Below are 144,179 nucleotides of genomic sequence, written 5' to 3'. Positions count from 1 at the left end.
GAAATAAATTATAGTATTCAGTGTGCCATTTTGAAAATCTTGTCTAATTTTAATGCTTTATAGATGATTAGCAGCACAGACTTCTGTGGCATTTATAATCCATAAATATACATTTGCTCAGCAGTGTGCTAAGTATTGGAAGATGTCCATTATATCAGTTTATTTAAAAATCAAATGATTTGCATTTATTTGGTCTCCGATTCAAAAAACTGAAAAAACTTAAAACACTCATGCTCCATCAATATCACCTTTCAGATCTTTTCTACTCCCAAGATTAAATAGCTCTATGATTTTTCTCCCTAGTAGAATACAAAACAAGCTGCCAGTGCAGGTAGCATTGCACACTTCAGTGCATCTGTGGCAGGGGGAAAAAAAAAATCAATGGAATGAATAAGCACTGGGTACCATTATTAAACCATGCGCAAGTAACTGTCTATTATAAAGTAATACTGGGAAAATATTTAGGGAAGTGGATTTATCATCTTAAAATAGGAAAACTAATGGGATATGTAGTGCTAACATTATTTTGAAATAGAAAAATGAATTTCTTCCTTGCTTTCTATTTCGCTGATAGAACACATGAGAGATTACAATACTGATTATCAGCGGCTAAGGAGCGTATGGAGAAAATATGCAACTGGCTGATTCAGTTGGTCTAGTGAAAGAAGTGGTCAATCAATTGGGGGAAAAGTTGCTAATTCGGTGAAGAAGCTCAATCTGTGCAGCTGTTTCATTGGTTTTGACTTCTCCTGACAGTTCAATACTGAAGCCCTGTGGAAATACCAACTGGGCTTTTTTTTTAGGATGTTGAAATAATGAGTTGATTCAGCTAAACCAACAAGAGAAAAGATCAATTCGTTAAAAGAAAAGATTTCAAAATCACTCATCTTGTTTAAATAGAAAACAGTTAATCGTTTGATGTTTCTAACCAGGGTAAGAAATGATCTTTTATTAAATGTATTCAATGCCTGACTAATCATTTACTCACCAAACTGAATATTTCTTGTTAAATAAGCCTCAAAACACAGACTCTGATGAACTCTGTGGTTCTTGAGTATCCAACCTATTTCCAAGAGTTCAGATGAAGAGATTATTACCAGTTGTTTTAGTCAGCTTTTACATTGCCTCAGTTCCCCCAACACACACCTTCCTGTGTCCTGCTCTGTGAGCAGGAGGCCTGGACTCATTTTCCACAATGGCTCCTGTGGAAAAGAGGTGGCGATGCTGTAGGCCTCAACCAAGTGTTCTGTAGGCCACTTCCTGTTGCTTGTGGGTGTTCCTGTGAATGAATGTGAAGGTCAGAGAAATTTTAAGTTATCACCTTCCCTGGTTCCATCTCACTTTAAAGGCCCAATGTAAAGATCTTGAATAATTAATTAAGGTTTTCTGATCGCTCCTTGGGAAAAATTAGCCTTTCTTTCTTTCTTTCTTTTAATAAAGTGAGTATGATAAGAACACTTACTCTATCCTACCCAGTCGTAGATCAAGGACTTTACAGATATGACCTTGTTTAATTCTCATGACAATTTCCTGAAGGATTCTAATTATCATTCCCACTTTACAGATGAGAAGACAGCTGTTTAGGTAAGCTCCTCAAGGTTACACACTGAGTAAATGGCAGAATCAAGGATTAAACCTGGGTCTACCTGATACTCAAGTCTGTGCTCTTAACCCCCACATGGTACTTTCTTCTTACACATGTGCCAAATAGCAATCCAGTTTTCATATCATATGTAGTTGCCCTTAGGCAAGAACCCAATAACCCTCAAGGCTGCCAAGTACGTGCTTTTAGAGGACAATGGCCCAAATAAACCTTTTCCCAGTTCAGTTATTCCTACAGCACAAGTTGTTAAAAGTGCAGAATTTTAGGCACAGTAGCCCTAGTCTGTCACATTGGATACTATGGAGCCAGGCCAAAGGCAGTCATATATGGCCTGGACATGTTCTTTCTCAAAGAAGCTGCTGTTCCAGTTGGCTGGCACCAGACCCGCCTAATGAACCACAGCTTGAATGCATGCTCCCTCTCTGGGGAGAGCAGCAATGCAGAGCGAACAAAGACAGGTACTTCTCTCCCACATCTCTCTTAAGGATGCTTACTCTGAGTGTAAGATGGGGTTAGATAAACTGGGGCTCAGTTCAACCAGACCTCTGAGGGACACCCCTAGCCCCAGGATCTAGGTCTGCTTCCAGTTAATGACCTTCCTCCGTGGGAAATTCTCCAGACATATTTCTTTCCTGTGGCCTTACGGAATCAGTCTTGCTGGACTAATCTAATTATCATCATGTTGGAGAGAACTGCTGAGAGGCACATGGTATTGGGAGGAAGGGGTAAATATCTAAGCCATCACTTCCTCCCATCATCCCCTTCACTTTGAACACTGCTTACAACTATGGACCACCAAGCACATATGCTTTCTTTGGCTACTTGACTGTACCCTTCTTAGTGACTTCTTCCTCCCATCAAAACCTATTAATCTATTGTTCCATTCCCCAGTAATCTGATTAAAAACGTTATTCTGTTGTGAAAATTATTAAAGTCTTTTATTTTTATGATTTTTTTTTCTTTCTGTGGCTCCCAAGTGTATAGCAATAGCCACATGTGAAAAGGTGTGGTGTCTTCATATCCTAAAAGAGATCCCCATGGAACCCTGAAGGAAGGTTTCCAGTACTGCTCATGGGAACAAAAATTGAGGTCTTGCCTCCAGCCAGAACATACTTGGGAAGCCACACTCACTGAGTCAGTGAAAATATTCACTAAAGTGTGTCTACAAATTGTTTATAATACATTTAAGTGGAACCAATAAACTAGTTTTTTTTTTCTTCTTTGCAGGCTATTCATATCCCTATGTGTTTATTTTTTCTCCACGTATAAACACTGTATAGTTGTTTTAAACTTTTTAATGTATTATAAGCAAAACTGTCCAGAAAGACCTGCTTGAGACCAGAAGCATAATTTAACTTTAGGTTATGTCCATGTGTCCACATAGGCACAGAGAAAAGAGTTGAAGTAATTATCAAGACGAAATAACCCCGTTTCTGCCACGAAAGAGGTTAGAATTTTCATAAGGTAAGAAATTTTCTAAATTGGCTGTGAATCCTGTTTTGCCGCTCTCTACTTTGTCTGAAAAAAAAAATCATTTTTCAAGTTGAATTGTGTTGGGAGGTGGGGACATTGGGAAATGGGAGGAATGAGGAAAACAACCGCATTTCATTCACAGGACCAGGAGCACATCCAGTTCAAGGCCCATATAGGCTTCATTTCTATGTTTTAAACCATTCCAAATCTTCACCTTGGTCTGGTAATTAGATAAACTGAGACAAATGAGCCAATTGGCCCCCTGGTGCTTTCATCACAATGGTTCTGGAACAAATACCTCCTCTCCCAATAACATCCCTGTGCCAGATCAGAAGGACATTCATTTCCACAGTCTTTCTGGGCCCTGCCAGCCCAGGTGATTGAAGTCTCCCGTTGGCAGCATGAATGTGCTCTCTCTCTATCACCAACCATTTCAAGGCAGAAACGTTGCATTAGGTTTGGCACAGCTTGGGTGAGAGCTGCCTCCTTCAGGATGATCACGCCTTCCAAGAGCCTCGTTGTTGACATAATCATTCTTTCAAACGGCTCCTGGGAGGTTTGCTTCCCTAGCTGCTGTGCATTTTCTCTGATGGGCTTTTAAAAGTAAACAGAAAGTTCCTGAAGTTAGGTATATTTGGAGTTGGAAGTATTGTTGGGATGAATCAGGTATCATGGAGGCAGAAAGCAGAATGGTCACTGCCAAGGGCCGTGGGACATGGGGGCTATGAAGTTGTTGATTAGTAGGTATCGAATTTCAGTTTGGGAAGAAAAAATATTCTAGAAATGGATGGTCATAAGCCTAGGAGTGAATGATCCCAAAATGCACACTTAAAAATGGCTAAAATGATCATTTTTATATTATATGTATTTTATCACAATAAAAAAAAAAATAAGACCCCTTCTGGGTTGGTCAACACTTTCTGAAACACTTTCTATTGTCATGGAAATGTTTGAGTTTTTTGTTTAATGGTAACTTTCCTGTCTCATAGCTGTCAATGGACAGGCCAGAAATATAGTTGTGGGACCTAGGTTATGCAGAGTCAAACTGAAAATAAGAGTGGTTCTCACTATTGACAGTGAGAACCACTTCATTCCTTAAGTAGGAAGAGAGTTAAATTTGTGAATTCATCATGATTCCAGACACTGGAAATCTGGAGCACCTAGCTATTTTGAAATATGGGAACTTCTCTAGGGTCTGACGGGAGTTTCTGATGAACCTTCAGGTCCTCCCCACCCCCAACAGCCTCTGGGGATATGCCTTGCTTGGGTGTTTTCTCTGACTATCTACTTACTGGTTGAATGTTCAATACCTTGACCCCTTCCCTATTTTATGTATATCGCATTAATCTACTGATGTTACTCTGGACATATTTACATTCAGTGACTTGGTTAAAAGACATTGTTCTACATTTAAATAAAGTAAAAAGTATATATAAAAAATAAACAAGCTTCAAAAAAATTTATAAGACCTTATCTATTTAATGGGAATGTGGTTATTTTACTGGTTTGTTTCCTATTATCTGCACTTCAAAACCATTCATCAGGACATTTTAACAAAGGGAAGGAACTGACAATAAAGAAAAATAAGGGTCTTTATACAGATCTTTATAAATACCTTAAAATGTTCTTTAAAGCAAATTTCTTACTTTAAAATAAAATGCAATTAACATCTCTTGCATTCCCTAAGGAATTTGGCTTAAGTGCAGTACATTGCTCCAAATGGAAAACAAAAGGAAAATCGAGTTGAGATGCTAAACACCCAGCAGAATAGCGATCAATGTTAATGCTCACACACACCTTCTGCTCTGCCATTATTTCCACAGTTAAGCAGTTACCCACGCAGCAGCTGACACCGTACCTGTGCTCCTGCATCAAAACCTTGCTTAATGAGACTACTTGTGTGTACTAACTGCTGTTTTGAATCATTTCTGCCGACAAGATGAAGTCATTATGTATGGGCGTAGCATCTCCTTCAAATTATTAATTTGAAAAGCTAAAAACAACCCCCAGCCAATCTAAGACAGGAATATCGAGAATGACACAACAGCCTTAGGACTTTTTGCTGGAACCTTCTGAAAATAATGCTTAAGCCCATTTCTGAAAGATTCAGGATCCTCAGGAGAAGTGAAACTTATAACTGACTTCTCTCTCTGGACTATGGACATGAAAAAGACACTGTGACCACAAACCATAGATATTTTGACATTTTATTTATTAACAAATGTTCAAGCCTTTAACTTCTAAATGATCCCCTCAATCACAAAGCCCCAATTTAAGGTTTTTGTATCTTTGCCCCTTCCCCATTTTACATTCAGGTCATTAACTTACCTGAGGTTACTCTGGACATATTTACATTGTCATGTGCTCTCTATATATTTATAAAACATGTATTTATCTACATATATATGTGTACATATATATCATCCTTTATACTCTCTCCATTTATACTCTTCATTCCCAGAATAAAACTAAGAGATAAAGAGACCACACAAAGAGGACTTAAGAACTGAGCCAGCAGCATATTAACTAGAACTTTAATGAAAGAGATCCCTTTAATAACTTAGTCCATCTTCTCACAGAGGTCAAGCCTGACAGTCTTGATGAGAAAAAGGGTCATTTTGTTCATGAATGGTTTAGTACCTTAGCTGGGTCTGAAAGCCCTATGTGATCTAAGAAAATAGATGGATTGTCTTTTAAGAAAAAAAGTGAGATGACTATTTAGATGGTGTCATTGACTGACCTCTAGGAGAGATCCAGAATTGATTACCAAACATCACTTGATAGGTACATTAAGCATCGCCTGGAAAGAAAAAAGCAAATGAAGCATGGTAATCATGGGAGTGGGGTGGAGTAGGAAAGAGAATATATAGCTGACCTCACTGTGGGTCTGTGTTGTCCTTTCAATTTTCATTAAATGGTTGAGGAAGACAAGGACTATCAAGAGCTCTTTAAAAACATATATTATACTTCATACCTATTAGGAACAGTTGCAGTTATAGTAGGCTGATTCTACACAATGAGAACTGTACTTTAAAAAATCACTTTTTTTCTAATTCTTTTATGTCTCATTGTTATCTTTAGTTGTATCAATGTCCTTGATGGTTTTGTCCCTTGGCTATTTATTTTAACATCAAATTCTCAATTCTGTATTTAGGTTCCTAAAATCTACTTAGATCATGGCCACTTTCTTTTGTAGTAAACCCCCTTTTTTTTAAATCTAGAATTTCGTAAAAGAGCATTCCAAGGGCCTGTCAGGTGTACTTGGCTGTTTGCTCATCTATTTCAAATGGAAAATTGATCTAAAAGCAGTAAGGTACTTTTTTCACCCTTTAAAAATGTTTTCTAGGAAAAATTTAAAGATGAGCTAAAGTAAATGTGTGTGTGTGTGTGTGTGTGTTCACATCAGTGTATGCAAGTAGAAGGACATTGTGGGCAGGAAGTAATTTTTTTCAAGTTCCAGATAAATGTTCATTATGGATTGGTACCTGAATCTGCTACCCTCAAATTATTGATAAAGATGGCGCAATAGAAAATCTACCTAAAGGGACTGGGGGTGTGGTGCAGTGGTAGAATACTTGCCTGTCATATGTGAAACAGTTCAATCCCCAGCACCAACAAACGAAAGAAAGTGTACATAAAACTTTCTACAAGTCATTGCATCAGAGTCAGACTTCACTTTGGTCACCCGAAGTCTTACAAGAGGAACTAGGAAAGGTTATTTTTTCTAAGAAAGGAAAAAACATTCTTTAAATAAACAAGTGCTTTAGTTAAATGTTAGTAACTTGCAAGAGACGCACATGAGTCATGAGAAACTTAAATATCCAACATTCCATGAAATGGTTGTAGCTCGCACATATTTTGAGCCAGCATTTTAGGCCTCTGCCTCTGTCTGTTAACACTGTTAACTGTTGTTTCTATATTGCTGGTCTGAATTTTAACTTTGTTAGGCCCTCTCTGTTCTGGGCAGTTGTAGTTTTGGTTTGACACCCTCCTCCCTACTGCTTTTTGTCCCCAAGTCCACCAGGAATAATTGAGATCTTTAACGATTGGGTGCTACTGTTTGGGAATGGAAAATATTAGATTGGATGATTCCTCCCCATTCTGAATGTGATCATGCAAAATCCAAAAGGATAGAAGGGCAGCACTATCACTGCATATCATCAGGTAATGCACACAAGAAGTGCAGTATAAAACTTCCAAAGTCCAGAAACCTACCGTAAAACACTCTAACATCCATACTTCATCCCACATAATAGTAAAAATTCTGCATAACCACAGCCCCTACTGATACTTATTTCTAATTCATTTTAGTTTTCTTACCCCAAAAGTAAGAATTTGGAAATATGACAAATTAGAAAATGAACTAGGCTGGGATTAGAGCTGACTTTGCCACACACCTCTTTAGCCATGCTGATTAGCTTTAGATCTCTTACATACGATACAGAAGCCATTGCCTCAGTCCCCCATGTTGCAGGGGACATATCTCACATTCTCTGGGCATTCTCTTTATGAAGCTTCTTTCTCCACTTGGGATCCAGAAATTCCTGAGTGTTTACAGGAAGCAACTAGAAGAGATTAAAGAGACCCTTCAAATCTCAATTAGGATTTTCTTCCAAAGAGAATCTGATTGCTTAGTGCAACAGGGGCTCACACCCTCCAAACAACTTGGGCATAGGGCGAGGTGGTGCACAAACATGACTTCAAGGATCAATTACTCAAGGCAGGGCTGGGGAGGGCTCAGAGAATGGGGCTGTGGGCGGGGCACATACACCAGAGAGGTCAGTAGCACATCTCTGGGTGAAATCAAGTCACTGTTTCCTGTTTCCCAGAGAGTCTGTGTACTCCCCGTCTTTAGGCTCTGCATTTTTCTTAAAATAAATATTCCAGTCACACACCCTCCTTCTGTTAATGTATTCTTGGCTAATGGCATTGATTTGGCTATAGTCAATCTCTCTCTAGGGCTCTAGGTAGCCCTTCTGTCTCTTTAAAGTAATTTTGCATATATTTGATTTTATGCATTAGTTTGGATATTAATTAATCAAAGAAGTTCTGGGAAGTATAAATGCCTATATTTATTAAGTTGCAAAACCTCTGTAACATTTATTTCCGTAAAACTCAGTAGCTCTAATCACGATTTATATGAATGTTTTAACTCACTTAACAAATTGCATTAGTGAATTTGAGACTAATTTATCTCCAATTAATCTTTGAATTTCATAAATAAAACATGTCATCTTAGGAACAAACCAAAGTACCATTAGTGCTATACTAACCTTGAAGTCATGATTTTTTAGCATCTCAGTATATACTAACAGGGTGGATTTCTCTTTGGGGCTTATGTTCCCCATTTAGAAAGAAATTGCTCACCTGGATGTGTCCTAAAAATTTAGATACCTGAACCTGACCTCAGAACCACTGAATGAGAATTCCCGGTTTGGAATCTGAGAATCTACATTAATTATAATTTCCCTAGGGACTTTATGTGCACAGAAAACATAAGAATTATTAGGAGACAATATGCTCCCCTTTCATTAAGCATTCTATGAATTGGGGCTTCTAAATTAATAGCATCTCTGGTTAAGAAGATCTGCATTTCTACTGGCCTGCAACATTTGTGCACAGTTTTCTTCCCAAAAGAATACATAGTATAATCTTCTCTGTGCTTCAAAGCTTTAGAAATATTAGATGCCACTTGGAATGAAATAATTTATTGCATCATAAATTCAAATCAGAAAGTGTACTGATTTGAGGATAAAAGACAAAGATTTCAAGTCCAGCTCTGGGGTTTACAAACTTTTGCAAATAATTTAAATTCTGTTTCAGAGCATGTTTTATCCTCAGGAAAATATAACTTAACATTCTCATTTTGCAGGATACTTGTAAGACTGAAATGAGAGGTGAGTAGAATAATGCCATGGATCCAAGCACTCAGGAAGTTGATTGGATCCAAATTTCCATTTTGCCACATCCCAGCTGGGGGACCTAGAGTGAATTCCTAACTTATCTAAGCCTTAGTGTCCTTGTTTGTAAAAAAAAAAAAAACAATCCCAACCACAGAGCAGGGAGTTGATGCAGAGGAATTGAGTGAGTTAATATGTGACATGCTCAGAGTAGAGGCTGCACCTAGCAAGCTCTAAGTATTGGTTAAGATTAAAAGCCAGATTTTGTACATGACAATGTATTGTAAAGGGCTGACCAAATGTAAGGAATTAAGAAATGTTATTAATAATCCTGTTCATAAGTATTCAGAAAGCCACATAGCTCTTCAAATGTCTCCAAAGTCACAATAGAGTTTGAGAATCCATTTTCCAAGTCATCAATTATCCTTTCTACTGTCATAATTAATTCCTTTTGTTGTACTTAATAATGGCCAACATCATCATCTTGGGGTTATTGTTTTATTCTATTAAGCTATTTCATTACACTCAAACAGGCTGAGGGAATGTATGTAATTGACTTGTGAAAATTATTCAATTTGCCAAAGAAATTCATCCAACATGTAAGAGAATTGGGTCAAAGGAAAGCCACGCTAACTGAATTATGAGACTCTTTGCTTTCTTACTCTCTAAGGGTTCTTAAAAAAAAAAACAAAACCAATAGACAAGAAAATGTAATTGCATTTTATTTGGAATCTTGAGGAAGCCTCATTTGTAAAGAGCCCCTCTTTTTTTCTAAAGCACAACCATTGATATCTGGGCCCTTGTGTCACATGAAGACCAAGACAGGCAGATGTGAGCAGATGTCCTTCTAGGGAAAGCAGCCCCAGTGGGCAGTTCTACTCATACTGGCTGAGTACAGATCTGAAAATGACAGCCTTACACCAGAAAGGGCTGAGTAACCCCTGACTGGTGTGGCTATGTCCTCCACCCCATCTCCTCCCCGATTAGCAGCAACAATGGAGGCTCATGAGAAAGTGTTTTTAGTATAGAGAAAAAAAATTGGTGAATACAGCTCTTGACATATGGTGGTTCAACCTTAGGTTTTTCTTCATCTTTGGGAGGCAGAAGTGTGTCCTTTATTACCTGTCTTGACAAATAGCCAAAGCCACCTTGGGATAGGACTTTTGTTGAGCAAGATGGCTCTGAGCAAGTTCCATCTGATCAATAGCTCCAACATAAGCTTTTTGCTCAGCACACACAGAGTTCCAAATTGCTTTTTCCCAGGTTACAAGTCATGGGCAGGAGCATTGGGACCAATGCAGAAAGAAATCTCAGAGAGCAAGAAGCCAGAGGAATCTTGGAATTGACAGTGCGCCATGGTGACTCTTCAGTTTTTATCCAGATGTTCTGGTTCTACGAGGCACTTAAGTATTATCCCAATCAGACATGGTTCTAACAGATCCCTCCATCGGAAGTGTTTATGGCTTTTCTTTGTTTTTAGTGTCATGTTTATGTCTTTTATGCCATCACAGGATAAGCAAAGCCGTGAATTATGCTTTCCTGGGAACTGATTTCTTGTTTTGTGTTATTTATAGCTTCCCCTCCCCACTTTTCTGGGGACATTGAAATATGACTTTGCTTAGTAAATGCTCTTGGTGTCCTTCTCCGATCCCTTTGCTGTTATGCCCTCCCCAACCTCCAGCTGCTAAACAAATTTGACTGCTAAAGGCTGACAGCTGCACCCTTCCCTGCTCTAGAGGATTGGCCAGGACCAGCTGTGTGGCCTATCTGGGAGACGTCTTAAGGTTCTGCTCTGTGTCTTTCTGGGAGAGCCTCTAGCAAAAGTCTGATTGTCCCATGAGTATAAAATTCAGCCCTCTTTCCTCAAAATGAAACCACCATTTACCTGCTAGGGCTCTTATGAGGTCAAACTCAGGAGAGATTCCAGCTGAATCTCCATTATTTTCTAGTTTCTGTTCTGCCCTGTGCTGTATTCCTCGCTCTCTTACTGGTTCATCTGAGAGCAAGTTGCATCTCAGGTTCTACTTCTTAAAAACCCAACTTAGAAAATATCTTAAGTCCATTTTCTATAACAAAATACCTGAAGCAGGGTAGTTTATAAGGAAAATAAATTTATTTCTCATTGTTTTGAAGGCTGGAAATTATTGGTTGAGGAGTTGCATCTGGTAAGGGGTCTCCACAGAATCCCAAAGTGGCGCAGAGCCTCATGTGGTAAGACAAAGTTAGCCAGAGAATGCTCACTTTTATTAAAAAGAAAAGAAAGAAAAAACCATTCCCTTGATAATAGATTAACTCATTAATCCACAAATGTAGTAGTCTATTCAGGAGAGCACAGCCATCTTGGCCTAATCATAATTACAAATACCATCAACATATGACTTTGGAGATTAATATATTAATTCCAAGGGACACAACCAATATAGCAGCACATTGTAACTTGTTTTGAGGGGTCTATGTAGCAAAATGAGAGGAAGGAGCTCATTGTGATTTTTGAGAGGTGGGTTTAGGGGCACACTTCTGTTATTATTGGTGTGAATTCAAGAAAAGATGGTTCATTCAAAGCACCCTACCCTTTCCTAGAATGGGATCCAATCCTTCAAATAAAATGCAATGAGCTAATCATTAGAGAACTAGATGTTACCATCAGTCTGGGTACAAGTAGTCTCTCAATTCCCCTTCCTATTGTTTGACTGATGACAATTCAAAATGGGTAGTAGGCAATGATGACATGGAAGTAAGGAAGATGTTTCCATTTCTTTTGAAGGAAAAAAAGTGATACAATGCCCAGTTTTCCTTTTCATCAGAATCCTAATCATCCAAATAAAAGTCTCTGGGGCCAGGACTGGTGGGACCTAGCTTTGGTTTTTGCTCTGCTATATGCCAACTATGTGACCTTGGTCCCTGAACCATCCAAGTCTTGGTTTCCTCATCTGGAAAATGGGTGAATGGAGGAGATTGGTCTTTGGGAATGTGAACATAGCACCGGTGACTACAGTGGGCAAATTCCATCCCACCTCATTAATCTCAGTAGATGGCAAAATTCACCCGTCGTAAATGTTAACCAACTGTGAAAAATCACATGAAATCAGCTACATAAATTGTATAACTTTTGTCACAGTTCCATTTGTTCTGCAGCAGTGTAAAAATTGCCAATTTCCCATGTTAGAGGAAAAAACCACTACCACTACATTCAAGTAACCTGAGCCTCTCCATCACATATTCCATTCGTCACACGACATCCATGACTAAGGGCCACAGAGTGGTGGGGATAGAGGGTTCTTATGTTTCTTAGAATCCTTAACAAGTTATTGCTGTCTTTTCACTATAACAATATAGCTTTCAGGAAACATAATCCAATGTGTCTCCCCTTGGCCGAGTTCACCTCTTTTGTTAGGCCAAGTAGTTTTCATTCTGGGTGAGAAAGAGGTGTGAGAATAGATTGATGGTTCCTGTGTCTTCCTGCATGTGCTTGTGGTTGAGTGGAAGTTCCAGGCAGAGTGGTCTCACTGAAGTCATGCCATGAATCATCATCCCCATTGCCTACAAATATCCAGTTCCTTGGTGCAGAGCAGAAAGGTCAACAATTCATGGTTTAAAACCTTTGCCAGAACTGTCTTTGTTTTTTCTTCTTCATTGTGAGCCCTGTAGAATGGTTTGCACTACTTGGTGAGAATCATTGAGGTTTTGAGAAGGATTTTAGCAGCTGTGTAATATTAGCAAGATATTCCAAAATAAACAAAAGCTAGGCACTGAAGTCAGTGAGCAGAGGAAGAATTTGGATCTGAATTTGAATCAAAGTTCTTTACTAATCAAGCTTTCGAGATTATGTCTATCTTAGGGCAACCACAGTGTGGCATGAGTGAACTTTTAGACACACAAACCCATCCATCCAGTTTTCCATTTTTTTGGTACTAGGGATTGAACTCAGGGGCACTCAACCACTGAGCCACATTCCCAGCCCTATTTTGTATTTTATTTAAAGACAGGGACTCACTGAGTTGCTTAGTGCCTTGCTATTGCTGAGGCTGGCTTTAAACTTGTGATCCTCCTGTCTCAGCCTCCTGAGCCGATACTTACAGGCATCCATTCAGTTCTCTAACAGTTCATTTCATGATTCCTTAAGCAGAAATTAGTCATTATTGATTCATTGAATCAGCAAACACTTACTGATCACCTCTACGTCATACTGTGTTAGGAACAGGCGACAAAGTTGAATAAGACATTTTCTCTTTTCTCTGAGAGTTCAAAGTTCCTGGAGGAAACATGTAAACAAATAAGTACAATTCATGTCATAGGACCACAATAGAGATATGCACAGAGGTCTAAGCATTAATTCTACCTGGAAAAATCAGGGAAGGCTTCACAAAAGAAGTGAGAAGTCCTCAAAGTACATATAGGAGTTGCCCAGGGGCTGGCTCAAGCAGTAACAAGCTCGCCTGGCACGTGCAGGGCACTGGGTTCGATCCTCAGCACCACAAAAAATAAAAGATGAAAAAAAAAAAAAAGGAGTTTCCCAGATAAAGAGCAAACAAAAGAGTGGCCTGAAAGTGAATAAATATTGGTGGGAGAAGGGTGAATGCTGTGGTTTTTTTATGGTGGTAGAGGGTGTGAAGAATGGCTTTATATATCTCAAGCAAGGATTTGAACTTGACTCTATAAGCCAATTACAGTCATAAACATTTGGGTGGTGGGATTGTTTTCTTCTTCTTTTAAAGAAGACAAGATCAAACTGAATTTTAGCAATTTCACACAGGCAGCAGCTTGGACATAAGTTGTACTAGGCAAAGTTTGAAAACAAGAATGCAGTAAGAGACTATTTTAGTAGTCTGAGACAAGAGCACAGGAATTAGGACTTAGTTGGTGGGATAGCCACCTGCATGCCCTGAGCACATCTCCTCATTTTCACTCCTGAGGCTCCTTTCCTGCTTCACTCTGATCCCCACCCTATATAGAAACGGATCTAAGCTGCAAGGAAACTTGAGAGATCCATCAAGAAAATAAATACAGGTCAAATATAAGCCATCAGCTTACAGATATAAATCAAAATAATGAAAGTAGATGAGACCAGAAGGCTATCAAGAAGAAAAGGCAGTTTTAAAGCCCTGGGGAATCCAACATTTAAAGATGGGCAAAAACGCCTTCAGCAAAAGTCCCTTGAGTGCCTCTGGAATATTAACAAGGGCATCACCTTGAATCTGGGAAGAGATGAGAACTTTCTAGATTGGATGGGCATTTAAGTCTTGGTCCAAAAGTTCAAGATAGAGATGCTGCAGCAGAGACAGCCACATATTTCTCAATATCTATTCTCTTCCTTTCACAGTAATTTGATTTTATCCTGGGTGCATGGTCTCCCAGAAAAAAAGCTACATTTTTCAGACTATCTTGCAGCTAATATGACCATATGACCAATTTCTGTCCAAAGATACATGAGTGGAGGCGATTCAGAGAACTTCCATGTTGTTACCTTAAAAAAAGGGACAAGCCCCTTCTCCCTTCCCTTTCTCCTTCATGCCTGCTAAAACAGTGAACTGGTAGCAAGGCATTTTGGACTGTATTATCTGAGATTAATCCCCTGAGGATGACGGAGCTAAAACAGACTCCAGGACTCTTGCACAGCTCATTGAGAATTGCCACCATACCAGCTGGTGCTTAGACTTAAGACACTAACATGGAGATGAACCTATATCCTAAAGCAACACAATGCCAAGGGTATGTAAAATCTTTAGCATTAGTTGTCCTATAGCTTTTGTATACATGAGAGTTAAATATTATGAATACCATCTCTGAAGAACCAAGCCTCATATTTACTAGTGGAATTTGAGGAAACTTCTTATGGTCTGAAATTCTGAGTTAATTGGGAGAAAAAAAAAAAGGAGTGGGAAAGAAAACCAAGTTCTTGGGGAAATTTATGTCTTTGCATTGAAGACAGGACAGACCTTTCTATATGGCCTCAATTTTTACCTGGTTTGTCATTTGATGAGGAAAGGTCAGAGTTGTTACCAAGGATTTTCCTATGTAACTTATAAATTCATGAAGCAAATGGGAGAGGACATACAATGATCCCCATCCCTAGACTAAGCTGGTCAAGATAGCAGATTAGTGATTCTCAATACAGTGGCATGTTCTGTTCTATGGACATACAGAAATATTTATATCTTAGATCCAAGATCTTTGGAAAGTTAAAAAGATCAGTGGACAAATGGGAACATGAATGATTATAGAACTTTTTTAAAAAATTTGATTATTCTGATTTAACAAATATTTACTGGGCATCTACTGTGTGCCAGATTCAATGCTGTGAGCTGTGGGGGATTCTAGATGAATGGTAAATGGACTATCCTTCCTTCCCCCAGGAAAGGTACTATATGCTGAAAGAGACAGATGGCATACAACTACAGTACAGGATAGAATATGATAAATGCCATAATAAAATTATAAAGACCTGTGGGAGCTGAGAGGGAGAGATGAATACTAGCTCCTCCATAAAGTGTTTCCTAATTTCCCAGAATGGAATTTGAAATGGAACTTGTAAGGTGGACAGAATGTTAATAAAGTGGGGAAAGAACTGCTTTAGCTTCTCCAATGTGACAAATCTGGAGGTCAAAGAAAAATATATGAGATCCAAAGAACACAAAGTTTCCTGGCTATTAAGCCGTTTGAGTCCTGATACATCATCAAGAGGCAAGGATGAAGAGGAATCTCAGTGTCCTGAAAATAATAATGAAAAATGAATGTAGCCATATGAATTATTTTATTATTTATTTTTGGTACCAGGGATTAAACCCATGGACACTTAAGTACGGAGCTACATCCCTAGCCTATTTTTTATTTTTGAGAAAGGGTCTCACCGAGTTGCTTAGGGCCTTATTAAGTTGCCGAGGCTGGCTCTGAACTTGTGATCCTCCTGCCTCAGCCTCCCAAGCCACTGGAATTACAGGTATGCGCTACTGCACTCAACTACAGTTGCGTTTATTAAAGCGTACATTGTACATCAAGAGTTAGATAATGCAAACATATGAAGAACCCCTCGACCCTCAGTTTTTCTTCTTCAAAGGAAGAATATCCAATGTGGTAAGGAGGAGGGAGTTGACTGTCAGCCACCCCTTGTGGATGTAGAGAGGGATGCAGGGATCCCAGGTGGAACCTACCTCCTCTGGCACTCAGGCTTAGTGGAATAAATTCCCACTTCTATTCCTATATGGCAAGTACTTGGAACAGGGTCATGACAGGCCAAGCCAGGTCTACTCTCTGATCTGCACAGCTGTGCCTGCATGGAGAGTCAGGATGTCTGGTACCTGGGTTGACTTCAGGGAAGAGGAGGAGGCCTGCCACTTTCTCTAATCCAGCTGTACCATTAAGAAGGTAACAATGGGTATAGACTCCCATCTGGCTTACAGCATATGCTCTCTACTGGTGAGTGACTTGCAGTGTTTTACCTACTGTATGTTTTCAATATATTTACACAAATGGCTGTGTCTTTCCCCACCCAACAGATGCTCCTGGGACACAGAGGTAGTACAGAATGGTGGAAAGAGCGTGGGGCTTGGAGTCCGACCAGCTCTCAGCTAGACTCTGCTCGAGAAGCTCACTTAGCCTTCCCAAGCCACAGTTTCCTCACCTGTAACATAGAAAAAAAGACAGTGTTTCCTACCGATGTTTATCCTGTAGAAAAATGGTGAGGGTTAGAACCAACTATGGATGTAAGAGTAAATTGTGAAATGCCCTAAATTTGTGAGGGCTAACTATTAACTAGTATCATTTTCCTTATTCATTATCACAACACTATCTTAGTAATCAAAAGGGTATATCTGTTAGTTTATTAAACACAAACCCCATGTTGGATGCTTTGAATACATTTATGAGCCTCTTGAGGTTTACAAAGCATGGTCCAATGATTCCCAAACTTCAAAGCACATTGAAATCATTCAAGGTTCCTTAAAAAATATTGATGTCTGGCATCTACCCTCAGATATCAGATTTAATTGGCATGATTGGGCCACCGGGCATTGGGACTTTTATAAGGTCCCCGGGTAATAAAGTGCAGCAAAGTGGAAATGATTGCAGTCTATTTTCAGTTGAAAAAAAAAAAGAAAAAATTTGGTGAAATCAGATTCAAGGACCCAGTTCTCACTCCTCAACAAACCATTCCTCGACTTCTATAGCCCATGGGAAATATGGTGCCCAGGAAGGCTGTCAGAAGTCTGGAGGAGGTGGGTGTCTATTGGTGGCAGTGGGCAGGGTCATCTGAACAGCTGTGGGACCCAACAATTAGGAGATCACTTGACAGAAGAACAAATATGATTTAAAGAAAATAAATGTTCTTTTAGAAGCATTCTGTCCTTCCAGGTAACCTCGATCACTGTTTAATTCTCCTTGGGGTGTGGCATTTATGGATACAATATTTAAAAAACCCCAGCATTCAACCAATTAGTACTTATTAGGTACATTTCCTAATGGAGAGTATCAGCCCGAAGCTAACTCCTTGTTTCTCAGACTTCCAAGCATAGTTTTTCAAGTTCCCCCAGTGAAAGCAGTCAGGAAGTTTTCCAGTTAAGAAACTTTTTGTAAAAAGATCAGTATGTTTTATTCTTAAGCCAATTGTTTCCAAATAATAGCTCCCTATAAAATCTTATAGCTCGTTAGTTCTGCAAGTTGAAAATCACTTCCTTTAACAGTTTTCTGAAGAATTTTGTAACAGTAAACTCTGTAAATGTGACAGGTTCTCTTTCAAACACTGCAAACTGGCACTGATTTAATATAGCTTCACCAATTGCCCACATTTTATAGGTCACCCTAAGGGGAAATAGATTACTACAACATAGTGCTTTACACATCTAGATTCCTAATGGGGGTAGCCTGGGTTCATACAGGTAGGAATTATTTTTCTAATATTACAGACAGGAAAACTGGGGCTCAAACTAATGACATGTCCTATAGTAGTGATGAAATTCAAATCCATATTTGTCTGACTCAAACATTTATATGTGTTGCATTTGTCTGGTGTATCATGTTACTGCCTTGCATATAACTAACTCCAAAAGACATTTTTCCCCCCTCACTAAATTAGAAAGTTGCCCACCTTTCTTTCTCTAAGCCAAATTTTGTCTACAAATGATTTAGTCCTTGACATGTGACAATATTCACCAGTTCATTTCCCAATCTGAGTGATTTCACATCATTGAAAATTCTGAAGTCTTTTCTCGGAAGTGTACTGATGCCTCAGGAGAGAATCAGAATTCCCTTCGGTGAGGATGATTGATGGACAATCACTTAGGACTATTCCATTAGGGTCCTAGAATAGATCTGTTATCAGTGGGACTACTGTTCCTCCCCTTCCCACGTAGCCCTCAACCCACTGTCGGATGACATTGTCCCCAACTGCAATTACTAGATGGCCTATGTACACAGGCCAGTCTCAAAGGTAACTTTAACTGTGTTAAACTGATTGCCATTTTCTATAATCCCAAAGAAAATGAGATTTTGGAAGTTTTCCTAGTGTGAAGACAAAAACCTAAGAAGAAAACAAGCACCAAAATAAAAACTGGAGTGTCCCTTGATGTCCATGCTGTCCTAACCCACATTTTTTACCCTCTACCACCTGCTACCCTCTAATCTTGGAAGTCATCTTTGGAAGAGTAAGTTGGTTGATTCTGGATGATTTTCTTTTCTAGTAGGGAAGAATCCGTACCACTCCTCTCCACTTGGAGATCCAAGACAAGGTCCACTTTGAAGCTTCCTTAGTAGAAAGCAGTGAAGATGATAGACAGTGGTTAGGGGAGAAAAAGAAAAGCTGCCAAGTGACAATTTTAAATGGAGGCAGAACTTGCCCTAGAGCAAAGGAAAGTCACTCAGAGCCATATTTACAAACTGTAGGATTCTTCCCTTTGATATATCCCAGCGGAGATAAATGTCAAGCACCTTCTATTCCACCTGAAGGGCATTATCAAGCTTACCAGCACATACTCAACAGTATGAGGGCCACCTTTCCATGGATGAAAATATCTGTCTCATAAACTGAAGTAAACTCAAAGGCACATGAGGTACCAAGAAAAAGTGCTCCACAAACATGGGTGCCCTCCCTTAATGGCCAGCCTATTGCTCTGCAGTGCTTCCCTGGCCAATCATGGCCCAGGCCACACTTCAGAGCCATCTGAGATCATCCCATAAGCCTTATTACTGCACCCAGGCTCCAATGTTGACCAAATCAAATAACCTATGTTTGATTACCGCTCAATTCCCACACTTGCTCTGAATGACATATATATGTATATAATTCACCATTAAAAACAAGCACTTATCAATCTTGAAGAAAGAATAAGCTGAATTCTACAGAGAAACTTTCCAAAAGTTTTTCTGGCACAGGCAGTGCCTCTGAGACTCCATTGGTCTTCCAAGTAAAATACCTTCATTTGTGTTATTTTAATGTGTTTTTTTAAATATCAGTCTTTCTACCTTTATTTGTGCCTTCGGGGAAATTGAAAACTTCCCATGCTTAGAATATTGTTATTATATTTTATTTGGGAGGAGAACATGTTGTAGTATCTTAAACTCATTATCTTTGTTTAATCAAGCAATTTTTCTGTTTTTGGTTTGGGTACAATTATCTCCCCAACTTCAGGGTTGGGCCAATTCCTTTCTAATGTTTTCTTGTTTCACATTTTTCTGAAAGATGTCTAACTGTAAAATATTAGTGCTGCCTTTGTCCTTAAATTGAATAACATTTGCTTTCTAATGCCAAAACTGATCTACTTTGTAAAACAAAACTCATTTTCCATAATATCACCTCTTCTTTAGGGTAAGAAGGAGCAAATGTACAAATTAACAAGTTTTCCATGTTTCTTTAAGGTCTCCCTTGTTAAGATGAGCTTTTGCTCACTTGCACTAACCAAACAAAATCTAGTCATGGGGACACCCTCCCCCCAAGCATGAAAAGCCATAACAATCTGGGCCAACTAAAGCCAGAGATACAAGAGTTGATTAAGATTAATTTCCTCATTTAAAAATTATTTTGGTGGGGTGGGAAAGGGCACTTCAGTCCTGTCACCTAGGCACAACCAGGCCCCACGCATGAGTGCTCTGCTTGCAGTGGCAAGCCCTGTCGTGCCCTTGTGTGTTGACATCAGCTCAGGGGAGCTGGTGCGAGGAAGGGTGTTGCGTGTACAGACCGCCTTGCTACCATTTTCCATCTTCTGGTTACACTGTCCTCTAGAACAAAGATGAAAGTCATCATTAAGTTTAAGACCCAAGCTCACCCCTGGGCTTCACTCCTTCTTTGAGATGACCTGCTGATCCTCTGACCAACAGAGCAGCAAAGAACATTTGCAGTTGAAAAGAAACACATAAACAACTGCACTCTCCAGAGTAAAGGTCAATGGACTTCCTGAGACAGAAGATTCTCCCTTGCCAGGGTGTCCGGTTGCTTTTGCATGCCTGCCGCTGTTACAAAACCGCTGTTAGAAACTCCATGTTTCTTTTCCAGCCCTTGCCATTACATTCAGCCCCTCTGTGCAGAGCATGAACAAGACATCCCAGGATCTTCACCCAGGGGTTCCCTATCAACTCCCAGCCCCCAGCACAGCAGGGAGCTGCCTGAACTCAGATCCATTCCCTGGCTTCCCTTTTGCAAAGCCCAAGAGAAAGATGCAGGGGAGGACAACAGCTGCAGCCCTGGCCTGTTCTTGACAAATGGGCCTGTCACTCCTCCTATTGATTAGCAATATTATGACATTTCCCTTCAAAAACGCAGATGTGGCATGGCTAGTGACAAGGCTCTGGCTCTGGGTGGAAAATAAGGTTGGCCATTGTTTGCACCCTGTCCCCTGCATCTGTTCAGATTCAGAGAGATTAAGAAACTGAGGTTCTAATAACATTCAAAAGATTTCATTTTAAGAATTGAAGGTCTGACACTCTTAAAAAAATATGCATTAAGAAGCTGTCACCATGAAGACGGAAGACAGCACATGGCAAATACATCTGGAGCACTACAGAAAGCAAGGGATGTCGTGCTTAGACAGTGGACCCTCCCTCTGCCTTGTCAGAACCACTCGAGGTCTTCTGACCACACAAATTGAGGCGCCAAGGGCTCTGTCATTTCTGTCCCATTGCATGAATCACATAAAGGGGATCAGTGAATCGGTGGTTGTGGCCTTCTCCCTTCCCGAGGTGTCTTTAAACTCCTCATCTTGGTCCTATGGCGCTGATGGTGTATTGGGGAAGGAAATGCACCTAATTTCATTTTCTTTCTTTGTACAAAACACTCAGATGATAACAGGCACCTACTTTGTGAAGCTTCTATGAGGCATTTTTCCCCCCAATCTATTCTCGACATCTAGTCCCATGTCAAGAAGAAACAGTGTTCTGAATAACAGTCTATTTAAGTAAAAAAAAAAAAAAAAAAAAGGAAAAAGTGCATCTTTCGGTCTAACATATGGTCCATTTTGAGGTAAATTACAGGTAATTCACAAACATTTCCAGCAGGGAGATTGTCATCGAGGGACCTTTGTCTATCCATTATGTTCTAGTCTCATTTTTGTGGTTAGAGAAACCTCTGAAACCTTTGAAGCAGAAAAGGCAACACACATTCTGTGCACCATTTTGTCCTGCTAAGGAAAGTGATTATCCTGCTCACACACGGGACTGATCCAGCAACTTGATTTAGGCAAAGCTGATGGAGAGCAGGCTGCAAGGGGCGTGTGTAGCACGGGTTTTTTACAATGCGGAGGATCTAGGGGATGCCAAGCGCAACAGTTAAATAGGAAAATGAAATTTCAGCAAACTAGAAACAGTCCCGCTGACACTAGGAGGAAAGAGAAAAAGGGGAAGTCACTCGGGATGGGAGAAGAAACAAAAGGAAGAAAAATACTGCCTGTTAGCCCTGGGGGTCGGGGATGTAAATTAATAGGAGCTAAATGGGATGTGACCAATTTGTAAGGCATGTGTTTCTCTCTGTGAGATGGGAGATCTCCGTCCCAAGCAATCAGAACTCGCCCAAGGCTACACCACAACTAGTCTCTATAACTGGGTTGACCACCTCTCTTAATAGACAGAAGCCCTCCAAGTTCTATTACATCCAAGCCCAACAGCCTTGTAAATTTACGCCTCTGACACTAATGTTCTCTCCTTGGGACAGAAACATACACGTTGGATCTTGACTTGTTGAGAAACAAAAAGGGGAGGGGGAGCCGGGGTGAAAGGAAGGACGAAGCAAGCACTTAACATGTTTGGCGGCTGGGATCCTTGGCACAGCCTTTGTGTCTGGATGGACAGGAATTATGCAACTTCCAACGTCTCTGTTCACATCAAAGGGCTTCTGGAAGAGCTGCTTTGGAGCTCAGAGGCGGGCAGCCCTGTCCTCCCTGCGTGTGTCCTAAATCACGCTTTTATCCTCCTCCCCATTGAAACTGATGCTAAGTGTCCCCGACACACATCCTCCAAATAATATGAACTTGATCTGAGGACTTTAGCCTTCTTGACTCAGGAAAAAAAAAAAAAAAGCGCCATGATTTGCCTGACAGCCATCTACCTTGGTATAGGTGATCCTGTGATCCTAGGAAGCAGCAGTGATGGTCATGAAGAACAGTTGCCATGGCAACCCAGAGTTCAAAGCCAGGGCCAGGAGTGGTGTCAGAATAGGGAAGAGTGATAACACAGTGAAGGGTGGTGCCTTCTCTTCACAGGTAGAGACAGGTACTGGCGTGGGGGTGGCAGCACAAGCAACTCACTGTTTCAGTTATGTGTGAACTAGGTATTTATTTGGCTTAATGAGAAGTGTGCCTGGTCATGAATTTAAAGATTGTATCTGAGCCTCTACTTCACATAAATAGTTGAGTGACTTTCACCTTGTTGCACCCCAGTTTCTTGATCTTTACAAGGAAAGGGTTGAACTCATAAAATTCAACATGCTTTCAATTGCCAAAATGTTATGATTCAGTTCCTCTAGGCAACCAGGGCACTTTCTGGATGAAAACCACATTCTATTCATGAAGGCCTTTCAAGATGAAGAAATGGGTCCTGCTTGGTGGTGTACACATGTAATCCCAGCTATTCAGAAGGCTGAAGCAAGTGGATTGCAAGTTCCAGGCCAGTCTCATTAACTTAGTGCGACTATTTAAAAAAAAGAAAAAGAAAGAAAGAAAGAAAGAAATGGGTAGATTTCACTGACATTGAGATTCAGATACTTATGGAACAAATGTTTCTTGAGCATCTAATTGGCTCTGGGTACTTAAGATGCTCAGAGGATGGAAAACACTAGCAAAGGCCCTATTCTCCAAAAAAAAAAAAAAAAAAAAAATCACCTCCTGGATGGACAACATGATATCAGTAAATGCACAATGGATCTCTTCATGACAATGGAAGGCAGCATGAAAATGGGAAGTCCTGCTAATCTTGGGGGACTTGGGTAGCATCAAGGAGCTTTCCAGAATAAGCAGTATTTGGATGAGATCTGAAGGATACATAGGAGTTAACTAGACAAGAGGAGGAAGAAGGCGGCTTGCAGACAAAGCTGCAAGGGAAGCTTGAAAGCAAGAGAGGGGAGGTTCAGAGGAGGCTGGGTCCTGCTTGGGCATGAAGGCCTTGTTTTACCTAAAAGCAACGAGTCATCACTATAGGCTTATAAACAGCCTGGCTACTCAGATTTGCATTTTTAAAAGATCACTCTGGCTACATCATGAGAGTGACAAGCCATGGGGGGAGGGAGTGGTTGGGGGTGGATTTCAGAGATGAGAATTTCCTCAAGACAATGATAAATAATTCAGGAATCAAATTTCTTTTTGACTCCAGGTTACCTATTTTGATAGTTGGAGGCAATTCAAAACATAATTTCACAATCTTTTCTCCTTTGCCTTGCCTGGGTGGACACATCCTATAATGACTTTCCTGAACCCTGATTGGTTGAAACTGCCAAGGGAATTTGTGGGACCAGTGGTGAATTGTTATTGATCTATTACTCTTCCAGTGCACCTTCACTGGCCTGCAGACCTTTCCTGTTCCAAGTGGGGTTGGGGGTGGAGGGGAGATATTTGTAAAATGTTTACTTTAAATACTAAAATATTTCCTAATATTTATACTTTGACATGGAACCAATCTCAGCTTTGAAAAATGCGAAAATCATGCCTGAAAAGGGGTATATTCATACCAGTGTTTATTGAGGGCTTGCAGGTATCAGGTGGCCCATGGCAGGAGACACTCTGAGGAGACCAACTCCTCAGATTTTCTGGGGAGAACAACTCAAGGGGCAGCTAAGGAGATCAGTTTGGGATTCCTGGGAGATACAGACAAGAACTTTTAAAATTATCCATTGTCTTGTCACTTTTTTCCAATAAGATGTTTCACCATTTCTTTTCCTAATATGTATGCTCCGTACTAAATGCTTTCTATTTCTTATCTTGTTTAATCCTGAGAAACCACCCCATGAGTATCACTATTAATATCCTGATTTACCTAAACATGACGCAGAAGAGATTCAGAACCTGTTATTTACTTGTCCATGGCAGCCAGCTTTCAGGCGACCACATGTACCCTCTCTTTTGCTGTCCATCTGACCCCAAGGGAGAGAAGCAAGAGGATCCCAAGTTCCAGGCCAGCATCTGCTAACCGTTGCTCTCCCTAAAGCTCAGGCACCCTTCCCTTCTCATTCCTGCCTCCTCCTTTCCCACTCCTAGAGGGAGGCTGATTTACGAACAAGGAAAAGCTCTCTAACCCTCTTATAAACTTTATGGGCCATGTGGACATGTACAGATCAGATATAAACATGATGTCCAGGGCCAGAGTTCCGTAAATAGTGATATCACTGAGGAAAATCTCCACGAGAATCTGGTTCCCGGGAGAGAACAGAGGAGGTTCCTGCAAACAGTGTGTGAAGAATGAGAAAAGCTGCTTTGAAGTGAGGCCCGGGGCCTGTGGCGTTTTTCAGCAGCCTTCCCCCCACAGCTCTTGGAATTCTTGCTGCAATAAAAAGACACCAAAAGAAAACAGCTGGTCAGATTTGTTAAAGTAGAAGCAATGTGTGGCCCTGTGGAGAGCAACATGATGGTGGGAAAGCAGGTGTGGGGAGAAAGACGACAGAGGGGCGGCCTCCAGAATTAGTGTATTAAGTCCCCCACGGTTTCACCATGCACATGCTGAGCAAGGCAAGAGGCTTCTTCCAATTTGTCTCCTTGGGTCCATACCAGCCCTGTTGGATAACTTGGGAAACGGTAATATACCCATTTTTGGATGAGACTAGTGCGATGACTTTGGCCAATGAGGACTAGCTCAGGCAGTGACATCTGGTGACTAGGATGGGTACCTAAAGACAAGAGCCAAGTTCTGAGCCCAGTTCCACCTCTGCCTAAGATGTCTTCATCTGTGTCCCCACTCAAGAAGGTTCTGCAAGAGAGTTGGTTGCTGAGGGCCATACATCTGAAGAGACATGGGGGAACATTGTCACTCATGGACTCTAGCACCATTACTATGGCCCAGAGATGCTTAAAAAAAAATAGGGTTGGGGATGTGGTTCAGTGCCCCAAGTTCAATTCCCTGTGCCCCCACAAAAGAATATCGCAAGCTGGGCATGGTGGTACATGCCTAAAATCAGACTCTGGAGGCTGAAGCAGGAAGATTGAAAGTTCAAGGCCAGCCTCAGCAAGTTAGTGAGGCCCTAAGCAACTTAATGAGACCCTGTTTTAAAATAACAGCAAATAAGCAAGGGGCAGGGTCTGGGAATATAGTTCATTGGTAAAGTACCCCTGGGTTCAATTCCCAGTGCCAAAAAGAATATGGCAAAAGGGACTGCATACCAGTCCTGAAGTATAAAAGACTGGCCTCTGTCTTGGGCATGGGTTGAGTGCCACCCAAGAAATGCTTTCCATATACAGATTACCATATTATTGATGGGACTAAATGGGCATTCCACTAGGAGCTGGGGATACACACGGCAAAAGGTAGACACCCAATAATGACAGACAACTAGAGTTGAGCAGGATGAGAAGAGAGCACAGGTAACAAGAAATAGCAAAGCATACAGGAAGGACAAGAAGGACCGAGATATGACTAAAGCAGAGAACAACATGAGATGAAGTTCATTTGGACTGGTGGAGAGACCACCAGGCGGGACTAAAGGAAATAGCAAAAGAGATCATCCAGCTGAAGTCAGTTGCTGCAAGAGATGATCGAAGGTTGATTGACAGAGTTAACACATAGCTGTGCTGTCCAAGATATAGTCACCAGCCACATGTAGCCAAATTAATCTCAGTTAACTATCAAGTGAAAAATTTGGTTGCTCAGCTGCAAAAGCCACATTTAAAGTACTCAATAGCCACATGTGGCTCATAGCTACCATAAGGGACAGAGCAGATACAGAAATTTTCCATCATCTGTATAGAAGTTCTATATAGGAGTCACTAGATAATATGAGCATGTACGGAAAGTTTAGACAAAACATGTAACTGATCTGCAAGCATCAAATAGATGATATCTTACACAACTGCTGCCTGTTCATCCATGTTTGATAAAACCTCTGAAATGTCATTGTGATGCGATTTTTCACGACTTCCTTGTGCTCTTGGGTATGTTCATGTCTTGAAGGTAAATAACTGCACAATAATTATATAAACATGCTGAATATGATAAATTTAATATATAAAAAACTATAAAAGAAACCATTTGTGATTTTTTAAATTTTTTCTCCACTGAAATGGTAGCATCCCTGAGTTGCTGAGGCTGGCCTCAAACTTGCCATCCTCCTGCCTCACCCTTCTAAGGAGTGGTGGGATCGTAGGCAAGTGATACAATGCCCAGCTCACTTGCTTTTAAAAAGAACTTTTAATTTTTATTTGAGATTGAACCCAGTGTCTAACTCATGCTAAGCATGCAGTCTACCACTGAGCTCTGCCTCTAGCCCCTGATATACATCATTTGTTTAGTTTTCTAAACAACTCTACATAGTACACAGCATTACTATCCCCACTTTATAACCAAGGCAATCGAGACTCAGAGAATTTAAAAGCCTGCTCAGAATTATGCAGCTAGTGCGTCCCAGAGCCTTGCCTAAAATTCTGTCTTCTCCTATGCCCTCATTGCAGCCTCTTCCTCAGATTGGTATCAGTGTGGTGGTTGAGGCTGCCAATAAATAAAAAGGTCACAAGGCTCACCCTTTACAGAGTCCCTGAAAGGAATTCTGCTCCTAGCAGAAAGTCCCCTCCAAACTTCCTAGGGACAGAAGGAAGCAGAATACCAGAGTACAGACCTTTGCAGAGGACTGGTGGCCCTGCTAAGGGGGGGGGGGGGGGGGAGCAAGCGCTTCCCTTCCACCTGGCTCCTCTGTACAGACTACACTGGTGCCTGATAGACCTAAGCAGGGACAGGCCTAGAACTGGTCCTCACTGTGTTACCAGGCTTGGTTTCAAAGGGATTCCCATTTGTCACAGTGGGTGGGGAGTGGGAGATTGTGATTTTGATATGGAGGAAAAGTAACGTCTTTGTTTTCCCTAATATTTGTTACAAATCCTTGCGCTCATGGAAAAAAAAAATACTGGTAGTACAGGGAAAGAAAACAAATAGGTCAGTAAGGAGGAAAGGGTGGGGTAAGCAGAAAAAAAAATGGGAAATGATAAAAAGGAGACATAGCTCAAGCACTGTGGCCCTTGCCTGTAATCCCAGTAACTCTGGAGGATGAGGTAGAAGGATAGCAAGTTTGAGACCAGCCTCCACAATTTAGTGAGAACTTAGGAGAACCAGTCTCAAGATAAAAAATAAAAAGTCCTGGGGATATAACTCAGTGGTAAATCTCCCCTGAGATTTAATCTCCAGTACAAAAAAAAAAAAAAGGAGACCTGGGCATTTACTGATGTCATTAATGCCAGGAATTAATAGGGATTTCAATAACCAAATTGAACAGAGGATGGAAGTCTATTTGTCCAGTCCTAAGGGATAAACTAATTACTTAAGGGGAAAAAAAAGGAAAGGAAATAAACAATTCGCCATGCATTAACCAACTTAACTCTGACAACTCTATAAGGCAGATACCAACATCCGCTCCACAGTGCAGAGAGTAAAGTCTCAAACTAGAATGAGAAAAAACTTTCCAAAGTCACAGAGACAGGACAAGGCAAGGCAAGTTCTAAATTCAGGTCTGGGTGATTTCAGAGCTTTCACGCCTAACTAGACCACCACTCTAGCCTCCAAAACAATATTCACAGTCTTAAGGGTTGACAGAAAGGATTGATTTTTGGAATTTTCTATCTAATGTGGATGAGCCAATTAAATGCCATGAAGTTGCCCCAGTTGCCTTGAGAATGCAAAAACAGTTACTGTGAACTATTAGGATCCATGCTGCATGCATAATTAAACTATATTGAATCATATGTGATTAATAACAGCTCTGTGAGGTAGATATTTTTCCCTTATTTAAAAGTATTAATGAGTTCTAGTTAGCTTGAAGTAAGAATCAGACTTAGGATTCACACCTAGACATATCCGACGTCAATGCTTTCTCTTTTCACTGAGGTAGACCACCTGACTCATTACCCTTTAAATGAAATGGCTGCTTATAATTAGCACAGGGGATAAAAGAAAAGGATATGGGGTAGCTTGACCCTTTTTGTTGTCCTGTGATTTGGATTGTGAACTTAATATTTACCTTAAAATTATTTGTTACAAATCTGTTGGTTTGTTCCAGTATCCGCTTCTCACCCCGGGTCCCTAAATAACAGTTTACTAGCAATACACTGTCCAATTCTACCTCACATGTTCTATCTAATAACTTCCCTGAATGGATAATGCCAACCTGAGCTCCTAGGGGTAATTTGGGGATACCTAATTCCCACGTTGGAAAACTGGCCAACTCCATTTCCTTCCCAGGGTCATCACAGCAGACCACAGGCCTGGAGACCGCCCCTCTCAGATTCCCCACGCAACTTACTTCGTATCTCTGCTGCTCCATCCAGCTGCTGGCTGGTTGCAGTTTGCCTTGGGCAATCTGCTGCAATTTCCCACATCCCAATCTTATCCTCCATTACGAAAAAAGATGGGAAATATAATGGGCTGAAAGAATACTGATAGCAGATGCAGACATCAAATTACACAGGTAGTAATCACACAGATTAGGAAACATAATGAATACAATATTCAAGCTGAACACAGACAATGAATTTTTCAGTATGATACAAGCTTGTTAATAAAATGAAATAACAATTTTCTCCTTATTAAAGCAATCTCCATTTTCTGAAGGGACACATGTCACCTAGACCTCTGGGTTGAAATGATCTGAAACTCAATATGCACAGGACCAAATGGACTAGTAGACATATTGACTCTTACATTTCAGACTGAGTTACCTTGAGTGTTTATTATAGAGGGATCCAGAAGTTTCACCTAACGTTTTGATGGCTTTTCAGAAACTAATGTATTATTCACAGCATGTGGTACTCAGAATGGTACTGATGTGGGAATCTAAAAATCTAAGTGTTAGCTCCAACTTCCACCATTAGATTTTGTGCCTTTGGATATATGCAAGTGACATACTAAGATGAAGTAATCTTCTCTGAGGGTAAGCAGCAAAGGGGTGCACTGTAGATAATGTCAAACAATAAAATTTATTAAAGCCAATGTGAATACCATGTGCTATTAATGCTAAGCAAAGACAGTGGCAAGATGCTGCTCCTCAGATAAAAATCAATTGCTTAAAACTTACACTAACTTAATATGTGTTTGTGCATGTATGTTTGTGTGCATATATATACAGATATTATTTAAAGCATATGTGTGTGTATATATATCTATTCTACATGGAAGTTAATTTTAAATTCCCAGTTTTACAGGAGGGCTGTAACCCACATGAACTCAACATACATTCCTTCTCTAGAAGAAATTTACAGTTGTTTAGAACCATCCCATCTCACTTTGAGCTCTGTGTCCGCAGCCCCCTTGTGCTACACTCCTAAATGATAGATTTGAAACAAACAGTGATGGTAAGGGATTATAAAGATGAAACACAGAACTTGAGTTCATTCAAATCTGTCATTCTTTTTGACTACTTGGAGTTTTTCCTTAGAATTTACGAGAATGAAACTATGAATTAAGAGGTGTAAAATTTTTGTTTGGCAAGTGCAGATTTTAGTTCAATCATGAAATAATTGAATTTGAATATTTTTAGACTGAAATTTATTCTTTTGTTTAAATGTTCAAGGGTTTGCTTTCGAACTAAAGAAAAACCAACTAAACATGATTATTACATGGTTGTTACTGATTTATATAGAGAAGAGTAGTTTTAAAAGTAACCCCTGTGGGTGCCAAATATGCGAGGTACACACTAGGCACGTGAGCCTGCTTAGGAGACACATCTCTTGGATCAGAAGCAGTATTTCTCAAGGAGGGGATCCGTAGGTGTCTAGGTCTCTAGGCCCTCTAAATTATTCCATGATATTAGGTTCCAATAGATGTGGGAAGTGCTTTCTTCCCTATCCCCTTTGGTATTAAAAATATGCATTGACTGTTATATGCAAAGATCTAAGGAATTCTCCCAGTAAAATGTGTTTAACCTATTTGGTTGCAATGACAACTGTACCTTCATGCTTTTATTTTTGGAGTAGAAACTGGTACAGGATGGTGGGGAGCAGTGGATGGGTATTCAGGACAGGAGACATCTATCACCACCCCACCTTGAGAACAATCGGGCTAACCCAAACACTGCTGCAGATCTCCAAGGTGGCTCTTTAAAATCCAAATGCTCCTGCTGCACCCCAACCCAACTGCATCAGAATCTCTGGAGACAGATCCAGCATCCACAGTTTTTTTTAAATCCCAGGTAAATCTGATGTAGTGTTACAGTTGAGAATGCATGAATTTGGCCTCATTGTGGTACTTTTCAGATCTTAAGTCTCTAGAACTTTCTCTCTCTGAGATATTCCATACCTATACACAACTGGCATTAGAAGGCAAGGATGAAAGGGTGACATGACCTTCCAGCTTAGCCACAGCAGCAATATCAGACAAGGGCTCCACCTAAGATCTCCACCTCCCAGCCCACCTCTGTGACCTGAACTGGCAAGACTGTCTGGAACCTGTCAAAAGAGAGGCGGCCATTAATAATAATAAAAAACAAATGGCTCCTTTAGCTAGCCCCCCCCCCCCCAAAGAAGTTGAAAAATGAGATATTTGTGAATAAGGATGGTGCCCAGATGCCTTGATTTGTAAGAAAAGCCAGGAAAGAAGAAGAACTACAGCTGGTTCCTCCATTTCTAGGCTGATTTGCCAATTAACCTCCTGGAATTTTGAGCAGCAGCTCGTTGAGCCTGCTTCTCTCAATAGCCCACACAGGCCCTGCCTCTGGGACACAGTGTGCAAGGGTTTTCATTAAAAAGTTAACATTTATCACCGAGTTCAGCGCTCCCTCAATATCTCATTGAAAAGAGAGAAAAACAGCTCAGCTTCAATGAGGCAAATGTCGCAGTAAGATAAATGCTAACATTTCCTTGAAAGCCACTGTAATTATTCAAAGAACACCCCCTACCATGCCACCCACCACCTCGGGTCCCCTCTCTTTACCCCCCCCCCCCCAAGGATCTGCTTCTTCTAGCCTTATTCGGCAAAATTCCCAGAGCCATTTTCCATTTCACAACCTCGTGGGCAGCACCTCCGGCATCCGAGGGGGATCTGTGAGCTTTATCAGCAGGCAGAATCAAGTTCTCCAGAACGCGTTCTGATTAGTACTGACTCACAAACTGTTCCCAAGCTGAGCTGCTGATCCTTGACAACCTGATTTGGAATGAAAGGCCCGAATTTGGAGGCCACAGAGTTGCCTCAGAAGGCTCTGTGATCCTGTATCCCCTATTTCATGACAAGGGTCACGTTTCCAGAAAAGGCTTGGAAACAGGCAGCATGAGTTCAATGAGATTGCTTGTCCCTGAGCATTCCTGCCGAGCCCAGAGGTAAGCATAGCCCTTGCCTCCCTGCTTGTTGGATATGCCCCTTGCCCAACAGCAGATACTTTCTGACCCCTGAACCCAGTTTTAGGTCAGAAGGCACATCCAATGGCAAAAACTCCCTATTTGGAAGGATCACTGTTGTCATTTACACTTACCTTCAGCAGATCGTGTAAATTTGACCAGTTAGTCTTGGTTGTCAACATTCTGGGAGTGGAATAACATTTGGGGTCCCAGCCATTTACCCGCCATCTTGGAATGTTCTAGCATCATAAGTATTTTTCAAAGTATTTTCTGCAGAATATTGAAAGCACATAAAAGAATCTTTGATAAAGTTGAGAAATCCTGGTTTAAGCAAAATTAAGCAGAAGCAGTACTGTAGGACATCTTAGAGCAACTACCAAGCATGGTGAAGACTCAAATCAGGGGCTAGCATGAGGGGTTGAGACAATCATCATTCCCAAATTTATTTGATGAAATTCTTTTTTATTGCTGAATGCATATTAGAAAATAATGCCCCAGGACCAGAGAGTCGAAATGCAGCATCTTTTTGTTTTCTCATCAGTGAATCGAGTTTATGGGAATGAAATAATACCTTGAGGGATTGCCGAAGACTAAACAAGATAAATGCACCTGAATCACTTAGGTTATGGGTAACATTAATGCCAAATGTTGTTCTAAGTTCAAATTCTGCTTCATTATTAGCTGTGTCTTACTGAACATCTCATATAGGCATTAGAGTTTCAGCTTGTCAGGAAGATGGAAATGCTTTAGTGTCTAGCTCAAAGTTTTTGATTACACAACATATTGCATGTAAAACAACAAACTTTTGGCATAGACATAATACTCAAAAACTGCTAGCTAAGGGCAGTCTTGCTATGTTTGGTGAAGGACTGCTTGGTCCATCATTTCAATGAATTTGAAACTCCAGAAACTGAAGTTCATTGACCCTGGGGAAAGGGGAGCACAATTTACATTTTAAACCTGACCAGGAGCAGGGCCCTATTTTCATCTAGCAACTCGGAAATTAATTTCAGAACTCTAATCTCACAAAGGGATCTGTGAATATGTTATATTTAGGGTGGCAAAATTAAATCAAAGAACACAGTAAAATAATCTGAAAAGACAGACCTTATATATTTGAGTTACGAAAGGATGAATATGGAGGAGATCAAAGTGATCTAATTCAGATTTAAATTACAAAAGATCTCTGCAGATTTGCCATATGCTATCACTCTCTTTTTTTTTTTTTTTTCCTTTAAGGTTCTGGGCAGTTTTGGTAACCAAAGAAAAGAGAAAGGAGTTTTGAAAGCTGCAGCAGATTTAGGTGGGAAAAGCACCCACAAAAAGCCCATGCATTGATTTCCATTGTGATGGTTCTCACCCAATAATGAAGAAGTCAGGAGATTCTTGATGACTAGAAAAATTTAAAGGGGCAGATGGATTATTGCTTTTATTACTATATTTTTGGGTCCCATACCTTCTACTTAAACCATCCCAAATCTAAATATAGCACTGCTAAAACTGATTGAAAAGGCCAATTTTAGGTTAAGCCATTTGAAAATTTTAGTATTCAGCTATTTTAAACATAACAAAGTATAATTACATAATGCTAGACTCTCTACCAAATAAAAAAAATCTAAGCAATGATGTGGTCACATTTTCCTAAGCTCTTAAGAAATTATTTTAAAGAATCAAGAGAAAAGAAAACTATGTCCTTTTACAATAAGGCAAAGTCAAGCAGTAAGATAGGACCCAAGTCCTGTTTCATATTTATTTTGAACAACTTGCCGTCTGGTAACATTTTTCTGTTCTATTTTTAATGGCTATAAAGTTTCTATCACATTCAGTAATTATCTTCAATCTCAAAAGGAGAAAGGAAATTCCATAATAAGAACTACATGAAACACTGAGTGTACAGGTGCCAGAAAATATTGTTTTGTTTAGTGGAGATGAGATTGTAAAAATATGGCTCTTTATAAATGCATGTTCTCAAGTTTATTTATAGACACTATGACACTCTTAAACTCCTTATTTAATCACTAACAGAAACGTTATTTCGAAAGGGAATTAGGGTGGTGAAAATATCTTTTAAAGTGGTATATTCTCTTGAGCAGTCTCATTTTTTCTTCTTATTATCAGCTACAACTACTCCAAGAAAAAGAGTCGGGAGGTAACCTAAGCCACGACAAACAAAAACGATTCAAATTTCTCAGGGACAACATGTGCTACATCTTGAAGAAAATGGGAAGGGATGAAGAAATATCAAAGATGGTTTATTGTCTGATGACCACCCCTAGTTATTTAGTAAAAGCTAAGAGAAAAATACTGCAGCAGTTAAAAAAAAAAAGTTTACATCAAATCTTTTAAGAAAGGGTGAGAAAGAGTGAGGGAGGGAGGAGAGAGAGAGATTGAGATTTCACTAACTTGATGCTTGGAATTATGAACACTTTTGATAACAAATAGTTAATTCATGGCTGCATTTTAAATAAGACATCAAGCAGTTATACTAGGTTGTTATGATTCCTATTATGATTACTAACCTTACTAATCATGAATTTCATCCAAAACAGTGAAGATAAAAGCACCACCACACTTACCATTCACAATGGAGTCATTAAAAATTGCTTTTTTCCACTTATGGCTTACATCCGTCAATGAGACAAAAAAGTAAATAAAGTCCTTTTACAAAGGAGAAAAAAAAATCTAGAATATAAGATGCTATATTTGATTCCTATCATAGTATCTACAAACGTATTTATTTATTAGATCCTCCTTCCCATAGAGATCTCATTTAATGAATGAAGTAAAATTAACCATATATATTTTCTGCTCAAATCTCTCAGCTTATGAGAAGTGGGCTGATCAGAAAGGACACTGAAATAAATATTAACAGTGGAAATATCACATATTCACTTGATAAATTTTGGGGATACCTGATCACTTCCAATGAAGGGTGTCAGAAGGTGACAAAGAAGGATACTTTGTACACATTCTTCATAGACTGACTTTGGACTTCTTAGCCTAATGGATGAGAAAGTTGGACAGGCATTTCTTTATTCCTGATATAGGCAACAACTCACTATAAGATAGCCCATGGAGTCCACCCCCATTTCTCCTGAAAGCCTGGCAGCTATGGAACTAGCCCTGGCTAGGGAGGACTTCTGATTGGAACAAGACCCACTGTAGAAACCCAGGCTGGCGAAACAAGAGAAGCTGATGGCCCTGTGACCTTATAATGCAGTGGGTTTTGTTCTGCTGACCTGAGACACGGGTAAATAAAGATAAACTCCGCCAAGAAACAAACCACTTCCCTTGCAGGGTGACACTGGGGAACCCAGGCAAAGTGAGCCAGCTTCCTGCTGGCACGAGTGGCCACCGTGATGGTGACGGAGTGACAGCCAAGAGCCATTGGAGTGAGTTCTGGAAACGTCAAAGCTGATAACAACCATCTGACCACAGAGCTTGCTGGGGAAAGGACTACACAAAACCTCTTTGTTACCCGATTCAGATGACTGGTTTTCTTGGCTTTGTTTCTCATTAAACATTTAGAAAGGGATTATACCAAGTTTTGCCTATTTAGTTGTTTTTGTTTTCTGGTTTAATGTACAACACATTGCCTAATAAAAATCACACCACATTAAACGGGCTGTGTTGAGTGGTACTGCGGTTAATGTGACTTTACTGGTGTTATTTTAAGTGTCTGTTGTCTGAATTCCCTTGGAATTTAGACTGTTAACTCCCACAAATACGAACAGACCTCCCAAGCCTGCAGTCACACACTCTGTATTTATTAGGAGGCAACTTCGCTTCTGGACACACCAGGCTGAAGTTTTTACCTGGACACAAGCTCCTAAGCCCACTTGTTTGAAAATTACATTTTAAAATATATGGTTTAGCAAGACAAACTAAAATTTGTGTGTAATCAGAGAGAATGTTTAGAGAACACTATTCGGGGATGGGAATAATGCTTTAATGCTACTTCCAAGACGATAAATGATGCAGTCCCCGTTTCTCCAGGGTGGCGGGTGTGCTGGTTTTAGTGTTGCTAATAAAACAAAGCAGAGCCCTGGTCCTCAGAAGGGAGTGATACAGAAACATCAAATATTTAATCATTTGGCCTGGAAACTTGTACAGGGACTGAAATCAGTTCCTTTCACTAACATAACAAATATTAAAATAACCACTTCAAAGGCTTTCAGGGGAAAGGATAAGGCCAAAATAAAAAAGCAAAAATCTCTTGGTGAAGTTTGTGGATGTATATCTGAAGAGAAAACTTCCACTTTGCCAAGAAGAGTTCATATTAATTTTGAAAGATCTGAGTTTATTTTACACTTAGGCTTAGACGGTTAGCACGTACCCTCTAATTTATAGGGTATTTGGCATTCTTTTTGATGTGGCAACATTAAAATTTCGTTCTCCATGGCATTTCATTTGCAGCGAGGAAAAATTCACCCCCAAATGTGATAGATTTTTAGTTGGTAACAATTGCTTCACAGTAGTTCTGAAAAACAGTCTAATATTGTTGAAAACAGAGCTTTAATTTTTGTAAGTTATTTCTTCCGATTTGTATTGCTTAACGAAACATACTGTTGAAAAATCCTGCATCTTGATAACATCATAGATTAAAAACCATACGCCCATCCAGGATTCCTGAATTTTCCTTTCCTCCAAACTTATCAAAAACTAAGAGATGGGAAATCACTGGTGAAGTAGTGCCACCACCTGGACAAACTCAGAAAAGCAGCTCAGCCTAACAAACGGTGAGCTCTTAACCACATATTTATCTTAGGTAAACAAAATAATTTGTTTATGTCTTATTCTAAGAGTGCTCAATGAAAAACTTATCGCCTTCCCTGCAGATCTGTCTCATCATGGAAAAGAAAGATCAATTCCACTTTAGGGAGCAAGAATAAACTATCATTTATAACAGAGGGATTGTGACTAGAAGGAAAGCATCATCTTAACATTTTAAAGTTGCAACTTACGCACGTATATGGCTAGTTCACAAGTTCACGGGTACATTCAAGGATATTAAAATAGCTCGTCTGTAGGATGAGGTTAACAATAACATCCATTCACAAGGAAATTAGAGGGTAAAGTGAGATGAGGCCTATAGAGTGCTCAGCACAGTGCCTAGCTTGCAGTAGAGATCAATAATGAGAAAGATTAATAAACTGATATTTAACTTCCTTTCAAACATAAATTAACATTCATAGGCAAGGTCTATGAATGGTTTTCAGTTCTGGCGTCTGTGCCAAAAAAACACATCCATACTTTTTAGGTTTTTTTCCCCCCCAAGTCACAAGGAGGATCTGTCACCCCTTTCACGAAGTAATCCCCTCACCTGTTCCCCCAAACCCTACAGTCTGGTCTCAGTCTCCTTCTCTGGCCTCATGTCCTTCATCTACCACTTCTACCCACAACAAAAAAATGAGGTCTACTTCCAGCTTCCCAAGCAGGCCACTTGCCTCCTGTCTCTGTATATTCCTCCTATCACCCCTTGACTAGGTGTTCCACCTCCCTTTGCTTATTTAAGCCCCACCTTTCTTGGAAACTTGCATTCTATCTTTTCCACGAGTTTACCTCCTGCTCTCTTCCCCACTACCCATTTCATACCTGGGAAGCATTTGTATTGGCAGCTCTGCCTCGACTACCAAACTCCTAAACAGCAGGTACAAGAGGGTAAACATTGTTGTACCCAGGGCAGCAGCTGGGTACTTGTTTTAGTATTACTCTTTGGGGGTATTGACATGTATTTTCTTCACAATTTTATAACCAAGATGATTTGCCAAACACCTGATGCAAACTGACTATAGAAACGAAAGCTAGGTTTCTGACCTAAATTAGTAGAGAAAACTGTTACAAATGAACAAAGGCTTAGTTCCTGGGCCACACTAAAAGGAAGATTAGAGAAGGTTCCTTGTTTTGTTATGGATATGAGCTGATAGTAACATCTCATCCTTACATGGAATCTTTTTTCTCCAAGCAACCCCTATATAAGGACCTGTTCATGCACTCTCATTTACCATCCCAACATCTCTGGTGGTGAAGGAGTCACCTGGAGGGAGGCAGGTGGGGAAACTTCAGGACAGAGTGAAGCTTGGGCTGAGGATGGGACTGCTCTGGGGAATCCTGGTTCTACTACTCACTAGCGATGTGGTCCTAGGTAAGTGGTTTTAACTTTCCTGATAGTCACTTTCTTCCTGTGTAAGTCCTTCATAAAAATCCCTGCCCTCTCCTTTCCTTAGGCTCAAAGAGGAGTAATTGATTTTCATGGTGCCTTAGCACATGCACTAAGGCCCGACAAGAGTGATGGACGGGAATTCCATATTAGAGGCTTCTTTGTCCGTCATTTCAGAATTTCCTTTCTACTTTTTAATCTAAAGGTTTTAATGAGACTTTATCCTAAATCAACCAGCAGAGGTCACTCAAGGACAGACTGAATTCTTATTGACCCCAGACCTGCTATCTAAGTTGAGGACTTTAATCATTAAAGTAGCATAACAGTTATGGTAATGCTTTGCTGTTAATATTATAATATATCATCCATTAAAAACCACACTGAAGTGATTTGATCAACATTCTACTTACAGCTTTCCTCACTTTAATTCTTCATGGGAAGAGATCCAGCTAAACACCCTCAGGTTAGAGAAGTGGGAAGGATACAGAGAATAGAAGAGGAATGAATAAGATAATGACACATAACACAGTGGAGAGTCTAAAATGCTGCTTAGAGCAGGCAGGAAGAGACCTGGGCCTGCATCCTAAGTAAGTGGAGGACTCATAGGAGAGAAGTTCAACAGCAAGAAAGAGCATTTTAGAATGTTCTGAGTGGTCTAGTGATATTAGGAAAGAAAAAAACAGGAGACCACAACTATTAGAGACTGATGTAGCTGTGGTATATGAAATAATCAATGTAAGGTGGCTTAAAATGAAACAGAAATATTACAAATGAGCCAGGCGCAGCAGTACACATTGGTAATTCCAGCGGCTTGGGAGGCTGAGGCAGGAGGATCACGAGTTCAAAGCCAGCCTCAGAACTTAGTGAGGCCCTAAGCAACTTAGTGAGACCTTATTTCTAAAAATAATAAGAGCTGAGATGTAGCTCAGTGGTTAAGCACCCCCTGGGTTCATTCCCTGGTACCAAAGAAAGAGAAAGAAATAGAGAAAGAGAAAAGATATACAAATACTCTGGTTTCAATTTTACAACTGCAAAGTAAGAGTCAGGATTCCTACAGAATTCACCCCAGGCCACAGGGCCCAATCTCATGGATGACCCTCTCTGTTTAGGACACCAACCACCCTGAGTCCTATCCACCACAACACTCCACAGAATAAATAGAACTGACCACTAAAAATCAACAATGGGGCAATGAGGTACATTCAACACTAACTAAATATATAAGGAAGTGGCTCAGAAAAATTGATCAAGCAAAAATCAGTAAGGCTAAGCCAAGGTTTTTAAAGTATAATGTAAATATCACATTCAGAGGGAGCAAAGGCATCTTGAATGGTGAAGCACATGGGAGTGGGGAAGAACACCATGATTAAATTGTCTGCAGAGTGTACAAGCAAATTTCCTTGAACAATAATGATGTAGATTAGTTGTTAGACAGGTGGTAATTTAAGAACAGTTGTCAGAAGGTTTAGATTTAACATGAGAAAACCATAGATTTATGACTCAGATCATAAAGGTTTCATTTGATGGTCAGTGTTCAATCCATATTCCTTTTCACCGAATTGGAAAATTGTGCAATTTTAGTGGTCAGAAATATCTTCCATTAAGTTTTGTGGGGGTGCCGCAGTCTGGCTGGGCACAAAAATCACAAGCCACCACACAGTTTGTAGATTCAAACAGCAACTCTTTATTCCCGAACTCACACCAGCCGTCTACAATCACGTTCTGGGGAAATCCACGTTCTCTGCCCAAATCCACCCCCACTCGGCTTCTGTCTCCCAAAAAATACTGTCTGAATCCCGCGAGAACTCAAGGGGAACTCAGGCAGCAGGATACGCCCTATTCCCAGCAGGAATAACCTTAAACCTGGACCGCCCTAAACCCAGATTATAAACCGGGAACACCCTAAACCCGGATCCGCCCTGGTCCTTGAGCAAGGTCACCTACATGCAATGTCACTGCAAAATGTCCTATTTCCACGAGTCCTTCCACTAAGCAACATGGGGTACGCTGGCAAGGAAATTGTCATACCTACTTGGCTAATGGCTCCCAGCATGGGGGTATTTTTTTTTTTTTTAACTTTGGCTCCTTTCAATGTTCACCTGTCATGAATTACTCAAAATAACTCTGCTCCTTCTCCTAAGCAGCAGTCCCTTCAAAATGCTTAAGAACTTACTTTTGTGTCCTTCAGAATAGACATCCTTCCAGGTCCTTAGTGTTTCCACATGTCATGCTGCCAATGTTTCAACCTTAGCTCTTGTCATCTGGCCAATGCTCCCCTTTAAATATGCCCAAGGTAGCAGAATACAACAGTTACTAATAGGGCATTGTGTAAAAATGTAGATGTGTAACCGACGTGATTCTGCAATCTGTATTTGGGGTAAAATTGGGAGTTCAAAACCCACCTGAATCAAATGTATGAAATATGATATGTCAAGAGCTTTGTAATGTTTTGAACAACCAATAAAAATAAATAAATAAATAAATAAATAAATAAAGCCCAAAAAGAACCTCCAAAACTATGTGGCTTTGACAAAACCAAGCCTCGTTCCAAAAGCATTTCAGGGCTACCACCAACCTTATCACCTCTCAGCAGCAGCATCTACCTGTCTCTCTGGTTGCCCTGAGATGATACCTACATATATGGCCCATTTCCCTTATGGGATTCCACATACACCAACCATGTGACCCATTTCCACCCCATTCTCCTAAGGAAGTAATTGTTGCCACCATGTTTCAGGGGTGAATGGGGATGGGATAGAGTCAGAACTGGAGAAAAACTGAACACAAAAGTGGAAAATGATTTGCCTGACTGATACTCCCTGCCAATGGCCAGGGATCTAACAACATACAGTCCTTCCAACTTCTGGCCCAATAGGACTTATTTTTCTTTAAATGAGACCACACTGCCTATAGAGAGCGAGTCTGGCAGTTGGAGATCAGAGAAAGACACTGCATGTTTCCTAAACCCCTCATGAGGACTTGGCCTTCTTCTTTGTGCAGGGATCTCTCCATCCACCCAGCAAAAATCTAGTGCCTGCCTCCCAGCTGGGTTGAAGAGAGCCCCCCGCCCCCCCTTCGTAAGGGGGATCTGGTCACCAGGTGCTTGTTGTATGTGCCAGTTTCCTTTCAGCAGTACCTGGGGTGAGCTCTGCTCTTCACGGGCAGAGATGGATTTGGTTCCTGCCATTATTCATTAGGAAAGAAGGAGGCAGCTTGTGCCCTGGCAATTATTGGGTTTTTCCCAGTGGGTGAGGGGCAATGAGGGAAGGCCTCAAGTGGAGGCCACAGAGAGGCTGAGCACCTGCCAGAATTAGTCTACAGCAAATCATGTGATTCCAGTGTAATCTGTGTATTTTGCATGAAACTTAGGAGATTAGGAAATGGTTGAAGAATCCCAGAACTTGTTCCTCTATTTAACTGTAATGTTGTACCTGTTGGCCACTGTCTCTCCATTTCTTCCTCCTTCCCACCCTCCTCAGCCTCTGGAAGTCACTCTTCTACTCTCAACTTCCAGGAAAGCCAATCAAAAATAAAAAGAATCCCAGCAAGACATAAACAGCTTTCTCTCTCACACACAGAACACACAATGAAACCTTCCTCCAGGGACGATAACAGACATTTTCAGTCCTAGGCTGGCTCCCAGGCTAGAGGACCAGCACTACCTCAGAAGGGCAGATTTCTGTGACCACTGTAGTGCCTGGGTGACTGGCCACCATCCCTGCAGCTCTTGGATGAGTGACTAGCCTGCACCCTGGACCTGTTACCCATTTCCTGGGTAATAAAGAATCACCATTTTGCAGCCACACTCTGACAGGAACTGAGAATGTGGAGCTGGGCTCTCAGCTGTGACTTATCCCACGGCATCCCATCCCCCATCTCTCTGTACTCTCCCTCAGGACAGATTGCATTTTAGCTGAATGTAATGAAAGAAAGTTGGCCCCAAAGGTGTCTCCAAATGGCTGTGCCCAGAACTAGAGAGAAGTTTTTGGCAGAACTTCCAAGGTATGATCAAGCTCCTAACAGGGTTCTGGCACATCACAAACAAACAGGCGACTGCATTTCCTAATCAGCCCATAGGGACAGAGAGGCCATGTACCTGCCAAATTTCTGGGAAAATGTTGCTTTGGTTGGAACTAGGATCCTTTCTTTCTGTGTCTCCAGGCTTCAAGAGAGGATGGAAGGAACACCAGGGACTTCTAATTTCAGACAAATCTGACAGCATGGGGCCTAAGCAGGACAGGTGACCACAGTGTGACTTTGAGGTCTCTTAAATCCACCAGAACTATATGTAGGGAGAGAGGGACATTTGTGCTTGTAGAATATGGTCCCCTTTCTGTTTTGTTCAACATATGTGGGAGCTGTGAGGTCCCATGTTTGAGGAACTTTTGCCACGATAAGGGAATTTGAGGTTCCAAGTCACTAAGAACCAAGTCACAAATGGAGTGACTTTTCTGGCTCAAGGTGAACTGAAATAATCCACAGCTTTTTCAAAGCATGGAGGGGGGCCTTTCCAGTACAGGGTGGGTATCTGCCATGTGTGAGGCACTAAGTGTGCTACAGATGGGTGTCTTCAGGGGTCAGCCTGCAGAGGTCCTCAGAGAAAGCAGCACCAAGGCCTGTATGGGTCCCCTGACCTTGGGCCTGCATCAGCATCCATATGGGCAAATATGTGGCCCAAGTTTGCTGCACACATGCAAAAGCCACTCAGTTTGGCAGAAGTGAGTTTGCCCAGCAAGATGGGGTACATCCCCACACTGCCCAGCCAGGGGCAAAGCTGGGGCTCTGGTGTTTCTCCAGCTCCAGGCTCTGCAGATGTGGCTGGCTGGGTAGCTGCCCCCTGGTGGAGCTCAGGTGCTGACAAAAATGGCCTTGGTGATTTGGCTAATAGGGAAATGCTTCCAAAATGAGCTACAAGTCAGTTTACAAAAATGGAGAAGGGGAAAAAAATCTATTAGGTTGCAATCTCTGGCTGGGAAATGTGTTTCTAAAGTGAGTTTACATGCCATGGAAACAAATCCCTGAAGCCCAGTTTTAGCTTATTAGCGCTAAATTGGCCACAGCAAATGAGCACTGCAATTGTCAGTGACCTGAGGCTTTATAAGCACACAGGGACTGTTTGCCGAGATTTTATATGCACCCCGCAGAGCAGCTGAGGGGAGGCAACTCCCACTTCCACAGCTCAGAACAGCCATGAATCCATCCCATCCTGCAACCTTTGCCCACCAGCCTTCCCCGGGGCCAGAGCCTTCCTTGACACCTTTGCCCTACCACTTGACTTTATCCAGAAGGGAAGAACAAGAAGTAGATGGCACAATTTAAAAGTTCCATTTGAGGGAAGAGACTTCATCTCAAACCATTTAGGTCAACTTAGAATCTCTATCCTGAAAGAAAAGTAGTGAAGATTTTTTTTTTTTTTTAAATCAAGTGATAATGGTGTGGGGTGGGGGCTAGGGGTCTGCCCAATTCCACTCTTGTGGCATCCTGTGGCATAATATCTATATTAGTGACTGTCAAGTGGAGAGAGTGTCTTTTCTTCCAAAATCCAGTATTTAATTGGGCAAATATTTATGAAACACCTATGTGCCAAGTAGTCTGTTAGCTACAGTATTTTTAAACATTATATAAAGCTCCTGCCTTGGTCCCTCAGACCTCAGATCTTGAGGTAAATTCGATGTTAAGAGAATCTTCAGGATATCACCCATCAGTGGGGTTTGAGATTATAGTTGAGCAGGGTTCCAAAGGAAGAAGAGATTCTCTTTGAGAAGGGGCTATTAGATGAAGCAGCCTGCAAGAGGCAGAGAAGAGGAAGTGAGCTTTCATGAACTAGGGGTAGCCAGTCCCCCACACCTGTCGGATGGGCATTTCAAGGTCTTAAGTGGAAACATGAAATACCACTTCTATTCTATAGTGTACCTTCTGTTTCTGAAGATGAGAAATAGATAGCTGAAAGGTGACATCCACAGATGAGAGGGATGTAGGGCTAAACCAAAGGGGATGGCATCAAAATATTTTGGCAATAATGCCACAATAGTTCATAGAGCACAATGAGCTTTATGAGTCATGTGTTAGGTGGATATCTTGTTCTTGGTGCTTTCCTAGAATGTTCTGGGGCAAGGGTGAGACCCTCATTGTGAAGGAGCTGAAATATAGGGAGAGTTCACTTTTAAATTCTTAACAGGTACTTACGTACTTGTAAAATAGCACTGTAGAGAAATATTCACACTGAAATTGTATAGGGGGAGCACAGTATACAAAAGGCTTTCCGACGACAGGGGTGTGGGTGTGGTTAATCTTATGTATTCCCCAGCCCTACGCACACTGGGGGAAAGTGGTTTACTTGTAACCAAGAAGGTATGGGTTGGATATAAGAGTTTTTCAGACAGAAAGGTCTTTTAAAAATATGACCAATGATCCTGTCTCTTGGGTAATTTATGGGTACATTTGCCTGAAGCAGGTTGAAGTGGATCAGGTGACCACTCTCCTCTTAAAGTAAGTCTGTGTTGGTTTTAGAGTAGAAGAGGTCCGATTGCCTATGAACAATCTGAAACACCATTTCAGCTCAGGTTGGGCATCTTAGTTTCTTTTGCCAGAATACTTTTTTCTCCGAACACTGTTAATTCTAGACTTATTCACAATCTCTTCTTTCATTCCTGGCTGCTTAAAGAACAGATGGAATCTCCAAACAGACCCCGCTTCCTTCTACCTTCCCATTCTGTTTCCTACTGAGTCAACTGAATGGCTGACATCATCATTTGCTATCTTTGCTGGTATTATCAACAGCTCTTTTTTCTTAATTCCTCAGAGAAGTTCTGTTTGCTTGTGCCATAATTGCTAGCCCTTCTTGCCACAATAGACAGAATTTGTGTGCAAACTACCTGCTATAAACTTGTTCCATAACCAAAACTCAAAACATGCCATTCAGATGGAGGTTTGAGGTGGTGTGGGAGCTAACAAAGAGGGCAAGAAGTAAAATATTGTCATTAGATGTCCGTCACAGAGTTGATACTCATCTACCCCTGGAATAGAGTGAACTTTGGAGCTTAAATTTGAGGCCCTGTGATAAGGAGTCCAAACATCATATGTATCTGAGCTGAAGACAATGAGGAGCTTTGTATGTCTTTCATTTTCTGTAACGAAGCCTTTCCCTGTTCATTCTCTCCCACTTCTAGCACTTCCACAGGGGTTGCCCTCCAACAGCTGTGTATCAGAGAGGGCAGGCTGCTCAGCGCCCTCAAGCCAAGGGAGGCCTGATCACAATCATGCCACATGCTCAGTGAATCTGAATTGGGACTCTTGCCTGAATCACGGCTTTGGGAATGCCAAGCCCTGCAGGAGACACCAGATTCTGAGCACCATCCTGTAGGACCCACTAAAGAGGTCTGCCACCTTGACTATCAATCAAGCTGCAAAGCTGTCCCACACTCTGTCGCTCCTTGCAGGAAAGCTATGGTGCCTCCGAAGCTTTCTTGTCACCAGCCTGTATAAAGCTACTCATTTGTATCTAACTTATTTTTCAGAACTACTCCAAGCTCTCCAACTTTGATGTTGAACTATGTTAACAACGGCTGGCTTGGAAAGTCCCTGTAGGATTTGTAAGAAATTAATGTTAGCCTCCTCGCAACAGAAAGCTAGGGGTTTGCAAAACACACCATATGCTTGTCACTTTGCCAATGAATCAAGATGTTTTTGCAGCCTTCTGAGTCTAAATAATTAATGGTAATGTCTAAAGATTACCCCAAGGTTCAGGGAGTGAGGGTAGGGCCTTTGGAGTGTCCAACATTACTCAACCTCAGCTCAACCCAATATTTCATGTGATAAATGGTCAGGCTTCATGACCACCCCCCACAGACCCCACTTATCATCGCCATTGTTCATTCCCTTCGCTTTTTCTCTTCCTCTTCTGTAATTGGAATCTGCGAGTTGCTTCAAATGCACATTGCTGCCTCTTCCCCATTCTCAAATACACAGGTTCCTCCAGCTTCCCTAAATGAATCCATGTATACATAATAGTATATCCTTTAACATTAGCATCATCCTTATCAAGAGATTAATTTCATTTTTATTTGTTCTTTAGATATACCTGACAGTAGAGTGTATTTTGACATCATATATACATGGAATATAATTAGGATCCCATTCTTGTGGTTGAAGATATGAGTACATCACCAGCGAAATTCCATATGAACACAGGAAAGTTATGTCTTTAAGAGATTAATTTCATTTCAATAAAGCTCTTTCCAACCAATTAATCTAAAACAATGAATCCAACTAAATAAATCTTAGCCTAGTTCATTTTGATGATCATAGACATTATGGGTTTTTCTGAAAAAATTCAAGAGAGGAAAATTTTAGCTATAAAATAAAAGACATGTCCATGATTATTTTAAATAGTTTCTCTTAACCAGTAGAGCCCTTCTTTGATTTTATGATTCTTTGGGGAAAAATTAAATAACTTAGTATTGGTTTTAGGTGCATTTTTTACCTCTCATTTTAGCCTGTCAAAATGAGGTGCTGCTCAGCCTTCACTTGGTTGGGCCATTATTTGCTTCTAGTTTTTATTCGTCTTTAGCTTATATAAAACCACCTGTTTTTTTTTTATCCACCTGTTGTCCTGGTTCCTCAGGATACTGAGACAGGAGGATCATTGAGCACAGGGGTTTGCAGCCATCCCAGGCAACATAGGAAGACCCCATCTCAAGACAGAATTTAAAAATATACTTTCTAATAATATTAAGCCTTTTTCACATATGTAAGCAAAAAGTTCAGTGTTTGCTGACAAAGGATTTAATTTGTCACCAATTCCTATAAAAATGTGAAATATCTTTACTCAGTCCAGGTTATTTTATTTATCATACTTACAACATACTTACATATGTTTTATTGTAGTTCACACTCTTATTTTTCCCTCTTAATTGCACAAATCTTCATAAATATTAATTGGAAATTTGTGGAAAATAACTGAGTTCATAGACAGTATTTCAAAATAATAAAAAGAATATTGTCTACAGCAAGTATCACTCTTCCAGGAACCTAACAACCATTTAGATACATTTTAGTGTTAGTTTAGCATATTTGTGAATTGAACCTATCATGTACTTAATGTCTCATTAAAGGTAGAATGGTCTTGGGCAAAAGAAAGATTCATCTTTGCTTCAAAAATGTTGCCAGCCTAAGCCAGGTCAGGCTGCACAGTGGGGGAGTACTGTGGCGGTGAGTACGCCCAGGACTGGGTAATCCAGAGCCTAGATTCTGGGCCAGGTGTCCTTAACTTCCTAAGTGATATTGATTTGGAGTCACTTGGTATCTCAAAGCCTGGATTTGTTCACCTACAAAGCAAAAGTGTTAGAGTAGATGACCCCTAGGCTCCATGATAAATTTAGGATTCTAGAATTCTGACAATAAAAATATTGGTTGAGTACTTAGAAAAATTATGAAGTTTTATAATTTCCCTAATTATATCTGTCAAGTTTGGGTTAAGATTTCTATTGCTTTCCAATAATGTAAAATACACATTTCAGTGCTGACCTGTTCTTTTACCATACGGGACTTCTAACCCCTCAAAGAAAAAGATGTACAGAATCTTTATCAAAGAAAAAAAATCTTGAGTGATATTTTAGGAGTTCTCTTGTAATTACTGAAAGAAAAAAAAAAAACAATGGCACACACATTCAAAATGTGGATGTTCTTCCAAAAAGAAAGATGACCAATTAGAAGAGGAAATGGGGTAACTTCAATTAGAGAAATCCAAAACAGAACAAGTACAATGAATGGACCTTGTTTGGACCCAAATTGCAAAAGAGATCTTTTAAGGACAATCAGGCATCATATGGTCATTAGTCCAAGGTACATTTTTATATTAGCCTAAGTGAAATATCACTTACTGAATTTCAAAGATCATTCAAACCAACTTTAGAATGCCCAATAGTTTGGTATTTTCTCATCACTACTCTAAACTTTCATCTTCGCTCAAGTTCCTCAATGTGAATATTTGATTAGTATATTCTAAGGAGCAAGAGTGAGGGGGTGAGGGATGAAGGGGAGGGAAAGGAAGGCAGGCAGGGCAGGCCAATACAAGGATATGTCTTTGCATTGTCTGCCAACAGAAGCAACCAATGACTTCATCCTCCAGGACCATTCTGAACATTCATACAAAATGTGTTTCAGAGCCATCTTTTCAAAAGGAGAACAGGGGAAGAATCTATTCTTTGGCTCCCACCTTCCACTGGTCATAGTGAAGCCAGATTTAAAATTAGGTAGTCAGTGTAGTTAGGTAAATCGGGTCTAATATCGAGTGAAATCTAAAATGGAGGCCGTGCGGAGAATGACTCAGGGAAAACACGGGACAACTCATGGAATGTTAATGAAGTCCCAAAAGGCCCTAGGCCAAAGTCCACCTCAAAGAAATGTTAATGAACAGCCCCCAGCAAAAAGGTGCTGACTCAGAAGTCCTTCCTGACCAGATTACTTCTTTGGCCCACCTGTGTCCCACCCCTCGGGCCTTCCAACCTACATTCCATCACCAAACCTATAAAAAGGGAAACACATTTGCCCGCCAACTGGATTCCACCTCTTGGGTCCCCTTCTTCCTCTGGGAGAAGTCTTTTCTGCTGTCCTTTAATAAACTTCTAATTTCTACTCTGACCTTGCCTCGGCGTGCTCCCTGGTGTTATTCTTCAACATCGGGGAAGCAAGGACTCGTCACAGGTCAACAGCGGTAACAATAGGTTGACCCTGTGGGGCATTATTAAGACTGCACTTCCAGTTCCACCATGAGTAGGCACTGGGCAGTTTCTCCCGATGCTCTGGGGCAGGAGGGAGAGGTACAGACTGTCACTGTTGAGTTGCACCCATGTGAACTGTTAAAGCCCACATGGGTGAATCTGTGATGCATAAGACATTGGATATGCATAGATATTGAGAATCAATACTTACATTTAAAAACGACTGATCATTAGATGTACCAAGGCACAAAAATAGATAATTGAGGCTTATAAAAAAAACAAACAACACCTTTCACCTAAGATCTCTAAGTTCAGAGCTGAAAAAAATTCTTTTGGAAACATGATATCCAATTTCTTCATTTCTTAATTTTACCTTGGGTATACAGTTGTAGTAAAATTATACATGATGTAATATTGTACTACTATATAAAATATTGTTCTAATGTACTATTAATATAACTGGAGAAAGTAGATGCTAGGAAAATAGAAATTAGGGATTCATTATCTTCAGGTTATTTTTTCCCAAAAAAGTGAAAGGATAGACCCACTTCAGTTACATTTCTAAGAACAATTATCCTAAAATTCATTTTCATTTTGAAACTATTTTTGTAATATTTACTTTCCATTTTTCACAATTTATGATTCATAATTAGAAAACATTAGTCTTTAAATATCAAATTTATCAAAAATGCCATGCATTATATTTGCCATATTTTGTGGAGTTGAATGACTAGGAAAGAAGTATATAATTTAACTGAACATCAATAGTTACAGGTCACCTTCTAGGTCATTCCCCCATTTGACATGTTGTATGCTTAATATAAAGATTAAAAGTATTTTTAATACTTCTGATCAGAGAGGCAAATACATACACAAAATCCTATGATGCAAATAAATGCTTTAACTGAATTATCAAGATCCAAAGAGAATATAGTTTGGATCATATAAGTAATGGTGATGACTTTATAAAAAAGTCTGATCTTAAAGAAGTGAGTGTTCCATTCAACTGAGTATTAACTCATATTCACTTTTCTGATCACTTTTATGTCACTAAATTATGTTTGCACTGATGGGTGGCATAATATTGAAGCTTTCTCCTAGGACTTCAGAACAGTCTTCAACAACCATGAGATGATTCTCATCCTTACAGTTTTATTCCCAAAGCAGGAAAGCTCCCATTAGCCTAAAAGAAATACCAGCTCATTCACAACAGGCAGAAAGTGCTACTACGCTTAATAATATCATAAATGAATCATCTGGATCCTGGGAGCTCAGCATCTACCACAGGTTTTCTCCAAGAAAAAGTCCAGTTAACCTATATGTTAAAAAAGCAGGCATTGGGCTCCAACTCAGACCCAGCAGATTGGACCTTCCACAAATGAGGCCAAGAATCTGTGTGTCTATTTTAAATTTCACAGATTATTTTTGTGCATATGAAGAAAGGTTGCAAACCTTAAAGACAAGCTTCTCTGAGGGGGTAATGCGGCAGCTGTTTCACATTATCTATTCTGACTCTTCCCCGATGTCATTCTCCCCACATTTTCTTGGAAAGGTAACAACAAAGGATGTTTGGCTTCTCTCAGGGAGTGGATTTGCCAAGGGAGCCAGGGATCTGGACAGTCTCTGAGAATTCTGGAGACTGAGGAAAGAACCTCCTGATGCCTGGCTGGATTTGTATTTAACTTTGGTCTTTCCCTCTTTGTTCCATGACAGTAATTTAAGAGTCGTAAGAGAAACTGTGGCCAGAGACTCCAGACAGGGTAATGTGTTTATTTTTCAAGTCACAGTAAAACAAACAACCCCAAACCTACGGGCTTGTTTTCCTTTCCCCCTGTGAACTTGGGTGTAGTGCATGAAAATTTCTAGCAACTCAACTAGTTAAAGGAAAGCGAGGAACCAGGAGAAGGCAAATGAGAAATGAAAGACAAGGCAGAGATACATGCAAGAGTTTATTTATCAGAGCTGACAGATAAGGCACATATCTCCATAGACAGAGAAAGGTAAAACAGGCTTGGGGTTCAGGACTTTCATGAGGGTAGGCTCAGGGATTAGAGCTAGGCAGGTCCTAATGCTGGTGGTTAAGGGTGGGGTTGGTACAAGGGAGTGGTGATATGCCCTTGGGAGGGAAAGAATGTGGGTGGCGAAGGGTTGGGTTGGTATGAGGGAGTGGTGAGTCTTTCTCAGAAATGCCCTTGGGCTGGAAACAGAAATTTTTCTAAAAATGTTGGCTGTTACTTAAGATGGCCATCCAGATGCTAAGCAAGGACCTTACAGTTAGGATCCTGCACCAGGAATTCTTGTGCACAAACATACAAAGGAAATCTCACCAATACAACCCATTGAGTCCCTCATCTTGAAAACTTTACCTACGTAAGAAAAATCTGTCTTCTGCTTCCTGGAGTGTAGGGAATTTTCTGGGAAATAAAAATGAGAATCTTACATTCTTAAGAGGATATGCTGTTCAGAAAACTAGTCTGTCCAGCTTGAATAAAGACCTTGAATGCTTAGCAGCCCCACCACCATCACACCATGCCCTCTCAAATTCCAAAATGTTAGTTTATGGTCTGAATTATACATCTGATTAGTCTAACAGTCTTTGGAGTTGGGAATTTTCACTCTTCTCACAAAATTTCAATCTAGTAAAATGGAATGTTATAAATTTCTTTAAGCTTTAGAAAATCAGAGCTTAGACGTCTTTTAGAAGTGTGAAAGCAAGCTTAAGAATGTTTGTGTAGTATAGTTTTAAAAATTAAAGAAATGCACATTTAAAAGTAAAAAAAAAAAAAAAAAGAATATTTGTGTAGTACTGCTGTGTTCATTGGCTGCCCTCCGGATTGGTCAAATAGGCAAATTCTAAACCCCACCTCCTTCCCTATTGCAGGAGTCACCACCATTCCCAAGCACAGGGCTTAACAGACCCCAGACCTTCTGAAATCATGGCCTTTTAAAGTTTCACTATAATAAAACCTCAGTAATTCTGGACTTGTAATTACTCCTGCACCAACCTGTTATCTTTTGTGTGAACAAAGCTTTACCTTTATTAACAGAATTGGAAGGGTCAAATGAAATGTGAAATAGTAAAACACCCTTTATTAATTAGCTCAGTAGTTCTTTTTAAAAATTGGGAAAAAGATAAAAATCCAGAGACATAAACTATGAGAGCCTCTTTCTTGTGTGTATGGGGTGTTACTTTGGGAAAGACATGGCTGAAAGGCTGAGAAGGTGAACCATGCTTTTGACAGCTTCTGAGAACTAGACAGAGGAAAACCAGAGTCTAGTGAGAGGGTTGGCATTAGAACCACAAAAGACCACACTGTAAAAGTCCCTCCCACAGAGTGAAACCCATCTTTGAATTGTGTCAGTCCTTGGAATTAGACTAAGATGATCTGGCAATATTGTTGGGAATTTGAAGTGCCTGGAAAAAGATAACAATTCCACAACAAACAATTTTTAAAGAATAATATTTGGGACCTAATTGAAATTAACCAGGAACTCAAATAAAAAACATGAATGAAAACCAGAAGATATATATAGAAAATAGAAATTCTGGCATTGTAGTTTTCAGATAAAGATGTTAAAAATAACTGTTTGAAAAGAAAGAGGATACAAGTGAGTATTTCAATAGAGAATTAGAAATTTTTTAAGACATTTATTTGGTAACTAGTAATATTGAACATGTTTTTATAGTAACATCACACCATAGGTGTAGTCATACATGTACCCAGGGTAATAATGTACAGCTTAGCCCACCATCTTTTCTGCCCCCATACCCTCTTCACCTCCCCTTTGCCCAATCAAAGTTCTTCCATTTTTCCCATGCCCCCCACCCATTATGGATAAGCCTTCACTTATCAGAGAGAACATTCGGTCTTTGGGAATTGGCCAACTTCACTTAGCATGATATTCTCCAACTCCATCCATTTACCTGCAAAGGCCGTGATTTTATTATCTTTTAATGCTGAGTAATATTCCATTGTGTGTGTGTGTGTGTGTGTGTGTGTATAATTTTATCCTTTAGTTCCTCCTTTTGCTGATTTTCATTGTTCTTCATTTCCTCCTCGTGGAATATTTTGCTAAGAATGTAGTGCAGGCTTTCTCACTGTAAACTTTTAAATTTGTCATGAAAGGTTTTGATAGTCATCAAATCTGAAACTTAATTTTGCTGGATATAAGATTCTTGGTTGGCATCCATTTTGTCTCAGAGCTTGGTATATATGTTGTTCCAGATTCTCCTGGATTTGAGGGTTTGGGTTAAAAATAATCTGTTAACACAAAGTGACACCCCTCCCCCATATGTGATCTGATTTCTCTTTTGCAGGCTTTAAGATTCTATCCTTATTCTGTATGCTAGGCATTTTCATTATAATGGGTCTTGCTGTAGAGTTGTTTTTTTTTTTTTTTTGGTTTTTTTTGTTTTGTTTTGTTTTTAAACACTTGATGTATTGTAAGCTACTTGTATTTGATTTTCCAATTCATTCTTCATGTTTGGGAAATTTTCTGATTTCATTAAAGAGATCGTACATTCCTTTGGTTTGAGTATCTGTGCCTTCCTCTATCTCAATAAATCTTATATTTGTTCTTTTCATATTATCTGTTCATGGTTTCTTACCACTTTTTCACTGAGTGGTTAACTTTGTTTTCTATATTGTATACTTTGTCTTCATTATCTGACATCTGTCTTCCAAGTGATCTAGTCTGTTGGTGATCATTCTATTGCATTTTTTATTCCATTTATTGTTTTCTTCATTTCAAGGATTTTTGATTTTTTTCCTAGAATCTTTCTTTTGCTACCTGTATTTGCTCCTTTATCTCTGTTGGTGTGATCAATGGTTGCCTGTATTTGCTCACTTCGGTCATTCTTTAATTCACAGATCATTTTAATTATGTACATTCTGAACTCCTCACATTTTATCAACTGTGCCATCCATAGATTCTATTATTATAGAATCTTGGTTTGTTTAGAGCATGTTCTTCCCTTGTTTTTTCATATTGTCTATGTGTCTTTCTTTCTTGAAGTGCAGATCTGAGATACTACAACATTACACGGTAGAAACTGTAATGTCTATGTAGATTACCTTGATGTTGGGTTTACAGTCCATAGCTAGTGTCCCATGATGGATGCTACTGCAACTAAAGGTGGTAGTTGCAATAGCAAAGGTAACTCAAGATAGCAGTGGGGATGTCCCAAGATGAGTGCAACCACTTTCAGAGATGGGGCTGAAAGGGTGGGTCTTACAATGGCTTTTGGATGCCTGACAGCTGCCTCCGGGCCCTGTCTGTTGTCCCAAGGTGGAGGCTACAGCATTGGGAGGGCTATGGCAGTGGCTGCAGTATTCGAACATGGAGGTGCTAGGCCTGGGCTCCCAGGTGGGTCACTGGGGTGGTACTGGGCCTGGGCCTCAGCATGCATCAGCAGAGGCAATCCTAGCCCTGGGCTATGGCAGGTTGCCTGGTCAGCTGGGGCAGTCTTTGGTGGGGGTTGGACTCTGTGGTGGGTCTACCATTTGGTAGGGCAGTCCTGGGCCTAACCTGGGCCCCCACACAATTTGGTGGGGCAGTCCTAGGCCTGAACTCCAGGAGGTTGGCAGGTCAGTGGGGGCAGTCCTGGTTTGGGGCCTGGGTTCTGGCTTGGGTCTGGTAGTCAGGAGGGCATGGGTAAGCAGGTCGGTGGGGGCAATCTTTAATGATATCAAATTTAAAATTCCTACTTTTTGAAAGATAAGCCAGAAAAGAGAACACTGGTAAATTGGTCTTAACAGGAAATGTTTACATATCCCAAAGTTAAGATTTTTCTTGAAAAGGCTAACTTGAAAAAGAACAAAAATGGAATTTCTGGAATTGAAAAGTATAGTAAGTAACATTAAAAACTTGGTAGATGGATGTATTAGTTTTCTGTTGCATGTAACAATTACCACAAACAGTTTAAAGCAATGTCCTTAGTAGCCCATACTTTTATTGGTCAGAAATTTTGGCACAGCAGCATTTCTGGGTTCTCTGCTTAGGGCCTCAAAAAATAAAATCAAGGCTCAACTCAGCTGCAGAGTTCTTGTTTAGAGGCTCTGTAGAAGAATCTAAGTTCAAATTGTTAGCAGAATTCATCTCCTTTCAACTATGGTCGCTCTTTTGTGGGGGCATTGGATTTTTGTTGTTGTTCTTCCAGGCCAGGAGGAGTGCACCTCCAACTTCTCTGCATATAGAGAGGTAAAATGAATGACAATAATAGCACAAAAGACGAGAGGAGGCATGGAAGTATACGTTGCAAGGTTTCTATACTGTCTCACTTTAAGGTAGACTATAAAGGCCAGACATGGTGGTGCATGCCTATAATCCCAGCCACTAAGGAAGCTGAGGCAGGATTTTTGCAAGTTGAAGGCCAGGCTGGGCAACTTAGTGAGACCTTGCCTCAGAATAAATAAAGATCTGAGTATATAGCTCAGTGGTAGAGTGGCCCTGGGTATATTCAGAAGGGAGGAAGGAAATTAATTTTAAATTCATGTTATAAAAATGAAACAAGAAGAAATAGACAAATCCAAAGTTTTAACCAAAGATTGATACATCCCTTTCTCAATAATAGAATGAGTGGACTAAGAATAAATAAATAAATAAAAATCAGTAAGGATGTAAGAAATTTGAGCACAACTGTCAGCCAATTTGAGTTAATTTATATTTATATAATATTCCACTCAACAGCCAAATATACATTCTCAAGTACACATGAAACACCAAGACATACAATATTCTGATTTATAAAAAAATTCAATAAATTAAAAAAATACAAGTCACAAAGTATTTTCTTTGACCACAAGGAATATTAATTAGAAATCAAAGGCACAAACATACCTGGAAAAATCCTAAGTATTGGGAATAAAATTTCTAAAATAACTCATGAAAAAAAGAATAAAAAGGGAAATTAAAGAATTCAACCTGAGTGGAAATTAAGACACCAGAATTTATTGAAAGCAACTGCCGCAGTCTGGCTGGGCAGAAAAGAACCGAGCTGCCACGAGGCACTTGTAGGTTCAAATAGGAACTTCTTTATTGCCCGAACTCCACCAGCACTCCACGCGCACCTCCTGGGAACTCTCACCCTCCACTGGGCTCCGCAGGAACTCAATGGGAACTCCAAAGTAGCAGGCGCCTGAGGCAGCAGGAGCCGCCCTGTTGCCGGACAGCAGGGGTCTATATACAACTCAATACACAGCCTGTTTCAATCTAGCATCATCCAATCACAGCAATATACACAGCTTAACTTAATTATCATCTTAAAGGCTCACCTCTCAACCACTCCTTCTGGCAAAATGCCAGGCGCCAACCCGACTGGCCGTGGCTCTCAACATCTCCCTCCTTCTGTTTAATTAAACAACAAGCATGTGGCTTAGGGACCGTGCCTGTCTTAGGTTGTCCAATACTACATATGGTCCTCACCCGTCATCGGATGAGCTGACCTCAAGGCTTCAGCCTCCTGTCTTAGGTTGGTACCATTGCAATTGGATCTTACCCGTCATTGACTACCGGCCCAGCATACAGCCATACTTGTGGATAGGCCTTTACACAAGTGGGGGGGGGGTGAGGTTCTTTGCCTCACCTCTGTTGGCCCCCAAATTTTAGACCATCACAAGCAGAAGGGAGGAGGATGCAAAATGCCCTGACACCAAGCCAAATGATGGCTCTTTTTGGAAAAATTGTACCACCAGTGACACCATCAGCAAAGATACCCCAGCACTACCACAATTCACTGCACCAACAGATAGTCCAGGCAAGTTCTGCAAGCAGTTCAAAGCAGAGGAATCCATTAATATGTTCATTTCCTCCCAAAGTAAATCGACTCCTTGATTGAGCATCACTTGTTGAGTTACATTATTCATTGATGTATCAGTTTATACAGTTTGTTGTGATAGCTATCGCAGAAGCTGTAGTTTGGTTTTATCTTTGTCTTCACCAGCACTGGGATGAAGATAGGAATTCTGGCAATGATGGCTGAAAAAAAATTATGTAACATTCCAGCAGGCACTAAAAAAAAACAATTTTCTAAACAATTTAGTATCCTGAATAGAATTAGATATAATGAAAAGGAAAGGTGAAAGTAAACAAACAGATCTGTAAACCTTTTTTGTTCACATTTTAAAACAATCCTCAACAGCTGTTTACCCAATTTAAATTAAACCATTTAAATCACATGAATAATAAAAAAAATTTGGATCCATTTTTTCATGAGTGCTCCTCATATATGATATATGCACATATGCACATACAGACATACAACACAAAACACAAGTGTGCACACATAATACAATACATACAACACATAACATAATAGTAAAGACCTTGTAGCTTTTCACAGGTGAAATCTCCATTGCAATGTTTAAAAACTCCACAGTCAAAAAATAGCACTGATCAGAAAAACATTAATTTAGGTCTGTATGAGCTCAAAAAATAAAATAGAACTTCATGATGTGGGAAAGGGCAATAATAAAATAGATATTGAAAAAAGCATCCTGGTTTCATTAGCCTCCAGGTGTGGGAGAACCACTGTTGCAGATGTAAGGATAGCCAAACTGGAGTTCTGGATATCAGCTGTTATGGATTTGAGCCAGATCATCTTCTTTTTGGTCTGTAGAAATCGCTTTAGTTAATCTCTCTGGAATCCAAATCAGCTGCTGTTCTCCCTGTGGAAACACACAGACCTCCGACTCCAGACAATCACTGGGTCAGGACCTTTCCATTGTTCTGTTAGAATATCCTTCCAAAGTACCTTGGGATTATGTACATTTTTGGGACACATATGCCTTTCCACAGCACTAAACCCTGATGAATCCAAATTTTAAAAGTTTAGAGTAAAAAGGGTTATTTTAAGTTTATCTTTGGGGGATATATACCCCTTCCCAATTCCCTCTTTTTGCTTTAATAAGTACATTAATAGTTTGATGAGCTCTTTCAACTATGCCTTGTCCCTGTGGATAGTATGGGATTCCTGTTATATGAGTAATGCCAAATGATGAGAAAAATTGTTTAAAAGAGGTAGAAGTATAGCCAGGACCATTATCTGTTTTTAACTGTTTTGGAACGTCCACAGTGGCAAAATTTTGTAAGCAATGAGCTATAATATCTCTAGTTTTTTCTCCGGCATGAAAGCATCTTAACCACCTTCAATTTAACCTTTTAAAGCCTTCCAATTATCACCTATACTGTACTTTTAAATGACTTTTCACCACCTACAGCTTCATTCTTTTAAACGAGGCTTAGATTCTGTTTAAATCGCTTTAATGTTAGTTTACACGGCTGCCCTTCAACTAAAGGCTTTTATTAAGGACTCTGCAATCCTCTTTAGACAACTTCTTTGAATCTTTTTTTTTTAACTCCATTAAGCAGCTTTGTCTCAATCTGCCATGTACAAACACCATTTTCTTCTTTCTTCCTTTCTCAAGCTTTCAAAGTAAGCCTAGTTTCCTCAGAATCTTTTTAAATGGCTTTAAAATTACTTTAAGAACTTAATGCTAAGCAGTATTTTAGAAAGCTATTCCCTATTTATGTCTGATAAAGTTATCTAAAAGGAAAAGATAGCAACTAGGATAAGTTTTTCTATCTGCCGCTTCCTCAAGCTGGGCTGCCGCCTCCTGTGCTCTCTCTGCACTCACTGCCTGAATGCCTCCTTCCTCTAGCAATTTACTTAACACCCTTTCGGTTTGGTTTTTACTAATTTTTAATTCCATATTTCTGCTACAAGAATAACGCAACCCAACAAGATAACACAAAACAAAACCGAAACAGAATGAAACAAAAATGGAACAAAAATTCGTTGATTCAGTTTTTCTATTTTCTTGATATGTGTATCCATGGTTTATCTCTATCTCTTCCTCAGGGCCAAACAACTTCAAACCCTGAGCCAACCATTTTCCTCAGTTTGCCCGAGAAAGTTCTAGGGACAGGCAGCTTGAAACAAAAAACAAATCAAAACAAGAACACATTGTTTTTTGAAATAGTCACCCATTCTCTCGCCCTCCCTCAGGGGCGAGCAATTTCACTTACCCCCAAGCTTCAGGCATCCCCCGCATGGGCCACCAAATGCCACAGTCTGGCTGGGCACAAAATAACCGATCCGCCACAAGGCACTTGTAGGTTCAAACAGGAACTCCTTTATTGCCCAAACTCCACTAGCACTCCACGCGCACCTCCCGGGAACACACTCACCCTCCACTGGGCTCCGCGGGAACTCAATGAGAACTTCAAAGTAGCGGTCCCTGGAGGCAGCAGGAGCCGCCCTATTGCCGGACAGCAGGGGTCTATATACAACTCAATACACAGCCTGTTTCAATCCAGTATCGCATCCAGTCACAGCAATTATACACAGCTTAACTTAATTATCATGTTAATGGCTCGCTGGTATCACCTCTCCACCACTCCTTCTGGCAAAATGCCAGGTGCCATCCCAACTCGGCTGTGGCTCTCAACAAGCAACTGAAATAGTACTTTAAGAAAAATTCATAATCATAGACAATAGGTACCTGTATTAAAAAATGTTTCCATGTTAAAAGAGAAGGTAGAAAATTAATGACCTCAGTGTTTACCTCTAAAGAAAAAAGAGAAAATAAATAAGCAGAAAGAAGGGCGAGATGGGGGATCAATATCAAAGTGGAAACTGATGAAATAGAGACCAAAAGCAAATGAAGCTAGTTCTTGGAGGAGATCAATAAAATTATAATTGACCAGACTAATCAGGGAAAGAGGGGCTAATGACTAAGGAATGAAAGAGGCAGTATGGAGAATCCTCAGAAAACTTGGAATGGAAGCTCTATTTGACCCACTTATTCCACTCCTTGGTTTGTACCCAAAGGACTTAAAATCAGAATACTACAGTGTCACAGCCACTTCAATGTTTATAGCAGCTCAATTCACAATAGCCAAGCTATGGAACCAACCTAGGTGCTCTACAACAGATGAATGGATAAAGAAAATGTGGTACATACACACAATGGGTCATAAAGAATGAAATTATGGCATTTGTCAGTAAATGGATGGAACTGGAGAATATCATGCTAAGTGAAATAAGCCAGTCCCCAAAAAACTGAAGGCAGAATGTTCTTTGTGATATGTGGATACTAGAAGTTCACTGAATGAGACAAAGGGATATGAAGGGAATGGCAGGGGGTGAGGGTAGGAATAAAAAAAGACTGTAGAATGAATTGGACATATCTTTCCTATCTTGTGTATGAATACACGACCAATGTAACTCCACATCATATACAGCTACAATAATGGAATCCTAACAGGAACAAGTTATTATATATACATAGAATAAGTATATCAAAATACACTCTGTCATGTATATCTAAAAAGAATATAAAGAGAATACAAACATATGTAGTGTAATATCATATCTCATAAAAACATTTATGCCCACATAGATTTTACACATTCATGAACTTCTTCCAGTAGGATATATCTTTATAGAATTTGTAGATTTTAAATTTTTTATATTTTAAATATTCCACAATGAAGTTATTTTGTTATATTATCAACAGAAAAAATGGTATAAAAATTAAAAAATAAGATGATTTTTTTCAGGAAATTAGTTTCCTACAAATTAAACTCCAGACCCAGATGATTTCAATAGTGAAGCCTACCAAACATTCAGGAAAACAGATTCTAAATAAATTTTCCAGAAAATTAAAGTAGGAGAAATAATTCCCAACTAGCTCTATGAGGCTACTATTAACATGAAACAAAAACTAAAGATAATACAAGAAATCAATGGACAAAAATCTTTATTAACACAAATTAAAAATTAGAAAAACAAATCCAATAATAACTTGACCATGTTGGTTTTATTCCAAGATTTGTGCTAAGCTGGTTTAATGTCACATGGTCATTCAATTGTTTCAGCACCATTTGAATAATTCTTTCTCCATGCAATGCCTGTGTACCTTTATTAACAATATTTCTCATGGATATAGAGTTAGTTTATATTCTTTGTTGACATAAAAATGCACAAATCAGTGCAACTAGACTATTTTGAGATTATAAGTTCAAGACTTATAGATGTAAAATTATGTAAGAACTTTTCAGGGTTAATCAATAGTTAATATCTAATAATGGAATTCATCATATTCATAGGCTAATAGAGAAAAAACCTAGATGATCATTTCAATATATGCATAAAAATATTTGAGAAAATTCTGCATTCATTCCCACTTAAAAAAAAAAAAAGTCAAAACAAAGCATAGAAAGGAACTTCCTATAATTTTCCTTAGCTAACATAATGAATAGTGAAAGTGATTTTCCCCCTAAAGGCAGAACAAGTAAAGAACACACACCTGTTTTAACATTGTACTAGAGCTTCCATCTAGTGTAATAAAAATAAAACATGGCACATCATATAGAAAGTAAGTCAATAGTCACAGGTAGCATGATCAACTCTGTAGAATGGACGATTCTATAGCATAGACGATTATGTAGAATCCCAAGAAACAGCTACTAGATCTAATAAGTGACTGGGATTCTAGATTAATATATAAAATTCCAAACACATCCTGTAAACTGACCTCCCAGAAAAAGAGCTTTCTTCAAAGCTCAATTTAAACAGAACATTCCTGATGCTTCAAGACACCAGTTCTAATCACCAGCAGTGTTTGAATCTCAGTTCTCCAATCATTCCAGGGAAAATATTGTGCTTTTCTAACCACAAATGCAAATGACATTAAGTCTACCCCTGATGGTTGTCTTAGCATAAGACCTGGACATAAGGTTTTGGCAAGCACTATCCCCATTATATTCTGATCTCTGATTACACAGAGAACTCATTGTTGCTTCCCTAATTATGCAGTGTAAAAGGTCCCAAAGCTGAAGTGTGTCTCTCATCCAGATTCTGACATCTCACTCTGCCAGATTGTGCTCTTCCCTATAGTATGATAGACAATGGGAGAAGTTGATACCTGCTGCTCAGATTGTTACTATGAATTTCTCTAGTGAACATTGCTCTAGCATCCCTGGTGTGTATGCCATCTAGACATTTTCTGTTTGCAAAACATCTTGAACATATGAAAGTCTTTATTCTCCTGTCCCTGCCCTACTGCTTCTATCCCACATCTAGCACTATCTAATTGATAGTTTGGCTGGGTATAAGATTCTGGGTTGGAAGTAGTTTTCCCTTCATGGTAAATAACTTCATACATCCATGTGCATTCATTACTATAATAGTAATATTTTTCTGATTTCTTGTGTATGTGGCAGTGTTTTGTGTAAGACCCATTTTTGGTTTGCTTGCTTTGCTTTCCTTTTTGGAAACTTAGTTTACTATCTCTGGTCTAGTGTTCTGAAATTTTACACTTCTGTAACTTGGTATGGGTAAATTTTCATCTATTAAAAATGTATTAAAGGACATAGTTGATAATCCCATTCTACCTGGAAATTTGTGTGCTTTTGTTCTGAAGAATTTTTCTTTGAATTATTTGTGATGACCTCCTTTTTATTTTATCTGGACCTCTTTTATATTCAAATGTTAAATCTCCTGAACTAATTCTAATTTTTCTCCCTTGTTTTCCCATTTCTCTTTCAACTTCCTAGGTTTCTTCAATTTTGTCTTAAATCTTTGTGAATTTTTCCATGTTTGCCAGTTTCAAAAATCTTTGTCTTGAATATTCCTTTCATATAGTCTCCAGTTCATTGTTTCATAAAATATGCTCTTAATTCTATGGATATGAGTTTCTTTTGCCTGTTAGTATTTTTTCTTAATACATCGTCTGTTTTGATTCTTGTCTTTCATGTTAGAAGTTATCCTCAAATGTGTTTAACAGAACATCATGTTTAAGGGTGGAGCCCTAAAGTCCTAACTGGAAACTTCACATGGAAGACTGGAGCTAGTTTACTGGTTTATCATGTACAAGAGGTTTTGATTAAAAAAAAAAAAAAATCAGAAAAATGCACACATAATTTTAAAATCAGGTTTAGGGGTTCATGAATTCAGAAGTTCTTAAATAATGAAATAAAATACTCATTGCTGCTTTTATACCTTGAAACTAATCAAATAGTTTTCTAACCTTTGCTTAAATACCTGGAATGAAGGTGAGCTCATTACCAGTCAAATCAATCCATTTTATCTTGTAACAGTTTGTTATAAAAAATTATTCTTTGATCAAATGCTTTATCACTTTGTTCTATGCTTATTGTACATATAAACATTCAGAGGATTTCAATTTTCTTGGGGCTTTTTTAAATCAAATTATTGATATGGGATAATATTAATCTTTCTTGGCTAATGCTTTAAAACCAATACCCATTTCCCTCAAAATAGCGCAGGGAAAAATTAGAAAATAAACCATCTCCCACCCAACCTTCCAGAGATTGCTGGGTGCTTGGAATTGTACTCTGAGAGGTAAAGAAGGCAAATACAGTGTCTGGAGATCATAGGCTGATTTGTACTGGAAAGAGTTGATACTATTCTAGTGCCAGGTAAAAGCTATACCTGATGATACTGGAGGTCAGAGAAGTGTCAACTTTAGTTCAGTCTTTTGTGTGTTGCTGCTGCCAGTGATGACAATCAAAGCAGAGTCCTATTTCCCCAGATATTGAAGATTGAACATGGAAGAAACACCGAGGCAAATGGTAGAAAGCAAGTTTTATTTAAAGGTTAGAACGGAGGGCTGGGGTTATAGCTTAGTTGGTAGAATACTTGCCTCACATGCACAAGGCCCTGAGTTCAATCCCCAGTACCACAAAAAATAAAGGGTGGAACAGAGATTTCTCTGCAGATAAAAGGGGCAGGACACCCATCTCTGGGGCCCCTTATGTGTTTCCAATTTCCTTTGTTCTCATGCCTTCCTTCTCCCCTTATCTTGCCCAACTAGTGACAAATGGTGGGCAAGAAGGCATTCAGGGGTGCCTCTCCAGGTGTCTGCCTAAACAGGCAGGAAAGGAGCTGCCCAGGAGGTACTTCATGAACAACTCTCCAACTCTGCAGGGAGGAAGAATTCCCTGGATGCAGGTAGCCTTGACAATAGGTGGAAGGAGGAGGCAGGGAGGGCTTTGGAGATATTAGCCTTTTATTTCCTTTCCTCTTAAGTCAGCCTCCATCTTTGATCAGACCCAATTATTTATTACCTAATTTGACTGTCATTTTGCCCCCACTCCCACTTCATTGTCTGTTGTCAATTGAGTTTTGGGAACCAGGAGGTCTCCAGACTGGTCAAAACCCTACCCCTTCAATTCTCCTGTGAGATAAGGAAGCTCCTTGGCTTTTTGAAGTTCACGATAGCTTCATTCGTGGCTTTATTCCCCGTGTATGCAACACTACCAGGGTTAGAGAGATCAGATCCATTCTTTCACAAACCCTCCATACAAAAACCTGGAGTTCAGTCCTTTTGCAAAAGCAAAAGTTAAGGAATTTCACAGCAGAAACAAATGGATTTTTATTTTCCCCTTATCTACAGCAGAAAAGGAGCTAATACATTGGTATACTGCTTTAGGGGAGATGGAAAAATCCCCAACATTCAAAAAACACTCTTGAGGCTGGGGTTGTAGCTCAGTGGTAGAACACTCGCCTAGCATGGGTGAGGCACTGGTTCAATTCTCAGCACTGCATATTAATTAAAAAATAAAGGTCCATTGACAACTAAAAACATTTTTAAAAAACTCTTGAGTTACTCCCTTGTTCCCTTAAAAAGCCTGGCCTTCCACATTTCAGCCCCCAAATGGAATCAAAACTCCCTTAAGCTTTCCTTGTCACATTTTCCCCTCCACTTTAATACACAATGGTGGATGAACTTCTAGTCTAACCTGGCTCCACCCCAGCACCTGGCTTTCTTGCCTTGAGGGAGGATCAGCCAAGAACAAACTCAGCAAGAGGGAATGTGCAGGGAGGGCAGGAGCCAGGAGGAGAAGTCCTCCTCTCCCCCCAAGGTGACAGGCTTCACAGCTGTCCCAGGCTTCAGAGCCCTGCAGTGCCAGTCAGGAGGCTGGCTCTGCCACTCTCCTCCTCCACACTCTTGGCAAGGAATCTCTTTGTTGTTATTCCCCCTCCTCCCTTGCCGATTCCAGGCCCAGTGTTAGTTTGTCTTGCCGCCAAAGAAAAACTCCAGGCATTCAGAAAGCCATACTTTAGATATCCAAATAGAGCCCTGACTGAGCGAACAGAACAATTTGTCTTAGAAATTGCTTTCCTGGTAGCTTTCTCCTCCTCTCATTTTGTCTAAGCAACACAGTACACATGAATTTATGAAATCTGAGGGTTGAGAAGCATCAAATGCATCAAGGCTCACCCCATTTAATCCTTGAACCCCATTTGTACCATTTCAGATCTATTCTCATCATTGGTCTGAAATTTACTGTCTCCAAGAAGTGCCCATCCTTACAGTCAGCGCTATTCGAATTTTCTTCCATGACATTCACGAGAGGCAAGATAAAAAAGGTACAAAAAATTGGAAAAACATTATCCTCTTTAGAGAATTAGGACAGAAAACAAAATGCTAAAGGACACTGCTGTGCTTTAGAGTTGCATTCATTTGGGAGGAGTCCAGAGGCATCAGGAGGAGGCAGGAGGGTTCAGTATCACCTTCTGGAAAGGTGAGTCCATCTAGTGATGCCATGGTGTTCTTCATCTAGTAAGGGGCTGTGCCGTTTAGTGGCCTTTGAAATACGAAACATGCACTTTACTGAATAATATATAGAAGTGAATAACCCCCAAAACCGACTAGGAAAAGGGGCTGCAGGGGTAGTGAACATGAGATACACGCTAGAGACAAAACATGGTACAAAGCCAGGACTGACTGTTGGCTTCCAAACCAGGGGAAGTCAAATCACACTTGCAAGATAAGGAAAAGCATGCTTTGCTGTCATTTCAGAATAATTTGATCTCTACGACACTGAAAATGAATATAAAGTAGGGATAACCTCTGCTGCCCACACATTCACAGTGCCAATCAGAAAGTCAGGGAGAGGGGCATAGGCCCGATAGCTCTATGAATGCTCCCCTAACTCTGGTGAGGAAACAATGGATGGTGACTCTCATTTCTTCCTCAACACAAGAGCCAAGGGCCAGAAGCACATGGAGGATTGGAGAATGTTCAGTTTCCTTCTGTTCTTAAACCTTTCAGTGCAGTTGGGTCCTGAGAAATGGTCAGGCGATTTCAGATTTACAAAGCTGTTTCCTGACACCCTCCCCCCCAGGCAGAGTCTTTAAGAACAGAAAGTAGGAGGCCGACAGACAGGTAGATATGGGCATCTGACCCTGAAATGCAAGATCTGACTTATTCACCCTTAAATCAGCTGCAACAAAGTGTCGCCATGGTGCCAGGAAACAGTCCCTCTCCTGGTATGGAAAAACCAGATTTGTTTAAGATTTCTGTTGAAAAAGGTCATTCTTGAATTTAGAAGGTAATTTAAGATTTCTGCTGCCAACCCAGCAAATTTACTTGGATTTATGTTTAGAAATTTCTAGAGTTTTCCTTTAGATGCTTTTATCCTTTATTTATAATACATTTCCACTAGCGATAGGGCCTTTAACCCACCCTCCACTATTCCCTTTCCATGGCAATGAGAAGGACTGGAGTTAGGAGATGTACACAATGGCTCACACTGAGAAAACACCATCACATTAATTTTATAACAATTCTAGGACTTGCAAATGAGTATGGACCATTGGACTAGCTAAATGGATATGTATTATTGAAGCCAGATTTAAAGTTAGGTAGTCAGTGTAGTTAGATAAATCGGGTCTAATGCCGAGTGAAATCTAAAATGGAGGCCATGCTGGCAATGATTCCGGGAAACGCAGGACAACTCATGGAATGTTAATGAAGTCCCAAAAGGCCCTAGGCCAAAGTCCACCTCAAAGAAATGTTAATGAACAGCCCCCAGCAAAAAGGTGCTGACTCAGAAGTCCTTCCTGACCAGATTACTTCTTTGGCCCACCTGTGTCCCACCCCTCGGTCCTTCCCACCTACATTCCATCACTGAAAGAACTATAAAAAGGGGAGACAACATCCCTTCCACGGATTCCACCTCTTGGGTCCCCTTCTTCCTCCGGGAGAAGTCTTTTCTGCTGTCCTTTAATAAACTTCTAATTTCTACTCTGTCCTTGCCTTGGCGTGCTTCTTTGGTGTTATTCTTCAACACTGGGGAAGCAAGAACTCGTCACCGGTCAACAGCAGTAACATTATTGTTCAGAGATATTTGATGAATCTCCCTGAGGGAGGATTATATTGTTTTACCCATTGATGTTAGGCTTGGCCATATGAACTGCTTTCCAAAATTAAACGTAAACAGAAACAACGCATCACATGTCACTTCCAGGCAGAAGATTTACAGCCACTGCAGACCTATGTTCTCTTCCATCTCTGCTGGGAGGTGGCTTCCAACAAAGGCTGCTCCTTAACCTTGGGTCCCTGGAATGAAGAGAAGATGGAGCAAAGCTGACCTGCAATGGGCATGAATCATGAGTAAGAAATAAGCTATTGTTATAGCATAGGTCACATGAGATCCGAGGCTCATTTGTTACAGTAGCATAACTTGAACCATTTCTCGTTAATGCAAAGTACTTTCATAGGATATACGTCGATCTTGGTTTTGAAATATTATGTGTATGAATTTAAAAGATTGATAACAAAATATTAATGGAATTAAGGAAAACATGCATGTGATGTTCTTTGAAGGACAAAACATAAATCCACATCCCAACTGGAAGTTTTATGGAGTCTCCCCAGTCAACATTGACTATGAAGTTGGACAAGTGCAGCACCTTTAAATATTATCTCTAAGACCTGCAGCAGGCTTCATAACCACAGCTGGCTTATACTATTCCTTTGCTTCCCTTTAACCCACCCTCCCACTTATTTAGAAGTATTTTTTAGTTGTAGTTGGACACAATACCTTTATTTTATTTTTATGTGGCTCTGAGGATTGACCCAGGACCTCACATGTGTTAGGTGAGCACTCTACCACTAAGCCACAACACCCCCCCCCCCCATTTATTCTGTGGAGTTAGGAATCTCAGCATCCTGAAGTTCCTTTCCCCGACATCAATTTTCTCCTTCCAGCTTCAGATATACCAATTTCCTTGCCATCTATCTGCCTCCCTCCATGCCACTTCCCTTAAAGATACTGGAACTACCAGGCTGCAACCCAGAAGATGGAAATTGCTGTTGATATTTTGAGTAGCAAGAAGTTTGATTCAGGGACTCAGAGGAGACACAGCTATTGGTAAATCAAGAAAGCACAGAAAAGGAAGACCACTTTTAAGAAATCCAGAAATAAGATAGAGGGTTTTGGCTTTGACAGCATAAACATTCAATTCCCAGAAAAACCTGCAACAAAGTTGGGAGCTACTGCTCATCATCTCAGCTGTCTCCAGCAAGAGATGGATTATTCTTAGGATGTTCTTAACTAAGCCACCAGCAAAATCCTGTATCAGCTGCCTGTTTATACATATAAAAGGAAGACAGCGACTCTTCTCTGCCTTCTAAATATCCAAGAAGTCCCCCCTTTGGTGGAATCTAACCAAGACCCTCCTGTCAAGGAAGTGCAGAAAACATAGTTGCTAGGTTTTATACTCCTAGAGTTTAGAGAAGACAAGGGTGGAGAGGATGTTGAAAATGAAAAACAATGTCCTACACACTAAAATTCCCAGAAGTTATTTAAGGTCACAGCCAGTTTGACCATGTTTTCTTTCCTGCACCTTCTTAGCCTGCTCTGTGTATCTTGCTTAATATGCCAACACAATGTGAGAAAAAAATCATTTAAGGACAACAGCATGAGGTAAAGAGATTCTTTCAGGGTCTAAAAATCTCATAGCTCTGACATACTCACTTGAAATAAGTTTGAACTTTGACCAATATTATCGTTGAGTGGGAAAAATTATGTGATGGCAAGTTGAGCAGAAAGGTCTACTCCAGTGTTTGCTACTAGATTCCACCTAAAAATTAGAACTTCTAGTCCAAGACCTTATCTAGACCTTTTTCCTCATCTGGAATCTCATAAGGACTTCCAATAAAAAGAAGAGCTACTCATTTATAGTGTTATGGACAGCTGGAGCCAATATTCACTGTGGCAGCTCCAGACCATCTTTAGAATCCATGAGATTTAAAAACTTCTAGATGAGACTCTCTCTAAACAACCCCTCCCCTGCTTCTGATGTCTTATGATTTTCTCATTTCCAAGCTTGCACTCTGTTGGAGGCAATGCCAAATTCTCTTTTTTAAAAAAAGATTTGCAAATTCTAAGACTAATTAGTATCTGTAGGCACACCCAGTCAAAAAGCAAAGGAAGGGGCTAGACTGAGGCATTCTGTAAGCAAAAAAGGACATGGAAGACCCAGTTCAGAAAAATTAATGTGGAAGTATCTCATTACTATTGTTTTAGGTCAATTACTTATTGTCATAATATTTTAGGTGTATTGGGTTAAATAAAGTATATTAGTAAAATTAAAAAAAAAAAAAAGCAAAGGAAGGAAGGTCTGTTTAAGCAGGAAGGCTCAAAATTTCGAAAGCCTTAATATTTGTGATCCAAAACTCAGGTTTCCAAATGGCTTAAAGATTCAATGCATCACTGTTCAAATCATAGTCCGATCTCTAGAATAATTCCACAGATGAATGCCCATAAGCATTGTTAAAGAAAAAATGAACAGGTGCTGCAGAGGGGACAGCAATTAGACTTAACCAGAACCTGTTGACGTTGTCATATGGAAACATAAAACCAACATTGTTTCTGAAGGGGGAGAAAGTTCCCTAGCATTCCACCAGACCATCCTAGCTACATTAAGTGGAAGACCAGCCACGGTGAGTGCCCATTTGGAGTAGTTTAAAAGACAATTAATGCAAGAAATCAGAGAAAAGAAAAATGCATGATTACTAGAGTTTTCTTGATAACTCTTATTGCCACTTTTCCAATTAAACCTCCACATTTTTCTTTCTCACTGTATAATGACATTATCTGAGCCATTACGAAGAGCAGACCATGAAATCTGTCACAAAGAACAGAAATAGCCCTTTACAGCAATATTAGGGAGCCCAGGAATGTCTAATTTTGCCATGTCCTAAAGACTGTTAGTTTCTATAGGCCACGACATGCCCCCTGGAGCTTTGAAGTCTGGGATAAAGATACACTTGGCCCTCAATCCCTCACTTCATCAGTTAATCATGTGGTCACAGATCTGTATAGCATCGGAAGTCATGTGGCTCTTTTGTTTAATCATAATTGCAATTGTACTCTTGATCCTTCTGATTCTTTCAAAGGACTCAAACCTTACATATTTTCATCCTGACCTCCAAAACCCTGATGGCTTTTTGTGTATAAAAGGGGGATAATATTCCAAAACCCCAGTGCAGTTGCAAAATGCCCAACATAAAGCTTAGCATATAATAGCTACTCAATAAATACCAATTGCCCTCATCTCCTTATTTCCCGGGTCAACTTCATGTATTTGTAGCCAGGGCACTTTTTTACCCTGTAGACAATTACTAATTTCTACTGTTTATAACAAATCAATAGTATAGCTGAAGCAGAAAGAGGAAGGCTATGGCAATAGGGGAAAAAAAAAAAAATCAATATACTATTCTTTAACTTTCTCCTCCTATAAGAGCTTCACATGGAAAGATTTCCAGTTGAGCCAACAGAAGATGTTGCTGAAGTCACCTGTTGTTCCAAACCTGATTCATTCTATATGGGGGAGTGGTGACCCGATTGTCAGTGAATATGGTAAGCGTAGACAAACTACAAGTGGCACAGTTTTCTTTTTACAATACTGCCTCAGTTTTCTAAGTCTCTGGTCTTTTTCAGGTCAAATATTTTTTTAAATATGAGGTTTTCAAAAATGTGATTAAGTAACACTTGACAAAATAAGCATGACTCAGTGTCCATCTCAAACTATTTTTCCCCCTCAGGAAAGAGCTATCAGTTCAGGAGCCCTGTTATAACTTGGATCTTGAGTGTCCCCCAATGGCCCAGGTATTAAAGGCTTGGACTCCAGTCTGTGGCAGTAGTTGATGGCAATAGAAAATTCAAGAGGTAGGACCTAAGGAAAGGAAGTTAGGTCACTGGAGGAATGCCCTTAAGGGGGATATTGGGATCCCAGCCTCCTCTTCTCTTTGCTTCCTGCACATAAGAGGAATAGCCTTCCTTGCCATAAGTTCCTATCAAGATGTGCTATGCTGCCACGGGTCCAAAAGGAATGAACCAATCCATGATGGATTGAAACCTTCAAGACCATAAGCCGAAACAAACCTTTCCTCTTAAGTTATTTATCTTGGATTTTTTTGAGTCAGTGATGGAACACCACCCCTCAATGTCCCATGGAGGTTTAGAGAGTTCCCTGACCAAAGTGTTTAATTATCAAATAACTTTAGGAAAAAGTGATACCATTACTTATAGGCTTTGCTATGGTTTGAATGTGTTCCCTCCAAATTCAGTTGTTTGGTTTTTTTTTTTAATATTTATTTATTTTAGTTCTCGGCGGACACAACATCTTTGTTTGTATGTGGTGCTGAGGATCGAACCCGGGCCGCACACATGCCAGGCGAGCGCGCTACTGCTTGAGCCACATCCCCAGCCCCCAAATTCAGTTATTGACAGTGTTGGTATTAAGTATAGCCTTACATGCAGGAACTACAGAGGGGAAATAAAAGAATTTTTAAAGAAAAAAGTAGCCCAGTACGGTGAAGCACACTTGGAATCCCAGAGATGCTGGAGGCTGAAGCAGGAGAACTGCAAAATTCAAGACCAGCTTCAGCAACTTAGCGAGGCCCTATCTCAAAATTTAAATTTAAAAAAAGAAGGCTGGGGATGTGGCTCAGTGGTAAAGTGCCCCTGAGTTTAATCCCAAGTACAAAAGAAAAAGTGGTGATCTCACAAAAATAGAAGACTATGAAAGTAAAGGGAGAAGACAGAAGGAGGGCTTGGGAAAGAACTGGGGAATGAAATCCAAATTGCGCTATGTCCATGTATGAAAATACCACAAGTAATCCTACTTGGATACATAATCATAGTGTCCTGATTAATAAAATAAAAGGTAAGTCAGTAAAGCAAGATTGTGGTGAGGGAAGAAAAAAAAAAGAACTGAGGAATGATGAAGTTATGAAGTTATATTACATGCATGAATATGAATTCCATGATGTGCATGATTATAATCCACCAATTAAAAAAAAAGAGGAGTATCCTTTGAAAGGTGATTGAATCATGAATTCTAAGTAAATGGGATTAAGGTTCATCAAAAAAAGCTCCACAAAGCAATGGGCTAGTTTCCATTAGCTTGTCCTTCTGCTTTATGCCATATGAGAACCCAGCAAGAAGGCATTCACCAAATGTCAGTACCTTGATCTCAGACTTCCAGCCTCCAGAACTGGAAAGTAAATTTCTGATCTTATACATTACCCAGTCTCAGCTACTTTGTTGTATTGGAAGATATGGACTACATCAAGCTTTTGCTGGTCAGATTGACACTGAAGAACAGGAACACCTATTTCCTACACACTCTTAGACTTGGTCTACACTTACTATGGGACTGAAAATTCTTACTGAAATTTAAACACAATGAGTTTATTGTTTTTGTTTCAGGAGAGCTATCCACACTTTGTAGACATTGGTGTCCACTGGTCCAAATCCTTCATAGAAGGGAAGTTGTTGAGACCCAAAAATATTTACAGAAAAATTTAAGTTTGGTGTTCCTCCTCCTTTAGTGATAGTAGGAGCAAATGTGACTTCATTTTGTTTTATGACTTCATCCTGTAAAACAACCATGCCAAGTAGAAGAGTCATGACTGGGGCAAGATGTTCTTTTCCTTTTGCTATAGAAACCTTTAAGTACATGGAACTACCTAATGGGGCATTGTTTCTGTAACTAGGGAAATGGGGTTCTGTTTCTGTAACTGGGGTGACTGGGCTACCTGTGATTGCAGTCAAGCGGCAGGAAGCCTAACCACTCTCCTGCTTCTGTAACCTGGCTTGATTGCATTGGCTAGACCCCCAAACATCCCTTTTGCGGTTTTCAGGCTTATAAGGAGCGCCCTTGCAATTGTTCAGGGCTGATCAGGGGAACAGCTTTAAGTTCTGGTCAGCCGCCACCTGTGCTCTTCAATAAAGGCTTGATTCGATTATACGTGGAAGTCAGTTTATGAAACCCCGGGACGAAGCTTTAACTATAACACTTTCCCACAGTCTTTGTGGCTAGATGTGGCCCTCATCTGCTTTTCTTCTTTTTTGTATCTTATTACTTGCTTGTATGTGTACACACACAAATGGTGTTATGGTTTGGATGTGAGGTGTCTCTCCGAAGATTCTATGTTATCTCCTGCATTAAGTGATTAGATCATGAGAAACAACCTATTAAAATTAACCTAGTTGGTGCATTAATCCACTTAATTGACTACTGAGTGGTAACTGGACAGGTGGGGCATGGCTGGAGGATGTATTGAAGTGGGACAGAAGAGGCTGAACCCCTCAGAAATTTTTAGGAAGCAGGTTTATTGACTGCAGGGTTCAGAGGTGGCACTTGCCTAAGAATTCTTCCTCTGAACCAAGATTTCGGAAATTCTTTGAACTTTGTATCCAGTGCGAGGGGAGACTTGGAGGTTTTACATGACAAGTGCTTTCTATTCCATTCTCTAGACCAGACAAGTTTCACAAGTTTTTCCACAAGAAACCAGGAAAACAAACAAACAAACAAACAAAAAAAACCCCACAAGCTTGCAGACTCTACTCACACCATTTGCATGCAAGCCTGGCATTTGCAAGAAAGGAAACTACCAAAATAACCTCTACAGACATCCTGGGAATATTTTTGCTCCCATTCTGTTAGAGGGTCAGGCAGAAGGACAGCATTTAAGCCTAGGCTGGATTTCCTTCCTGCTGCAGGCACTAAGCTTGCTTCTGTCTTTTCTTTGGTTGCCCCAAGATCCACAGTGTTCCCCTTTTTGGTGCCTGGCAATGTAATCTGCAGTTTTTTTTTGTTTTGTTTTTTTTTTGTTTGTTTTTGAGTGCCCATATTATGTTTAGAAGATCAAGAATTCTGTCCATATTTTATGCCTTTTTCTCCCCAGTAAATTAGCCTCTTATTTATATAAGGTCTCATGAAGGGTGGTGAAAGCATACTTTGAGTCTGTAGACATTCACATAGATTTCTGCTGCCAATTGGAGTGCATGAGTCAGAGCAAAAAGTTCCGTCTTTTGTGCAGAAGTTCCCCAAGGCAGAGGCTTTGCCTTAATCTTGGAGTCCAGAGTGATCATTGCATATCCAGCAAGATGTACCCCCCATCCTTTGTGAAACCGCTTCCATCTGTGAAGCCCTCCACATCAGGGTCCTTGAGGGGCTGGTCTGTCAGGTCCAGTTTACTGGCAAACACTTTATGATGTCAGTGTAGTTGTGACATCTTGCCCAGTCCCAGTGGGCAGTGGAGTTTCTGGGTTTAGAGTTCAGACAACTTTAATGTGGACATGGCTTTTCATGTAACATGCCCTGGTATCTGACTATCCTCACAGTAGTCAGCCAATATTGTCCTTTGTACTTTAACAGTGTTAGTTCCCATCCCATACTCAGCTTGTCAGCGAACTAACACCTGAAGGACCATGGCTGCAGAGGCCTGTAAACAAGGTGGCCAGCCTTTGACTACAAAGTTCAGCTGTTTAGACATATGCTGGGGACATGGCACTGTCCAGTGGCATTTGAGTCAGGACTCTTACAGCTATTTCAGATGGTATGTGGACTACAGAAAGAAAGGCTTTGTGAGATCAGGGAGTCCTAATCTAAACAAGCACTCAGTGCACCTATTGTCCCCAAAGGCCTTTTGTTGTGCTGGCCCCCACAGAGGATCCCATTTTCCTTTTTGTGGCTTCATAGCAGGGGTTTGCCATAAGAAGCTGGGGATCCATTTGTATCAGAATCCAGCAGCCCCCAAAAACTTTAACTGGATAGTGGGTTGAAAGGACCAGAATTGATCAGATCACCTGTTTCCTTTTGGGGCCCAGTTGCCGTTGTGCCCAAATAAAAATGAAGGTACTTAACTGACAGATTTGGGCTTTCTTTGAAACTTTGTAAACCAGCCTTATATAGAAGGGCGAGAAGCAACTGTGTCCCTTTCACTCAGTCCTCTGGTTGTTCTGGCCACCAACAGATCATCTACATATATTGGAACAATATGCACCCACACTGTTTTGCAGGAAAGGCTTTTAAGTCAGAGGATAGTGGTTTCCCAAAGATGGTTGGTGAGTTTTTGAAGCCCTGTGGCAGCATGGTCCAGGCTAGCTGGCCCATGGGAAAGACTGGTTTCCTCTGTATTTTCTTTGCCAAGTTTTTCTGTTTAGTTCCATTTAGTTAGCTCAGACTACAGTGGCCTCTAAGACCTAACATTAACTTAGATTGTCCTTCCAGATAGACTCTCAATTAAGGGGGTTGGTTTCTGCACTCTCTTGCCAACAATATAAGGGAATTGGTCTGGGTGTCCAGAGTTCTGACAACTATTAAAAGTTACCTTGCAGCCGGGTGTAGTGGTGCATGTCTATAATCCCAGTGGCTCGGAAGGCTGAGACAGGAGGATCATGAGTTCAAAGCCAGCCTCAGCAATAGTGAGGCACTAAGCAACTCAGTGAGACCCTGCCTCTAAATAAAATAGAAAATAGGATTGGGGATGTGGCTCAGTGGTCAAGTTCCTCTGAGTTCAATTCCTGGTACCAAAAATAAAAAGGTACCTTGCCAATGACACTTCTGAGGTGTCCATCCACCTCAAAGGCTGGCCATTCTAATTTGAAGTATATAACTTTTGTGGAGAAAGCTTTACCCCCCAGTTACCATTAACCTTTTTTAACTATGGGGTGAAACTCACTTCATAAAAGGTTACCATTAAAAACCTTTCTTAAAGTTTTCCTAACGTACATTTCTAGAGAGTTTCCTCTGTTCCTCCCATGTTCTGCCCTGCATCCATGTTGCACACTTAAGACTTGCTTTGCCTCTGGCCATTCCCCTCTTGGGGACTTAGGGTCCTCTCCTAACTTGCAGGTCTGTATCAACTCCTGACCTGGAGCTTCCACCTAGAAGTTGGTTAGTGGAAGCCACAGACTGTATGTGGCAACAAGGAACCGTGGATCGGGACTCTGCACTCTCTTGGGCCCTTGTGCTGGATCAGAACCTGTCCCTTGTTCATCTTATTCACAAACTTTAACACAAACATGGTGTTGGAGGCTGTGACCAAGTCAAGATGGCGCCTGGCAGTTTGCCAGGAGGAGTGGCTTGTGAGGCAATGCCACCAAGCCATCAAGATGGTGGGGACTCCTTATTGGCTGATTGCTGTATCTATAGGGGAGCAATGCTATGATTGGATGATGCTGATTGAGTCATGCTTTATGTAAATCAGATATATATACCTCTGCTGTTCCGCAATAAAGCAGTTCCTGCTTCAACCTTCACAGTTGCTTGTCACCTCTCGGTTACTTTGCCCAGCTGGACTGCGGAACATGGTCAGAGCAAAATTTCTCTACTGCCCAAATCCCCAAAATTCATTTCAAACCAAAAAGGAGTCGCAATTTCCCTTCTGCCCACTGACTCGGAGCAGACTACTCGGGCAACTCCGAGTCCTTTTCGGCTCCAACTCCTCTTGGAGGTTACTCGGCCCCCTCAGAGGTTGATCAAGCCTGTCTTCAACCTGCTTAGGTCTCTATGGGGAAGTCTGATGGGCTACCACAAACGGACCCAGGTCCTACCTGTTCAGTTGGGTGGTGTTCCTAATTCCCTAGTTCTGGTTCCTATTTCTTATGGGCTCTGTTGTGCTCTGGGGTGGCAGCTCCAGGGTGCCAGATAAGTCACCTCACCTACAGGCAAAGAGTAGCCTGCGGTGCACCAAGGAGATGCGTTTTCCTCCAACATCCCAGGGAAGCCAGAACCCAAGACAAGAGAAAAGCCATCTTCATCTCTACTGTGCCATCTGGGTCACCAAATGATGTGGGACAGAAGAGGCTGGACACCTGAGGAATTTTCAGGAAGCAGGTTTAAAGACGACAGGTTCAGAGGTGTCTCTTGCCTAAGAATTCTTCCTCTGAACCAAGATTTTGGAAATTCTTTGACCTTAATATCCAGTGGGAAGAGGGGCTTGGAAGTTTTACATGACAATTGCTTTCTGTTCCATGCTCTAGACCAGACACAAGTTTCACAAGATTTTAACCAAGAAAATAGCATTTTTTTTTTTTTTAAATACAACAAGCTTGCAGACTATTGTCATACCATTTGCAAGAAAAAAGAAACTACCAACCACAATAACCTCTGCAGATCTGATAAGAGAAGCTTAATTATGGCAAGGGTCTTCTGGGTGGGGTCAAATATACTACTCTATCTTTTTCCTTTTCCTAAAGGAGCTTCACATAGTAAAATTTTCCAATTGAGCAAACAGAAGATGTTGCTGAAGTCACCCATTTTTCCAAACCCGATTCACTCTACATGGGGGAAGGGTGACCTGATTGTCATTGGTGAACATGTTAAGTGTAGACAAACCACCAGTGAGTGGCACAGATTTTTTATTATTATTACCTACAATAGTACCTCAGTTTTCTAAGTCTCTGGTCTTTCTGGTAAATTACTCTATTGAAGAAATATGAGGTTTTCAAAAATGTGATTGACACTTGACAAAACGAGCACGACTCCAAATGTCCATCATCCCCCACCTCAGGAAAGAACTACCAGAATTCAGGAGCCCTGCTTTGGATTCGATTTGGATCTTGAGGTCCCCTCCCAATGGCCCAGGTGTTAAAGGCTTGGACCCCAATTTGTGGCACCATTAGAAGGTGATAAACTTGAAGAGGTAGGGCCTAAAGAAAGTTAGGCCCCTGGAGGTATGCCCTTGAGGAAGATATTGGGACCCCAGTCTCCTCTTTTGCTTCCTGCACATAAGAGGAATAGCCTTCTTTGCCACAAGTTCCTACCAAGACGTACTGTGCTGCCACAGGCCCAAAAATCACAGAACCAAATAATGATGGACTGAAACCTCCAAGATCATAAGCCAAAAAGGAACCATTTTTTTTTCTTCCAAGTTATTTATCTTGGGTTTTTTTGTCACAACAATGGAAATCTAACACCACCCCTCAGTGTCCCATGGAAGTTTAGAGAGTTCCCTGACCAAAGTGTTTAATTATCAAATAACTTCGGAAAAAAGTGATACCCTTACTTATGGGCTTTGCTATGGTTTGAATGTGTTCCCTCTAAATTCAGTTATTGCCAGTGTTAGTATTAAGTGTAGCCTTACATGCAGGAACTACAGAGGGTAAAAAAAGGAATTTTTAAAGAAAAAAGTAGCCCAGTACGGCGAAGTACACCTGTAATCCCAGGGATGCTGGGGGCCGAGGCAGGAGAATTGCAAGATTCAAGACCAGCCTCAGCAACTTAGTGAGGCCCTATCTCAAAAATAAATAAAAATAAAAAAAGAAAAGGCTGAGGATGTGGGGAAGTGCCAAGTTTTATCTCCAGTACAAAAAAAATAAAAGTGGGGGGCAATCTCACACACAAAAAAATAGACTATTAGGTTAGAGAAGACAGAAAAGGGAGAGCTTGGGAAAGAACTGGGGAATGAAATCCAAATTGTGCTATATCCATGTATAAAAATACCACAAGTAATCTTGAATATATAAATATAATACCCTAATTAAAATAACAATGAGAGAAGGTAGATCAGTAGAGTATAGCAAGAAGATCCTGCGCAGGGAAGAACAAGGTCAGAACTGGGGAATGAGATTGATCAAATTATATGTATGAATACGATGTAATGAATCCCATGATTATGCACCATCATAATGTACCAGTTAAAAATGTATCTTTAAAAGATGGGAGAAAACTTCATGATTCAATCACAAGTAAATAAGATTAGGGCCATGAAAAAAGCCCCAAAGCAGCTGGCTAGTTTCCATTGGCTTGTCCTTCTGCCATGTGAGAACCCAGCAAAAGAAGGCACTCAGACCAAATGTTAGCACCTTGATCTCTGACTTCCAGCCTCCAGAACTGAAAAATAAATTTCTTTATACAGTAAAAAGTCTCAGCTACTTTGTCATTGTATCAGCAGAAAGAAACACCCGTTTCCCAAGTCCTCTTAGACTTTGTAACCCCCTTAGCCCTCTTACACTTACTAAGGGACTGAAAGAATTCCTATTGAAATTTAACAATGTTTTTATTTGTGTTTCAGGAGAGCTATTTATACCCTGTAGACATTGGTGTCCATTGAATGAGAAAGTTTAATCTGGTACAAATCCTTCATAGAAGGGAGGTTGTTGAGACCCAAAGATATTTAAACTAATTACAGAAAACCCAAGTTTGATGTTCTTCCTTCTTTCCCATAGTCTCTGTGGCTAGATTGTGGCCTTCATTTGCTTCTTTCCTATTACTTTTTCCATTGTATTACTTGGGGTGTGTGTGTGTGTGTGTGTGTGTGTGTGTGTACACACAGATGTGTGATAGAATCTTTGGGGTTAGCATCTCACATCCAAACTATGTTAATGCAGGAGATAAATGATTAGACCACAAGAACCTTAACCTAATCGGTAAATTATTAAAATTAGCCCATTAAATGGATTAGATTACTGAGGGTAACTGTAGACAGGTGGGACATGACTGGAATAAGTAGGTAACCTGGAAGAAGTAGGTAACTGAGGGCGTTCCTTGAGAATTACATATTTTGTACCCATTTTCTACTTCCTGGCTATCATAGGTTTAAAAGCTTCCCACTACCACACCCTTCCACCATGATGCCCCACCTCATTCTAGGTCCAGAGCAATGGAGTCAGCCAACGATGGACTAAACCTAAAACCATGAGGCCAAAGTCAACTTTTCCTTCTCCAAGTTATTATTGTTGGCATTTTAGTCACAGCAAGAAATAGCTAACAACGTATACACTGCAAAACAGAAGAATGTCTCCTTGACAAACGTTGTCTTTCACCCTCAGACAATAGTCTATGCATTCCAGAGACCTAGACATGGCAAATAACATGGGAGGCACTGTAATGGAACATGATCAGCAAAGGAACAGGATCAGAAAAGAAATGCCCTATTCCAACCAGGAGCTAGATGCAAGGTCTGCAATGTAGTAATGTTATTCACTTTTCAAATGCCCACTGTACCAGAAACTGCTATGTTCTGCACAAAGATGAGTAAAACAACCCTTGCCTTCAAACTGCTTCCATTTTCATGTGAGAAATAAGCCTGTAACAAATATGTTTGACAAAATATAAGTGTTTTGAGAAAAGCCAATTTCTATATGAGAATAGGAAATTGAAGGATGTTTTCAGGTAACAATATTCTATATCTCCTCATAGTCATAAGTTACTTTTGCCTTTTGAGAAAAGCTACAAAGTTGTCTCAAATTTCAATTATTCAAATTAATTAGAGTGGCAGCAAGAGAATATAAAACCAGGACTAAGAAAAACACCAATTCTCTGCTTGAGTATGCATCGTATGAATATCCACTCCTCACCCCCTACAGCAGCTTGCTTTCCTAATTGTGTTCTCAAAGCAAATGCTAACATTGGGTTAGATCCCTTGAGCACACAACAGCTGGGTAGTAGGAGGAAGCCAGTTCAGCATTAAAAATTGACCGCAGATAATTCAGAGGGCAAACAAGCTACATGCAGATAACGAAGTGGAATAGATCATTATTTATAACCAGTGAGGAATTGTCCCAGCCCACCCTGCAGCCCCATCTCATCTCTGCTGAGGTTATGGTCCCGTTGTAAGTCTTAATAGGCCCTTTTTATGAATATATCAGTAGGACCATAAACAAGGTCATGTGGAATTTAAAGGACATTAATGAGACCTATGTAAATTTAGACAGCTCAGAATGCAGTCGTTAGATCATTTTCAAGTGAATAAAACCTGAAATTTGCTTTTCACTTCGCAAATCATCTTCTCACCAGCAAGTGTCCGCTGTAAAAACTCTCCAAGGCCTATAAAACCACGGGTCTAAAGTACGGTTTGTGGAATAACTGAACCAAATTAAATTCTTGTTTACTTTTGCCATAGAAGCTCTGACGAATAAAATGGAGGATGCTGTTGCCATTTTCATTGACTAAAACAAGTCTTTACTGGGGAGAAAAAGGAGAAAGAAACTAAAATGTCAGTTGCTGACACCGTCATTCCCTGCCACTCAGTAAATAAACATCACGTCTATTAGTTGTCATGGAAACGTTCCCTGTGATTCCCAGCCTCAAAGCTCAACAATAAAGAAACCCTGATATTCGAGTCTGTGCACAAACAACTCTTTTGCCATTTCTCACACGCTCACCAGCACAAGAGCTAACATTTCCCCAGTTTTTCTTTAAGACATGAATGCATTTGCTTCCGAAGAAGAGACATGTATCTTAGAAACCTATCAAAAACATTTGAATAAAGCTACCTTGGCAATCTGCTCTCCCCACTTCTTCCCCCACCTCTTTTAACCTTTGCCTGAAAAGAATTTAAATGGCATACTTAGTCGCTGCATATTGTGCTTCCTGTACTCGGTGCTACATAAAAGGGATGATTTAAATCTTTTACAGTAACCATGTGGGGGAGGAGGGTCCTTTTTTGCACCAGCTGTTCCAGGATCTATAGTGAGCAGCCACAAATACAGGCAACAAACAAGATGTGGGTATTGTCTCTTTGGTAAAGAATTACTCTGTAGTCAAGACTTACTGCACACTTTCAGCATTCAGCAAGAAAACAGCTCAGTGTGTGAACATAGATAAAGGATGCTTAAGCCTCCATCCCCCAGGTAGTGGGTGTCAAACACTGACCCGAAAAGTCAGAGAATGTTCCTATTATAATTTTTTTTAAAAATCACAATTTATAGCACTTCACAAAGCAGGAATGGACCAAGTTTAAAGGTTACAGCTGAGAGCCACTAAAGCACTAGTGACACCATTGTTAATCAGCTGAAAAGCAAGACACAGCTCACACTTCAGAGCTGCGCTAAAACATTCAGCATTTCTAAAGCTCAGGAGCCTTTGACAAGCTAGGCATAAATCAGGAGGGATTTAAATTCTCGATTTTCTGGCATTTTTCAAGCAATAAATCCTATATATTCCTAACACCACATTGTCCCAGAACCAGAGCTAAGGGCTAGAGTGGGTTCCAGCTGCAGCTCAAAGAATCAAATTGGAATTAGGAACTCCTGCTTCCCTTCAGGCCTTAAAGACAATCCTTTCTAAAGGACATTTGAAGATTTATTTTTTAAGTCTTCTGAAATGAGGCCAAGAGGGGATTACATTTATCCCCACACTCCACCAGGACTTTTTTCATCTTTTAACATAAGATCTTCTGGAAAAATCCAGAGATGGTTATGAGTCCATGCCACCATACTTAGAATTGTTTAGCAGTGGTAAGGAAGCAATTAAAGAGGGGAAATCAAATGGCCTAAAAATGAGGTTGATTTATAGTTTCTTAAAATAACCTCTGGGACTACTTGCATCAGAATCACCTGAGATGTTGGGATTCCGACTCTCCAGCCTGAATGGGCCATCCCAAATAGGGCATGGTGGAGGCTGAGACAGGAGGATTGAAGTTCAAAGCCAGCCTCAGCAATAGTGAGGCACTAAGCAACTCAGTGAGACCCTGCCTCTAAAATAGAAAATAGGGCTGGGGATGTGACTTAGTGGTCAAGTGCTCCCGAGTTCAATTCCCAGTACCAAAAAAAGTAAATAAAATTAAAAAATAAAAATACCCCAATGAGCCATACTGAGTCAGAACGTCCAGAGGAGAGAACTTAATCACTTTGCCAAATGTCACTAGGCGATCCCTTTCATCAAGCAAGTTTGAGAAACAGTGCACTACATCTTAAACTCTGAAAGTAGAGCCCAGTCATCTGCATTTTATAACCATAGGGTCAGGCCCAAGCATGGGCCAATGAGAGTATTTGCTGGATCAACTTGAATGTATCATCTGTTATTTGTTTCTCCAGGGTAAATTCATTGAAAAGTAACTTAAATGTGTAAACAGATTTTCCCCTTACATCACAGTGTTCTCTTCCAGGAAGCCAGTTTGAAGAGGAAGTGTACTTTATCTCGAGACCTTTGTAGATGGGCTTCCCCTGACCCTAGACAATTGATGTCGGCACACAGGAGTATGGGGCTGGGACTCAGAAGACCTCAGTAACGGGACATCTTTCCACCCCGAGTACCAATTTCTTCATAATTGGAGTTTCAGTTCAAATTATACTGCCATAGGGTAAACTTTTCTTTCGATTCCTTAATACTGATTAGTGAAGGAAGAAAGGAAGGAAGAGGGAAGTAGAAAAAGCTTGTCACATTCTTGGTCAGTTAATATTCTTTTTGAGCAGTCGAGGAAAGTGGAACTTGAGGGCCTCTAACTCCAGTATATTTTATGGTGGATTTTCTCCAATAAACTTTTCTGTTCTTTAAAACATGGCGTAGTCTTTACCACGAACACCCTTGAGTTTATCTCCCCTATAGAGCTTGCTGTGGGAAGTGTGAGGTGTAAGAATAGGAAGCAGACCCAAGGTCAGTAAGACCAGTCAGCTGTTAGCTGTTGAGGGACTGACTTTTCTATACTTCTATCCTATTCCCCAAATCTATTTATATAGTTCCCTGTCTCTACCCACTTTGCAGATACTATATGTTGAGAGCCACAGACAAGTCAAGATGGCACCTGGCACTTTGCCAAGAGGAGTAGTTTGAGAAGTAACGCCAGCGAGCCATTAAGATAATGGAGATTCCTTAATGACTGACTGCTGTGTCTAGATTATGTCAATTAAGTTAGCTGTGTATAATTAAGATGATGAGGATTCCTTATTGGTTGACTGCTGTATCTAGTTTATGTTAATTAAGAACAAGCTGTGTATTCAGTTATGTATATAATACCCCTACTGTCCTACAATAAAGGGGCTCCCACTCCTGCTGTATCAACCTTCACAAGTTGCTCGTCACCCCCCGGTTAGTTTGCCCAGCCAGACTGGGGCACTATGGAGAAAAGGGAATCACAGACAGCATGGTCTGGGGATCCAATTCTTGCCTGGCATGCACAAGGTCCTGGACTCAATCCCCAGCACTGGAAAAAAAAAAAAGTTTTAGCATACTGTTTTATTCTATAAACTCTGTAGCTCTAAATTTCATAGATAGGAGAAGCAAAGACCTGGGAAGAAGTTCATTTCCTGGAATTAAAGAGGAGTATGAGAGTGGGGGCCAGTAGGTGGTATGTGGGTATGGGTAGTGAGGCCATAGCAAACAGGATGGACTTGTAACCTTCCTGGCTGCTCCTTCAACTATGCCTGCCTTGGGAGCCAGCACTGAGGCCACTTTTGGTTGCTTTTACCATGCAGGCCTCTGGTGATTCCTCAAGATTCCTCTGGGGCCTGCTAAGGTATGAACACTCCTGTCACCTCCTAGTGCAAGGAGGCAATGCTCGATTATCCTGAAAGCAGTTTCCCTAGCAAACTAGGGGAAATTGGAACCAATTTTCTGTAGAGACATGGAAGCAGAAGAGAGCCCTATGTCCAGATCTTCTCCGCTAACTCACTTCCAAACTGGTAGATTGTAATAGAACCACACCTTCTCCCTTTACCTTCTCCTGTCTAAACTGTGTGCCAAATATGCTCCATGTGTTAGCCAGACATTGAGTTTTCCCCAGTTCTAGGCCTGGTTGGAATCCTAACGCTTCCCTGAACATCCTTCTAGTAGCCTTCCTGGAGGGAGATGTGGATGCAAGTGGGCTTTGGAGATAAAGTTGGGGTTCAAGTTCTTAGTTGTTACCGACAGGTTGTGTGACTTTGCACAAGCTACTGACCATCTCCAAGTCTCAATATCCTCTGGCTAAATGGGTAGCAGCATTGACTTCATCAAGATTAAAAAGTCTCACAAACACCCAGTACAGCCTCCCCCTGCCCCAAAGACACAAGTTTCTCCGCCTTGTCCAGGCCGGCCCCAATCCACCTATTCTTTTGGTTCCTCAGCATGTATTTGTACCAATTCTCTTTGGGGCATCCTGCCTCAATGTATGACTTTAGTATGAAGCAAGTATTCAGGATGGAAAAAGAAAAGCACAGGAGACTCAAGATACCTAGTTAAGAGGCAATAAGTCAAAATTAGATGAAGACCCAACTAGAGGATGACAGAAAATGCACAGTGAACATGGAAAATTTGAAGTGAGGATCTGAAGATCTCAGAACCTGATTGGATTTGCATGATGACAGCTGCAGAGGGGGTCTCGCAGTACTTGGAACCAAGAGACTTAAACTCAGCTTCCTGGTTGGAAGTGAGTTAACTGAGAAGATCTGGACGTAGGGTCTTTATTCTGCCATTTGCTAGTTTTATGGCTGAGAAACCACTTCACCCGAGTCTTATTTCTGTCCAAAGTAAAACAAGGCTGGAGATACATTTTCATTTGGTTTGTAAATTAAAAAAAAAAAAAAAAAAGCCTAAAATTTGATGGATGGACCATTGTTTAATAATGGTCACTAATTCTTATTCTGACCTTAAAAGCACTTACCTTTCTTAAGCCTCAGTTTCTTCATTTGTAAAGGGTGAACCAAAGTGAATCCTTACTGGTCCTTCAGGCCCTCATACATTCTTTATCAGGAAACCAAGAGTCTCGTTTACACACGTTGGTGCAGGCTAACATACAGCAGGTTTCCTGGTCATGTTGGCAAGATGACTAAGGACTCCTAAAGAACTAGTTAGGGACAGGTAACACCAGCCCTTAGGGTTATCATAGAAGCCTAGGTGGCATTTTTGGTTATCAAAATGATTGGAGATGATGAACTATTTATTACACAGGATGATTGTCAACATTATTGTATTGGATAATTCAATAACTGGATAAATTTTGAATATTCTCAGAAATGAGAATCATTTGAAATCATTCTCTTTGGGGCATCCTGCCCCAAAGAGGTAAGATGAATTGATCATGGGTGTAAATGTACTAAAAAAATGTCACTTTATCCCAGAAAGATGTACAATTATTATTTATTAATTAAAAATAAATGGGGGCTGAGTCTGTGGCTCAGTGGTAGAACACTTGCTTAGCATGCATGAGGCACTGGGTTCAGTCCTCAGCACCACAAGAAAGTAAAATAATGGCATTCTGTCCATCTACAGCTACAAAAATAAAAGACTAGAGGATACAACTGACATTGGAGGATGGGAGCCAGACTATTTTATGTGTACAATGGGTAGAGTACAAAAGATGAATTGTAAGTGCATGTCCATCTAGGTATTCAAGTAGGACGTTTTTCTCAAAAAATGGAGACTGGGACCCCTAGAGTCTCTGATACTAATTCATGGATAATTAAAGGTTAAAAAAGTTACTTTCACAGTAATCTATGATTACTTGCTTTTTTTCCCCATCGAGTTGATATTTGCAATAAGAAAAATGCAGGAAAGGTGCTTGCTTCTTAGCCCAAATCAAGGTAGTAGGACCAAACTGCTATACTAGTGGTTGAAGTTTTCACAGCTGTGCATTTGCAGTTTAAAAAGCAATAACTAACAACATTCTAGGTTCACTGAAGAATGTCCCTGCTGAAGCAATGAAATTAACTTCATTAAATCTTGACTCTGTTGAGCAGAATATTAAGAAGGTGTGTCCAAAGCGCCGAGTATCATAATTTCATTTTAATTGCAGGTTGAACTAGCCTTTTTCAGGTAAGGCCTTTTCCCCCCCTCCAATGAAACACTAACTAGCAAACTGAGTATTAATCTGTATATCTTAAAGGTCATTTTCTCAAATTTTTCATTTGAGAGAAAACTAAAAGTGCTTTTTACTAAGAATAAAATTCAAGCATTCAAGCAAAAATTAAAATCATGGAGAAGTACCTCCTACCATGAACTTGGAGTCTTCCTCTACACTTGAGGACCTTTCTAATGGTCCAGTAGCAATAATAAGTGTCTATTTTATATAATAGAAAATGTCAACATTTGGAAGAGCTGTGTAATTCAGTGTTTGCAAATAACCAATGCATGATGTTCCAAAACCATGCATGGAAAAAGATGCAACATAACCTAATGGATTTTAATGTAGCATGGTACAAAATGTTCATTGATGTTATTTCCAGAGTCAACAATGCAAGAAACAAAAAGAATCACTTGCTGAGGTGTTATCAAAAAATAATATCTCCGTTTACCTGAAAATTCTATTATATACTGTTGCCTTTCCTAGTTTCCCACCTGGGACTGGATTTTCTTCAATTGCGTCTAGGGAAATACCACATGACATCAGATTAAATGCAGAAGCAGATATGAGAATCTGGTTATCTTCAGTTATGTCAGATATGAGACTTTAAAAATGTTAAACAATGTCACTCTTCTTCAAATAATGTTTGTTAAAAGTAACTGTTTTCTAAAATAAGATTGTTATTTTGGAATTTTTAAATAGAAATTAAAGTTCAAATTTTAATATCTATGTAGATTTACTATAACATTTACTATAACAAATGCTCTCAAAGGATCTCAATACTTTAAGGGAATAAAAGAATTGATTAAAAGGTACAAAAGAATCAGGTTTATAACTGAATGTTTCTATATAAATAAAATACTTTTATATGTACTAATGTACAGTGGCTTCCAGAAATGCAACTACCATGTCTGTCAATGGCTGATGGTCAAGTCAAAGAATTGTTGATCACTTCATTAAGTCACACCATCAACGTCAATACCAGTCATGTCATTGGAGTTGTTTATGTAGTCCTGTCTTCACAGTCGTCTCAGCCCTCTGAATTTTTTGATCAGGTACAGGCATCTGGATACTTTGTCTGCTAGTGTAATTGTGCCTGAGGATTTACATCCCGAAATACACATTGTATTATAAATATAATTGATGTGTTAGTTATATAGGCAACTTCTATAATTTATTAATTTCACAATAAGACAAAATACTTGTTACAGGAAGGCCAGTAGGTTCGAGAAACATTGCTCAGGAGGAAGCAGAGGCTGATGCACGAGATTTGAGAGGTGATATCTACAAAGATGCTGAAGTTAGAGGAGTCAGCTTGTGAGATGTCTGGTGTGCTGTGTATTCCCTTGAAAGGGATGGAGGAATGAACATCAATTGTGTAGAGACAATCCCAAAAGAAACTGCTTCTGAAAAAAGTGATCCAAAGACCTTCCCCACCACACACACTCTAGTCACAAAATGCTACCTTTGTCAGTCTCAGTCTGTTTCCCAATCTGGACCATATGCCTTTTCTCCCTGGATTTGCCTTTTTTTTTTTAAACTGGCCACACTTTTTTGGACCCCACTCCACTTCTGATGTCAGGCTCTACTGCTTCTTCCTGGTACTTCTACAATTCCAGAAAACCACCTTGATCTCTGACTTTTAAAAAGGGCAGAGATCAAAGAGGGCAAGTACAGAAAGGAACTGTGAAAAAAGAACTTCTTCCATTACATGAGTGGTTAGACTCCTGTTACCCCTGGTTTCTCCCAGTCTGAGAAAAAGTCTTTGTTCCTTCCCTCCCATGAATTTTGAAATGCATTCAACTTTACATTTTTATAAAGTAGCTAAATGTCTCACTCTCTTCACCCATGATTAAAATCCAGTTGTTTATTTATAGGGCCATTTGTTGCTGAAACCTCCTCTTAAAAAAATAATTGCTTCTTCAGATGGTTTTCTTCCATCTGCCAGAAGATGTCATTTTGGGATGAGGCCATTCAAACTTGCTCAAATCTGAGCGATAACTCAACTAAAATGAGGTCAATGTAAATGACTACCCACAACGGGGGAAAACCTGTTAAATTAAATCCAGAGTAAGTAGCAACATATCATGTAGTGAGAGTTACATGTGTCAAATGAAGGAGTGTTATGAGGATTAATGAGTCCGTTATTAAAAAACGCTTTGGGATTCTTGGATGAATGGCATTGTTGAAAGTGGGGGCAGGGTTGGCACTTACAGATTGCAGCTATATCAAGACCTTGTAACAGACTCTGGGGAAATATAGAGAAAGCAATGGAAGAACTTTAAAACATATCTTCTTTATTGATGTATCTTATACTACATTTAGCATCCCAAATACTTATTTCAGCAAAATATGTAGACAGATGTCAGTGTCTACCAAACAGCATTCCACAAGGAATAGTGTAAGCTCATCTGAGGATTTCAACCTGGTATTGTGGAAGCACTGGGCAATGGCAGGATCCAATTCATAACCCATGTATTCTTATTCCCCACAAGGCTTGTATAATAGCCAAGTGTCAAAGATGGAGAATGTCAGAAAATTCTGTTGAATGAAATCTAGTCAGAGGGAGCGACATGATTCCAGGCTATTTTCTTACATGCTTGACACTGTCACAGATAGTAAAAAAATAGACAATTGTCTAGATGTTTCTAAATACCCACAGGTCTTGAATAGGCTTCTAGGTGTCTGCATTTCTTTTACCTGGAAGTTTATACATTTCCAAAATGCATAACTGAGATTCTATCCTTTGAGAATGTACAGTGACAGGTCTCCTGTTGTCTCTCCTGCATAGCACCGATTTCCTAGGGCCTGGGTCTTCATGGTCCCTCCTGGTTCTAAGACTCTGACATAGGCAAAGGACCCTACTGCTGCAAGACCCTCCTATCCTCAGTCTAGCCATAGAGTCAACTGCTTGTCCTAGATCACCCCCACAGCCTGCTCACAAGGCATTTTATGTACAGCAGTTATTGAATAGTGAATATTTGAGAATAAATGATGTTCATCTCACAGAAATAGTTTAAAATACAGCAATAGATATTACTATTTAGAGTACTCCAATCACCACAGCGCAAAGAACTTTTGTTGCTGCTTCTGTTTATGCTGTCACCTCTGCAATGCCACTCAGTTCCAGGATTCCTTTGTTCCCTTCTTGGCCCCTTTCTGTATTTTTTCCTACTTCCAAATTCATATTAGATGTCTATTTGCAGACCTGTTTAGCTATTTCTGTGATCTCTTCCAATCTCTGCTTTTGAAACATTGTCTTCCATCCTTGATGCAGTTTATCAAGCTGTTTTCCTGACTAAACACATTTGTTTGGGAAGGAATAAACAGTTCTTTTCCTAAAGAGGAGTTCTGTTTTCTTTCATCAAGAACCTGGGTCACCCTGGAACTACTTTGGAGGGAGTCCCAGGCACCAACAATGAGGAATCACATTGACACTAGTAAATAGTGGGGAGGGCAGCCAAAGAAAATTTCAACTACAGTTTTAAAGATCAAATTGGCTTTAATCAGTAATTTATATACTAGGCAGCATCCAGTCTAAAAAGAAACTCTGGGGCACGGCAGAGTGGTCCGTTTTTACAAAATACCTTGAGCAGGAACTAAGAAACATTGTGCAAAAGGTAGATGGATTCACATCGGGTTACTGTAAGTTTCTTTTCTTCTATGGGTTAAAGCAAAGGGAACTTTCTTATGCTGGCTCAAGTTGACTGGGCCCCTTTTGATGGGTTGTTTTGATTTGCTCTTTTATAAGAGAACTGGCCTATTTGGGAATCTAACCCTCTTTATTTCTCTGAAGATCAGATCTTAGAATTAAAACAGCTTAGGTTTTGATTTCAGGAGGTGGAAACAGAATGAATAGTTCTATTTTGGGTTGGTCTTTTGGACTGAACTCCTGAACTAGGTCACTATTCAACAGTCTAGTACCAATATGCCTATTATAAAAGGAAGCAATCCCTTGAAGAAATCAAAAATAAGAGACCCAGATAATTCCATTTAAAAACTTCTGACTCAAGGGGGTTATTTTGAGTAGGTAACATGAGGTATAAAAAGTTCAGAGGGTCTTGAGTGAAATGTCATTCTTTCTTCCTCTATGCCATAATTGCTCAGCCCCACATCCTAGAGGCAGCCACAAAATGGCTGGAAGTGATGGTCTCTTTCCAGAAATTTTGTACATTTACAAACATGGATATTTTATATTTGATGATATATCTCTAGATCAATAAATACAGACTCTTCATTATATTGGTTTTATAGTTTAAGTTATGACCAATACATATAAAACATTGATGAAGTTTTAGATTATTTTCAATATCTTATTGCAGATAATCTTATAAAATACTATGCCCACAAAGATTCGTTATATGTGTGCAATACACCTATAGGATAAATACTTTGAAATAAAAACCTGAAATCCAGGGGTAAGTACCTTTTTTTTAAGCAATTGCCCAATTCCCTTCCATAGAGATTGACAAATTTACCCTTGCAGCAACGTTGAAAATAAAAATTTATCTGTTACTTTACAAAGGATGGCATAAAAGAGGCCAACAGAATTCGTTAGAAGTGCCTCGCTGCTAGTCTATATGCACCTTGAGTACAGCAACTATATTATGTCATCCAGCCCCTAGAACAATGCTGGAGTGAATATATATGTAAGTATTTGTTAATGAGTGAATGGCATAATGACTGTTCAGAGCCAAGAACAAAACCCAGGCTGACTGGCTGACAGAGGGTAGGGTGAACAACCTGGGATATTATGCACGACACGGCGGGGATGGAGTGGGGGAATGGCCAAAGACAGAAAAAAGTTAGGTGATAACTTGAAAAATCTTAAAAATAGTGTGTGCTCTCAACCAGTTACCAAAAATAGAAAAATGTGAAATCTTAGATATCACTGTCTTCCATGGGAAACTATTGATCACATCATCCAAGAGAGAACATTAACTTCTGCTATTTTTCCAAGCACTGGCCATTAGTTTTGTGAATTTGTAGCCACCGATTCAAACTGTTTAAGACTAGACTAATGGTCTTGGCTGCCCTTAAGATCAGGCTGATTGCTACAGCTGCCTAACTGGCCAGCAGTCAATCCTGATCACCATGTTGGTGAACGATCAGTTTGGTTTTTCAGTGGCCAGTCCATTTTGAATGTGTGAAGCCAGCCATTTATGTTATAGATGGAATACCTGAGTTCAGATATTGGTTCAATAATTGGCTTAATAATTCAAGGAAGTCAGGTAGTTGTTAGGAGGTAAGTAAATTAAAAGATTGTGCAATACAAATACACAAAAGATATTTCATTGAACGCTACTATGTGCCAAGCACTGTCCTCTATCCCTGAATTATTGCTATACTTCACAATTGCTGTACTTCAGTTAGGTATTATCTACATAGATATTGTCCCAACTATAAAGACAAGGAAATTTAAGTCTGAAGGCTAATTATCTTTCCCATGATTACTCAGCTAATAAAGTGATGAAGCAAAAATTCCAACCCAGGTGTATAAGACTCTACAAGCATTTCTACTCTTCTGTGAGGCTCAGATTGCCACGTATGAACTAATGCCATAGTTCATTCACCATCCATACCATTATCACATTTCTTTGAGCCGTCTCACCAAGTCAGTGGGATGGCAGTGTTTATGACACAATTAAATCTCAGTCTCACATGCAGGCCAACTCCTCTAAATAGTGTGTTATGCCCTTTCTACAAAGGATGGATTTGGCTTTGGATGTAGTAATGGCACAGTTGTAGTGTATGTCTTTCTTTTCTTTCCAGAACACATTTGATCACCCTGGGCACTGGGGACATTTCAACATTTAGATTCTACATTTATCACAGTGTGTTTGTTGCCTGTAACTTTCTTTTTTGCAGGGGGGTGTACCTGGCTCATTAGAGAGACCACTAGACATTTTAAAACCAAATTGAGTTTAAATACATTTCCTTGATGCATCTGTTTTGTTAAATGTATCCCATGAAGCCAACATTAAAAGCAATGCCATTAAGAGGGCATAAGGTAAGCTCATTTACTTGACCAAATTGTATAACACAATGAATTAATATGGTAATATGCCTTTGGAGACCAGCAGCAGATAATAGAGGTGAACAGAGGAGCTCTAGCCGGGTTTTGGAAAAGCAAAAGCAATTCATCATTATGCTGTAACAATATAGGAAAACATTTCTCATTTCCCACTCGCCTGCCCCCAATCCTGAGAACCTCCGGTTGTACTTTTCAAACACCAACTTTGACCGATACTACTTTGTTCACTTACACTGTGCATTTATCACCCAAAGGGTTCTCTTATGCTTTCAGAGAGTGGTAAATAAGTGGAAATTTCAGTTATAAGTGAGAGCTGGTAGGGTCTGAAGCTGCCCCTCTTACCCTGAAGAACTAGCAGAACATTCTTCCCCTAGACAGAAGGCAAAGGGAGGGGACAGACGAGAGCAAGTAGAACAAACACCAGGACAGATTCTAGCTGCCTTTCCCTGGGAGTCGAGCATTAGAAATTATGTGCTGTGTAAATTGTCCATCATTTCTTGGATTCAGTCCTTCTCTCGGATGTTTGGACAGTTTTCATCCTGCCAGACCTAAGGAAGCCCATTGTGCCTGGTCAGCAAGCGTATCCCTTAGCCACTTTAAGGGGAAAAAAGATGTTTTCCCGACTAAATGGGATATGCTCATTAAAGAAAGTTTAACAAGCATAAAGGATGAAATGCAAAAAAGTCAATTATGATATAACTCAGATAAAACTCTAAAACATGTATGTTAGTCACTAAATTATTCTCAAAAATCGATTTTTACTATGATAAAATGATTTTACAATGCTTAAATTTGATCATTTAGATTTTTAATTATTAACTTTTTCGATGAAAAAGCAAAGCAAAAGCAAACAAGAGGACATAAACCTTTCACCCCAGAATTAGTTTGAGAATGTATTTCCAGTAGCAGCAAGAGTAATGTTAGTGCTTAGGTTAAATCCACTGGACATTTTAGAATTTTTTTCTCTCAAATTTCTGACACCATTGACCACTACCCCCCTCCTGAAACCTTTTGCCTTTGCTCTGTGATGCCAAGTTTTCCCAATATATTCCTACCTTTCTGCCCATTTCCAGAGTCCCTCTCTGGGTCTCCTCTGAGCATCAATATTGAAGGTTCTATTCAATGCCCTCTTCTCTATCCTATGATCACTAAGCAGGGTATCACCATTTCTTTATCAAATTCCCTGTTGTCATCTTCATCCCTGATCTTTTCCATGTCTAGGACATGTGTTCTAGACTGACTTCTCCCATGTCAACATCTCATGGGCATTTCAAACTCATGGTCTCACTAAATCAATCCCATACTTCCTATTTCCCTTTTTAGAAGGATAGTGATGAAATAACATTTTCTCTTTCATGACTTAAATGGACTACACAGGAGTCTGCCATTAAGATATTGCCCATTGGCTTGAGACAGGAATTTTGATCATGTGAAACTATGAAGGAAGCCCTCTCCTGGTATTTAGACCGAACCATTTGTATGAAGGGTATTAATTCTACCATGTGGCCTGAACCTGAACCTCTGTCACACAATCTTTGCTTTGGATGCCAAAATTATCCAACTCATGAATACTACAGTTAGGAAATGTCAGTTACACAAATACACAAAAACATTCAGTAAAGGATCACAGCTTGTTAAAGACCAAAAACTGATAAGTTGAAAGGAGGTAGTTTATAGAGATATTAAAGCTAAAACCAAGCTTTAAAACAAGAATCATATGAAAGGATCCAACAATCCCACATCTGGGTTAAATACAAAAGAAATTATGTCAGAATCTTGACGAGATAGCTATACTCCCATGATTATCATAGCATTATTCACATCAGCCAAGATATAGAAATAACACAAGTAGCAACAGATGAATGCAAAAAGCATATGTGGTACGTACATAGTGAAATGTTATTCAGCATCAAAAACAGAAGGATATCCTGCCATTTGTGACAACCTGGGTGAAACTGAGGGACTCTTTGCTAAGTGATAAGTTCTTCACAGAGAGACAAATACTACTTGATTCCACTTACATGAGGCATCTATATGGTCAAAGACATAAAAGCAAAGAATACAACCATGGTGGTCAGAGGCTTTGGGGCTGGGAGAATTTGGAATTTGTTTAATGTGTATAAAATTTCCGTTGTACTAGATGAATCAACTCTAGAGCTCTGCTGTATGACAGTGTTGACAGTCAACAATAAAGAACTATGCACTTCAAAACTTAACAGGGGAGGTGGAGCCACACAGCACTCATCGCAGATGGAATGCAGCACAGAACAGAGGCTTTGTGGGTCACCAGACCGAGCTCTGGACAAAGCACAAGTTCACCCCAGCATCCCCCCCCCCCGCACCTCAAACATCCTACATAGGAAACAAACGGAATCCATCTTGGAAAACCTTACTCACCAACTCTCAGTGGGCGTGGCTACCAGCGCAGTTCTGCAGCTGCTCAGGTACCTGTTTTCCAACACCCCCACCCCCAGATGTGAAAGCTTTTGGAAGGTGTAGCTATCAATGCGGAACAGCAACTGGACAGGCACCTGGTTTCTAACTCAGACTAAGAGCAGGGAGGCTCCAGGTAGAAGCTCAAGCCGGCTCACACTGGCTACCTCCACCACCCTGAATGCAGAGACTCAAGCTAGGAATAGACAATGCCCCCTGCTGGAAGAAAACAGTTCTGAGCCTTTTTGTCTTCTCTCTTCTCATCCATTCTCCTCTACCCTTCCCAACCTCAACATGTGAATCCAAGAACTTTGCATGAAATAGGACTCTAAGAACTGAATCATCAGAATATAGAGGAATTGCATATGCCCCACCTCCCCCCTTTTTTCCTTATTTCTCCCTCTTTCTTTCCTTTTCTTTTCCTTCTTTCTATCCCACTTTCAACCTAACTTACTATTTATACGTAGGATAATTTTTCTTCTTTCTTTTTTTTTTAGAGAGAATTTAATATTTATTTTTTAGTATTTGGTTGGACACAACATCTTTGTATGTGGTGCTGAGGTTTAAACCCGGACCCCACGCATGCCAGGCGAGCGCGCCACCGCTTGAGCCACATCCCCAGCCCTGTAGGGTAATTTTCTAAATACAGATAGGATTTTGAATTTATACATTTTTTCCGTAAATTACCCCTGTCTATTCATTAGAGTTCTCCTCCAAAGTTGCTAAATTAGATTAACTCCATACCTTCACTCCATTCCCCCTTAACATTCTACACCTGATCCTCAGTTCTCTATATGCCAGAAGTGGTATGCCTTTTATGAAACTAATGACTATATTCTAAATAGTTGAAGTCAACATCTGTAGACATAGAGTCTAATTCTAAATATATTAATCATAAAAACGTGCTCATAGATGATGTACTATTGATATTGGGAACTGTTAACATTGTCTTTCTCCATAAGAAATTTTGGAACTATACAGAAGCAATATAAATTTATAGGGAAAAAACATTAACAGCTACACAGAGCTGGAAAGAAATGTGTGCAGTATGAAAAGACAAGGAAAGGACCACAAACAATGCAGGACAATTCAACATTAGAAGAGGTAAACATCAGCAACAGAAGGAATTTCAAATAAAGATTTCAGGATATATGTGCTTCAGATGATCTGGAGTCTCAAGGAAGACATTAGATAGCAAATTCAGACAATGAAAGATCACTTTGACAATGAATTACATAAACAAATCCAAGAAGCAAAAGATCGACTCTACAGGGAGATAGAGGTTATACAAAATAACAGAAATCCTGGAAATGAAGGAAATAATCAACCAAATTAAAAACAGAGTTATCACCAGCACAGTAGTGCCACAGTCTGACTGGGCACAATTCAGGAGCCACTTATCAAAAGAAACGAACTTTATTTTTAGAACACACACGCCACACCACACAAGCTCTTCAGGAAGACCTTCAGAGCCCAACTGCCACCACCGGCTTCCCACAAGCCTCTCAACCTCCCCCACTCCTGCTCTTGAGGCCAATTGGCTGTGTCCTGTGGGCGGAGCTAAAGAAGTCCCCCAATGAGCAGCTCCGTGGTCTGAAAGGGCAGGGAAACAGCCCAATGAGCATCACCGCAGAGGAGCCAATCAGTTGGCAGCTAGAAGTTTGTTGGGGCCGCTGTGAGCCAATCATCAGCGTGCAGCTGGAAGTTTGCTGGCAGCTGGAAGTTTGCTGGGGCCCCTTTCAGCTGTGATTCTCAACATCTCCCCCTCTGTTTAAACAAGCATGTGGCTTAGGGACCGTGCCTGCCTTAGGTTATCCAATACTACATATGGTCCTTACCTATCATCGGATGAGCTGACCTCAAGGCATCAGCCTCCTGTCTTAGGTTGGTACCATTGCAATTGGATCTTACCTGTCATTGACTACCGGTCCAGTATACAGCCACACCTGTGGATAGGTCTTTGTACCAGCAGGGGGGGCGAGGTTCTTTGCCTCACCTCTGTTGGCCCCCAAATTTTAGCTGAACGACCATCACAAGCAGAAGGGAGGATACACCAAGCCAATTGACAGCTCCTTTTGGAAAGATTGTACCACCGATGACACCATCAGCAAAAATACCCCAACACTACCACAAGTCGCTGCACCAACAGATAGTTCACAATGCATACAGGCAAGTTCTGCAAGCAGTTCAGTGATGGCTATTGCAGAAGCTGTAGATTGAAGACAAAGATAAAACCACCAGCACTGGGATGAAGATAGGAATTCTGGCAATAATGGCTAAAGAAAAAATTATGTAACATTCCAGAAGGCACTAAAAGAAAACAATTTTCTTAATAATTTACATTATCTTGAACAGAATTATTAAATATAATGAAAAGGAAAGGTGAAAGTAAACAGATCTGTTAACCTCCTTTTTTGTTCACATATTAAAACAATCCTCAACAGCTGTTTACCCAATTTAAATTAAACCATTTAAATCACGTGAATAAAAAAATATTTGGATCCATTATTTCATGAGCGCTCATCATGTATGATATATGGACATATGTACATACAAACATACAACATAAAACACAAGTGTGCACACAACACATAATAGTAAAGGCCTTGTAACTTTTTACAGGTGAAGTCTCCATTGCAATGTTTTAAAACTCTATAGTGAAAAATAGAACTGATCAGCAAAACATTAACCTAGGTCTGTATGAGCTCAAAAAACAAAATAGAACTTCACGATGTGGGAAAGGGTAATAATAAAATAGATATTGAAAAAAGCATCCTGGTTCTGTCGCAGATGTAAGGATAGCCAAACTGGAGTTTTGGATATCAGCTGTTATGGATTTGAGCCAAATCATCTTTTTGGTCTGTAGAAATCGCTTTAGTTAATCTCTGGAATCCAAATCGGCTGCTGTTCTCCCTGTGGAAACACACAAACAGACCTCCGACTCCAGACAATTACTGGGTCAGGACCTTTCCATTGTCCTGTTAGAATATCCTTCCAAAGTACCTTGGGCTTATGTACATTTTTTGGACACATGCGCCTTTCCCCAGCACTAAGTCCTGATGAATCCAAATTTTAAAAGTTTAGAGTAAAAAGGGTTATTTTAAGTTTATCTTTGGGGAATATACACCCCTTCCCAATTCCCTCTTTTTGCTTTAAAAAGTACATTTTAATAGTTTGATGAGCTCTTTCAACTATGCCTTGTCCCTGTGGATTGTATGGGATTCCCGTTATACGAGTAATGCCAAATGATGAGCAAAATTGTTTAAAAGAGGTAGAAGTATAACCAGGACCATTATCTGTTTTTAACTGTTTTGGAACACCCACAGTGGCAAAATTTTGTAAGCAATGAGCTATAATATCTTTAGTTTTTTTCTCCAGTATGAAGGGAGCCCATCAAAAATCCAGAAGTAGTATCAACATGCAAATATTTTAATTTTCCAAATTCTGGCAAGTGTGTGATGTCCATCTGCCAAATATGGTTAGGTATCAGTCCTATAGGATTGACTCCAAGATAAAATTGTGTGACCTTTTTACCACAAGTTAGACATTGTTTTATTATTTGTCTAGCTTGTTCCTTAGTTATTTTAAAACACTTTTGTAAAGTATTAGCATTGACATGGAACTTTTTATGAAAATTTGTAGCTTCTAGTGTAGAGAAGATATGTATGTCATTTGTAGTTTTATCTGCTAAATCATTGCCCAAACTAAGGGCTCCAGGCAATCCTGTATGTGCCCTGATATGTCCTATAAAGAATGGATCTTTTCTGTCCCAGATTAGACTTTGTATAGTGGAAAGCAAAGAGAAAACAGTAGAAGAAGGGGAAATCCTACCAGCATCTTCAAGGGATACTATAGCATTAACTATATATGACTATCGGAAAATAAATTAAATACAGAATCTTTAAACATCACAAAAGCTTGTAATACTGCATTAAGCTCTACCTTTTGAGCTGATTGTTTGGGTACAAAAAATGTAAAAGTTTGATCAGGTGTAACTATTGCTGCTGTACCATTATTTGACCCATCAGTGAATATATTTGGAGCATTCAGGATAGGTGTTTTTCTTGTCATTTTTGGGAAAATTACAGGATGCGATGACCAAAAAGACAATAAAGGATTAGATGGTAAGTGGTTATCAAATGAAACATTAGATTTGCACATGATTATTGCCCAAGTATTTAACTCATTAGCTAACTCATCAATTTGATCCATAGTATATGGAGTAATAATTTTATTGGGAGAAATTCCAAACATTCCCTTTGCTGCTTTTATTCCTTTGAGTATTAATTGTCCTACAGCCTCAGGATACCTAGTAAGAATAGTGTTAGGAGAATAAGATAAATGTATCCACAATAATGGACCTTCTTGCCAAAATACTCCTGTAGGAATATTTTTTGTTGGTAGTACAATAAATAAAGGCAAACATATGGAAAATATGCATTTGGACAGAATTGATATGTTTCAATGATTTTTAATGCCTTTCTTGCTTCAGGCGTTAATATTTGGGGTGAATTTGGATCTGATGGACCTTTTAGGATATCAAATAAAGGTCCCAACTCTCCTGTTGGTATACCTAGATAAGGCTTTATCCAATTTATGTCTCCTAATAACTTTTGAAAGTCGTTAAGTGATTTGAGTTGATCTACTTGTATTTGAATTTTTGGTGGACGGACCATGGTTGAGGATAATAGAACTCCTAAATAATTAATTGGAAAATTTAATTGTACTTTATCTATTGCTATCTCTAGATTATAATTTTTTAATAAGTTTGTAAGTGTGGCATAACATTCTAGCAATGTGTTTTTATCTTTGTGTGCTAATAATTCATCATCCATATAGTGAAATATTTGTAGTTCAGGATTTTGATTTCTAAGTGGCTGGATTACTTTGTTAACATATATTTGACACATAGTTGGGCTGTTAGCCATCCCTTGAGGGAGTACTTTCCATTCATATCTCTGATCGGGACCTTCATGATTCAGTGCAGGGATAGTAAATGCAAAACGTGGACTATCCTCAGGATGAATTGGAATTGAAAAAAAAACAATCTAATATCTATAACTAAAACATACCAGGTTTTTGGCAAAGCAGACAATTGAGGAATCCCCGATTGAGCAGGTCCCATAATAACCTTCTCATTAATGGCTCTTAAATCTTGCAATAATCTCCATTTACCAGATTTTTTTTTATGACAAAAATGGGAGTATTATGGGGAGATACAGAAGGTTGTATATGTCCTTCTGCTAATTGTTGTTTGACCAGGTCATGGGCTGCTTGTATCTTTTCTTTAGTCAGGGGCTACTGAGGAACCCATACTGGTCTTTCTGATTTCCAAGTAATTTTTATTGTCTCAGTGGCCCTTTCTGAAAATCCAACCCATGTCTGTCCGTTCCTTGATCTATTTGTATTGGTGCTGCTATACCTTGTTCTTGTTTTTCTAATCTTTTTTCTTTCCTAAAACCTTGTCTAGCCCTAGTAGTGGGCGCATTAGGATTGATGTTATTTGTTAATGTCAAACCTAATTGATCTAGGACATCTCGTCCCCATAAATTTACGGGAAGATGATCCAATACATATGGTTGTATAGTTCCTTCACATCCTTCAGGATCCTTCCAATCTTATACCATTGCACTTCTATGGGGATTAGTTGCCACTCCTAGGCCTCGAAGCATTTGAGTGGCTTATTGTAATGGCCAATGTTTTGGCCATTCTTGACGAGAGATGATGCTAAGGTCTGCACCTGTATCCAGTAGCCCATTAAATTCATGTCCTTGAATATTTAGTTTTAGCATGGGGCAAGAATCTAAGTTTAAAGAAAGCATAGCCCAATCTACACCTGTGGAGCCTAATCCCTTGGAACCTCTTTCTACAGTACGACTGGAAAATTTATCATGTAGGCTGGGTATTATTAGTAACTGTGCTATTCTGTCTCCTGGTGAAGTTACTGATATACCCTTTGGAGAACTGGCTATAATTTTTATTTCACCTTCATAATCGGGATCAGTTACCCCAGGACTTATCATAAGTCCTTTTAGAGTAGAAGAACTGCATCCCAATAATAAGCCTACTGTTCCTTTGGGAAGAGGTCCTTTTACCCCTGTGGGAATGATTTGAACTCCCATCTCTGGAGTTAGTACTGTTCTGGCGGAGGCGCAGATGTCCAACCCTGCGCTCCCTCTGGTTTGTCTGATGAGGGATCTGATGGACAATGTGTCCTGGGCACTACCCTGATGGGGTTGCTGGGTTCCTTCAGTGCTCCGTATATTTGTGGTCTTGGGCCCCGGCGCATTGGGCCCCCCTGTCCATTTTTTGGCAATGGAGCCTGATGCCTTTCTCCACGATATCGTGGATAAACACCTGGTCCTTGTTCATTTTTTGAAAATGGAGTATCCTCTATGGTGGTTTGAGAATGGCATTCATTAGCCAAATGTCTCCCTCTACGGCATTGTGGGCAAATACCCGGTATTCTATTCCTTTGATACCTAGTTTTGTTAAACCCTCCTCCTATGGGGCAATTCCTTTCAAAATGTCCTGTTCACAATTGTAGCATGTTCTTGGCCTGGCATCTAAAACCTGTTGTACTGCAGCTGCCACGACTTGCTCTTGTTCATTAATGTCTCTACATAATTTAATGTGTTTAAATCTTCATGTTTCCATGGTCTAATGATTTCTCTGCACCAACAATTCGCTTGCTCATAAGCCAGTTGTTTTATTAATGGCATTACTTGTTCTGTATTCCCAAAAACTCTGGTAGCTATTTGAATAAGCCTATCTACAAATTCAGCGTAAGATTCATTAGCTCCTTGTATTACCTTAGATAATTGACCTTGTAAACCTCCATGTCCTTGTAAAGTCTTCCATGCCCTAACCACATCTGCAGCAATTTGTGCGTATACGCCAGGATCATATGCAATTTGTTGCTGCTGATCCTCATAAGGTCCCTTTCCTAACAACATATCTAGATTTCTCTGAGGATAACCAGCTGCTGCATTTCGCCTAGCCGTCTCCTTGCAAAATTCCTCATCGGCAACCTTCCTTAACAGGTATTGTCCTCCATTTAGCACAGCTTTACACATATTAGCCCAATCTGCTGGCATCATGTTCAAGTTGGTAATGGATTCGACCATGCTTACAGTGAAGGGTGCTTGAGGACCATAGGTTGTTACAGCCTCTTTTAGCTGCTTCACCATTTTGAAATTTAAAGCATTGTGAATTTGCTGCCCTCCTGCCTCAAATACAGGGCATGTTAATATTTGAGATCCTGTCTCTGGATCCCATCTATCAACAGCGGGGATTGGGGGCCTCCCAGCATATGGAGGTGGCCTTGTTGGTTGGACACTTTACATCCTCTGGTGATAGAAAGGCGTTAGTAGTAGTCTCCTGTAGAGGTGGCGCTGTTGGTTGGACATTTATACCCTCTGGTGATAGAAAGGTGTTAGTAGCAGTCTCCTGTTGTAACTTTCCCCCTGATTGCTTTTTCTGCTCTAAACTTTCTCTGACTAGCTCGAGAGACCTTCTCTTTTAATTGAATATTTCTACTATAACTATAATAATACAACCCAACAAGATAACACCAAACAAAACTGAAACAGAATGAAACAAAATTGGAACAAAATTATAGCCTTTCTATCCTCCTGAAATGTCCATCCATCCTTTCTCCCTCTCTGTTCCTCAGATGTGAGCGGTTTTTCTTCCATCTTACACATCTCCAGGGACAGGCAACTTAAAACAAAAGTGAAGCAAAACAAAAATCTTAAAATGGCTACCCATCCTCTCGCCCTGCCCTCAGGGGCGAGAAGTTTACCTTATCACTTACCCTCAGTCATTTCCCGTGCAAGCCACCAAATGCCGCAGTCTGGCTGGGCACAATTCAGGAGCCACTTGTCAAAAGAAACGAACTTTATTTTTAGAACACACACACACACACCACACTACACAGCTCCTCAGGAAAAACCCTCAGAGCCCAACTGCCACCACCAGCTTCCCACAAGCCTCTCAACCTCCCCCACTCCTCCTGCTCTTGAGGCCGATTGGCTGGGTCACGTGGGCAGAGCCAAAAAAAGTCCCCCAATGAGCAGCTCCATGGTCTGAAAGGGCGGGGAAACAGCCAATTGAGCATCACTGCAGAGGAGCCAACCAGTTGGCAGCTAGAAGTTTGCTGGGGCCGCTGTGAGCCAATCATCAGCTAGCAGCTGGAAGTTTGCTGGGGACCCTTCAGCTGGGGATCTTAACAAAAACAGACTAGTAAATCAATGGTACAGAATAGAGGACACAGAGACTAACCCACAAATATACAACTATAAAGGTGCATGCACTGGAGAAAGGATAGCATCTTCAACAAATGGTGCTGGGAAAACTTGAAATCCATGCGCCACAAAAGGAAATTAAATCCCTATCTCTTACCATGCACAAAAGAGAACTCAAAATGGAACAAGGATTTAGGGATTAAATCAGAGACTCTGCATCTAATAGAAGAAAAAGTAGGCCCTAATCTCCATTACATGGAGCTAGGCTCCAACTTCCTTAATAAGACACTTATAGCACAAGATTTAGGAAAAAAACAGAAAACAAATGCAATGGATTCAAACTAAAAAGTTTTTCCTCAGCAAAAGAAATAATTTGTGAGGTGAATAGGGAGCCTACTTCCTGGGAACAAATTTTTATCCCTCAGATAAAACTCTAATCTCTAGGGAATATAAAGAGCTCAAGACAAGCACCAAAATAATAATAATAATAATAATAATCCAATCATTAAATGGGCCAAGAACCTGAACAGATTTCTCAGAAGAGGATATACAATCAATCAATCAAATGAAAAAATGCTCATCATCTCTAGCAATCAGAGAAATGCAAATTAGAACTACTAAGATACCACCTCACTCCAGTGAGAGTGGCAGCCAATTTGAAGACAAAAACAACAAGTGCTGGCAAGGATTTGAGGGAAAAGGTACACTCATACACTGCTGGTGGGACTGCAAATTGGTGCAGCCAATTTGGAATGCAGTATGGAGATTTTTTGGAAAGCTGGGAATGGAACCACCATTTGACCCAGCTATTCCTCTTCTCAGACTATACTCAAAAGACCTAAAAACAGCAAACTACAGGGACACAGCCACATCAATGTTTATAGCAGCACAATTCACAATAGCTAGACTGTGGAGCCAACCTAGATGTCCTTCAGTGGATGAATGGATAAAAAGTGGCATTTATACACAACAGAATAGTACTCAGCAATAAAAAAAAAAGATCATGGCTTTTGCAGGGAAATGGATGGCATTAGAGCAGATTATGCTAAGTGAAGTTAGCCAATCCCAAAAACACAAATGCTTGGGAGGGAGAGCAAGGGAGGAAGATTATCTTTAGATAGGGAATAGGGGTGGGAGGGAAAGGAAGGGAGAGGGGAATAGCATGGATGGTGAAAGGAGTCCCTCATTATGCAAAATACATGTATGAAGATGTGAATTTGGTTTCAACATACCTTATATATAATCAGATCTGATAAATTATGATATTTTTGCATTACAATTCCTAATATACCATTATAAGTATTTTTTTGGTAATATTAACTTAACAGGGTAGCCAGGCATGGTGGCATATGCCTGCAATCCCAGAGGCTCAGGAGGCCGAGACAGGATCATGACTTCGAAGCCAGCCCAGCAAAAGCAAGGCACTAAGCAACAGTGAGACCCTGTCTCCAATACAAAATGGGCACTCGACCACTGAGCCACATCGCCATCTCCAAGTTCAATCCCCAGTAACCCACCAAAAGGGTAGATTGCATGTTGACCACACACACCACTATGACCAAAAAACAAAGGAATGCAAGCAAGTACAGCAAAGTGTTGGATATATTGATCATCTTGATTATGCTGAGGTATCATGTGTTTTGTGTGTGTCCAGACTCCTTATATCCTGCATATTAAGTGTATTCAGTTCTTTGTAAGTTATGCATAAGTTAATGAAGTATTTAAAGTGTACAAGATACAAATAAGGATCTAAATTGATGGAAGAAATAAATTTCCTCCTAGAATTAGGATCTGCAAAACTTTGACCCTTAAAATTAGATTTGACAAAAAATAATGACCACATTGACTAACTCACAAAGGCAGAAATTGTTCTAAGATTTGATGTGGACCAAAGGGAAGGGAAGAGGTGAGATAAACAGCAACCAAAACTTTGTTGACCTCAAGGAGAAATTTCAGAAGAGTAAAAGCTGGGGAAAATGAGATCAGTTTAACTGTGCTATGAAGAATTAAGGAATATCATCTTATCAGTGGACTCCACTGAAGAGATTCCGCATTGAGTAGGATGGCTTCTCTTCCTCTCCACACTACACAGAATTAGGCACCTAAAGTGCACTCTGAAGGTTCATAGCAAGGCTGTGTCCCACTTATGAGAGTCCCAGGGCAGAGCCACTGAATATCACCCGTGCCCTTCACACAGCTCCCTCACCCTTTCCTTGGCATTGTGCCTCTGCCTTTCATGAAGGTGATCTCAAGATGACCTGTAAAGCATCCAAACCTCTTTGAAAGCTCAGCTGCTGCTGTTCCCAGCCTGGAGCCACAGATCTTTAAAACTAAATGCCCATCTAATGTTATCTGTTGAGTAAATAAGTAATATGTATTTTACAACTTAAGAGTGCCGAGTTGTGGTATTTACTCAAAAACTGAGTATCAACCAATTCTAAAAAGCTCAATTATCATGGGGGAATGCCTGACCTCTTAAGATTAAATGAGGTCTTCAAAGCATATTGGCTTTACATTTAAGGAACAGGTAAGTGAAGATTCACCCAGGATCACTTACAGAATTAATAACTGGGCTGGACCTAAATATTCTTATTCCTGATTGTATGTCAAGGACTCTTTGTACTAGATTCCTTTCTAAGGAAGGCCAAACATGAACATGGTTTTAAATTTGCTCTTTTGATGGAAGAAATAAATTTCCTCCTAGAATTAGGATCTGCAAAAACTTGACCCTTAAAATTAGATTTGACAAAAAATAATGACCACATTGACTAACTCAAAGGCAGAAATTGTTCTAAGATTTGATGAGGACCAAAAGGAAGGGAAGAAGTGAAATAAACAGCAACCAAAGCTTTGTTGACCTCAAGGAGAAATTTCAGAAGAGTAAAAGTTGGGGAAAGTGAGATCAGTTTAACTGTGCTATAAAGATATAGATAACCAAAGGCAAATATGCCTTTGGTTATCAAAAAAGCTATAGAAATAGAGTTCATTGGGGTCTTCAGAGCATAATTAACAATCGCACCTGAATGTAATTATAGTTTTATTACCAATACAGGAAAAGCATTTTTCCTAAGACATCTCCCATTGAGGATAATGACCAAGTCTCAGTGATTGTGACCTACTCCACACATTTTTTAATTGGTTGTTCAAAACATTACAAAGCTCATGACATATCTTTCATACATTTGACTCAAGTGGGTTATGAACTCCCATTTTTACCCCAAATACGAATTGCAGAATCACATCAGTTACACATTCACATTTTTACATAATGCAATATTAGTGACTGTTGTATTCTGCTACCTTTCCTATCCCCTACTATCCCCCCTCCCCTCCCCTCCCATCTTCCCTCTCTACCTCATCTGCTGTTGTTCAATTCTCTCCCTTGTTTTTTTTGTTTACCCCCCCTTTCCCCTCACAACCTCTTATATGTAATTTTGTGTAACATTGAGGGTCTCCTTCCATTTCCATAGGATTTCCCTTCTCTCTCCCTTTCCCTCCCCCACACTTTCTGAGCACATGATTACCCAGTACAATTTCCCAACCTGATTTGTAGCCAGGTGTCTGAACTAAAGAGACCAAGTATTCACCAATAAAAAAATGGCTTGAACAGATCTCATTTGCTTAGAACACTTGCCTTGGATTTTGTTTCATCTTTTCTGTTAGCTGGAATATGCACATACCTATGACCCAGCTTCAGTTTAGTGGACAAAATTAGTGTCCCCATATTAGGGTGGAACATGTGAAAGGGCAGGCACCTAAGTCTGAGTGACTGCCTGGAATGTAAATACCCAATGGTCCAGAGATCATGAAAGTGTTGGTTCATGTCACTCTTTTTAAAGCCACTGTCCTTTGGGGACTGTCATGGTCACCATTTATACCATAACTTAAGTGAGCAAACATTTTCCTTCCTTTTAGGAGCATTGAGAGAAAACTAAAAGATCAGCTTGCCATTTTGGTCAAGATATATAACTGTAGATTAGTCCATACAGTGTTTGAGGAGGAAAAATGTCAACCCTGTTTTGGGATCAAAAGGCAGGGAGGGGTCTGGTACATGTTACAAAAGCAAGCCATAGACATTTGCTGCATATTTTAGAGGTTTCTACTACCTAAAAAAAAAAAAAATGTTTTTCAAAAGAGTTTCCATCCTGTTTTTATAATGCCTAAAGAATTATGTGAACAAGCAGAAGGAAAAAAGTCATGAGAACTATGCTATGTGTTTCACTGAAAAGCTATTCATAACCCTGAAACCTTATGGACATTAATTCAAATCATATTTGACATTGTTAAAATATTTTCATGTTGATCTCTAAACTGCTCCTGCCATTTCCCCCTTAATAAGGAAGTTTGTAGTAGACTTTCTGACATACTGGGAGAGAGGGAATTCAAAGTCCCTTTCCTTTTTGTCCATATTTTTGTTAAGCTCCCAATCTAGCATTTACATTTATATGCATATCCAGGGAACCGAATTGAATTGGGAGATTGCGACTTGCCAGCTGGCTGCCTGGCCTTCTCTGGAGAAACTTTTTTGGTGGGGGGAGGGCGCTTCTGTGATAAAATTGTTCTTGTCAGGTCTTTTAAAGGAAGGGAAAGTTTATTCGGGGGCTCAGTTTCAGAAGTCTCACTTCCAAAGGCCGACTCCATTCCTAGGGGCTCCAGGTGAGGCAGGACATCCCTGTGTAAGAGTGTGGCAGGGGGGAAGCAGCTCACATGATCAGGAAGCAGAAAGACTCCACTTGCCAGATACAAAACATGTATCCCAAAGGCACACCCAATGACCCACCTCCTCTAGGCACACTCTACCCACCTTCAGTTTCTACTCCGTTAATCCCATTAGGGGATCAATTCGTCGATTAAGATTTTCATAAAATATAAGGTTTAGGAGAAATGATTTGGTTGTAACATGAGCTTTCAGGGGATACCTCAAGGAAACCGTAACAGTAGGCTCTGGGGACACCTTTTCTCTAGGTACATAGGAGCCTGAGGACAGTCCTGTCAATGCTCAGACCAGTCCTAAAATGAGGGAGCTGCCACACAATGATGTGGACATGGGAAGACAGTGGAGCCCACAAAAAACCCAAGAAGATGTATTCACTTTGTCTCATCTTCCACATCCAGCTAGCCTTGTCCTGGGAAAGTACCATCTCCCTACAGGGCATCTCCAAAGATCAAGGAAAGCCTTTGTTCTCTTGTTCAAATTCTTATCATTCCATTATTTCTAGTTGAATTATTTTTTATTTCTTCCAATGGGAAAATAAAATACTTTTCTCCTGTCCCGTCTACTTGACCCTCTGATTTATAACACTCATAACTGCCGCAGTCTGTCTGGGCACAAAATCACGAGCCACTCAAGCAGGAACAAACTTATTTTTTGAAACTGCCGCCAATGTTCTGTACCGCCCCCCCCCCCCAAGATCGCCGATCCACCCACACGGTGCGTGGCATTCTCCCGGAACTCCCTCGTACTGTACTTCCCCAACCAATGGGAACTCTCCAGGAGTCCCGTAGCAGGCCTAGGTGAACAGCAGGAGTCCAATATCCATATGAATGCAGATCTTAACATAATCATATCATCTCAATGGCTAGCTGGCGTCACCTTTCAGCCAAAAATGCCATGCATCATTACTTGGCTGATTCTTAGCACATAACACCCAAAATAAAGGTAGATGCCCCTTTAATGTGGCATCTAACCAGTCCGGTAATGTGCATTTGTCATTGTTATATACAGAAGGTTTGTGTAGCCTGTGGTTCTGGAAGTTAGATCAGGTGACCCCATTGCTTTGGGCCTGTGGTGAGGACACCAGATGGCAATGACAAGGGGCACATGTAAGAGCAAACTGCTTAAGACAGGGAGCAGGGGTCCCACAGCCCCTTGAAGGCATATCTGGTGACCCAAGGACCTCCCAGTAGGCTTCACCTCATAGGTCCACACAACCTCCCAACAGCAATACCCCAGGGACCTCACCTATAACACATGACCTGTGGAGGATAACATTGATATTCAAACCATAGCATAGGGCAATGCCGAGATGAATTTGTTCGAGAACTACCAAACCATTTTTCTATTTTAAACATCGGTAGTTCAAGAGAATCTTACCCACCACTGTGTGGGATCAAGAAAACATTTGGGGTGCATTTGGGGACATCCACTGGTGACCCAATCTCCGATTCCTTGGGGAAGTGAAGTAGCCAGGAAAGGGTGGGCCCGTGGGGGCCCAGCCATCTGTGCCACAGGCCTCACTCCCCAAGGACAACAGCTCAGCATAGGCCAACTGCAGCCACCCCAGGAAGTAAAGGGAGGTCCCTAGACCACAGTTCCCTGCAGATCCCACAGGCAGACCAAAGTACAAATTTGTCTAGCAGACCCAAGTACAAATTTGGAAGTAGAGGAGCCCCACAATGGATAGGAAGAATTGTGATCAGGAGAAAGTGAGAGAGCAGGGGCCAGGAATCTGTCAGGTTGGTTCAAATTCTGATTTGGAAAGTTAGCGACTCAACCAGGCCAGGGCATCCAGGCAGTTGAGGTTAACATGGTTCCCGGCCAGTAGGCAGTGATTTATGGAGGCAACACTGAGTAGTTTGAGTCATTCTGGACTAATAGGCACCGAGACCCTTAGGAGGTAACTCCTCCCTGGCTGTATCCCCAGTACTGAGGACTGGCTAGGCAGAGGAAGTGACCTGGAGCCACCCAGGGTCTCAAAGGAAAAGTCTTAGCTCTTGGCCAGATGCACAGAAACAGTCATCTGAGGCAGATCAGAATAGGACAGGTCTCTAGTGAACACCAGAGATCACCTGGCCCAGGCACTGGTCTGCTCAGAGCCACCTGTCGGTAGCGGTAATAGCAGGAAGCAGAACAAAGCCAAGTTTATTTCTCTGCGCTAAACCAATACAGACAAGCCCTGGAGAGGGGACAGAGACAGTTAAACATACCCCTTTCTTGGCACCCTAGGAGGCTAATGCAGTAAAGGATGGATCTGCTCATCACCTGCTCAGGGGACAGGTCCCCATTGAAGTTCTATATGCCAGAGAGTGTTGAGGGACAGTGCAGCCTGTGGGGTCACCTCCAAGGTCCTAGTGTGCAGTTGGGGGCTGAGGATTCAGGAATGAATCTTGGAGGAGGCAGTGGCCCCCCTCTTGTCTGGGGCCTTCAGCAGCGCCAGCCTCTTGGGTGGACTGGAGTTCACCTTTATTACCCATTGTGTTCAGTCTTCTTCCAAATAAGAACCTCCAGGTCCTTCTTGAGCTTTAGCTGTCGCACAGTGTGTGCCTGTGTGCCATCTTGAGGGCAACAGCACAATTGCCTTTTCTTCACCCTGAGGTCAGCTTTGAGGCAGCTGTTGCAGTCTTGCTCTGCCAGTTTTGGCTTCTGGGCCTGCAACCTGAGCTGTCCCTGTGCCACCATACAACATCCCCACTCCCACCCCTGAGCCCAAAATCTTTGGTTTTTAAAAACTTTGTTATAATACTATAATGCTATAATCCTATCACCCAACATGTAAAAAAAAGATAATCTGTGTTCAGTCCATGGCATCCAAATCCAAGAATATGGAGCAGGAAAGGATTTCTTCTGCTACTCCACTTTGGTCCAGGGATGGTCAGAGACTTTACTATAATTACCTATGGAATTTAAAGTCCTTCTCAGAAAATAACCCCCTTCAACCACTATTCCTGGCTCCACACCACCCCCCACCCTCTGCCAGCAATCACCAACCAGTTCAGTGTTTGAGACAATATTGAATGTTTTTAAAGGTTATGTCGTAATAGATAATACTTGATAATTTGAAATATACTGCTTTTTATTAAACTGTTCATATTAAAATTTGAGTTGACCTAATGATCTTAAGAACAGTAATTAAAAATACAGTCATTTTATCACTTTGTAAGTGAACAAGGTTGAAACTTTTTATCACCTGTCAAAATCCTTCCTTGTCTAGAGACATCTTTGACTTAACTATGACTATCATCCTCAAAAAAATCTAGTTATTGGCTCTTATACAATATAGGAACTAACAATCTTTATCATATTCTATAGGCTGACATTTGTAAATGTTTGGTAGATAAGTATTAGAACTTTTGATGCCACATTGGGCTGATGGTATTAGAAGCCATATTGAAGTGGCAACCTCCTTTCTCCACTGAAAGGGACTCTCCAGAGATCTTCACCCAGACTGATTTTAGAACTGTCAGCAGAAGAGTCTCTGCAAAAGACTTCAACGTAGATAAACTTCCTATTTTCGTGTTGCCCTGTTTACTTGGCCACTGGCCGAGAAGATACCAGCATTCCAGGTGCTGAACATCCCCTTAGTTTTTCACAAACATCCAGTATAGTACTTTGTATAAATGTGCAAACAAGGTATCTGGCCTTGAGCTGGGGCTTCAGAGATGTCTACATTTTTAATGTAAGTTACAAATGTTCTTCATGGTAACAGCTGGCAGGGGGAAGAAAGGGGAGAAGCTCTCCCCTTCTCAGGTGTTGTCCTTGAAGAGTTAACTTGCCCAGAACAGTGAAAGAAAAAGCTGCTTTTATGTGAACTTCTGCAGACCGTGAACTTCTGAGCCCCTCCCCTTACATGCTGGGTATGAAACTCCAAACTTAAGGTTCAGGGGATTAACCAATTACAGCAAAAGCTGTGCCCTCTAAACCTGGCTGCAGCCAAATAAAACGGTTTCCTGCTATTTTCGGTGCCTTGCCTCGTTTGTCCCTACAACAATATAAATACAGAGATCCAGTTAATTTAAGAACAACCTCCATATTCCATAGTTTGGATCTTAAATCTTCATGTTTTGAAGGCATGGTCCTGAGCTTGATGTTATTGGGAGGTGGTAAAAAATTTGAGAGTTGGGATGTAGGAGGCTCAATGGTCATCTAGGGGGCATTCCCTTGAAGGGAACAGGGGGAAACACCAGACTTTCTTGATTCCCAACTATGTGGCAAATGGCTTTCTCCATGTGCTCCCTGCCATGATGTGCTGCTTCAAGCCAGGCCCAAAGAAATGGAACCCACCAACCATCTACCAAATTCACCAACACTAGAAGTCAAAACAAGTATTTCTTCATAAATTCTCATTTGTTACAGTAATGAAAATTTGACTAACACCATCTAATCCAAATGCCAATTTAGAAAAGTCTTCTTTTTCTGTCACAGGCAGAAGTTAAGCACAATCTCTCTCCCAGCTGTAAACAGACACCCGTGTATTTTGAGCCAATATTCAGTGATAGCCAGCCACAGTAGTGCAATAATTCAAGCATTCATTTTCCTTCTATTGTTTGACCCCAAAATGTTAAGTATAAATGTGATGTTTCTTCAGGATAAATGAGATTTCATGAAACAATCGTTTTATGACCTAACTAAAGTCTATTTAATAAAAAGCCTTTAATAAAGTTGTGGTTTAAAACCAGTCCAAAGCAATGACACATGATAAATGCTCTGCTGCTATCATGAGCATTATAATTAAATCATAATGTTAAGTCAACCGAGTGCCAGCATTATCTATGTTCACCATTTACATGTTGAACCCCCATATTGTGACTCAGAGCCAAGAAATCAAAAGAAGCAATGTTGCTTTCCTTAACAGGCAAAGAAGTCTGGCTGACTACTCATGTTGCATGTGATCATACCTGTATACCCACACAGCTGAAAATTTACATACCCAAGGTGAATCTGAGAACTATTTTTATTGGTGCATTTTAACTATAGCAGAATTCATTATGCCATATTCATACATGCACAAAGTTTGATCATAATTGACCAGTCTCAGTACTGTCCCTTTTCCTTCATATGTCCCTTCCCCTGATCAGCTTGCTCTATTCTACTGATCTCCTTTGTTATTTTAATTAGGGCATTACACATAAATGTAGTTCGTTGTGGCATATCTGTACATGGATTCAACATAACTTGGTAGATTTCAAAACCCAGTACTTCCAAGCCTTACCATTCTCCTTCCCTCCTTCTTGATACCCTTCCTCTACTCTATTGGTCTCTTTGCATAAGATCTTTTTTTTTCCTCTTGCTTTTGGGAACTTACTTTAAATGAAAGCTTTAGCAAACATTGGGTAGTATTCTAATAACATTCACATCTCCCAGCAAAGTTAACACTTTACAGAATCAAAGTCTAAATTGCCAATTTAAAAATCGTATGAGGCTCCCAAAACTCATTAATTCTTGGAACCACCACTTATAGGACTTGTAGAAAGTCTATGCATACAAATGTATTAAAATTTGTTTTATTTGCAAGAAACAGACACTAGACAGGACCATGAATACATCCTCAGCCACATGCAAGCTGTCTCAGATTATGACATTTCCCCCACCCCCATGCTTCTAACCAGGTACATCAACATGCCAGCCGTAACCTTCCAGTAGTAGGTCACCAGTTCTTGCTCTTACTCACCGTTTGATGCTAGTAGATTCCTTCTAATCAATAGTGCCTATGCTGATTGTTAAGCTTTTGTTCTCACAGGAGTTATTTTCTTTGTTCCCAATTTCTTGACAGGTTTTTCTGGTGACTCGGAAAGCATAAGTTTTGAGAAGTATCAAGAATGAATTATCACATCAGAACGTTAGTTTTGACAGAAGAAACAGGTCAGTGGAATAACAGTTTCATGATAGCATTTTACTATATTTTCTAAGGGTGGCTGGGCAGAACTACCAGGAGCCAGAAAATGGCTCTTTAGCCATCTTTTCTCTTAAAAGATTACCATCAGCTCTGATGTAGTTGGATATGAGGCGCCCCCCACCCCCCAGAAGTTCCTGTGTTGCAAGAATATTCAAAGGTGAAACGATTAGGAGAGCTGTCGTGGAATCAGTCCATCCTAGTTTGGATGGATTAAGTGGGTGGGAACTGTAGGCAGGTGGGGCATGGCTGGAGGAGGTTGGATGCTGGAGAGCATGCCCTTGGGAATTGTATCCTTTTTCACTATCTCCTCTCAGCTTGCTAGCCGCCATGAGCAGAAACACTCCTTCACCGCACCCCCCATGTGCTGCCTTACCTTGGGCCCAGGACATTACACTCAGCCAGTCATGGAGTGAACCTAAAGAACTATAAGCCAAAGTTAAATTCTCCCAAGTTGTTCTTGTCGAGTACTTTGGTCACAGCAACAAAAACTGACTAACCCAAGCTCTCTGCCCCTCAGCCCATTAACCTGCTATGGATACCATCTCCTGATTCCAAATCACCTAAGAGGTTAGCTTGTATCCAGCTCACCCCTGGTAACAAGACTCATTGTGGCAAGGGTAGACCTACAACAAAGTATTCAAACCATGCTTCATGGAACCCCTGGACTCAAACTGAGGAGCCCCTAGGGATGGGACTTATGAAACTCACCTCTATTTTGCTACAGTAGCTTTACATCTATGAAAAGATCTGGTTTATTCCAAGAAGAATTTTAAAGGGCCAGTTTTGTTGCTGAAGAGGAAAAAGTTTAAAAATTGCTGATTTAGCTCTGCAAGTCTTGGTGACCTCAGTAAAGCAACTTTCTGGGGGTCTGAGATCCGTGACCAGTCAGGGTCTAAAACTCCAATATAGATGGGACCACAGGAATCCAGTGCCTAGGACCCTGGAAGCTTCCAGAATAAATTAACCTCTGCTCAAATCTGGGGGGCGGGGTGGGGGGAGCAGATGAATGGCTCAGCTTTCAAAATGCCTACCCTGGTCAAAGAGACTTCAGTCTCTAACCATGAAACAACCCATCTGAAGCAGTCCAGGAGATCAGGGACAGTCAGAACTGGAAAGGCCTGCAAACTCAACTGCTTTATAACTCCTTTTTTAGTCTGTGACGTTGCAAACACCTCTATGGAGACTGCAAAGTGGGCGGAGTTTCCTATTCCTTCCTCCCCCACCTCTGGTTTTCCTTTTCCTCCTCAACTCCCCCTTTCCTCCTTTCTTCTACTGCTTCTTTTCCCAAGAAACAGGACCATTTTACTCTACAACTTTTGATTTCTCCCCTTGTTTTCTGGAAGAAGCTCCCTACATCGTAGGAAGCCATCCATGAACTGTGCATGAACTAAAACGGCCTTGAAGCCATTAGGCAGCCGAGTCTGGTATCAGGAACTCCCAGTGGCAATCCTGCCATTAAGAACCAAACTGCATGCTTACCTCTACCCCATCCTGTTTTTCCTGAAGAAGCTCCTATAGATTCCTTTTGATCTGTACAGCTACAAATAAAGCCAACTCGGCCTCTTGTTAGAAGTTGTACCTCTGGTTGGCTTAGCCAATTATCGCCTTCCTCTGAAAGCCTATTTCTGGTCTCGTATTACGTGTTACCGTTTTCCCGAGTTTATTTCGTATCCAGCCCATCCTTCCCATGGGAACCCTTTCCCTAGCCCACGTGGGACGTAAGCAAGACATCATGCAAAAATGCAGTGTGCTTTGTCAACTGATCAGTTACTCTCCTCCTCCTCCTCCTCCTCCTCCATCCACATGCCCTTAAAGGTCTGGGCCTGCTACACTTATCCCTGGTATTATTGTATTCATTGTGTAGATAGATGCCCTTTCTGAGGGCCTCACATGGAAAACATCTTCACTTGTCAAGATTAAAGCTCTACATGCTTGAACCAGTGTTTGCAGAAGTCATTGTCAATTCCCTCGACCATGGAATGGTTCATCCATTGTAATACATAATACTCTGTCTTACACGTAAACTATTCAATAGGAATTATCTTTAATGCCAAAATATACATAAAAAAGCATTAAGAGCAGACTTGGAAAATACATTGACTAGCTAATCAAATAGGAGAGCACAAGTGGAACATCTCAGAATATTTATGTTGCCTGAATTTTAAGGCATGCACCTCATACACAATGAGAAAAGTGAAAAGATTCTGAATTTTATTCGAGTAGAATGTTTAACCTTCCCCCCCCCATAACTTCATTATATGCCCCCTTTTATAAATTTAAAAATCTTATGCTTGGCACTACCAAAACAAGTCTCAGTAGAAGCCTTATGACTCAGCAGGGTAGCAAATTCATGAGGATGTTAGCAACAAGACCATGTCATGCAGAACATCATCAGGACTGTACCTTTCCCTATATGTCTTACCATACTGCCTTGGAAACTGGGGATGATGGATCGCCACACATTGATGACGTGGAAGAGTGATTATGAATTAGATTTTAGACACTGAATAACTAAACAAAACCCATCTCATTAAATAACTGAAACTTTGGTAAAGAGGGAAGAGAATGGACTAATACATTAAATCAGGAATTTGGAGTCAGATATATCTGAATATTAGCACCCACCAACTGTGTTAATAGCTGCTGATTCAGTTTCCTCCTTTGTAAAATGGGAACTACCTTATAGGACTGAAGTGAAGATCAAACAAGATTTTGTAAACCATAAGAACATGAAACACATCTTGTTTGTAACCCTTGACTGTTTAGACAAGTGCTAGACATAGTAGACAAATTTCCAGGGATTATAGTATATAAGTATCCCAGGAATATCAAGAAGGAATTTCTATGTAAACTTACTTTGATTAGTTTTGATCTAAAAAATTGTCAGTGAAATAACGGTTTCATAATAAGCAAATTACCGTTTTTTCAGAGGCATCCTGAAAAGCTCCCAAGATGGTAAGAAATGGATAAATAAAATGAATGAGTCCCTTGGTATGGTGCTTGGTATGTACTAAGAACTTTATGAATGGAAGCTCTGACAGGACAAGTCATGAAGAAAAGTCAATCAGCAGAGAACCTGCTGCAAAGCACACACACACACTGCATTTTAAGGCCATGTTAGGTTGATGCTTGTATTTATGGTCTTATGACCTTGAAATCTATGATAAGATCTATGAGATGCTGATGACCTTGAACCAAACTTAACCGCTTATTTGAAGAGCTTCAAGAATTTTTTCCTTGATCCTGTAGAGGACTGGGACACTGAATTAAATGGTTCAAACTCTTCAAAGTTCCAGAAGCCTGTTTTCTCCACTCCCCACTTTATGTACCATTATAATGCACCAACTATTGATGTGATTTGTTATATGTTTGTTCATGCACACAATATAACTTGGCCAATATGCTCCAGCATCTCCCTGCCTCCCACTACCTCCTATCCCTTGGTCCCATTCTTCTGATCGTCCTTTGATTTTTAGGAGATCCATCCCCACCTTTATTTTCCTTTATCCTCTCCTAGCTTCTGCATGTGAAAAAACCACCCTTGACCTTCAGAGTTTGATTTAACATGATTTGTTGTTTAACATAATGGTCTCCAGTTTTATTCATTTTCCTGCAAATGCCATTTCTTTCTGTCTGAAAGAAACTCCACTGCATATATATACCACATTTTCTTTACCCATTCATCTGTTGATCGACACCTAGACTGGTTCCAGGGTTTGGTTATCCTGAATTGGGCTGTTATAAACGTGGGTATGCGTGTATCACTGTAGTAAGATGACTAGTACTTCGGGATAAATGCCAAGAAGTGGTAAAGCCAAGTCATACGGTGGTTCCAGACCTCATCTTGATGAGCCTCCATACCAGTTTCCATAATGGTTGTTCCAATTTACAATAACAGTGTAAAAGTGTTCTTTCCCCCACCCCACCCATACATCCTATTTGTATCCTTGATGACTGCCATTCTGACAGGTGTGAGATGAAATCTAATTTTGATTTGCCTTTCCAATTAATTTCTTTCATGTTGGCCATTTGTGTTTCTTTTAAGACACGTTTTATTTAGTTCATTTGCACATTTATAGTTTTGGTATGAAGTTTGAGCTTTTTTGCTAAACGTCCATATTATGGGATACTTAAGTGTTGAAGGAGCCCTCATTTTGCATTCTTTAGGGTAAGCATTTTGCTTCTAGTTTGATCATATTTAAAATGTTATTAACTGAGGTATTCTTGGGTTCTGTGTGCAAATATCTGAAAGATACTGGGAAATTGATCAGATGTCCATATATCTACTTGTCCAAGTGATGTGGTAAAAAGAAATGGGCTTGTTAGCTGGACAGATTTGGGTGAAAATCCAGGCTCCTCACTAGACAAGGAAGACGATTTGTGAAAAGTTGGGTAAGTCTCAAGAATCAAAATTGACATTATCACCAGCTGTTATGTGGGTATTTAATATGAAGTGATTGTTTCTTGCTCCCAAAGAAGTCAATAAAGTTCTATTTGCCACACAAAAAGTTTGAGCTTTATATTCTGGGTAGTAATCCTCTGTCAGAAGAGGATCTAGCAAAGACTCTTCTGTGGTTTCTCTCCACATTCTTAATCGTCTGCTCTGCAGAAGCTATTTAATTTGATGCCATTTGGTTTATTAACTCTTGGCATTATTTCCTGAGCTTTGGGGTCCAATTGATAAAGGTTTTGCCTATTCCAAAACAATAGTGTTGACCCTACATTTTATTCTAGGAGTTGCATCATTTAAGGTCTTAATTTCAAGGTCTTTGATCCATTTTTAGTCGATTTGTGTGGGATGAGAGGTAAGGGTCTAGTTTCATTGTTCTACATATGAACAACAAGTTGTCCTAGCACATTTTGTTAAAAACGATGTCTTTTCTCCAAAGAATGTTTTTAGCACCTTTGTCAAGGTGACTATCTGTGCGAATTTGTCTTCTATTCTGTACCATTGGTCTATGTTTTTATGTCATTACCATTAGTTTGTGTTAATATATCTCTGTAGTATTTGGAGTCAAGTATTGTGATGCAGAGGCCCGTTTTCTAATGTATTGCAGCTGTACTGTCACACTGTCACCTCCTCTAGGACTGCTACTTTAAGAACTTCTTCCTCCAGAGAGTTAATAAGCAGACAAGGGGGTGAAGGGAGAGTCAAGGAATTTTTCTTCTGGAATCTTGGGTGGTTTACATCTGTTCTTTTACAAGATATTTACTGAGTACCCAAGTGATGAGCCCAGTAAGTACAATGATAAAGACGACCCAATTGCTGCCTCAGGCAAAGAAGTGACAGTCCTGCCAAAGTAGAATTTGGAGATAATTAAGGTAGGGAAAAGTTGTGGAAATGAGAGGGCAGTTCTTTGTCACTCCTGAACTGGCCCTGTAGCGGAGTAGACTTTGTATTCAGTCCGACACTTGTGAAAGTATGGATATTCATCTGCCCCCAACTGTCTCCCTCAAGTGCTTGACATTTGAAATATCATTTCAATAAAAAAACTGCCGAGGTCAGCAAGCTTGACCCTCCCTCCTTTAACAGGAATGACAGTAAAAAGCTACAGGGATTCAGTGACTTATTCAACATTGTGAAACTAGTTGAGGGCAATAGCACATCAGGGCAAGTCTAAACCCGACGCAAGACTTTCTGGTTTCTTTTCAGCCTTAACCAAACCAAGTAACAGTCTCCTGTCTGGTAGGGAATACTCTACAGCAGAGAGGGGACTTGGTAAGAATTACAGCCATATTCATTAGGCTACTGCCACTATACCAATTCGGGCAATCCCACATAGTGACCAGTTCTTTAGGGATAAATATTCATTCTCTTATACTTCAGCTTCTAACTGCCCCTGCTGCGTCCAGGCTATTAAACTGATCTTACTGGGAGCCTAAACTAAGCAGAATAGCCACACACCTAAGTTCATGCTACATCAGCTCCGAGAGTTAAGTGTATTATCCCAGTCAATGCTCACCACAGCCTACAAAGTACTTAGGTTCTATTTTTACTTCCTTTTTGCAATGAAGAAAACTGAAGTACAGAAAGTAACTTGCCCAAGGTCTCGGAGCAAATTAATGACAAAGCAAGTATTCAGACTCAGGAAGTGGAGGGCTTCATGCTCCAAACCCCTGTACTTATATTGACTCCTATTATCTACTGATGCACAGAAACCTCTCCAAATAGCAGCATTGCATTTCTTCAGTTCTTGTGTGAGAACTCAGAACAGGAAATGGTAGGGACAGTTCGTCTGCTCTGTGATATCTACAGTTCAGCTGGGATGATACAAATGTCTCTATGTTCGAGACCTCAATTCTCCTTTGGAGGGTCTCTCCATGGTGATCTGTGGTTCCAAGAGGAAGCATTCCAATGGGCAAGTGCTTACCAAGCTTCTGCTTGCATCAGATATGACTTGCTTTGGCCAGTTATCATGAGCCACGCCCAGAGTCAACCAGGAGGTGCGGTTCACCTGGAGACACCAATGGACCATACCCTCACAATAGGTAAGGGGGATATAAAGGTGGAGTGAGAAACAGGTCTTGGCTCAGGCTTTCTTCTTTTTCTATACTTTTTAGAAGGAAAATGTTCCCTATAGGAAAAGGGAACTTAAGGTTAGTTCCTATTAAGAAAGGAGTTTTCCATCCTCAGACATTTTTTGGACACAATAGCCTCAATTGATTCGCAAATGTTTCCATCTCACTTTAGGAGACCTGACAGATAAAAAGGATACTGAGTAGGTTAGTAGAAAGTTTCCTTAAGCTACATTTGCAGTTTTCTGGAAATAATTTTCATCTACTTTATCTTAAAGAAAATGTCTTTAGCAAGTTTGCCACTAAAAATTATGATTGGAATATTAGCACATAAAGAGAAACCAATAAGTATAACAAAAACCAGGTGTCTTAACCTGGTATTAACATTTCTTAAGTGAGCAGATTAATGATCTTCTGAGATACTATATGGAAATCTTAGAAAAAGATACTTTAATTTTTGTGACTCAGAATATAATAGACAATCTAGAAATGTTGGCCCTGTGCCGCAGTCCGGCTGGGCCAAATAACGGGGAGGTGACAAACAACTTGAAGGTTGAAGCAGGAACTGCTTTATTACGGAGCAGCAGAGGTATATATACCTAACTGATTACACACAGCTTGACTCAATTAGCATCATCCAGATACAGCAATCAGCCAATAAGGAGTCCCCACCATCTTAATGGCTCGGTGGCATTGCCTCACAAACCACTCCTCCTGGCAAATTGCCAGGCGCCATCTTGACTTGGTCATGGCCTCCAACAGCCCTGAGAGTTCTAATCCTACTTTTATTCCTATGTGATACTAATCATTTACTGAAGACAAAGCAGTAGAAAAGTAATCACTGATTAAAGACCAAAAAACTCAAGTTTTAACTCTTATGCAGTTTTTGTCCCAATTCTTCAACTAAAACCAGTTAGCCATATGGAAGCAGATCATTTATTTAGTGATTAGATAGTCATTTAATTATACTTTTTTGTCTCACAGGTGTATTTTCATCACTGCTAGAATCATTGTTTTATCATGTGTAGTAATAAATGTCTATTATATACCTATAAGTACAAAATTGCACTTATTCCATTCCAAAGAATACCTGAAGTTGTGTGAGGTAATGTGGAACAAAGGTAATCCAGGACACAATGATCTGTTTGCATTTAGAAGTCACTTTCCCTATACAAGATGCCCAGATAAAAATGCATTCCTTTCAAAATATGGAACTATTGAGTTCAATTATGTTCCCCTTCAGCCAGCTAATTAGAAAGAGTTCACTTTGATGAATTTATCCCAAGTGTGACATAATGACTTCAGAGGGTTCAGACAAAAAGTGACAGCCAGAGGTTCTGGAGCTGAAGGGAGATATTTCTCAGAAAGCATTCCCAGCTCAGCATGGAGAATCTCTCCAGCACTTTCTACCACTAACTCCAGATGTGGGAGCTGATCAGCAAGTTCACAGAAGATCATTCTTCCCAGGGGAGTTCCTTTCAGAAACTGAGGGATCAGTCCTAGGACTCAGAATGTGCAATTTGTGTAAGACCCTTGGATTATTTCTAGAAATAGGAAAGTGTCTACATTGATAATGCCAATTTCTAAGGTTTAATAAAAGGGGCCAGGAGTATCATAAACTGATGGTTCTCTAATGTCCTAATAGGTTCCTAGACACAGCATTTTGGAAAGGCCTAAACCTCCTGGAAAGAGAACCCTTGATGTACTGGAGCAAGGTATGCTTCACAAAGCACTTCGTTGTAGAAGAGCTCACCTGGCATTCAGGCCCAGGCTTGAATGCAGACAGTAGGGACCCCCCCACACACACCCTTTGAGGTGAAGGGCACCGGATGGGAATGTTCTAAATGAATTACCTAAAGTCACACTGTAGTAAAGGATAGTGTTGCAAGTTGATCAAGGCTCCATGGCAGACAGTAGCCTCTCTGCCAGACAGCCTTTTCTGACCATCTTTGTCTTTAAAAGGTGTTCAACTAATCATCCCTATTGCTGAAAAACTTGACTCCCATGTTCAGTCAACCTTCCATATCCACAGAGTGGGGATAAGAATTTTAGGAAAAAAACGGAAACATTTGAAATGAGTTTCGGAATGCAGTGCATTCTGAGGCTAATTGAATAAGGTGACTACTCAAGTCTCTTAAAAGATTTAAGAGCCAGAGTCTCTGGCCTCTTTGACCCAAAGTTTTTTCCTGAAAAAAAAAAAAAAAGTTTCAAGCAGAAGTTCCCTCAGGCACATTCTGAGCCTACAATTGTATGTTAGCTAGACTCTGAATTAAGATAGCAGTTATTTTTGGTTGGGGTAGTAGAGGCATTTTTACCACAGTCTAGAAGAGGATTTCACAAAAAGAAAGGGATCTAACACTGATAATATGTAAGGCAACTGAAAGCCTGGGCAGTTCTTATTTGGTGTAACCCACACAGCCATCTTATTCTCCTGATAGATGAGGAAGAGGAGGTGCAGAGAAACTAGCTACTTTGCATAAAGACACCAAGCTCTTAGCAGAATTCAAACTGCCTTCAAAGCCCCCATCCTTTTCCAGAGTTGTCATAGCAGTAGAGAAGCTGAAGATCAAGAGTACAGATAAAATGAAGCACTATCTCTTGAAGATTAGAAAAAGTAGGGAAAGGCAAATTGCTCAGATAATGAGCAGTCACAGGTTTGAAAGGATGTAGATTTTGTAGTGCCATGGTTCCCAGTTGAAACAATGGGAACACTGGGGGAAACATTGATCTGGGGGGGCAGGTGCCAGGGTTCTGCTCCAGGGATCTGATGTACTAGGAAGCACATTTTTAGATGTCATGATCTAAAAGTAGCAGTTCTGCCTATAAACTAGAGAATAGGCTAGAAAATAATGACGATAGTAATGTCAGCTAACATCTTCCAGTCCTTGTGTTGTTCTGGGCATCATTTAGATCCCAGTCCCCATTATTGCCTCACCTTTATCCTCTGATAACCCTAAGAGGTGTGCATATGATTATCCCCATCCTACAAATCAGGAAAAAAAAAAACCAACCAAGTACATGGAAGTGCTTTGGACTCTGAGGCTACATGGTAGGTGGCAGAGCTGGGATGCAAGCCTCAGGAGTCTGATCCCAGTGCCCACTAATCCATGGAGTATAGGCATGTATCAATATGGCTAAACATTTAAAAACCTCAAGATGGGTAGGCTTGTTAGCACAGTCTGATCATTGCTGTATACATGTACCAATACTTCACATTATCCCATAAATATGCATAATTGGGCCAGTTAAGATTGTTTATTAGTTTAAAAATAGAGAAAAGCAATTCCAAAGTGCTGATTAAGAGAAAAAGATTAACACTAAGTTCTCTCAACTGAGAGAAAAAATCCCTGTAGTATCATTCTATTCAACTTTCTTCCAGTATAAGGAGTTATACTGGAGTATCTGGATATTTGGTCAGAATCACTGGTGTAATCGTGTACAACTGCACTGAATAGAAACTTAACAGTAGACGTGACTAGATTTGATTATTCCTATTCAACTAGTTAGGTAGCAACCTGGGAAGGAATGGGGAGCCCAGCAAACAGGACCCTAAGAGTGTTGCTGTCATCTCTTGCTTGAGAGATGCTGTGCTTCCCTACACTGTCCAATATGAAGTATTAAGGCATGTAGAGCTATTTAAATAAAGTAAGAAAATTCAGCTCCTCAGTCACTCATTGCATTTCAAGTGCTCATTAGCCAAATGGCTACTTACTGGACACAGCCAACAGCACATTTACATAGTCTCAGCAAGTATTAAGTATAGCTGCTATGGACATTATACCCAAAGTAGGCAGGAAGTGAGGAGGAAGAGAAAAGTTGAGTGCCAAGCTTGTTCCTCTTTAAAGGAAGAGGGACAATAGTTCTCATGGTGTTCTCACGTACAATTTTGCTTTCATCTCATGGGTCAGGATGACATCGCTTGATCAGTTCCAGTTGCAAGCGAGTTTTGTTTACTGGGCCTATTTACTACCCTGAACCAAAATGGGATCTGTGGGTAAGGAAGAGAATATATAGTTAGGGTAAGCATTGCCAGCCTCATACATGAGCTGTGCTTAAATTATGGTTCGGTTCATCAAAATACAATGGAAAAGCCATTTACATTTCAGGACCCAGGTCATGCAAAAGTAAACCTTTCAGGGGGAGCAGATAATGAATCAGAAACAAGTGGAGAAAGAACTATCAGTTCTTTCTCTCTTGGGTATACCCAAGGAGAACCCCATTCTTGGAATTCTGACTGAAGGGGCCAGGGACACAAGACATCTGACAACAGCTGGAAAAGGGGAAAGGCTGCTGCAGACTGTCCCACTGTACAAACCATGTGGGCAGGGCTGCCCAGAGGGAGACTCAGCTGACAGCCAACTAGGCAATGGCCAGCCTCCCTGAAGCTACCCTGTGGCCTGATGTTCCCATAATTAAGGGTTTTCCTTGAGATGGACATAAACTAGGCTCTGGTTGCATGCAGCATGGGAGGATTTGCCTAATGAATGCAATAGCCAGGAAAAGGCTGCAGAGAATTTTCAGGGCCCCAGCTGGCAAAGCCCTAAATCCTATGGTCATGAATTCAAGTTTGAGTGGCATAGAATTGCGAGGTACTAAACATCTGGCAGCACAACGAATATCCCAATATGATGGTGAGCAAGAGTTGGGGTCTATGGTTGGACAATTGCCAATAACTACTTTGTCTCTAGCAAATCCTATAGGAAAATATGGTTGTACATAAATATATGTAGATAAAGGCAATGAACTTGTTGACACTACCTTTGCCAGATCCAGTTTGACAAAATGTTTTATTTTTGCTGTTGAACAAACAAAAAGGATGGTCAAGTTTGATAGGGGAAGGCATGTCTCCTGATGCATAAGTAGTTTTCCATAAAGAAACGTGATGACAGTTAATTCATCTCTAACAAATGCAAACTCTTCCCCCGAAAGACATCTGTAAGGAAGAAAAAACTAATAGCCATCAATATGACCACCGATTCAGGTTATCTCCAGTGATAAGATGGTAAGTAGAAATTGAAAAGGCATTTTAAAAATAAGATCTATTGCTGTATAGAAGATTTTAGGTGTTTACCAACTATGAGGAGCAGGGATAAGAAAGACAGGGCTTCTGTCTGACGTAGGCTGCATATCTCCGAAACTTGAACATAAGACATTTTTCTTGAAGGAGGAGCCCTATTACCAAAGCTTAGACCCATTTACTGAAAATGTAGAGATTCAGACATCCAGTTGTATTGGTTTCCTGAAGTTGCTGTAATAAATATCACATTAGTTGGCTTAGAAAACAAGTTTATTGCTCAGTTCTGAAGTCCAGAAGTCCAAACTCTCAGCCCAGGTGCCAGGAGGACTAGTTAGTTCCTTCTGAGGGCTATATGCCTAGCTTTTGGTGGTTGGGGACAATCTCTGGCCTTCATTTGTTTTAGCAGCATTTAATCTTCAGATGGCATTGTGTTTTTGTTGTGTGTACAAATTTCCTCTTTATAGAAGTCCCAAGTCATATTGGATTAGGATCTACCCTGATGACCTCACTTTCCTTGATCATCTATAAAGACTTCATTTCCATATAGAGCCCGCAATCAAAGGCATTGAGGGTTAGGACTTTGTGTTTTGGGGACACAAATCAACCCATAATACCAGCTAACCCTAGCCAAAGAATCATTTCTCCACCTTGTCTCTAGAGCTATGTGACAGTAAACTTGATAGTAATTCCCTAAAAAATGATACCAACAGAAAAACTGGATTTCTGGATGTTTGCAACCCTTTAAGTTGAAACATTGTTTCAATGTAAGATTGTATCTTAGAAATTGCCAATAATGATTCCAAAACCAGGACACAAAGAACTTCACACCAATCTCTAATGAACATAGATGCTAAAATTCTAGTAAATATGAAAACACTTGAGAGATTGTGGTACACTATCAAGTGAGGTTCATCCCAGGGATGCAAGATTGGTTCAACATGAAAATCTCAGTAAATGTAATTCATCACATCATGGACTTAAAGACTGATTATCATCTCAGTAGATGCAGATGAAGCATTCAACAAAATACAGCACCCCTTCATGTTCAAAACACTAGAAAAACTGCAGAGTTTTCAGGGCCCCAGCTGGTGATAATAGGAACATCAATGTAGTAAAAGCTATCTATGCCAAGCCCCAGGCCAATATCATTCTAGATGAAGATTGGAAGTATTCCCTCTAAAAACTGGAATAAGACAGGGATGCCCTCTTTTACCACTTCTGTTTAATTTAGTTCTTTAATTACTGCCAGTGTTTCAAGAAGTTAAAGGAATACAGATGGGAAAAGAACTCAAATTAGCACTCTGTCAGTGACACGATTTTATACCTAGAAGGCCCAAAAAGTTCACTGGAAAACTTCTAGAACTGGAATTCAGCAAGGTAGCAGGATATTAAAAAAAAACATAAATCAAAGGCATTTCTGTATCAGTGACAAGTCCTCTGAAAGATTAACAAGGAAAACTTTCACAACAGCCTTAAAAATTGGGGAACTTAAAGATGTGAAAGACCTGTACAGTGAAAACTACAGAATGCTAAAGAAAGACCTTAGAAGATGGAAAGCTCTCTCTCATTCTTGGGTAGGCAGAATATTGTCAAGATGACCATAGTACTAAAGGCACTATACATATTTAATGCAATGCCTATCAAAATCCCAATGATATTCCTCATTAGAAAAAGCAGTCATGAAGTTCATCTGGACAAATAAGACCCAGAATAGCCAAACAATCTTTAGCAAGAAGCAAGGAGGTGGCGGCATCACTATACCAGAACTATAAATTACTAGAGCAATAGTAAAGAACAGCATGGTATTGGCACAATGTGTAGACCAATGGTACAGAATAGAGGACACAAACAAATACAGTCATCTCATACCAGACAAAGGCACCAAAAACATACATTGGAGAGAAAAGAGCTTCAACAAATGGTGCTGGGAAAAAAAACAAGATGAAATTAAGCCCCTCATTCACCATCACAAAACTCAAGGTGAATCAAGGACCTAGGAATTAGACCAGACCCTGCACCCAAGAGAAGAAAAAGTAGGCCAAGAAATCTAGAAAGCAGTATGAAGATTCCTTAGAAAACTTGGAATAGAACCACCATTTGACCCAGTTATCCCACCTCTCGATCTATACTCAAAAGACTTGAAAACAGCATATTACAATGATGCAGCCACAATGTTTGCAGCAGCATAATTCACAATAGCCAAACTGTGGAAGCAACCTAGATGCCTTTCAGGAGATGGGTAAAGAAACTGGTATATTTATACAATGGAATATCACTCAGCATTAAAATAAAATCACAGCATTTGCAGATAATGGATGGAGTTGGAGAATATCATGCTAAGTGAAATAAGCCAATCCCTAAACAAAAAAAAAAGCCCACACACCAAAGGCCGAATATTTTGATAGGTGGATGCTGATCCATAATGGGAGTGCAGGGAAGCATGGGAGGAACAGAGGAACCCCAGATAGGAAAAAAAAAAAGGAACAAGATGGTCATCATAACTTTAAGTATGTGTATGTAGACGTAGTGTCATTTATAGAAGTGAAAAATTGTACTCTGTACTATGAAATCACTTTTCTGTCATGTATAACTAGAATAATTTAAATTAAAAAAATAAATTGCCAGTAATTCTCCCTATGTCCACAGCCTTCTACCCACTCGGACAATCAAAACTGAATTTTGCATCTGCTTCATGAAAGTGTACTGGCTCAAAAGTTTGCTGTCTTTCTTAATGTCACTTAAAAACCAGGAAGTCTGGGTACTGAATCCAATTCAATTCTCCAGAGACCTCTGTGCCAGGAGTTATGCTGGGTATTTAGTCACACTCCACAATCCTGCCATCTGCCTCTGCTGAAAGGCACACCCAGACTGGCTGGTCATTCCTGACCCAATCACTCTCAGCTCTAATCAATGGAAAGAGTAGAGGACAGAGAGCCATTTTAAAATAAGTTCTTTCATTTTTAGGAAAGCAATAAAAGTTAGGCTATTTGAGTCTAGAATTTTCATATGCTCAGCCTCAAGTCATTTATGATGTACTTTTCCTGCTGAAGTCTGCTCCAAGAGTTTCAGAGTGGAATTGCTTTCCCTCTATATCCCATTCTGTTCATTTTCTATACTTTCCACCCCCAAAATAAGTGAGAACATTCCAGATCCTTCCCAGAAAGAAATTCAAGACTGAGTGAAATGAGTATTTTAGGAGTTGGTGGTTTGATTTTTTTCTCTAATAACCTTTCAGGAAGTAACTTAAACTCCACTGGATGCCATTAGGTGACCAATCATTCTTTCAAAGCTATATGATCTCAATTTCTTTAGCCTTTTCCCCTTGGTCTTATTTTACAACCTCCTGGTTATTTGTGCTGCTCTCATGGACCTTAAGTTCTTTAAGTTTTTGAGTCAAGAACTACATGCTATATTAGCATATATGTTGAACAAATGTGAAAGATGCTGTAAAGGGTAATATTGTGGTCTCAGATGCTGGGGACAATCTTGGAGATGGAAGATATTGTATATGTAGCAGTGTATGACTACACTTGAAAAACAAAGTAGCACTGGCATTGATTAGATGGTCATCTTCCCAGAAAGATCAGCATGTGATATAAGGCACAGGAAATATTGGGGCTGATGTGTTCTGTTAGAAACAGCCTCATCTGCGAGATTTGGGAAGCTTACCAGAAGGATGTGGGAGGCATGACAGGTTCATTCACAGGCCTCTACTTACAACAGTCATGTTTTCTGTGCGACAGCGAGTTGGCTACATGGTTCATGGGGAGGTTTGACAGGCTTGTCGAGAGCTCCACAGCTCAGAAATGAGTGGCAGCAAGGCTGTCAGCACTCCCTCCTTTGCTCAGAGACGTTCGTTTGGTAGTTCTGCACAGCCTTCCATGTGCCATTTTCCCCTGTTCTTGGTCTCACCTTGTCTGTGCACTCCAAGTCTAGTGGGTGCCGCCTCCGACTAGTGCGGGCAGCTGAACTTAAGGTTGCGCATGTGAATTTCCTAGGACACCAAATAAAACAGACACACTTTACGTTTAAATCAGGCTTCAAGATGGCTCCTCCGCTCTCAGCCTCAAGCTCCCCAAATGGGAGAGCGAGGTAAGTCACAGAGGCTGGCATAAGAGCCCATTTCGAAGTGAGCTTTTGTTGGGCAGAGGGGCTCTTAGAGTTCCATCCAAAAAAGGTCAGGAGAGAGAGTTTCAAGGACAGGAGGGAGTAATTCTACCCAAGGGACTACAGAAGGCAATGCCTACATCTGAAGACATTCTGTTACTTCGAGGATCAGGGCAATATCCAGGTCACTACAATAGGGACAGTCTGATCATGAAAAGGGGTATGCAAATCATTCCGCAAGGACTTCCACAGGTGGGGACCATTTTCTCCTTTCTCAAAGCACCAATGAGCCCAATTCTACCTCTTTTCCTCCCCAACCCTTCATTGCCCACTCAAAGAACTTGCTAAGATTCTGCTCGTCTTGACTGACCCTGGTGTATTCCTTCCTCATTTCCCATTCTGTCTTCCCTCCATTTAGTCCAATTTGCTTCCATCCTCACTACAAAGGGAGTCATGGTAAAAAAATGTCCTTTAAGCCTACTTTTAAGTTACTGCTAATTTGTTCTCCAAATTTCTTCCCATCTCCCACCCCCATCTCATTGTCACATTCCACCAATCCAAGCACATGTCAAGAACATTCTCCTTCCTCATGAAATGATTTAATTTCCCGATTTGGTCCCAGATAAGCAAAGTCTACTTTGATTTTAACCTCCTGTTGCAATCCATTCAGATCTTATCCCTGAATATCCAGGATTGATCACTTTGGTCTCTAGACTGAGGAATAGATTCTCTAAACATATGCATTCCAATTCAGTCTTCAGTGAATGGGGCAGGCAAAGGAGATGGTATCTTGGGTAATAACAATTTTATGAAGATCTCCAGGCATTGCCAGAGAGCCACACTAAAAATAATCAACTAGAACAACATCACAGGATTCATTGGGAGAACAGAGGTTACAGGAGAGGCTGTACTTATTTTTCATGATACAAACAAGTCTATTGACTATGATTACCAGAAGGTCTTGGAATGAAAACATTCTGTATTTGATGAAGATGAAATGGAACAGGGTCACGTGTCATGTCACTTATGATAACTTAGCATTATGGTTGGTTGGGAAACAAGACCAGGCGCATGTGGCTCACAAATTTGCTTGCTATAAATTCTCAGCACCTATTTATAATGCACCTTCACTGAGAAAGCAGCTCCAAGAAGGTTATATAGCATGGTTTGAGAATGCTTTTAAGTATCCCTGTTGCTTGTTACAAATTTAAAAGGTTTTAAACTTGCAGACAATCCATAGGTTTATGAATTGAAAGCCACTCAAATAAATCATCCCTGGGAATGAAAAGGGAAAAAATTGCCTGATATAATTTCTATTTGTCAAGGTATAATGATGTCACCATCCATTTATCCTCTGCACTTAAAGGTTGAGGCTATTCAACAAATCTCTCCTCAGCCAAATACATCTGGAACCTTAATGGAAGCCACAGCACAAGTTTGATTAGTTCACATATCACTCAATTAGAAGAGGATGCAAAATTTGTTTTTTCCCCCATCTTGAAAAGTTAATTAGAAAAGTAACCTTCGATGTAATGACTAGTAGTGGGACCTTAAGATGGAAAAAAATACGGGTTTAGTATGATCTCTTTGATTAGTTTGTAGATAAAATATCTTTACTTCTAGATGTGCTATTTCTATTCCAATCACTATTTTGATTTATTGTTTTGATTTATTGTCTAATAATTCAGTTCATCACTGAGAATGTGAGTTAAGGGAGTACTGGTTTTTACCTTAAATGACATGTTCTTATAGAACTTTCATGAATAATTAAGGAGGTTGTTCATACTTCAAGGGGCTAAGTTGAGGATCCAGCATGGGTGGAAGTATAGCTTTTGATTGACGATCCTCAGCCTGGGAAATGGGCTGCCTCGACTAGAAGAATGGGTCATAGTATCATACAGACTAGTGGCAGCCCTTGTATTTATAAGTGTACTAGATGTAGGGTAATCTCAGGAAGAGCTACCTTAATTTTTCCTTCATAGAAGATGTCATAGCAGAATGGCTGTCCATAAGCTAGAGAGCTGCACAGTCCCAGGACAGTGCTACCAGATGGCACCCAGTGCTCATCTAGGATTCAACACCGGCCAAGTTGGAATCAAACACAAAAGGCTCAGTGCAGGGCAGGGCCAACCTTTAAATTCTGTTGGGTGGTAGGGAGCATCACTCTGAGCACTGTCCTGGAGATCCATCTACTCTGGTGATGAAACTGTTTTGAGAAGGGCAGTCCTAGCACCTGAGGTTCAGAGAAAAGTTACCCCAGATATGATAAAGGGAAGTGTTACCACAATAGGAGGAGAGGCTCTGAAAAGGGAGAAGAGCATGGCTAGTGCCTCACATTGGGCGATGTCACCTCACCTTAGAGCATCCAATTATCAGTGCAGTCTAGAAAAGTCACATCACATGATGTTCGATTTGATTGGGTTTCTTGCAAAAGAAAGTGAAGTGACTGAATCCTCCTTCCAGGTCAAAATAGATTGCTGGCCCCTACTACCACACTTGCCCAAACCCCAGCATTATTCCTGTGGTTTCTTCCAGTCATGAAATCTATTCTGAGAGGCTATCTTCACAAAGAGAGCACCCTGCCATTTGCACTATATTGTCTTAGAGGGCGATAAAGAATATTTGTAACATAATGGGTGGTAGGCACTATTCATACATCGTCTCATATGATCTTTAGAGCAATTCCACCAGGAAGATGGGATTATTCGATTCATGAGGAATCGAATTGAAATTGGTACCTGACACCTTTTGAATCAAGCAGCCCTATTCTTTAATTGTGGTAAAATTCACATAACAGTTAACATCAAGAACTCGTTAAGAGTATGACTTGGTGACGTTCAGTACACTCATGTTGTACTCTTGTTACCATGAGCCATACCCGAAACATTATCATCTTAAGAAACCCTGTACCCACACTCTTTCCTCCCCAGTTCTTGGAAGCCAATCTGCTTTTTATCCCTATGGATTTGCAGAGTTCCTAATCTTCCCCACTGGGCTACATTACACCTGGTATTTTAGTGAAAAATGGAGGCCTTCAGGTGCTTATAGCATCCCTGAACAGGATCAGGGTGATCAAGAGCCAGGGCTGAGCAAAAGAGTAAGATGTTTAGTGAGACATTTCTGGTACTTTTATTTGTAAGACTGTTTAATACCTAGATCTCCTAGCAATACGCAGGTAATTCAAGGACACAAGTAAAGTAGATGGGCCGGGGATGCACTTCAGTGGTAGAATGCTTGCCTGGCTTGTGTGAAGCTCTGGTTTAGATTCCCAGCACTGAAAAAAAAAAAAAACCCCAAGAACACAGGGGAAGGGAGATGGAGAGGAAAGAAACAAGTAGAAGCTGGAAAGCATATGGTATTGAAAAGGATAAGGTTTCTAGAGGATCCAGTTTGGCCCTCCATGGGGATAAAGAAATGGAAGCTAGCATTAAGCAGAGGAAGAGATTCTCTGCAGGTCATGGGAAATTTTCACAGAAAAATGTTTAAGGAACATTTTTTAAATTTCAGACATTTGTTTATCCATTCCTGTCTTGGCTGCTTTAAAAATCTGAGTCTATGCGTCCCAGCTCAGGAGGAGGTAAGCTGGGTGCTTAGTGATTGAGCAAGCAATAGCAGGCAGCACTCTGCTCAGCCTGGTAAGCAGAACAAGACGAGAAGTTGCTGGAGCCAGGGGTTTCAACTCTTCATAAAACTGAGAATTTAGAATGTGAGCAAATGCATGAATCCATCAGACCTCCCCAGATTCATGGATGGCCTTAGGGGTGATCATCTCTACTCCAGGGTACTCCATAAAAGGAATGCTTATTTGATCCCTAAAGAATCCAGTCCTTGCTATTCCAATGTTCCACACAGTTTAAAAGCGAAACTGCATTCTTGGTACATAGACATTCAACTTCTCCAAGTGACAACAACTTTTGTTCTAACCCCCATGTCTTCAGTATTTTCTGCCCAGAGAGACCCAAGGTCCCACTTTTATTTGGGCCCTGCAACTTGGGCTGCCTGCCCCCACCTGCCAAAAATCCAAGCATGCAGTTTCCAGATGGGAGTCAAAGAAAGTTGCTCTGATCGGAGGGTAAAAGTAGTTGGGAAAAGGAGAAAAGATGGTTGTTGCATGGGATTAAGACTCAGTCGCATAGGCAGGAAAGTGGACTTGACGGTCACATGCTCCAATTGTGGCACTTTGGTTCTCAGCAAGATCTGCTGTCCCATCATGCAGCAAAGGGTGCTTTGTGACCTGAGCCTTTCATGTGCCGAGCATGGTTTGGCCCTCTTCCCTTGTTCTGCCAGCTCTCACACACTTGCTTTCAAGGTGCAGCTCACACCCTCTTCCTCCAGGACTCCACCTGCAGGTTAATCTAAGCCCTGGGAGTTTTTCCATTCTTTATTTCTACAGTATATTTAGTCTATGCCATAAAATGTAGTATTTGCGTCTAGTTTAGAAAGGTAGTTCTCAACCCTTGATTTTACCCTACATGGGCAACAGTAACTCATCACAGGGAACTGCTTCCTAAGGTCCAAGCCACAGGTTGAAACCCTGTCTCTGCCCGTTTCTATATGAAAGTGGGCAAGTCTTGCATCCTCTGAAATATGGGGACAGCATCACCTATCTGGTCCATTTACAGAATTACAAGCATCCACAGAGGTAAGGCATGCAAAAGGATATTGCGAAACAGATGTATCATTTGTAGTCATATCAGGAGTCCAGATCTTGTGCCTTCTAGTTGTGTTGTGATTTTAAACCAATAGTTAAAAGTTAAACCAAAATTCTCTTTTTAAACTTTAGATCAAGCTGTTTAACTCCTTTATTCCTTTACTAAATATTTAAATGCTAACTTGAACCTGCCAAATGATTGTAGGTGATTCTTTCCAGGTATGTCTTTATGAACTTCACATTAAGAAAATTTCGTCTGATACTTCATACAGAACATACATTTAGACATGATTTGGGATGAGTGTATTCCAAATCAGGTTAAAGGCTACAAAACAAGAGTGAAACAAAAACTGAAGAAAACTATACTGACAAATGGAACAAATTGTGTCTTCAAGAGTTTTTTTAAAAAATTACAAATTATAAGTCATTTGAATATATTAGATAAAGCAGATTGCTTAAGGACCTAGTGTTTGGTACAATTTGTCCCTGATTAAGAAAAAAGTAGTAAAGTATTATAGGGCTGGGGCTGTAGCTCAGTGGGAGAGGACCTGCCTCACACGTGTGAGGCACTGGATTCAATCACCACCACATAAGATTGTGTCCATCTACAACTAAAAAAATATTTTAGTAAAATATAATCAGTCTTTACAGTGGTCTTAAGAGCTTACACAGTACACCCCCTAAATGCCCCAAAATTTTCTTCCATAAGTCCAGCCACACTGGCTTCCTTTTTGCTCCCTGACCAGGAGGTCTTAACACTGGATGTTTCTTTCCTCTTTTAAGGACTCTACCTATGGACACTTGCTTGGCTGAATACTTCCCTTCCCTCAAGTCTAAACCCCCTTCACCAGGCCTACTCTGATCACATGAGTTAAATTTGCAGCTCTCCCTCCTATCCTCTGTTAACCCTTAGTTTTGTTTTGTTCTGTAGCATTTGTCACATACTAGATGTTATTACTCAGCTGAATTAATTCCGCCCCCCTCTGGTAGAATGTAAGCTCCAAGAGGCAAAATTTTTATTGGTACTATTTGCTCCTCACCCCAGCATCAGGACAGTCCCTGGTAGGTACTCAATTATTTTGAGTCAAAGAATGCTAAAGCTGCCCTGTGTAAGGTGGAACTTGACTTTAGAGACTTATTTGGAAAGGTTTCTGGGGAGACTGCAAAAATCTTCTGCTGAGAAAAGACAGTGGGACAGAAAAATAATAAAAACGGTAATGGGAAAGAGTAAATTGGAAGTGGTTTTGTTCTTTGAGACCAATTGGCCAAAAAAAAAAAAAAGTGAGGATGGAGGTGTAACACTCTGAAGACTTCCGAGAAGCCTATGGATTCTTGGAGAGAGTAAAGCAAATGAACAAGAGCCCAAAAGCATCCTAAGTAGTGCAAGAACTAGGGTAGAAGAAATTCCCTCATGGCTGCTGTATTAGTCCATTTTTCATTGCTATCACAAAATACCTGAGGCAGAATACTTCTCAAAAAAAAATGAGACTCACGATTTGGAAGATGGAAGTTCAAGATCAAGTGGCCTTCTCTTTGGCCTCTGGTGAAGGCCCACTTTGGTGCATCACAACATGCAGAACCAGGAAGGGAAATAGCCACATGCAGAAAAGGCCAACTTGGAGGTGATCCAACTTACTCTTGCAAGAGCTCCATAAGAACAGCATTAATCCCTTCTGAAGGTAGCACCCCTAATGACCCAATTGCCTCCTACTAGGCCCATCACCTCTGAATATCACACTAAAGACCAAGATCCAGTGCATGAAGTTTTAGGGACACACTCAGCATTTCCAAACCATAGCAGTCACTATTCCAGGGGTCATACTCACCCTAATACAGAAAAGGACGGGAGAGGGAGAACTTACCAGACACAAGGGTTCATGGTAAGTAGCTTTGGGCTTAGCTCATTAATATGTATTTAATCCCACAGGACTTGCAAAGGTGTGTGTATGTTTGGTAGAGGGAGGAAATAGGTTTAACCTGATATTTCCAATATTTCCTTTTATAATTTCCAATATTTCCTTTATAATTCATTCTAAACAGAATTGGATACTCATCAAGTCTATCTGGACCCTTGTAACCTTTGTGAATAGCCACAAAGCAGTGCTTTTCAGCAATCTAAGTTATAATGTCCATGTAGATGAGTCCAAGTGAGACTTGAGTATACTTTGATCTAATATGTGATCATAACCTTGTAAAAAGAAGTCGAGTCCCTCATGGTCTCTAAGGTGTGTGTTAACTTCATATAGTTCCCTCAAAGCCCAATCTATTTCCTAAGCATCCTATTAAACTTCCCAGAGGAAGGGAGGAGACAAGGGAGGGAAAGGAGGAAAACCACAACACTCAAAGTAGAAACATTACTTTTCAGCTGAAATAACCTCCCTTCGTCAGCTCCCCCTGTAGCATGAAAGTACTTCTGCAGCCACTTGGCCCCTGTCACAGCCTGAATTAGAAGATTCATAAAGAATCAACATAACTAATGTCACCCTGATAGGAAGAATACCTATCTGATAATTCAGCAAGATTCACAGACTGACTCTAGTAGTTATTTAACTACTGTCCTCAGGTCAGAAAAAAAAATCCCACGTAGATGGACATGGGGTTGATATTTCCTTTTATTAAAAAAAAAAAGGGAAACATGCTGGCTCCACATTTCTTGCCATTTCCCAGTCATCTGCTCCCAATAAGGAGAACCTAATCCTGTTACACATTACAGAAGCAGGTTTTAACAAAGGAATTTGGTTACTATTGATCTCCAGCCAAGGAAACTCTCCCTGCAGACGGTAGGGCTTCTTTCTTATGCCACGGCTCTGGGTGACATGGTACATGTTCTCGGGAGCTGGCCACACGTTGTAATACAGCAGTTGAGGTTTTTATCTTTTCCTTTTAGCAGGAGTTATTTCAATAGCTGTCCTTCGAAAGCAACCATGACATGCTAAATGACAGTCTGTCCTGTATTGTTGGGAGCACAAGTCACAATGACTAGAGTTTCTTTAGCACAGGCCTCTATAGATTAAAACATCTTAAGCAAAGTTAATGCAAGAGTTCAGAGGTGCAAAATAATTTAAATGTGCCCAAGTGGTGGCAATAACATCTTTAAAATCTCAGCTGTGAGTTATGGATATGTGGAATATTAAAAATGCAAAGCTAACTCCATTTGCATTTGCAATGCCCCCTAGCTGTTACTGGGGAGGAGGAAATTGCCATCTGCCAAATTCAAGGGCACACTACTTAGTGCTGTATTTAAATCAAGGAGGAAAATCACTCATTTTTATTTCTCCACTTAACTTGTGCTTATGTAATCTGTCTGGCACTGGAGTCAGTTGTCTGATATTATTTTCAATCATAGAAAGAATATATAATTCAATCATTACACCTTTATTTTCACTTGCTTGACGATCTCATGGAGCCTTATTGCCACCAGTAAATCCCAGCCTGTCATCAGCACTCAGCTCCAGGACTGTCCGACAGCCGGTGTTAACTGGATAGTATTTTTATTTTGGCCAGGAACGTAAGAATTAAGGATGTTTCATTTGGTTTATCAGAAGGGGGCAGAGAATGCATTCATTCACTAGCACCCCTCCGTTTGCCATCCATAGGCCATCTATCTCCAGCAGGTAAACCTCAAAAAGGTAGGTAGAGTATGTACACAAATAAGTAATATGTTGCAAAGCCAAAAATCACTTTCAATTTCGTATCTTCTCCCACTTTGTTGTTCTTTGTGACTAGTTCTTGCTCCACCTGCTCTTTGTCTTTTCCTCACACCACTTGTCCAGGTGGTTTTTCCTTGGAATGTTGTCAGGTGAACACGGGGGCATTACCTGCATTGCCCACTGGGTTATGACACTGGCAATACCTGCTGCTGCCCCCTTTCAGCAAAGGGCCCCACAAAGTGCAACTCTCCAGGTAGAAGTTTCTTAGGATAGAAGCCCAATAGGACAGTGTGAAGAACTCGAGTTAAATGAGGAATCAGATGAAGGAACAAATAATGTGGGATCTCTATTCAGAGAGCAGCAGCTACTGTTAATAGATCAAGTCGACCATAAATTCCATTCTAGGAACATGACTCCATGTTGTTCTGTTCATCACTACTCTGATAAGGTTGTGGCCATGGTCAAAGTTTGCTCTGATTTCCTTTCTTCTGCTTCTGTGTATTGATCCCTTCATAGCAAGTCCCCATTCCTTTTCACCTATCCTGGGTAGATATGATAGGATCTACCACGGGAGATCTTAAACTCCAGTGTTATAAGAACTATAGGCCTCACCCAGGAATTCCAACTGGGGAAGGGGATCTAAGGATCTGTATTTTAATAACCCCCACTCATTCTCATCAGGTGGTGCTCTATTCAGTTGTGAAGTGGCACTTTGAAAGCCACAGAACAAAGACAATGTTGATTTTAGTTTAGTTGGAATCTTCTCACCTTTATTCCTTTCTGCCTCCTCCTTACATGCACACACCTGCTTTGGTTCTACAACTCAAAGGTCAAGATCATCCCTTGGTTGTTGCTTTACAAAAGTCAATTTTGGGCAGGATTATAACAGGCTAAGACAATACACCTTTACTTCCACAAAAATGCAGAAATGACTCCCCATTGTCAAAGATGAGGCACAGGAGGTCCCTATAGAGGGTGGCATATAAAAATTGAATTATAGATTAAGCCCAGTTTCATAAAATCAATTCCCCTATTCTAACAAATGAAGCATTCTTGGATTTGGTGAGTTGGGACTTGGTAGTTCTATAGAAAGAACTCAAAGATGAATCAATTTAGGGGGCTATTCAAAAGCCAGAGTTTTCTTCTATTGATTATAATGTACGAGTGAACAGGTGTGACGTAGTAGTTAGGAATCCCTTAAACGGAAAGCCCATTTGGTCCTTGGAATTTCAAGTTCCATCTCTGGTAGGTTGAATTTTTTTTTTTTAAATACTGACAATTGTTTTGAAAAATACATCAAATAAGAAATGAGAGCAGACAAATGATTTATAATCACCTTAGTACACAGTTCATAAATTGGCTGCCCTTTTCTCTGCAGGAAAAACGGGAAATTCCAAAAACCCCAGAAGAAATAGACAGGATGTCTGAGTTAAGGATGCAAGGGGGAAAGGACTCCCCATTAAGACAAAATACTGCCCCCTCTGTCCTGTGCATATCATAACTTACCTGTTTTATTCCATTCTTGCTGGATTTTGCTGGGTGATTTATGCGTTAGTCTGAAAATGGCACTAGAAGGGAGCTAACTGAGAAGTGGTTCCTGACAGCATACTTCATGAATTTTACTTTCATTTTGAAATTCATACATCGATTTCCACTATGATTCACCATTTCGTCCCCAGAGATACAAGCAGATTCCATTGTAATTATGTAAACCAAGTATTGACAAGAATCTCCTTATCTTAGTACAACTGAAGTCAAAGTAAGCCTACATTCCCTTCCACCCCAACAAAAAACTTATAAAACAAAGAGGTTGCATTAGTTCAAAAATCAAACCCCTCTGAGCATGCCTGCCCTATTCCATCTTGTAAGTCCAGTGTGCTTGTCCCCAAAGCTACTGGCCAAACAATGAACAACATAAGTATTCTTGTGAGAAGTCACCCCGTTTCCATACAGGCTTCAACTCCTTGAATCTAACAATGTACCAATATGATACTTTACAGTATACTAACACATGACAGGAATTCTATCTATACAGCAACAGGATGGTCATTCTCAAAGGGTTTGCATGCATGATATGCTTTATGATAACAAATCAAAGAATACTGCTATAGATTGTCTGATATGGACTCTAGCCCGGGTGGTAGGAGGGTGTGTTACAACAGAAAACACTGAATTAAAGCTACAGAAATGAAAACTGAAAAAGCTGTTTACTTTAAACATTAAACATTTGTTTAAATACTAAAGTTAGCCTGACAGCAAAAAAAAAAAAAAAAAACGATATTAAATCAGGTCTGGAAACTGTTTTACAACCTCAAACACTGGGCTTAACTGCCAGTGTCATAAATGATGTCACTTTTCTGCATGATTGTGGCTGCCAACAGGCAGGTCAGAAATGCCAGCTTTCATTTTAAAATGTTAATTTGTGATGTAATTTAGAGTTTACTCTCAGGGACAAGTGTCACTCTCTGGGCACAAGCCCCTCAAAGTGTTGCTGTGAGCAAAAAAAAAAAAATGCGTTCCCTCTTGCTCTTCCTCCTCCGGAACATCACGGCTCCCAAAGGGGCCTGCAGATTCTCTTGTGTTTGAATAAAGTGTTTGAAAGCGATAATAAATGGGTTGAGGTTCTTTTCCAGTCATTGAAAACTGATTTTGAGGAAATTCTAGGGTGAAAGAAAAGGAAGTTATAAAAAGCTGTAGTTGCTGCAGAACAATCTAAGAGCAGGTTGGGATTTAATGCCAACAATGTGGCCAGAGTAGGCGACTTGCTGGATGTGGGGAAAAAAAAAAGATTCCCTTTATTCCCAAGCAGCCTGCTTTGTAGAAGTTACTGACTCCTGACACACAAAGGCAGGACCATGGGCAGCAGAGGCAACTGCCTTTAGTAAGCAGCTGTGTGCTTAGCTTATCTTGTTCACAGGTGGATGCAGCAGAACATAGCACAGGATCCTCCCCTTATGCTAGTCCAGGCATAGCTTAGAGATTTAAGCTGTTGTCAATTAAGGTCGTGATGGGAAGAAACATAGGAAAGCTAATGTATTTTTGTTTAAGGGGGAGGAAGAGTGTTTGGAGGAGTGGTAGTGAGACTGTTTTCTAGGATTCCTCTTAACGAAGTACGGTACAGTAGGTGGCTCAAATTTATTGCCTTACTCCTCTGGAGGCAGAGGTCCAAATTTTATGTGGTGGCTGGACCATGTTCCCTCTGAAGGCCCTTGGGAAGGGTGTGTTTCCAGGTTTCTTTCCTGACTTTAAGAGTTCCTCTGCTCTGGCAACATGAGTCCAATTTTCACACGGCATCCCCCTTCTTTGTCCAAAATTTCCTTTTATTAGGACAGCAGTGGGCTCACCCTACTCCAATAGGACCAATTGTGTGTGCAATAGCCTTGTTTCCAAATGACAGTGAGGAAAGGCGGTTAGGACTTCAACATGGATTTAGGGCACCATAATTCAACTCATAGCAGTGACGAGCAGGAATAGAAATTAATGGTTAAGATAATGAGAACTACAGACAAGAAGGGACAAAGATGTCCAATAAGTATGAGAAAAGGCAAGATCTAGCTCAGGATGGATAACTTCTTGGATGTCAACCTGTCCTTTCTCTCGTGGCTAGCACCCTGATACCAATGAACATTTCTTAAATATTTCTTAAACAATGTAGATATTTTGCAGTTGCATTTCTTTTAAAGATGGATCGGCATACATCTTTCTTTCCAAAGTGGGGAGGGGGGAAAACCAGAGGCCCATGAGAGAACACTGATCACAATCAGTGGTCAGTTTACATTCTCTAAATGTAGACGAGAGCACAAACTATTTGTGCAACCAAGAACCACACACAGTATGGCACTATGATGCTGCTGATCAACAGTACCCACTCCAGTGTACATAGTCTTGACCTGAGGTCAAGCCCAAGATGGGAATCAAGCCAACAGGAAGTCGAGGACTTCAACCACCACAAAGAATGCAAACAAAAGGAGTCATCATCTGCAGAAGTCACAATTATGGAAGTTCAAAGTTGATACACTCATGAAGATGTTCCAGATTTCCAGGAATGCATAGTTGTTAAAAATACAAGTATATAAAACTTAAGTCACAAAAGTCACTTCAGCCTAAACATTCTACAATTGAAATTCCAAGATTTTTTTCCATTTGATATTCTCTACAACCTAGATTAGGATCTAGCTACCCTCCACAGGTAGCTCTTCCCACACCTTTGGTTTCTTCCATAAACTTATGGACAGGATTCCTCCTGCAGAGGAATGTATGTGTTCCAATAAGTGTTGAACGTAATAAACTCCTGTCTTGTCTGCCCTAGTTCTGTCAAATTTGTGTCCATAAAGAGGTAGACAATATTATCCAAGGAAGACACAAATTCTAATTAGCATGAATAAATCAGCCTTGGTTTTGCATGTAGAAAGAGTATGAATTAGACATTTCTATCATTCCCCTGGAGAGACTATGTTGATTTTCTCATTTATAATATGAAAGCATAGTGTTTTACTTTAGGGGCATAGGGAATACACAGAGGGTTATGGAAGTGGTATCCTCCAAAGACTTTTGTAAAAATATTAAGTGTATACTCCCTGACAGCTTCTAGTATGACAAAGGAAAGACTGTTATGCAAACAAGATGAGTTTGCATTCAGGTTCACAAAAAGCAACAATGCCTGTAGACAATTTTAAGAGTAGTGGGGTGACCTGTATCACTTTACAGGCAAACTCTTCCAGGTGCTTCCTAGAAGTAATTTAGTGTCTGGAAATATTTCCTTTATGTTGGTATGTGGCTTAACCACTTACTGATACTAGATCCTATTTTTAGTTGCATGAGGTTAGAATAAGAACATTTATCTCATCTGGAATTCTAGTAGTGGGCTTTGCCTTTGAGGAGATCCAATACTTTTCAAAACTAAGTGTTATAACACAAAGCAGTGTGAGTATTACTTAGCTGGCAATGCTAACCGAATTTGTCTATTGAGATAAAATGGCTTAGAATGAGCTAGAGGTATGTAAGTCTAAATGAAGTAGCTTGCTACCCCTTGTAGAGCATGTGAAATAACACCAATTTCATACAGAACATTAACAAGCTTGGAACCTAATCCATTTCCAGTAGATGACGACTTGTACCTAGAATAACTTAAAGTAGGAATCACTTGCTAATCACAGGCAGTGTCCTTCTGGTCACCCAATCCAGATGACTGGTTGATCTTATTACCTTTGGGTGTCATTGTAGAAGTACCAAGTGTCAATCTAAGTAGTTAATTTTAGTTGTTCTTTGAGCAGGTTTGGCTGCATTTTACAAGAAGGTGCCTTGGTCAGGGTATGTGAAAAATCTATGAAGGAATGGTGGCTACAGGTGAAAGCCCACCAGTTGACCCAGAGTACCCCGAAGACAGAAGTGTTGCCCTAGAATGTGCTCATGAGGCCATTTGGAAATTACAGCCATGGCCCACATGCCTGCCAACTGTCCCCCTCTCCCACTTTAGCTGGAAAGCAGAGGACTGCCTTAGAATAGCAGCTGGTTCTAATGAACCAACAGTAACTAGCAAAAAATTTCTGTTGCCATATCCAAAACCTGGTGAGTCATTAAGTCATTCAAAAACATTTGTTTTCAGCAGTGGGTTTCCAGTTTTTCTTCAAAGACAGCATTTGACAAAAAGTAGCAGCACACATAATCATGAACTTGCTTAAATGGTGTTGGACTTAAGGTGTTGGACTTAACGTCACCCTTGAACCTCTTGGAGATTGGGTGAAATCTTTCGTCTAGAAGAGCCTGGATCCCTCAAGAAACACCAGGCACAGAAGTGATCTGGAACTTAACTGCCCACTAGACCGATTCTCTGCTGGCAACAATGAACAACAAGATGTAATAGAGATGATTCACTGTCTTTGGGGAAAGCTGGTCTCGTCTATGAATCCCATCCACAAGGATGCTGGTTTCTGATTTCAGACAGCCAAATTTATTTGGGACTAGAAACTGAAGACTAAAGAAAAGATAGACCCTTGCGGTGAAGGACATTCAGAAGGGTCAATGCCTCAAATAAGCTGATCTTTCAGTCCCCTTTGACCCTTTATCTAGGGAGATAAGACAAGGAACTGTTCTTCCTTTTGGCTGAGGGATAAGACCTGGAATTCTTGCTGAACAGAAGGAGGTATTGCTCCCCCAGCCAAGCCACCTACAGCCAGGTCTCCAAGCTGAATCCAAAGAATACTTAGTGGCTACAAAATTCCCCATTGCCCACATGCACCAGGTTTGCAGTGTACCCTCATTAAAGTGTGTTCCTGAAGCCAGACTGTCAGTTTCAAAAGAAAACTCCTTTTAATTTTAACTGGAGCCCTGGGCATCAGAAACAGTGGAGAAAAGGGATTCATTTATGAGTTTCTATGGCAGATTATGGGTTTTATTTGCTCCTTTACACCACTTTTCAGTCTGTCATTTTGGTAAGGTTAACCCCAGTGTAAAATGTTCCCGTAATTATGCTCGGAAACACTCCCAGCCTGCCGCATGCCAATAAATGCCTGGAATAACTGTCAGCCTAAAT

This window comes from Marmota monax, unplaced genomic scaffold, assembly GCF_021218885.2.
Source record: "Marmota monax isolate L192 unplaced genomic scaffold, Marmota_monax_Labrador192_F-V1.1 WCK01_AAM20220418_F8-fsc00057, whole genome shotgun sequence".
Taxonomy (NCBI): domain Eukaryota; kingdom Metazoa; phylum Chordata; class Mammalia; order Rodentia; family Sciuridae; genus Marmota; species Marmota monax.
The sequence above is the reverse complement of the archived record's forward strand: the minus strand, read 5'-3'. Positions refer to the sequence as shown.